Source organism: Periophthalmus magnuspinnatus, chromosome 12 (assembly GCF_009829125.3).
Source record: "Periophthalmus magnuspinnatus isolate fPerMag1 chromosome 12, fPerMag1.2.pri, whole genome shotgun sequence".
Lineage (NCBI taxonomy): Eukaryota > Metazoa > Chordata > Actinopteri > Gobiiformes > Gobiidae > Periophthalmus > Periophthalmus magnuspinnatus.
The window spans coordinates 4,892,012-5,036,190 of record NC_047137.1 but is presented as its reverse complement, the minus strand read 5'-3'; the positions used below and the strand labels follow the sequence as shown (position 1 = coordinate 5,036,190).

At 37.6% G+C, this 144,179-nt stretch overlaps 6 protein-coding genes across 10 annotated transcripts; 2 read left to right on the top strand and 4 right to left on the bottom strand.

Annotated features, from left to right (window-relative positions):
- Window positions 1–26,682: 26,682 nt before the first annotated feature.
- trabd2a (TraB domain containing 2A) lies at window positions 26,683–93,634 on the bottom strand. The gene is made up of 7 exons (XM_033976296.2): window positions 93,231–93,634; window positions 91,546–92,106; window positions 61,389–61,535; window positions 59,566–59,740; window positions 34,709–34,799; window positions 30,079–30,342; window positions 26,683–27,648 (listed from the first exon to the last, which is right to left on the bottom strand). Exons 1-7 carry the CDS (start codon window positions 93,330–93,332, stop codon window positions 27,444–27,446), a joined length of 1,545 nt encoding a protein of 514 aa, XP_033832187.1. The 5' UTR covers window positions 93,333–93,634; the 3' UTR covers window positions 26,683–27,443.
- A 10,042-nt stretch (window positions 93,635–103,676) lies between these two features.
- hook3 (hook microtubule-tethering protein 3) lies at window positions 103,677–119,587 on the bottom strand. Of its 3 annotated transcripts, XM_033975931.2 has the most exons (25): window positions 119,379–119,531; window positions 115,454–115,539; window positions 114,916–114,988; window positions 114,796–114,846; window positions 114,579–114,711; window positions 114,435–114,502; window positions 114,296–114,358; window positions 114,098–114,181; window positions 113,847–113,909; window positions 112,931–113,094; window positions 112,130–112,270; window positions 111,951–112,038; window positions 111,755–111,868; window positions 111,554–111,664; window positions 111,379–111,460; window positions 111,227–111,296; window positions 109,735–109,875; window positions 109,549–109,636; window positions 108,510–108,544; window positions 108,345–108,427; window positions 108,169–108,269; window positions 107,848–107,952; window positions 107,644–107,715; window positions 107,023–107,159; window positions 103,677–106,057 (listed from the first exon to the last, which is right to left on the bottom strand). In XM_033975931.2, the coding sequence occupies exons 1-25, from the start codon at window positions 119,433–119,435 to the stop codon at window positions 106,042–106,044; spliced, it is 2,226 nt and encodes a 741-aa protein (XP_033831822.2). In that variant the 5' UTR covers window positions 119,436–119,531; the 3' UTR covers window positions 103,677–106,041. The 3 variants fall into 3 exon arrangements, with proteins under 3 accessions (XP_033831822.2, XP_055081617.1, XP_033831823.1); XM_055225642.1 differs by lacking the exon at window positions 113,847–113,909 and having other exon boundaries at window positions 119,379–119,587; XM_033975932.2 differs by lacking the exon at window positions 113,847–113,909 and having other exon boundaries at window positions 103,677–107,159; window positions 119,379–119,587.
- Window positions 105,011–122,471, bottom strand: rnf170 (ring finger protein 170). 2 transcript variants are annotated; one of them, XM_055225646.1, is made up of 7 exons: window positions 122,304–122,465; window positions 121,692–121,839; window positions 121,536–121,611; window positions 121,310–121,424; window positions 121,160–121,233; window positions 120,942–121,070; window positions 105,011–105,792 (listed from the first exon to the last, which is right to left on the bottom strand). In XM_055225646.1, exons 2-7 carry the CDS (start codon window positions 121,823–121,825, stop codon window positions 105,442–105,444), a joined length of 879 nt encoding a protein of 292 aa, XP_055081621.1. In that variant the 5' UTR covers window positions 121,826–121,839; window positions 122,304–122,465; the 3' UTR covers window positions 105,011–105,441. The 2 variants fall into 2 exon arrangements, with proteins under 2 accessions (XP_055081621.1, XP_033831825.1); XM_033975934.2 differs by lacking the exon at window positions 105,011–105,792 and adding an exon at window positions 120,083–120,871 and having other exon boundaries at window positions 120,939–121,070; window positions 122,304–122,471.
- A 287-nt stretch (window positions 122,472–122,758) lies between these two features.
- On the top strand, window positions 122,759–126,091 carry gpn3 (GPN-loop GTPase 3). Its single transcript, XM_033975933.2, has 8 exons — window positions 122,759–122,913; window positions 123,009–123,117; window positions 124,491–124,658; window positions 125,072–125,196; window positions 125,268–125,383; window positions 125,452–125,548; window positions 125,658–125,786; window positions 125,859–126,091. The coding sequence occupies exons 1-8, from the start codon at window positions 122,866–122,868 to the stop codon at window positions 125,916–125,918; spliced, it is 852 nt and encodes a 283-aa protein (XP_033831824.1). The 5' UTR covers window positions 122,759–122,865; the 3' UTR covers window positions 125,919–126,091.
- Window positions 126,092–126,430: 339 nt separating this feature from the next.
- Window positions 126,431–128,959, top strand: arpc3 (actin related protein 2/3 complex, subunit 3). The gene is made up of 7 exons (XM_033975936.2): window positions 126,431–126,557; window positions 127,091–127,190; window positions 127,475–127,551; window positions 127,778–127,846; window positions 127,927–128,053; window positions 128,531–128,625; window positions 128,713–128,959. The coding sequence occupies exons 1-7, from the start codon at window positions 126,552–126,554 to the stop codon at window positions 128,773–128,775; spliced, it is 537 nt and encodes a 178-aa protein (XP_033831827.1). The 5' UTR covers window positions 126,431–126,551; the 3' UTR covers window positions 128,776–128,959.
- Window positions 128,960–129,058: 99 nt separating this feature from the next.
- Window positions 129,059–132,553, bottom strand: LOC117379253 (ubiquitin-conjugating enzyme E2 G1-like). 2 transcript variants are annotated; one of them, XM_033975937.2, is made up of 6 exons: window positions 132,382–132,553; window positions 132,125–132,227; window positions 131,941–132,038; window positions 129,882–130,060; window positions 129,701–129,797; window positions 129,059–129,624 (listed from the first exon to the last, which is right to left on the bottom strand). In XM_033975937.2, the coding sequence occupies exons 1-5, from the start codon at window positions 132,422–132,424 to the stop codon at window positions 129,711–129,713; spliced, it is 510 nt and encodes a 169-aa protein (XP_033831828.1). In that variant the 5' UTR covers window positions 132,425–132,553; the 3' UTR covers window positions 129,059–129,624; window positions 129,701–129,710. The 2 variants fall into 2 exon arrangements, with proteins under 2 accessions (XP_033831828.1, XP_055081622.1); XM_055225647.1 differs by lacking the exon at window positions 129,059–129,624 and having other exon boundaries at window positions 129,674–129,797; window positions 132,382–132,530.
- Window positions 132,554–144,179: the final 11,626 nt, after the last annotated feature.

Genomic DNA, 144,179 nt, shown 5'->3' with positions numbered 1-144,179 from the left:
AAAACATACCTGGAGTTGTATTTCACTCCATTCACACTTGTGTCATTAATCCATTCAACCGAAGTTTTCTTCTCTGACCACTCGAAAATCCTCAATTCACATTTTGCCCAGTTTGTTGTGTCACAGATAAATATGTGGACTTCTACAGTTTTTATGCATTTTACTGTGTGAAGATCAAGAAATGCTCTCTTGGCATGCTAATTGTTGTTAGTATTATCATGATTTTCTGGCCTCTGAAAGCTGTACACTTATCAAGTTATTGCAGTTAATAATTAAAATGCTCAGAATGCATAAGGTGAGTGAGGAAAAACTTTGGTCCACTGTAAACCACTTACAACTTTTTGAATTAATTTCTGTTGTGGGGAGAGTCAAAATGCCCTTTATCTCACCCGACCATTAGCTAACAAGCTACCTAAGCTCTTCACAGTCAAAGCAACAAAGGATAAACAACTTCCTGTTTCCATTTTGTTGTATAAAGTTAATCTGAGTAAGCCACAGCAAGAGATGGAGGAACTTTTTTGAAATGTGCTTGAGTGTGAGAGTGTGCGCTTGCTCCAGAACAGCAGTGTGGATTGGATCGCGCTTGTCACCCCTCAGAGTTTATTGTTTTCCTGTGGAGCTGATGAAGGAGGGTAGTCAGCACCAAGCAGCGATACCAGCCAGAATATCAAGCAACGCCAAGGCTGTTTAGCATGCCATCAGCCTGTCAAAGTCCCATTATGTAAATGGCTCTGATGGCTCATCAGTTTGTCTCTACCTGTGCTGATTAGTCATTTGTTTTAACTGTGGAACTGTCAGTTTCAGTCAAGGGCCACACAAACAAGAGCGTGTTATAAAAGAGCTGGAGAATTTAACCTCCACACTTTTAATTAGAAATAAATAAGCCAAAGGACGAGTGAAATGAATGCATTGAGCTTACGTGTTCATTAGTCTTGAACACCAAGGGCAATTGCATTAGTGGTACTTCAGATGAGTTTACTTTGATACGTAAATTTTGTTAAGTTTTATAGAACGTGGAGATTTTTTGTTTTTCATTATTCTTCAAAATCACCACAAAACTGAAGAGTCATTAGAATAAAGGCTAATCAACAAACTTAAGAGACTAATTCAGCCGCAATGCTATCGTCATTTAGGCTGTCTAAATAAACAGGAGTTAACTTTATTGAGAATTACATCCATGACAAAAGTTGTTTCGTTGCAGGCATCTCTAACGGACATGCACTGATATTCAACGTTAGCTTATCTATAATCTTAAAATGTGACACAAACCAATTGCTGCTATTTGAAGCCAATACTGTAACAGCCAAATGTAATGAGTAAATGTAATAGTTCATTTTAAATGGTTTGCAGTCGTCCAGAATCATTCTTCACTTACCTAATGCATTCCTAACATCCTAAATATTCACCGCCAAGAGCTTTTCACAACTGTCAGAGGACGGAGTGGAGTTTTGCCATAGCTAACAACAACTAGCATGCTAACCACACTTCTTGGTTCATGTAGGAGAAAACACTTTATAACTATACAGACAGCACACAGCAGTCACATTTTGACTCTAAAAGATGCTTTTACAATAAATATGTACTGGGGCAAGCTACATTTTCAGCCGAGTTCAGCCCTTTTAACTGTTTCTTAGAACAAAAAAAAAAAGACTTGCTAATGATCACACCCATGGGGTAACAGATGGGTCGATTACAGGAGATTACTGTAAAAGTGTAGGGCTTACTTTCTTCTCATCCTTTAATAACTCCCCAGATGTAAATGGCTATATTTGGGCAACCAAGCCAAATAAAAGAGAACATAAGGTTTTAAGTTCAGTCATCCATACTCCACAGTTATTCTGTCATCAAGAGTGTTCAACTAAATCAGTCTGTAAGACAATTTGAAGCGTCAAGTGTCTTTCTTGTGTTTGTCCTTATTTTGTTATAAACCAGGAAAAATACAACGTGCTATTTTCTTGTCAATCTCGATTGCCACAAGTAGGACGTCCTCTTACTCTTTGTTTTACACTTTAAAATAAGGCTGTGAGTGAGGTGTAAAGGATTTGGGCGTTGACTTGGTGGTTCACAATATCTCAAAGCTGTCGCTCAAAATAGAGCTCCAGACAGTGTGCCCAACAATAAAGCCCAAGTACACAAATGATATGAGAAATGTGAGACAAGATGGGCTCCAGGGGATGTCTGCATGATGCTTGAACCAGAACATTTGAACAAGGTCCAAAGCTAAAGACGTGCCGTTGTCATGGTGACATTAAAAGCATTGAAGGTATAGTGTCAATCAAACAGACCCCCGCAAAGGCATGGGTTCTACACTAGAGGGACAGGTATGGTGACATGCAAAAGCTCACATGAGAGATATTATGAGGGTTCCCAATAATGACATGCAATTAAAACAGGGGTGTCAAACTCATTTTTACAGTGGGCCACGTCAACAAAATGGTTGTTCTCAAAGGGTCAGATGTAACTGTAAGATAAATGTAACCAAAAGTAAATGCAAATTCTTTTTAATCTTGTTAATTAACCGTTTCTATATTTATTACTTATTCAAGTTACAAATATTGCATATGGATTTGCATAGATATGAAAAAATGGCTGTGTAACTGTATCTCCTGATAAAATTATATTTTAAGACAGTTATACCTTTTAATTTACTTTGTGTGGGCCACATAAAATGACATGGCGGGCCACATTTGGCCCACAGGCCTTGAGTTTGACATATGTGAATTAAAAGACCAATACAAATAAATTCTTCCGTTGCCTTTTCACAAAGTCCATGTCAAAGTTTTTTAGACACATCAGATCAGTGCTCTATGTGCACTATAACTTTTCTGCTGGAAGGTCTGTCACCTGCTTGTCTTCATGAAGATGTTATTTTTTTGGCTAGAATTTTCCACAGTATGGATTTAAAGTTATCTATCTCCTTGGAGACAAGCAGGTGGCCAAACCTCCTTTTTGAAGCTAGATTTCATAAGCTAAGCAGGGCTCGGCCTATTTAGTACTTGGATGGGAGGCCGCTGGGAATACCAGGTGCCACAGCGGGGTGTCAGTGGCAAAAAAAACCAACAAAAAACTGTGTTCTTAGGAAAGACACTCCACCCCCATTGCCTAGTATGAATCTGATGTAACTGTTGGTAGTGGTCAGACAGGCCAATGGCACAGAATTGCAGCCTCATTTCCCTCAGCCTGCCCCAGTGCAGCTGTGGCTACAATAGCTTACCACCACCAGATGTGAAATGATGGAATGAATGACAATTGCGCTGTAAAGCATCTTTGAGTTTCTGAAAAAGCGCTATATAAAATGCTTTATTATTGTTATTATTAACTTCTTGGCCATGTTACAGAACAGATCTGTGGAGAGGCAAGCCCACTCACAGTAAAAATGGATGTTAGTGAGGGTATTTTTAAACAATAAAAACAACCTGTAATTCAATAAATGCAATAGGTAAGTAATACCATACGCAGTAATACCATAGTGCGTAACATTTGCAGCGAACTCTTCACCGAAAATGTTAAGAGCATCAAAAACACAAGTGAAACTCAAGTGGACATCGGTTGTGGTATACCAACATCATTCTAGTTTGCTTAATGAATCAAATCATCTAACTGGCTGGTAGCAGTATGATTATAACATTATTCCTCTCTGCCCTGTCACATTCTGAGCTAGTACTGTATTGTTTGGAGCGCCACTGTATCCTCTGCAGATATCCGTGTTCATAATAATAACTATACTTCATGCTGCTCTGGCTAAGAGACTCTCTGGTGGAATACGCACTAAAGCACAATGTCTATTCATAGCTCATTAAAGCTCATTTAGGAGTTGCATAATGCGGTTTGGCCAGGCACAGCTTTTGACAACATCATTTTGAACGTTCATTAGAATGGTATAATCAAGGCAGTTAGCTAATTACCTCAAATACTGTACGTGCGGTGGTTTGGTGTTGTGAATCCGCTAGGCTTTTGTGGCTCTTTTCACAATACCACCTGGCTAGTTACAGTTGAGAGTGTCGATAGTTAGCGATCCCAAAGTATCCCTATGGTCAATTAACCTAGTGTTGTTAAAATAAATACATTTTAATGATCAAGAGGAGGGCAACGAGCCAACAATAAAATACTAAAAACTATGGCTAACCTAAATCAAACAAAATAGTTTGTCATAATCTGAACAAATCTTTTTTTTTTTATCACATTATTTATTTTCTACTTTAAGTTTTAATTTAGGCAGAAAAACCTGTATAATCCCAGACGTATCCTCCAGTGAAGACCATTAAAGTTTTTAACATGCTGCCGGTGATTTGCCATCCATTGCTGTCTCATATTGATTTACTTTAACAAGACTCGCTAATTCCCCATGGGACCATAAAGGGTAGTCAGTAAAGACGCCTTATATATTTACTCAACCAGTTCTTTCCTGACAGTATCATGACAAGATTGTCTCACCACACCTCAGAATTCTAACGTTAAACTAACCGATATTTATGACACTAATTATCTTATTTAGTGTTTGAACAGTTGTGACCTAATATAGTTCCATGGCTCTTTTGTTTACTTTTTAATATTGTTTTGGCTGGTGCATCTCTAGGCTCACTTTCAAAGAAAATGGCGAATTTTGCCATTAACACGCGGCCAAATTTTTGATGTACAGTCCCGATCTCTACAAACATGGAAAGGACTGGAGGTAGTGTCTGTGAGCCTGACTCCTGCCAGTTCATTTATACATGTGAAAATGCCTCGACTATAGTGCTTTGAAGTCCAGTTGCATATTGTTAGCGCCATGACAGCCTTTAGGCGCCTGTTCAATGCTCAAACCACAGTACAACAAACAGAGGAGCCAAATTGACACGATGATTGGAAAGTGCATCTTGGCTTTTATATGTACTTTATAGGGTGATGCAATTACTGCCAGTCAGCAGGTGGTCAACGTAGCACATTTCAAATGAAATGATGTTTTGTGTTGGAGGTGTCAGAGGATGCTATATTAATTCCCTTTTGCTCTTGAGCTCAGTAAACAGCTCCAGGCTATTAAAACAGACAGTAATGGCACTTTGTTTAACGCACTCTTCCAATGTTGCTTCTGCTAATGGCTTTTGTTACAAGCTGCATGGAATTCAAAGAAAATAATATGTCCACATGTACATTTTCTTTGAATAACTCTTTTTAAAAAGAAAAAAAAATGTATTAACTAGACAAAAGTTTTAGAGTGAAGACATTTTGCTGCTCATCCAATTCTTCAGTTCTGGTCTGATTACTGGTGGACACTGCTTATATTTATCTGGAAGGAGGAGTAAAAACACTGAAACTAACACACCTATATGTTTACAGTTTCTATTTCTTGGGTAGGTCTGTTGAACTACACTAAGTGTGAACTGTGCCATATTTTGTGCCATATCATATCTAATACTTCAACCCTAGCAGGTGGCACCACTAGGCTAAGTTACAAGTCAGATCTGTGGAGGAGCTACACCACTTACAGTAAGATTGTATGTTTCTTTTTTGTTTTGTATGGGCACCCATAATGAAATAAATGCTTGTAGAATATGTTTAATGTCATGCTATGGAACCTTAAAGCAATATCTCCATGGAGACGTGCAGCCACCAGAAAAGCAACACATAATACCTTTAAACATTGTTACAAAATGTTTTGTGTAACAACATGGCTTAAATTGATTGGAAGACTTAAAGTAAGTTTAAAATAAGATACAAAAAGTGACTTTCCAAGCAGTACCGAGGTGTGTTCTTAAAGCAGGACACAGGGTCACCTTATTTCTCCCCTTCTCTATTTTGGGAACTAGACAAAACAATTCAGTCCGTATGTCTCATCTGGGAAATCACTGACTCTTGGTCAAGTGATTCTGTTTCCTGTTGCAAAATATAATCATGGAATGTGTCTATGATGTTATTGGTGTAGGGAAGGAATTTATTTCAAATTTGATAGTAACAGGGAAAAAAAAAACAAAAAAACATTCTTGCAAACCTTAGAAGATTTTTTTCATGTGAATCAACTTTTTCTTTATAATAAAAATGTCTTTATTTATTGATGACCTGCAGCTTATAAGAATTTAGAATTAAGTCGCCATTTGAAGATCAGGCCAAGGTAATCAGCTTTTCTTCAAAATGTTTTCAACCCATTTCAACTTTGCCTGATTAGAAACTGCTGTTGTGCCCATGAGCAAGACACCCAAATGAATGAGTAGAACGTTTGAACAGACAAACAAATTATTTTGGTAGTATTATTGTGCACCCAGACATATTCAGACAGCAAGATACAAACAGCGTATTTTCTTATCAGCACTGGTGCTGGTGGACAGGCCCATCGGGGAGTCTGCTGTCAGCGCAGATGGCCTCTCCACCACACTGAAGAACGGACCACCAGATCGCATTGCGTAGACAGACAACTCAGTAACTGGAAGGGAATAGGAAATGAGACAGGAATTGATAAACCAAGCATTAAAAAGCCATAATTTTCCACCAACTGTAGCTTACATTAGCCAATAGAAGAGTTCATACGTATTGCATATTACAGTCATAAATAGGATTCGGGTATTATTTATTTGTATCTACAAATGAAAAAGGTTCTGGGAGAAAATCAAATCCTGCTTGAGGCTCTATTCAGCCCTGAGCGGTGCTGCGGCTGCTGTCTTTATCATCCATCAAATGTGTGTGCAGAGTTCAATGGAGTGGCACGGAGTGAGCTACAAATGTCAACACTGCCCCCAACTGGTCCACTCTGAATTTACACACAAGGAAGATTCTCGTCAATGATTTCATGTCACTCTTGTAAATTGTGGTTTATTGCTTTCAAAATGGTAGGGTGTTATTGGAGAGACTAGAAATTGTAGATTGTACATCCTCTACAAGCCTTTATTTCTCTAGCAGAATTACGGGCTGGCAAGATGCATACCTGCTTGTATTCCGAGACATATTGTTGTTTTTTAAAACATAAACTAACCACTAAATAACTGTAGCCATGGAAACATTACTGTACATTAGGGATATAACAGAGAAAGTGCAGAGAGCAATGTAAAAACACAATATAAACACATGACTAAAACTGTACAGAAAACTCAGGCAACTACTCGTCCACCCAAAAAATAAAATAGAAAGCAGAACAAAGCAGAACTCAAATCTACCATTTCTGGTCACTGCAAAAGAGAGAACCACATTATGGACTCGAATGGAGGACAACAAACATCGTTGGTGGATTAAGGAGGGAATTGAAATGTGGAAACATTCCCACTGGACTATAAACCGGGACGAGGGGGCTTTTTTTCTCTCACGCACCTGGGATACTGTTCTGAAGAAGTCAGACTACAGATGGTGCTGTTGTCCTGGATCCACCAGTAGGAAGATAGCGCCAAAACCTGTTTAAATCAGCCGACCGGACACGGCGCAGCAAAATCACGTGACCACTCTGAGGAAGACCGCTAGTGAGCAGTCGAAACTGTCAGGTATGAAAACAATCTCAAACTTCTAAAAATCTACAGATTTTTTAAAAGTAAATGGAGAGGCAGAATTTTTGGCACTGCTCCTTCTTCATCACAACCACACAGAATGTCACTGGTCGATCATACTTAAAACACAGAGCTGACTCTCCTGTTAATATCACGCACCATTCGTCACTGTCATTTGGACTATCAACAGAGAAGCACATTCTGGACTGTGCTAAATTGGAGCGCTTTGTGTGGAATTTTCATGTTTTTCCTCATCAGCGCCAAACCTCTTTGCCAAAGCTTGATCTCATCAAATATCAGAAGCTAACTAAGGCTGGATCTGGTTAGTTCGGGGGTGGGAGACTGCTGGGAATATCAGGTGCTACAGTGGGACAGCTGTGATAAACGGAAAAAAATAAAAACTGCTTAGGGAAAAGGCACTTCACCCACATTGAATACGTGTGGTGTGTGCATGAGTGTTGGTTATGGTTGAGATGCCTCTGGCCTAAATTAGCAGCCTCGCTTCCATCAGTCTATCTAAAGGCAGCTGTGACTACAACAGCATTTGACAACAGTTGAGTATGGAGTGAATCAATAATGGAGTTTACAATGAAATTGTAAACTGACCATAGCCTGCCTGTCTTAAATTAAAGGTGTAACTTTTCTCTTGAAGTTATTCAACAACTTATTCATTCAACTTATCTGTCCTGTATTGAACTATGTAACCTGTATTCTTACTGTAAGAAGGGCTGCTTCTCTACAGATCCATGGAGATATAGTTAATTGCCATAGTGTGAAACATTTAAGGCAAAGCAATAACATCCCATAGACACATGGAGGTGCCGACTACACCGGTATAGTTAGTGTATCTACTATTTGAATTCCTCATGGTGGCATCACTTTTCCAGTCAAAAACTATAGCATTGGACAAGGATGTGTTTTCTTCATTCAGGAAGATCTTTCATGTTTCTTTCATCCGTGTTATTTCCTTATGTGACATTGCCATCATCTGCCTTCTTTTGTTTTCAAAACTTTCACTTCAAGTTCAAGTAATTAATATAAAGTATCCACACTTCATAGTCCGTCCCTGCAGCCAGGTATTTGTAATTGCCCTGACTTAGGGCAGAGGCGCGTGATGTCACCAAATACCTGAAATTGCATGGAGCCAGGACACACACATTTTTAGATAGAAAGGTAGATTACATTTCTTTTCTTTACAATGTCCTGGTGTCCACATATGAGTTTTTTTTTTTTTTTACCTTAAAGCTGCAAATATAGCTAGTACGCTCTAAAATTGCCACAAAAAAAAGTCTAGTAACTGAAGACAATGTTATTCAAACGCCATATACACAATTTAGTAGCAAAAAAAAAAAAAGATTGATGATTGATTTGATGTTTAGTTCCACTTCAAAGATTCTACAAAAGCGAATCTATTGTCATGTTCTTTGTCAATTTAACTGTTGTTCATCAAAAGTAAATGTGTTCAAAATAAAGCTTTGTCAAAATACCTGCAGGACAAAATAACAAGGATAGAAAAAGGACACACAGAAAGCAAAACATCTGAACAAACTTTTCTTTTATGGATTTGACTTTGCCAAACAAGCCACACCAATTATCAGGAAGTGAAAAACATCTGCTAGCTTGATATTTAGTGCTTGAAGGCTAAAATGCACAAGTTAATTTTAATAGCTAGCACTTTTTACAATAGCACCTTTCACTTTTCATTTACTTCTCTGATGATTCGGAAAAAATTACGGAAGACAATTGCCGTGTGGACTGGAGTGGATATTTTTCTTTCCTTGAAGCTCATCAATTTGAGAATTATTTTCAAAGTAATGAAATTTATCCACATGAGAAGATCCCTATTGCCCCTCCCGGGCTACTGTTTGGACATGCCATTACTGTTTCTATTATGATTCCTCTCACAGTTCAGTAGAAAAAAATTAAAAGTTGAATGTTTTCAATTTTCAATCCCAAAGACATCGTTGTTGGCGCTTTTAATAAAGGTTGGTTGGATAATTGCTCCAGTGATTCTATCTCTAATTTGTCCAGAAGCTAAAAGCAATTGGTAGTCAAAGCTTTTGGTGGTTATTACTTTTTGTGTACAAGATGAAAAGAAAAAACGGAAAAAAATAAAAAATAAAACATGGGTTAATAAAAAATTCCTAACCCATGTTGTTTGCCAGTGCTCTAGGCATAATTAGCGTGCAAGCCTGGCAACCAACCCCACTAGTGTTATTGGACTAATAGCATAGAAATACAGAAAACACTTATCTTGTCCTCAAGGCACCACTTGATTTTTATTATATTTGTTAAATTGTTAGTAACTCTACACTAGTCTTTGTTTAAAAACACTGGCGGCTAAGAAAAATGTTTTTTTTTTAACAAAAAAATTATCTATACTCAACCCAAAATGACAGGGCCGTTTCTAGCTTTTGGGAAAACAGAGCCAGTTTTGGGGCCTCTTATAATGCAATAATATAAATTCTCATTGTCTGAAAAGCTGCACTATGCAATGTTTATAGTGGAGGGCAATCTGCCTGCTTGTCTCCATGGAGATGTCATTATGTTGCGGAATGTTCCACAGTATGGCATTAAACTCATATGTCTTGGTTCATTCAGTTGATTGGTTTTACGTCTACTGAAAATTCCTTCAAACTCCTCATAAGTCCTTTGTGCTAACCATAACCACTGCACTAGGAAAACAGCAAACAGCATCCCTCATGACAGGACCTCAGTTCATTTAGCCTTAGCTGTACTGGTGTTTTCTGGCATCCATGTTAGTGATTTGTGTTCTTGTGAAACTGGGAAGTATATTGCACAATCACTCATCTATCCAGTTTATTGCCTCTTAGTCCTGTTGACATGAACAAACACATGACCAAGTATGTTAGTTTTCACATTGCTGGAGATGGATGTTGGCAACTCAAATCAATTTTAGAGTACATATTTCTGGTTCAGTCACTTTTCAAAAGCAATTGTAGTGATTGCTTTGTGCAGAGCATGCCAAACTGCCATCTAGTGTTCAGAAATGTGGCCACATTTTGTAAAAAAAAATCATGAGTTAGAAACATATATGTTTTTTAATCAAAATGTCTTACGTTTTTTTAGTGCATTGTTTATATTTTAGTTCATCTGCAAATGTAATTTAATCTTTACGAAAATGACTTGGATTGCTAATGAGTTGTGGATCCCTTTTCGAGTTCATGGTAGTCGTAGATGTTTCATGGACCTTTAATGTATCATGTGACACGCTCCTCCATGCTTGTTTGCCCTCCCTCACCTCTCTCACACGGTTCTGTCAGGGTGCCATCACCGATTTATCACACGTCGATTTGGTTCACTGGCTGCAGTCACTTATCCAAGTAGAGAACACTTGCAATGTGAATGCGGTGTGTGAGTAAGTTATAAATCTACGCCACCAGCCCCTCCAGCCAATGAAATAAGTGTATTATTATTATTATTATTATTATTATTATTATTATTATTATTATTATTATTATTATTATTATCAACAATATGAGACTGAAGATGACATTTTATGTTTAATTAAGCTGGAATCAGATAATGCACTTTAATGCGGTAAAAGGCTACTCTGTTTTTGTTTTGTTTGTTTACTCATATTGCAATATTGTTGAGAAGCTCACAGGTTAAGGGAAAGACTATCTTTTACAAAAAATGCTCCAGGAAGCTAGCTCTAGTGTAATCAGTGTCTTTGTCAGAGTATCAGAAGATTAATACTGAAGTGATTTGGTGATGCCAGATCAAGATCTAACCCAAACATGGCAAAACTATGGGCCGGGGTCCAATCCGACTCTCAGAACAATTTTTTTGTTGGTCCCCAGGCTTTATAACAAATTGGCCTATTACCAAATTACCAAAATACAACTTTTACTGCATGTTTCAAAGCCTCCACCGTATTTAACCTCAGTAACACACTTTTGTTGTGTCACATAAATTATAGTTAGGTTCCAAGACTGAATAAATGTGTGTTTCAATATCATTACATTTTACATAATTTGCATCTCAATTCCACAAATATGATCACATGAGATAACGGTGCGATCCAGTACAGATGATGAACTTATGTGTTTTGACTGACATAATTACTGATGTCTTTCTCTCAACATGCAAATCACCCTATTATTCTTAAGTTAGACATATTTGCTGTCTGTAATGAGATTTGCAGGTCGGAACCACCTCCAAGCTTTTATGCTTTCACCCTCTTCAAAAGATCAGGAGTGTGTTCCAGTCTGCAGACCGACTCAAGTGTCAAGGTGAGGCTATAAGAGTGTGTGCCAGAAGTGCCCACTGTCCGGCACAGAGGTAATAAGCTTAGACAGAGAGCCTAAAAAATAGATACAGCTATTACGAATTCACTCACCTTGTGCACTTTATAATTTTCGTAATATCTTGGATGTAATGTAATGGCTTTCACTTGTCAAGGGAATCATCTTTAATAAGTTCCTTAAAATGATTCAACAGAAAATGTGTTTCTTATTCATGCAGTTTTATAATAATTACATCTTAATAAGTCTCAGGAAAACATGAAGACTAAGGCCCATTGCACACTACAGGATTTTTCAGTTTTAAACGTATGACGCAGAGGCGCGCAAAGACTGAAGCCACAGCGAAGAGACTGTACGCCACAAGCTAAAAGTTGTGAGCACACCTCGCATCAACTGTTTTGGGTCTAGAATAAAACAACATGCTTTGAGACTCTTAAGTTTTCAAAAGATCAGACCATTGTTTGTATTGAAGTTAAAGCTGTGTCATTATTATTTGTTAAATGTGGTGCAGTAGTTCAGAGAAATGCTTTTAAATCCATAAAAAGCTGGTGATAAATAACACAGGAAGAGGATCACACCGATGTAAACAGACACATGTGAGGAATTACTCTAGCCTTTTTGACTTTTTAAACAATGCTTCAAACTAGATTAATAGTGCTGTTTAGTGGACTGGGTGTCATTACTGAGGCCGAGAATAATATGGATGATAACAACTTTACAAGATGGGAATAATAAAGTCGTCTTTAAATAATTTTCGCTATTTCCTGAGTTTGTATCTTGTGCTTCTGTGTCAGTCTGCCCCTGGTTGCTCTATTTTATTTCCTGTTGCCGTGGTGATGTTTTGTGGCTATGAATTTACAATGTGACAGAGCTGCTCAGAGACGCACTGACACAACACACAAGGAGCACTGGGGGTTCAAAATCTGGCCACGTACCTGGATGACTAAAAAAAACTGTGAGGGCAGGATGCTGTAAATCATTGTGTTTTTGACAACTTGATTTCCGTCCACAGTATTCTTGGGTCTAGGGAGGAACAGTGTGATTAGTTAACAGATATCCACACTTCAGACTCCACCCCTGCTGCCAGGTGTTTGTTAGCAAAACACCTGGCTGTATTCAGAGCAGTCTTGCGTGATGTCACCAGCTACTTAGAATAGAAATGGCTACTGAAGACAGCACACTCTCAGTTTAAAATAACTAATAACTAGGAACAGTAGATAATGCTATTAAAATGCAACATACACATTTAAATAACAAGAAAAAGTTGATTTAACGTGTAGTTCCATTTTAATTGCGGGGTTGATTAAGTTGCATGCTTTCTATAAGGCTAAATTCCTTGATAACACTGATGAACACACCTTGTATTTATTAGTGTTACCAAGGAATTTTGTGTTATTGGTTTTAATGCAGTCAAATGTAACAAATACCAGAATATATAGGCCACATACTGTATAAAGTACCAAAGAGATGTGAGGAAGATTGAAGCCATGCATGACATTTCTTGGCAGTATCTCGAAATGTCAATCTTAAAGTAGGTCAATATAGGACCAGTGATACAAGATGGACTTTGCTTGTGGTTCAAGAATTGGTTATAATTAGATACTAGTCTATTTAAAGGTTCTATATTACACAAAAATTGATTCTTGCCATGTTATAATATTCTTACCCCCTCAAAAACATAGCTGGAGCTGTGTTTTGTTCCATTCACACATGTTTAAGTAACCCTTTACTATTAGCCTGTCAACATCTCCAAAGCTCAAAATGCTCTGTTCCACCTTGTGATGTCATATAGTGGTATTTTTCAGCTGCCTGTTACCTTTTGTTCAATAGAGACTGACAATTCCCGAGCTGATTCTTGTGAAGGCGTATCGAGTTTAAAAACATAGTGGAGCACTTCCTGTATTACCACATGACATCACAAAGTGGAACAGAGGGGTTTCTGTTGGAGAGAAGAACTAAAGATACAGGCTGTTGCGTGAATGAAACAAAACAAAACTCCAGGTTTGCTTGTGATAAGGAAACAACATTATAACATACATCAGAAAATAGCATAATATGAGCCCTTTAAACTTGTAAGTAGCGGGGCAGAGGAGCTATATCTGCTTTTATGCCATTTTCTTCTTTCCTTCTATATCGAGATGTTTTAACTGCCACACAGAAGTTACTTTCAATCAAGGTACTGATCTAAAAAGCTTGAAGTGATACAGCCCTGAGCTAAATAGTCCTGCACTCTCCCTCACAGCTGCCAAGTACTTGATTAGCATTTGACTGGAGTGATTTCTACTTTGACCAATGTTTGAGAACAGGGCCGGCCCAGCCTATAAGTGGACTGAGCAGCTGCTTAGGGCCCCGAGGCCAACAGACGGCCCCCAAGAGTCCATTCATTTATATTGAAAATGATACACTCACCTGAAGGATTATTAGGAACACCATACTAATACGGTGTTTGACCCCCTTTCGCCTTCAGAACTGCCTTAATTCTACGTGGCATTGATTCAACAAGGTGCTGATTCATTCTTAGAAATGTTGGCCCATATTGATAGGAGCATCTTGCAGTTGATGGAGATTTGCGGGATGCACATCCAGGGCACGAAGCTCCCGTTCCACCACATCCCAAAGATGCTCTATCGGGTTGAGATCTGGTGACTGTGGGGGCCATTGTAGTGAACTCATTGTCATGTTCAAGAAACCAATTTGAAATGATTGGAGCTTTATGACATGGTGCATTATCCTGCTGGAAGTAGCCATCAGAGGATGGGTACATGGTGGTCATGAAGGGATGGACATGGTCAGAAACAATGTTCAGGTAGCCCGTGGCATTTAAACGATGCCCAATTGGCACTAAGGGACCTAAAGTGTGCCAAGAAAACATCCCCCACACCATTACACCACCACCACCAGCCTGCACAGTGGTAACAAGGCATGATGGATCCATGTTCTCATTCTGTTTACGCCAAATTCTGACTCTACCATTTGAATGTCTCAACAGAAATCGAGACTCATCAGACCAGGCAACATTTTTCCCGTCTTCAACTGTCCAATTTTGGTGAGCTCGTGCAAATTGTAGCCTCTTTTTCCTATTTGTAGTGGAGATGAGTGGTACCCGGTGGGGTCTTCTGCTGTTGTAGCCCATCCGCCTCAAGGTTGTGCGTGTTGTGGCTTCACAAATGCTTTGCTGCATTCCTCGGTTGTAACGAGTTGTCAAAGTTGCTCTTCTATCAGCTTGAATCACTCGGCCCATTCTCCTCTGACCTCTAGCATCAACAAGGCATTTTCGCCCACAGGAGTGCCGCATACTGGATGTTTTTCCCTTTTCACGCCATTCTTTGTAAACCCTAGAAATGGTTGTGCGTGAAAATCCCAGTAACTGAGCAGATTGTGAAATACTCAGACCGGCCCGTCTGGCACCAACAACCATGCCACGCTCAAAATTGCTTAAATCACCTTTCTTTCCCATTCTGACATTCAGTTTGGAGTTCAGGAGATTGTCTTGACCAGGACCACACCCCTAAATGCATTGAAGCAACTGCCATGTGATTGGTCGATTAGATAATTGCATTAAAGAGAAACTGAACAGGTGTTCCTAATAATCCTTTAGGTGAGTGTATATTAAGTTTTATTGGAAACAGGGCTTGTGTGTTTCAGCAGCCTAAATATCCCTCTCAGATGATTACATTTATTTTATGTCTATAGTAGCAAAATATCTGCTGCTACATTTGTTTTTGAGCTGGGCAAAGGTGAGGGCATCTATGTGTTCACACTGGTGCAAGGACCCGACATAATGTACATGTAAGCTCACTGTCACCAACTGGAACACATTAAAATCCAACAGAAACTTATCTAGAATTCATAACGCCCATTATATGTTTGTGTACTGTTCTTGTGACTATAGTAGTTGTGACATTTTGGATGTTTTAAGTCTGATGTTGGTCATATAAATACAAATACAATTAGTCAAAGTGATGAGAGCATAGTCATAATGTTGTTAAATGTGAATCACCAATAGCTGCCGGGGACCTCAGAGACAAATTCAGCTTAGGGCCCCCTGAAAGCTAGCTAAACTGAAAGTAAAGGTATCTTCTTAACCCACCATCAAATAAAGACAGTATTGTAATGATCTGATATTTTGTGTTTAGCTCAGAAGAGACACTTGTTGCTTTTGTTACTGCTACTGTGTGGTTGTAATGGAACTGCTTTTGTATGTGACAACTGGTCGCTATACTGACAAGTGGAGGTGAAGGTTCTATTCGTCAGTTACTGGTCTGTTTTGGAAACTGACTTTAGTGAGTTGAGACTGCTGTTGGTTTTGCTCATGTGTTTCCGTACACACTACATTTGTTCAGGTGATCATTCTGATATCACCCCAAATACATTTACATAAAATATAACACTTGATCAGGTTTAATGTGTTTTAAATTATTACACTGTGGTAGCAAGATCTGTGATTGTAGACATCCAACCTCCAAAAATTCCATCAAAGTCATTAGGAAATGCTTTACTTGTATAAACACAATGTGACGAGCTGCTGTTCAGAGCTGGTCTGGAGATGTCTTCATGGATAATGTGCGTGTCCAAAATAAAACAAACGTCATACTTTATAAGCATGATAATTATCTCCACTTGCCTATGCTCCTGTTGTGAAGTGGTCAGGCTTTGATGGTTTTTGAGTGTGCGTGGTATAAATGAGTTGACTGTTTCTTAATGAATGCCATCTATTTTTTATTTATTTATGAGTGGGAAATTAAGATATTGGTTAGAATTTGGCATATTATTTACACAACACCATGTCCCACCTGCTTGTCTCCAATGAGATTTTATTACTTTGCCTGGAATGTAGCCTTTCAAACTTATATTTCTCCATAGAGACAAGTATGAGCACCACCAGGTCAAATTACAGGTCAGATCTGTGGACAAGTGATCCCCTATCACAGTAAAAATTCATGTTTTTAAAATGTATTTTTGAACAATAAAAACAACAGTAATTGAAAAAAAAAAAAATTAGATATTTTTAATACAATACTGTGGAACATTCCAGGCAAAGCAATGACATTTCTATGGTTGTAAGACTCTAGGCAATTTGAGACTTTGCTAGATGAGATGCTGGAAGGCAACAAAGAAACAATAATAGTTTATTGGATTTTGTTCTGAAATTTTGGTCTTTAATTTATTAAAAAACTATCTTTGGTCCAAACTTTTCCAATTTCTCTTTGTTGTTGAGTGTTTGTGCTATGTTCAGTTGCCTCACTATGCACTGATTGCTTTTTCCAGATTAAATCCACCCTTTCCTTTGTAAATCCATCAGCCGCATCTAACCTTTGCATTTAAATGGTGTGTTTAAATGACGTCGCACATATCCATAATGTAAAGCACGCCACATACCACCCACCATGAAGCACCCAGAGTTCAAAAGAGCCGGGAGCCAAATCTAGAAGCTCATATCCTCCGGTTAAACCATGCATATATACCGCAGTGGGTCTTTTGGCATAATCAATCTAATAATATCTCAACTCCCCAGGGCTAGAACGATGGAGAAGTACTGCCAGTCTCTCACATGTCATGCCAGTAGCAAGTCATGCCAGTAGCAAGCATCAGCAGGTTAAACTTCTGGTGAGAGGGTAGTTGAAAAGTACTCTGACACCTATATAAACAAGAGGCTGAAACACATTAATACTTAAAGTTGTTGACATTTTTTTGAACTCAGCAAAAGTGAATCCTTTATGTAAACTCTAAATAATGAATAAGATTGTACAGCAAGATATATGATGAGAACCTGGCACAAAGACAGCACATTCTCATTACTTCACGTTCTTGTCCTTCATAATAAATTCATGAAAACAAAACATTACATAATTACAATGCCACTATTGAGAAACAAACAGTATCATGACAACCTAACAAAGAGATACAAAATTATGGGATTGATTGAAATGATGTGAAATATGAAGTCAAATTTATGTGGGTTATTATTGTACAGGGTTCAATTCTCCTCTCCCATAACCAATAGTCACAGGCAGAGGGCAGCATTGCACACATTTTCTGTCATTTATACTGACAGAAAGGAGTGCATATAATATATTTGATTGTTCAAATCTGTAGAATTACAGTCAAATCTTTGCTCATAGTTGTTCAAAATGAATTATTTTTTAATACAATAACAATAAAGTTATTTGAAACTCTGCTGCTTATGCTACAGTGAAATAATAATCATTCCTGCAGTTTTGAACAGGTAGTCAAAGGACCCATTTCTGTTATGAAGCTGTTTTAGATAAATATGCTGTTAATATTGAACTAAATGTAAAAAAAAAAAAAAAAAAAAAAAAAAAAAAAAAGATATAGGTTATAGTGCAGCAGCAGTTGCAGTTGTGTTGTCCACTGATCCGAAGTTTGGCGATTTGTATCCTACTCTCAACATTAACATCATTAGTTGAGCAGTCAGATCGTCAGGTTGACAGATGAATGCCATCGTTGTGATTTTGGGCAAGACACTAAACTCCCCTTTTCCCCTAATGTCTGCGTACACTGGTGTATGAATGTGTGTTTTAATGGGTGAGTGGTTCCTTGATGTAAAATGTGGAAAAGCACTATATAAAAATGTGACCATTTACCATAGTTTAATACTAAATACCTGAAAAAACAGAATATACCTTCATATTTTAAATTTAAATGCTGCACTAATTGTATGTGTGAAATTTCTCTTTAAATTAAGCAGTATTTGGAAAAAACTAAAATCATATGTGTAGTATGTTGTTGTAGCCTGCCCAGCCTGAGTAGCATGTTTTGATGTGCCAGACTGAGCTGCAGAGACTACGCAGACATGTGCATTTGAGTGATGAGGTGATCTTTGACTTCAGACTCTTTACCTCCTGTAGTCAGCGCTGACCTATGGAGGACCTGGGCGGGTAACCTCACAGGGGAGAACTATCCTGGGGGGAACCTTAGAGTAGAGAAACATGACAGGGGACAAGTTTGGTTAGAGGCCCGGCATCTGTACAATGCACCTGGATGTGACCTATGCACTGATGTTGTGCAGGCGGTATTCTACTGCTCCCACTGTACTGTACTGACAAAAGCAAATATGCAATTCTGAAAGTGTGCCTCTTGGTCTACAATCTGAGCTACACTGTGAAGTCAGGAAAAGAAAATGATGTTTATGAATGTCAGGGCATCTGTGCCTTTTTGGATTTGAACAAATTTGAGTTCAACTTGAGTCAGAAATCAGAATCAGCAAAGGTCGTACTGGCATTGTTGTTATGGTGTAACATCAGGCACTGAATAATAGTAGTAAAATATAAATTCTATGAAAATAAGTCCATGCATACAAAACAACACGTGAAATAAAAATATATGTATTAGGCTGAATATGAATACAAAACTATAAACTAACATAACCCTTATTTATTTCAACTATTTTACAAGTTATATAAAAATCTGCATTCTCCTGAAAAGTCTGAGAACTGTTCAAAATAACTCTTGACCAGAGTTGTTAAAATATCAATTTCTAGGTGCTAATCGATATTCAAACTAGTATCAAAACTTGATACTATGGAAACTGGATACTATAGCAACTAGATATGCTCACATAATAATATTCAAGAAACTTCACAATGTCTGTTATTATTTTGACGTAGCTTAGCAACGTGCTCTTTAACCTGCTTTTGTAAAAGTTTTTGTTGTAGTTATCAGATCATTCATGACCTCGACTTTAGTTATTGTTATAAGCAAGTTTAAAAATCACAGGTTTTTTCATAATAAACATAGTGACAGAATACAGATTACGCTCACACCGTGACTGTAGTATCTGAGTCCAGGTTGCACCTCCCTCCGGGGCTTCCTTCTATCAATACTACTGCTTCACACTGGCTCCCATGAATAGGATTCATTGACCTGAGCTGTCTGTGAGTGACACCTTGTGGCCGGGCTCTGAACACTAACACTTCATGTGTTTATAAGGTGACAGTCACTGACAGGCTGTCTTAAGATTTACAGACATACAACTATGGTGTGCTCTTAAGGCCAGACAATACAGACAAAACTATTATGGGCCACTCTCTAAACATTTAGGCCTAGTTTAAGCTACTTTGAAAAAAAAGAAGAAAAAATGGTCAAATCTGCATCAAGAGATGTTTTACTTTTCCATCGATTTATATGGCACACTGTAACATTTTTCTCCCATAGGGATATAAAGAAGATCCCTTCAAGTAACACCTACATCAGATTTTTCATTCTCATACTTGTAGAAAATTTCGATGAATGTCATGAAAGGATTTGTGGATGATTTATTAAAGTTTTTAAGCAAAAAAGAGAAATAACTATACATAAAATGTGTTTTTACACCATTTTTGTAAGATCTAATTAACTCAAATAATCAAGAACCCTAAATCTTTTCAGACATTTTTGGGGATCTAATATGTTAGCAAAATGAAGCAAGAAATGTAAAACCTGGCTTTATCAATTTTTTTTTTTATTTATATGCCCCAAATATAACCAATTTTGGACATTTTACACATAAAATGTCCTAGGAAAGTGACAAATAAGGTTGAACCACTGCTATCCATGGTTCTGTTGCACATTTTTTTTTAAACATTTGTGAAATCACATACAGCACCTTGAACTGAATGACTGCTATAAGTAGCATTGGCTGCTTTGTTCCCTCAACATACCTCATTCTGTCTGATATGTCATTTAACTGTGCATTTTACTTAAATAATCAAAACAAAACATTATAATCAATTGGTCTCAGAATCAAATGTCCTCTACAGAAATGTTAATGTTTTGGAAAGGATTAGGTTTTAACCCTGCATGGCTTCATATTTATTTCATCATAAGGAACACAAACTGTTGGATACGTCTTTACCTTTGGAAGCTCTCAAAGTCTGTGGAAGGAAAGACAGACTGGAAAAGGAGTCTGTAATGAGGCTAATCAAAGCCCTGATATTTCCAATGTATGTATCGTCTATTGTTCAGACCAGGGCTTTGAACTCACCAAAACTAATGTGTTCCTTAAGCGTAGATTAGCTTTGTTTCGCCTTTGGGCAGATTAACAAAGGGAATACCGGAATAATTCTAATTTTTCCATCTACATCTGAACAAGAATCCAGGAAAAAAGCACAATCGTTTAGAAGCATAGTCCAAGATTCAGAAGAGTTTTAGTGCACATTATACTTCATGAATATTTTGGTAAAGGTGCACTGTGTAACATTTTCTGGAGGAGTGTCTGCCACCAGATTGTCTCAGTATGGTATTATACATGCAATGGCAGACTGTCCTTTTGTGTTAATGAGTACTTAATATGATGTGCTCACTCTTAAATTACTTAATTGTAAATGTAGCTGTTGCAGATTGAATAAGTTGGAGACGTTAATGTTTATTTCTTTATTTTTTGTGTGAAAAGGAGGCAGACATTACAAGTTTACACTTCTTTCTGCTCCCTTTTAATCACATTGATGTGTGAATGAAACAAAAACTAACAGGTGTAGCAACATGGCCAAGTTATAGGTCCTCACTCAGAGAAGGGATGCATTGATTCCCCCCTTTTTCATTTTATTTTCATCTAATTGAATGGACATACATAAAAAGTACATCTCTGTGGAGACAGGCAGGTGGCAGACACTGCACCAGAGAAGTTAGTGCACCTTTAAATAGCTGACATTACCTAAAAAAACAATACAAAACATTTAAATAATAAATATTTTAAGTATCTATCAACATTTCACACACACACACACACACACACCCACACTTGGGCCGAGACGCGGTGTCCTATCTGTGCCAAAGGGATTTCCAACTAGCACCAGCCAGATACCACATTTAATTCTCTTTCATTCTGTGGACCTTCACACCAAATAGCTTTTTGTATGTGAAATGAGGGTGAAGAGTGGGTTATACATTCAGCAAACTACAATGCTGCTGCCTACCATTAGAATACTATTGTCCAGTACTACCACATGCATTCAAGGTGAAGCGAGCAGAAGTTTTTTGCCCAAGAACACAACAACAGAAGTGACTTTACATTTAAACAAGATCCCTTTATCACCCATCGAGCACACTGACCGCACTAACTGACACTTTATGATGTTTAACTTTGTATCAGCGCAGTGGTAGTAAAGAGGATGAGTTGAAGAGGATGCTGATAGTCCTGCTGCAGAGGAGTTAGAGGTAGAGCACATAACTAAAACAAACTGGACAGGGGTGGGAGGGGCTGGAGACATGATGCTGTGGTAATGGACAGGTCCAGAGAGCTTTTGCTAAGTAAATATACAGACGGCTTAGAGAGGCGTTAGGTACCACACTGCCAGAACTAACAGACAGATGCTAAGATAATAGCTCTAATCTACTCTCAAGAGTTTGTTTATCAGGGAGGAGTGAGGATACAGTTACAGAAACAATAACTCGGGCAACGTGATTTCACTCAATAGGAATGAATAGTATGGTGGAACATGGCAAAATCTGTTGGGTGAACTATTAAAGCAGCTCTACCTGATTTTTATTTTTCATAGTTGAAAAAAGCAACCTACTCCATACAGCAATCTAAGAACATCTATTAATGAAAAGAAAATACTGGATGCTATTACCTTTGCATAAAACCTATTTTATTTGATATGAGCCATAAGGAAGCAAACTAGAGGGGCTCCTGAGGCGTTCTCTTTCAAGGTTCAACATCTAGGTTAAGAGTTCATTCTGAAACATGTTCTTCACCCATGGTTCAAAACGGAGTCTAATATTTCATTAAAAAAAAAAAAATGTTCATGTTTGATCATAATATCTTTAAGAACTGTTCTTTTCATGTTTATAAGGATGTCCACATGTCGCATTAGCTTATTAGCACATCCATCTTTGTAATACTTTGAAAAAAGAAGAAAAATTTAAAAACAGTTACTGCAGTTAGTTACTAGGTTCTGTATCAATTGATTGTCTTCAACAATAGACCCGTCTTTTGCCGCTAAGTAATGGGGGACTGGAGAGCAGAAAGGTCCCATTTTTCGACCTTGCACTGTGAGTATCTTGCTGATGTGTCATTTCTTTCTCCTACTCAGAAAGAAGAACATGCAAACTCCACACACTGTAGAACGCAACCCCTGATTCATTACCACCTCTTGTAGTCCCATGTAGCCAACTATAGTTTCAGCAAATCTCTGCCAAGCACATTATCGTCTCTAGACTTTGTATTTTTAGCACATTGGTTCAAGCAGCGGTCTTGTCACCGTGACAATTAGCAAAAATCTACCCTATATCTCACAAAAACATTTACTTACAGCAACACATAGGGATGATCAATAACAGCCCAGCAATAAGGGTGTGTTTGTTTGAGTAGCTTAAAGAGCCGATGGTAAAAGTTTTATTCAGCACTGCAGTACTGTTAATACTGCAGTCACACAGTTATGTACAGAGACAGGGTGAGTGATGTGTCAAAATGTTAATACTTTAAGTATTTAAGACCGATGTGACGTCACTAAAATACAGTTATTATAGTTAAAATTTTACAAAAAGTCTTGACAACTTTTATATTTTTATCCAAGGTTTTTAATTTGGTGAAGTTTATCATCTTACTTCCTGGTTGTACATAGGCAGCAGATGCAATATACATAGAGTTAATTGTTAAATAATTGTTACCTAACCATAATATTAACATGGGCCAAAACTTGCCTAAATTTCACAATAGCTTTGATTAGACTAATTGTAATAAAATACATCACCTTCATCACCTTTCTGTGTTGATGTGACACAGGTAAAGGTATTCTGTTTTCCAACTCAGTGCTACCTCTCTATAGTTTAAAGCAGATTCATGGTTCAGCTATAACTACAAGATTGAAACTGAAATATCTGACACTTTTGCATGATCTTGCTGTATTGCATGATCTGCACATGAGAGAACTTTCCACGCAGAAGTACGAGCGGGAAACTTTGTTGGCATTGGCAGTGGACCCACAAAACAAAAGGCTAAATTAAATGCAGCCAAGAAAGTGATGGAGGATCTGAAGAAGCTTCCAGAGCCAGAGAAGGCGACTCCGTACTGGCATAAACTCCACATGGATCTGGGGGACCCTGTAGAACGTCCATACTTTTTCTATGATAAAAATCCAGTCAGTGCCCTCTCAGAAATACTGGAGGTGAGGAAGCAAAGAGCCCCTAAGTACAAGGTGGTCTCGTTTGTACAACATGACCACTACAACACCACCTTCGTTGTGGAGGTAAGAGTGGGAAAGATGTCCTGCCAGAGAATGGCCTCCTCCAAAAAGGCAGCCAAGGTCAGGGCAGCACACAAAATGCTGGAGATGATGGGATATAAGGAGCTCATGGAAATGCACGACCCAAAGATGTATCCTCACAAGGAGCAGATGCTCCAGCAGCATGTTGTTCGGCAACAGGAATTATACAAGCTGGAACGCATGCAGGCATTTAAAGCCTAGAAAGAAAACCATATGAGTACAAACCCACCCCCCACCCCCCACCTCCTCAGGATGTTACCAGCCCTAGAGACCCTGTCACTGTGGTAGAGGAGATGATCAAACCATCAGAGGAGATGATCAAACCAGTGATCCCCATCTCTGAAGAGCATTCAAATGCACAGGGTGCCACCAGCCCAGCAGAAGAGGTCATTACTGACAGACAACTGGAAGATACATCAGAAGACACTTGTTCTATTCCTCAATGGACCCAGCCTGAGGAGGATCTCCAGTCTGCACCAATGAACCTACAACAGCCTGATCTGTTTTTTGAAAAAGTTAAATCTAGTTTTCCTCAAGAAGAGGACGCCACATCTGGGGGAAAGGTAGATGTATCAACGGCAGAGCACCAAGACATGGCACCTGACACACTCCAGGAAGACTCACTGGAAGCTGTCTCAGTTGACAATCTAAATATTTCTTTGGACAACATATCTAACTTCCAAGGTAACATGCCCAAAACAGATGGAGGAAGCAGATGTTTCCCAAAGTGACTTCAAACTAGTAGAGGAGATAACGACTCCATTGGAAGCTGACGCAATATCACCAGAGCCTCAGGATGTGGTATCAGCATTTCCACAAGAAATTAACTTTGAAAATGTCCTGAAATACACACCTACAGTAATCCAACAAGAAGTACTTGATGTCACCCAGGACAACACATTCTTGATGAGTGATGAGCCCCAGGAGAAGGTCCAACTGGCATCAGTGAACCTACAGGTGCTGCCTGTGGAAGTCCTGACACAGTTGGCCTTCCTTGGAGTTATAACAGAAAACAATGGCACCATAGACTGGTGTGAGGGAAACCCAACCACCAATTCACCAAGAGGAGTCTGAAGATGTCTGCAGCCTGAGTCTGACTCTGCCTGAAGAACACCAGGCAGCACTTCACCAGCACCAAGTGCCACTGTACACGAGCCAGAGGACAAGAGGGAAGTGAGTCCAGCAGAACACATCCTGCATCAACAAACAGATGAAATGTCCACTGTCCTACAAACCATAACAGAGAGGAGCAATCCGCCTGCACCCCCCCTGTGGACATCGAGTGCCGTACATCCTTACAGAGGCTTGTGTCAAAAAAATGTTAAAGATGGCAGGAATCTCTGATCAGCATGACACCAGCATAATGGCTGAGGAGTTACATAGAAAGATCCAGGAGCATCTCATTGTTGATGGAGATGGTGATATCAGCTTTGCGGACTTACAAAAAATTGGCAAAAGAGCAGCCAAACATCTCGTAGTGGAGTATGGGTCCTCTAGCGCCCTCCCGAGGGCTGCTTGTGCACAAGATACTGCAGCTTTTGAAACAGCTGTTGTGACCCATCTCAATAAAGAGCTGAGAGCCTTCCACACTCGCTCTGTCACGCTTCTTCTCCACACTGAGGAGGGCATTTCAGTAGATCCATAATTTGATAAGAAGATGCATTTAGAACCATTTCAATGGAAAGAATGTTTCTTTTGAAATGTGTTAAAATGCTTTAGCTTACTCAAAAAAATAAACAATGCATAACAAATATCATGTTTACTCTTGTGTATATTTGTTTGTCTTAAATGTATTTAATATCTAGTGTGCAGTTAGCATGTTGTTGTTAACAGTAAACTAACAAGGATACTCTGATGCGTTAAGAAAGTGACGAATGCGTTGGGACCGCTGCAAACAGTTTAAAATGAACTACATTAACACACTTTTCACAGGTTATGCTAGCCTTGTATGAGCTATGGCCCCCGACTGGCCACTCTTGTAAAAAATGTCTAGAGCCGCCACTGACAGTGAAATCTACCTCACCCTTTTTCAACATTCCACTCCATCTTGAAGCACACACATATGGACTAATGAAACAAAGTGAAAAGGTTTAAACAATTGTCTTGAGAATGCATGTGGTCTTTGGCATGTTGGGTTTCATACCTTTAATAACACACTTTCACACTTTCACAGACAGGACATAGTGTTAGTGAGAGTAAATGAGCCCAAACGTCTCTCAGAGGAAGCACTCAGCAAGTCGCAATTAAGGCCCAGACTTCCACCATTGTTTGTTTATATTATATGTTTTATATGGAGTGGTCTGATGACTTATGATGGCTACAGTTCAAGTGTTGTGTTACATGGAGCAGATGGCAGAGTTCCCCCAGCCACAAAAAGGCAACTATTTCTGTCTAAAAATGAGGTCTAATTGTGTAAAGTTGGGTTTTCTTAGCATCTTAAAAAATGGTTCTTATTTGTTAAAATCCTTGAGTCACTGCAATTCATGCTGAAACACAATATACACTTTTACGACAAAACTATAAAGCTCTCCAAAGCAGAACATAACAGCATTTGCCAAGTTTTAAATCATCTTTGTAGTAATAAGAATGCTTTTAAGTGTTGATAGAATTGTATGTTCAGAAATAAGTATGTACAATAAGTTTTTAACCCTTTTTAGTAATGATATTTGTCACACTATCAGATCAGAACCGCTAATGGAATACAAAATATGAAACAAACAAAGACAGGTTATATCTAGATAAATATTTTATTTTGTCATTGTAATACTATAAGAATCATATGATGCGAGAGTAAATTGTAAAACCAAAATATTCTGGATAAACAGTAAACAGTGTCAGATGCATTTGTATGAACATCAATGTACAGACAGCAACATTGGCTCACTTCTGTTATAACACACAAAAAAACAATGGGAATGTTTCATCAAATCTACAGCAAAACTATAGACGTTAAATAAATTAAACATGTACTTATTAACATGAACCCTGTGTGTAGACAATAACACTGATACCTGTCCCTTTCAGGCCGCACTGGTTAGTTCCTGATTCTCTTTTCAAAAATATACTGCATATCTATTCATATATATATAAATTTATAAACAACAACACCAGCTTCTTATAATTTTATATATCTAAAATACATCTATGACTTTTAAACAATATGTACAATCCCTCCATCGCAAACATCAAATACATTCTTCTAAAATGGAAGAATAAATTAAGGTAGTAAAAACATCAACATTTTGTGGGTTAAGAGCTCACATGAAAGGTTCACATACATACAAACATTTACAAAAAGTCATACAGCTAACAACCTGTACGTTTACTCATGGTGTTTAGCCATGTTTTTAGTTTCAAGTCAAGAGTGTCCATTTTCTGCTATATTATGCAATACCGTACAGGGATGCAGACAGCGATTTACATATTTTTGTATTCCATAGACTTCCATAATAAGTTCCCTTCGCATTCTTAAAGTTGTAACTCTTTCATTACAAAGTTCATACAATTATTCACATTTGAGTGCTCTATAATACAAGAGCCCGTAAATTTTGAATAGTTGTCAGGCAGATGACCATTGCGAGCAGTGAGGAGAGCGAGCAGAAAGAGGGCGCTGCTGAGTACACTTGGTGGTAGTCGTAGTTGTGGTGTTGCGGTCGCTCCGGAGGTTGTACCGTGATGTAGCCGTTGATGATTCGCACCATCGGAGGAGGAGGGGAGTGGACCATGTTGCTGCAAAGACAGGAAAATAAAAATAGATTTGAAATAAAATCCACTCTTTTTTATTTGGTTGAGATGAGCTTGTTTCTTTGTACAGTTCAAGAAAATAAATTCCACTTTCAGAAGATGGTGGACAAGCTTTCGTAAATAATTTTATATTTTCATTTTATTACTTAGTGTTTTTTATGTTATTATATGGCTAGTTATCAAACAACACTATACAATTTTAAAATGAGCTATGAAACCCAGTTAGTTCAGTTGAAAGTTGTAGCTTATATTGGCAGAAATGCAATGCTATCTTAGCCTTGGTTTGCACAAGTTTTTGTCCAATTTTTTTGTCTCTTAAGGTTAGTGCTAATTATACGTCCCATTCCTCACGGTGTGGTTATAACATTAGTTTCAAGTAGTGGCTGTTAGGTCATTTTTAAAATCACCTTCTATTGTCTAAAGAAATATTGTTTTTAATTATAATTGTGGCATCGCAATCAGTATCAAGTCTATTCCTCAGAATCAAAATGGAGTTTGAAATTTTAGTATTGTGACAACACCAGATTGAAATTGTAAGTTTTGGTGGATTCATGTACAAGATATTAATAAAATAAAACTAAATGTGCTGTTTTGAGCCATCTTAACGCTAGTGTATGCTGTTGACTGGAATAAGGCTTTAGACAGTCACAAATTATCATTCTGATTTTGCTCTGGCCTCGATAATAGAAATTTGGCTCTGTTGCTAATTAATTTGACGTAATATTTGGCGTGGTTTTATTTTTCCAAACCTAAATTTCCAATAAAAACTAAGCAGTACCTTTGACTTGCAATGCTTAATAAGAATTTCCATGAATAAAGGCAAAATTTCTCACATAAGCTGGGCTCTACAGTGGGGTTTATTTACACTTTGTGACTAAAAGTGTCCAAAAAATGAAAAGTTTGAGGAAAACCAGGCGGGGCTATATCACGGAAGGTTAGAGCATGTCATTTCAGTCACCTTCTCAGACATTCAAATATACAAAGACATGCACATGAGCACCTTGTACACAGCCGCCCTCAGACAGAATGTACACAAATGAGCACAAACCACCTCTGTTCACTGTGAAACATAGGTTCCACAACTAGAGCCACTATTGGTCACACCAAAGCAAGCAACTAGCAGGAACATTTGTCAACAGGAAAAAATGTTCACGGGTCAATTAATGAATTTCATGCATCATTATACAAGTAAGTGCTGGTTAAGAACCAAGACTCATTGCAGTAAATAGCATGGTAATGCAAGTATAAATTAGAATAAGCCAATGGAAAATAGAAACGCAAGATGTTAACCCGTAGACTACCGAATAGACGTGCTGATTGGCTTGCTTAAAGGTTAAGGTTGCTTATATAACTGTTCTTGTGCAGAGTCCAACACCTGCTTATCCCCATGGAGATGTTAATGCTTAGTCAGGAATGTTCCACAGTAATAAACCATAGAGATTAAACCTACCTATTTAAATAGTGCAAACATTCTTCCTGTAGGAGGCTAGTCTCTCCACAGATCTGACTTGTAAATGTTGTTTGATGTAATTACATGGTGCATATGTAAATATTTTGCAATATGTAACTTCAAGTAGGTGACAAGCCACTCACTTGTCTGCACAGAGATGTTATTGCTTTGCCTGGAATGTTACAAAGAACGGCACTGAATTCATCCATCTTGCATTTTTTGATCTAAGGATGATTTTATTGCTCAAAATTAGCTTGAGAAATCTGCATACTTAATGTGAGCGGGCTTGTCTATCAACAGATCTGACTTGCAACTTGGCCATGAACCCCTTCAGAGATGTTACAAAATTCTCACTGATTTAAGTGTTTGACAAGCTAAACGCCAAACCCTTCAAAACCATTTTATTTTGAACAAACATCCACCACGTTTCACTCTTTCCTTATTTACTGAATATAAAATGCTTTGCTAGGGGTTAGAGTTTCTAAGGAAAAGAAGTATTTGTAAAACCTAGCCTTAATAAATATCCACTTCAATCCACAAGCTAAAACAAACACCACCCCACAAAAACTGCTCTAAACCTTTTTGTTTTCTGTACTTGTGAAAGTGAGCTTGTTTTGCTGTCCGGTTAGTCCCTGCCTTGGGCTAGTGTGCGCACTCTGAACAGGATACTCAAGAGGAATTCCCGGACTGCACTTTTCATACGGAGAAGATACTCATAGAGGCTCTAAACCAGTCTGGACTCATTCTGCACTGCGGGGTATGTCAGCAGAGTAAGGAGACGTGATACCGGGCCTGAAGCGCCACATCCGGAACAGTCACTTCACTTGTATAGAATCTATTACACACTTGAGGATTTCCCTTTCTCTCACATCCTCTCCGTCTCTGCTTTCTCATTGTCCTCACCTATGACCTTTTGCGATTCTAAATTTCGCTGTAACCGTTCAAGCTCTCAGGTTTCCTCTCACCTGTCGTCGATGCGCACCCACAGGTCGTTGAAATGCCTGTGCCTCTGCTTCTTCTGTTTGTTCCTCCGTTTCTTTTTCAGCATCTTTCTCTCGGCTTTCTCCAGTAGCTCCAGGCTGTCGGGCGGGAACAGGAGGTGAGGCAGGTGCTCTTCGTCCAGCTGGTCGTGCCCGCCGTGTGGGAGCTCGTGGAGGAACGGTTCCAGGACTGGAGGTTCCTCGTGGTGGTCTTCAGATTCGGGTGAGATGGGTCGAGAAGAAGAGTGTCTGGAAAAAAGATGTTCAGACAAAGGTTAAATGATGGCTTAACAATAGGGCTCTGATGGTTAAAGGTTATATATTACGCAACATTGATTAGTGTGAGCTTTTAGCCATATTAGAATGTTCATCAAAAACATACCCGGAGTTGTGTTTTGTTTTCATTCAAACAACACAACTCTGACTTTTTTTTTATCTAGAAGACTTGAGTCACATATTTGAATCTTTATTTGGTTGATAATGTATTTAAAAAGTCTCAGTATACAATATAAATAATCCTTTTCATTAGTCAACTGCTAAAATAATCCTTAGTTGCAGTCCTACATAACAATGCATATTACTGGACAAGACAAAAGAAGAAAGACCTTATTATGTCTGGACAGGATCTAACAGATGTGCCAATTACAACACTAATAGGAAACATAAACCGGATTTTATAGAAAACAAATTAAAAGTACGGAATGGGAGTCATGACAGGAAAGCCAAGTCTTTTTTTGTGATGGAAAACACTTGTTTGATTAAGTGTAGCCCATGCTGACACTTTATTCTAAAAATGCACAATTTTATATAAACCGAACGTAATTACACACAGTACAGTTTTCAGTGCCAAAAAGCCCAAATGTTGAGTCTTTTACATCTCCAGTAATTAAAACTGATAATCCTCGTAACACCATATATAAACATTGTAATACACTGTAAGCATGTGTTAAGATCCAAAAAGCTAGAAATTATTGAGCGTAATTGATGTAATTATTTGCTAGTTCAAAACAAAACCGCAACAAACTCACTATTTAAAAATTCTCTCTGGTCAGGTACATTGCAGTGTAACAATAGTGTACTGGATTCCTTTTCCTGTCTCAAGCTGATAATTCTTTGTCAGACCATCTGGCCAACCTGTGTAATTATATAACCATACAGCAGGGCGCCTCCTTTCAACTTTGCCTCTTTATCAGCATCTCAGAAGTTGCTCGATTCAGACTTCAACAATGAAAATTAAAGTCATATGGAACATTTGCCAGTCAGTTATGGGTTCAATTAACAAAATGCTGATTAGTAAAAAAAGAAGAAAGAGAAATGTGAAGGCTTAGAAACTATTTGCAACCACAACCAAAGGGATTAACACTGTGGTGTAGTGGTATTTTCAGGATCTGTTTTGTTACCAGCTAACGTGGGCGGAGGTACACATGGTAAGTTGTGGTCTTGGGTTTGTTAGTAGTACTGTGCTGGTCTTTAAAGTTCCTGAGTGTCGCGTGAGGGGTGACACGCAGGGGTTTACCCAAGCAGGGACAGCAGCGGACATATTTTGGCAGGAGGGATGCTAAGATCTCCAACGAGGATATATATATATATATATATATATATATATATATATATATATATATATATATATATGTGTGTGTGTGTGTGTGTGTGTGTGTGTGTGTGTGTGTGTGTGTGTGTGTGTGTGTGGGTGTGTGTGGGGGTGTGTGTGTGTGTGTGTGTGTGTGTGTGTGAAAGTGAAGTGGTGTGGTGTGTGTAATTATAAAGGTCCTCCGAGAATCAGGAAGTGTGCTGTTAGCATGCTAGCTGTTGTTAGCTGAAACTTTGGAGAAATGCACTTATAAACTTATCACGTTGAATAATTAGTATGCGAGGTAAGTGAGGAATAATGCATAAGGTAAGTGAGGAATAATTTTGGACCTCCGCAAACTGTTCAAAAATAAACAAGCTTGTTGTGTTTTTCATGTTTTGAAGATAGTAAATATTAATTTAGTTTAAATGTAATCAGCCCCCTGTCCCAATTCATAAAAACGTAACATGGAATTATTATTATCATTCTTTATTTCTTTTGAAGACTTTGTATTTGTCATTTTAACATTTTTAGAGTCCTATGAAAAAGGGGAAAAACCTATGGGGGTGCACTGGCCCTCCAAAAGGCGATGCTGGTGCCTCCCAAGTGCCCCCCTGGCACTGCCAGCTGTACTCAAGCCCACACTCTGTGTATGTGTGTGAAAGTAGACTCCCTTAGCCCCAGATCTCACACACAGTAGATCTGAGACGGCAGATAGCCACCCACACTGCACTGTACTATGCTAGGCTGCACTACACGCTCCGCAGCAGGAGGCACGGGCAATGCTTGGTTTGGCCTTTCAACTGCACTCCACTGGTGGCCACTGGGGATTGTGCCAGATTTATCTCCACTAACATCTACATTTGGAAAAACAGCAGGAAAAACACGTGAAACCACTGAAGAGAGAGCATCAGTGAGCACTTTCAACAACTGACCCTCATTTACAAGAAGCAACCCAAAAAATATCTGTAAAATGTGGTTGTTAACATGCATAAGTTGCATATCGACAACAGGTTGTATTTGCTCTCAGTGATATTTACACTATGCTTCATTTATTTCCACTTGAAGAAAACTTTTTATCAATTTAATATTTTACATAATTTTAGCTGCACTACATAACTTTTCACTATCTGCTTGTCACCATGGTGATGTCATTGCTTTGTCTAGTATGTTCCACAGAATGATATTAAATGTATCTATCTTTTCAAGGTTTTAATAACTAAAACCATGAATTTTTATTGTAAGCAGGATCGTCACTCTCCACTGATCCGATCTGTAACTTGGTCGAGTGGCATGACTATGTGTCTCCAAGGAGATAGATAGCAGAAAACCAGAAACCATAGTGCACCTTTATGTACATATATTTAGTTCTACAGATTTGTTATTCGTTGCTTGTTGCAGATTGGTGTTTGTATCAGCTGTCCTTAGGGCTAATATTGAAAAAACCTAGCCTAAACATGTGGTGCGTTATGTTAAATGTACATACTTATCCAAGTAAAATAAATTAAATCAATGAATAAACAATTTGGAGGGCCAAAATGAATGCTAACATTAAGATAATCTCCAGATCTTTAAGTTGGTCAAGTCTACTCTAGCTGAATTATACACATGTACATTGATCCACCTAAACTATTCTTGTGCTATTATGCCTACGCTAGCTATTCTTATGTCAATTCATCTTTCCTTTTTCATTTGACCAACTGTATATTTATCCATCAAATCTACTGTGAGTGATGACCACATTAGCCTTCACTGTGGCTGGCTATGGCCTCCTCTCCAGGGTCGACTGAGTTAAGTAGATTAATAAAGCCTTTCAGCTGCGTGTGTAGAAACATATGGAGAGGGCAATCACTCCAATAAGGAAAATCACTCAAAGGATAATTAGTGCTTTCAGTTTTTGATTATCTGCAGACAACATATTTCTCACAAGGGCTGAAGCGGAACCCCGACATCTGGTTCGGGTCTGCTGGCGAACACTGCAGAATTGTGCGCACTCTCAAAATGATTTTAAACGTAGTCGAAAGTTGAAAAAGTTAGGGAAATATATGTATTCCTGTCAGCGGCACAAGACAAAAAAAGGAGCTAAGACGTGAAACTTTATCCGAATTTTGGTGATAAAATATGGGTTTGGGGTAGGAATGGTAATGTACAACAACTAAGGGCGAAACCTAATATTTTCTACCTCCTGCTCCATCTGTCATCTCAGCGTTTCCGGCTTTCGCTTCTCATCCCTGGGATATCCCTGATGCTTGGTTAAAGCCAAAGCAAAACATAAGCTTACAGGAGACACACTGAGAGAGTTGTTCCTGTTACTGGCCACATTTCTTTACCTAAGCTCTGTAATTGTTGTTTTTGAGACCAACTGGTAGAGTATAAAACGGCACGGGCTAAAGGCGCATGTGAGTTCAATTACCCCGAGTATCAGAACGTTTGTAATAAAAATTAAGCCGTGAACTAATCTTTCAATGTATTAAAGGGTAAAAAAATGGTGGGAAAAGTACTGAATATTATAATACTGCTGCACAGACAAATACTGCTGCCAAAATTGTACTTAAGTAAAAGTAAAACGTATGCATGTAGTTAGTAAAACTAATCCAAGCACTAGTTAAGTTTTTATAGTATTATTATTTTAGATCAATCTTTCGTACAAATCTTGATTAATTAAACAGTTTAAAGATGAATTAGGTGGTTTTAAATGTTACTAATTAGAATCGCATGGTTAGAATTACAAATACAGGTTTCAAAATGTACACAAAAAAAGTACAGTTACCAAAAAGAATCATGTGTATTTGTAATCACGGTATGTAATATGGTATGAGTATATTTAGAGTCTTATTTCGTCTTAAATAAACAACAGCTAACGTGTTACTTTTGTCCAGTTTGGTAAGATAAAAAGAGATATCTGGATGAAGCGCGATCTTCTATTTCAAAGGTACATGGTTGAAATAGAGGATGTAGCAACGGCAACTATTAAATCTACCCAGGAGCTAAGTCTATTGGTAGTGTCAGTGCATGAAATATGGACTCTCAAAGCAGTAGAATTACCTGCTTATTGGCTGGCCTGCGGGAGTGTGCTCCACCTCGTATCCCTGGCGACGGAGCACATTGATGACCGTGTTGTTGCCAAGAAAGTGACCTGCAACACAAAAAGGAAACATTATTAGAAGATATACAAGAGCCTATATACAGGAATCTCTATAACCAATTGTGGCCTGCTGGTTTCTGTTTATCTATCAACTTATCCGTGATAGTGTGTTTTGATTTGGGACAATTTAGTTCAGCAGAAAAATGTTATTAGCAAAAAAAAAAAAAGAGAAAAAAAACCCAAACAAACAAACAAACAACTTGGCACTAGAATATATTGACTGAAACAAATATCTTAACTTATCTTTAACTTCTTACTATCCTGATGGAAATATTTACCAAAGCAAGGTTCAAGTATTAAAGTATTAAGAGTGGGTGTAAAATCAGGCACAAGATTACAGAAATATCACATCACTTTGTTTGAAAATTCTACTGCAAGTTTCTTCTATTTCCATTTTAATTTGATAGCAAATTTGAATACATAACATAACTTTTTCATAAACTTTCTATTGCAAATGTGCATAGCTCCAAATCAACAATTACAATATTATCCATGATTTCATCCTTCTCCCACCTCCACTCGATACAAAACCCAGACCTCGCTCTATCTGACAGCTTATTCCTGTTGATATCAACTTCCTCCTTTTCCCCCATGGATCCTTATCTCCTCCCCTCCTCTCCCCTCCCTCTGACCCTCTCGGCTAGGTGAAGTGGGGGCATTCAGGCTTCAGGTTGCCATGTCAAGAGGTCTCCATTCTTCCCCTCGCTCTGACAAAGAGGAGCAGGGTCCCTTTGTTTGGGGCAGCTCAGCCGTGCCATCACAGACTGCGGTAAACAAAGGGCCCACCACTTTAATCTGGCTCAGTACTATTGATGGAGACTTGGGCCGGTGCACCGCGATGTCGCCATGCTGCCTCTGTCGCCACTAGTATTAACGCCGGGGAAAGCTTTGAAATAAAAAGGTTGGATCTGTAGTGTGGGGTTAAAGTTATATGCAATCTATTTAAAGAGTTTAGCCATTTAACTTTGACTAGGGGAAAATAAAATAAATACATAGATATGGGAGATATGGCAAAAATGGATAGTCCAGATTTTTTAAAAGATATTTTTCCCTCACGTTGATCAATATAGATTTTCTTTAGGGCTGCAACAACTGGTTATTTTAGTAGTCGTCTGGTTCGTCTGGTCAGCGATTCATTTTTACAATTAGCTGACTATTCATATGATTATTTCTGTTGTACACTGAGTTTTTTAAAAATGCATTATCAACCAAATTAAGGTTACAATATGGTGACGAAAAGCTTCTACACAGAAAGTATTTATAAAGGTAATTTCATTTGTGTTATAGAGTTTGTATAGTGCAGATAACGATTGCAATGATCAAAATACGATTATAATTATGTTTTATAGGAAAGGCCCTAATTTTGTATTTTATTTTTTATTTTTATTCCCAGTTTATTCCACCAAAGTCTTAACTCAAAACTTAAAACCACATACTTTTGGCTGTAGACCTCTTGATTAAAAAACCCAAACATAGCATTGACGATTAGATATAACTCTCTCGATTTCAGTTACAACTTGATTAATTGTCTTATTTGAAATGCATATATGAAATCATCTTCTTGTCATTTGATCCCAACACAGTACATATGAAATTCCTTTTGTAAACTTGGAACATGGAACATGGCGGCCTAACTGAGCTTTGTAATGCCATGTGTCAAAATGTCAAACAAATGTCTTCAAACATTTTCAAGTTTTAAGTTATATTTACAAATCATGCATCAAATGTTCTTGCCAAAATGAAATATGTGGTGGTGGTTTTGTGGGTAATTCATTTAACGCACTTTGACATATAAGAGTAAAAAGGTTTCAAATTAAGTATAAGTACAACAAGTGGATTTTTATGGAGAATTGAATGTAAACATGGGAAATAAAGAGAGCTTCATTCCCTGTCTTGGAATTAAAACATAATTGTCTTTGATTTGTAATTCTGAATGATCCATGAACAGTGAGGGAGACAGTAGGAAATTTGATATTTTAGACATGCTAGAAAAAAGATACTGTACTGTATGTAGAGGTTTAACAAGGTGGTTTGCTCCTTTTCTGTGACATTGATTGGAGATGTAAAGAGAGGCATAGTGAAGGTATGAGTTCCATCAGCTGCTAAAGCCAAACTTAGACACCGTATTTTCCAAGCTATACGTCGCTAGTAACTTTTCAATTGTTTCTTGAATAGTGCTCTGTCGGGTAAGACTTTCATTAGCGTAAAAGGCTGAATCGGAAATCAGGAAGTAGTTTTCAAGACCTTAAACTAGACTTATGATAAACTAAACATTTACAATATTGTTCCAAATGAAAAATGATCACCTTTATAGTCTTATAAATGAAGGGGAAATAAATAAGGGGAAGTTAAATATGAAATGTATAAAAGAAAACGAGTCAAGTAAATTTTCATACAGGTATTACAAACACACCTGCGCCATCTATTGGTCAAACAAATTAACTGTAACATGTATAATCAACTGTTACATAACACATATTTATTCAGCTGCAGGAAGCATAGAGGACAAACTGAATACGTGTCTGGTATGTTAACGTAATATATTAACAGTTAATCAGACAACTAAAGCATAAAAAAAACAAGCCAACAAGTTTACTCTCAATCTCACTCCAAATCACTAAATCCGTTGAATTGTTCTTCCTCTGTGTTGCTTCTGAACAACTCCGCCTGCTCTGGAAGTAGATGAAGTGCCTCTCTCTCACACATATAAGTCGCACACCCAGCCAAACTATAAAAAAAAGCTTGACTTACAGTTCAGAAAATACGGTAATTTGAGAAACCACGTGACTTCATGTGGAAAGCCGAACAAGTGAAAGACACTATATAAATAAACTTACTCTAAATAGTATCAGAATAGTATCAGATGCAAGAAAGATTTAAAGATGACATTTTTCTGGTGGTAGGTACACTACTTGTCTCATTGATATGGTATTGCTTTGCCCAGAATGTTCCACAGTATAGCATTAAATGTATCTATCTTATTTGACTTATTTGATTTTTATTGATCAAAAACATCATGGAAGCCATGGATTCTTACTGTGAGTGTGGTTGCATCTCCACAGATCTGACTTGAAACTTGGCCTGGCTATTTCACCTGCTTGACTCCATGGAGATATATCAGTTTAATGCCATATTGTGGAACATACCAGGTAAATGGCATAACATCTCCGTGAAGACAAGCAGATACCGGACCCTCTATCAGAAAAGTTACACAATCCACCTTTAACAACTCAGCAACAGGTATGTAAGATCAACTGTTGTGTAATGACATCTGTGACATCGGACATACATTCCTGCAAATTATTTCTAGGCCAATTTTATACATTCTAAACCCAATGCAATGGTCCAGAAGTACACATATGGAAGTACAATATTTGCAGTGTATGGTCTTCATGGTGCCTCCTCCCAGAGCCAGAGGAGATGGAGCAGATAACGTTGAAGGCCTTCTTTCACACATTACCTCATGGCTCACCTCACATGCTAACACAGCTGACACAGTAACCCAGTGTATACCTGGGTGCTTCATACGACAGCAGTGTGGTGTGTATATATATTCGCATATGTTAAGCGACTATATTATGGAAAACCAACCCTGTGCCATGTTATAATGTTCTTTCACCCAGAAATGTATCTGCTGATGTATTTGTAGGCTTTGCACGTGGGAACATCTGTATTTGGGTGGTAGGGGGTGAGTGGTTGGAGCATTTACTCACCAACCCAAAGGTATTTGTGTCACTTCAAGCTGAAATAAATAAAAATGCTTCCTTGAATATATACCAGGGCATCCATGGCTACAGAAGAGAGGCAGGTAGTACTTAAGTTACATATACGTGAGTAATATTTTGAGTAGTTTTCTGACAGCACACTTATACTTATACTATATCATATAAACATTTCTGTCTCACATTGCATAAAAACGCTTTTGTCTCACATTGCATAAAACTTCCATGGGTGACCAAAATTGAAACTATAACTCGACCCCAGACATCAATATTTTATGGACGTGCTAAACCTGCTTCTTATCCCACACCTGTGCTCAATAGAAGACGCAGCCAATAAAAGCCACAGTGGTGTCCATCCTTGAAAAGACCTAAAGTCTCCCAAATGGGCCACTAGAATTATTAGAACATATGGTAAGCCTTAAATAGCCTTCCTTTTCCATACACACCAATATTTACATTACAGGTTGTTAGCAGGCCCGTGCAGCCGCTCTCATAACATTACAGCATGTTGGATAAATAGAGCTGGAGGCAGTACTGTGACCTACGCTTCCCTCTGCACTGTTCCTCTACACATGTTCTGCTACTCACAACTACCACCCCCCACAGCTGAATGAGCTCTTTTATGAACCAATATGACAATAAAGTTCTGGGGGCATATTTTTAGTAACTTCCTGTAAATCTATAAAATCACATCTGGCACACAAAAGTCAGGGTGAACTATGACATGTTTAAGAATTTTTGAAAATACTTGTTCTGTTATTTTTTGTTTAAGAACTTACTGTAAAAGTTGTAACATTTTCCTTCATGGAATTCCTTAAAGTTGCACCTGGAATGTATGACCTTTAATTGGCTATTTGTATTGCAAAAACATGCTTTCTTATTGTGAGCTCTCCACAGTAGTAAATCAAAGTTACAAGCTTGAGAAATATAGAGCTAGCATAAATATTCCTACACAGTGACGCTGCTGCAATATTGAGCAAGGATTTCTACCTTAACTGTCAAGCACACACCTCCTGGCAGCGTGTTTAGATCTGTCCCAAGTCATCTCAACGCAGTGGACCCTTTTTCAGTTTTAAATGGACGTGATCATATCCTTTTAATGTTCATAAAACATCTTTTTTACTGGTGGAGTTTAGTTTTGACTCACTGTGACAGATGTCTACTCTTGAAAGTGAGGATGACAGAGAACCTAGAACTAGAAAACCACATCTTCTTACTGACTCAGAGCCAGTCTCATGAGCAACCCCTTGCTTAAAATCTAAGTCCATGTTAATCGACCATGATGAATGAATTGGCTGTGCCCATAGCTGTTCCCGATGTAAATTCCACTCCTGCTAGCGTGGGATGCAGTCAGCCGACCTCTACCCATATTCGACATGATACATCGGGTTGTCATGGTGCAGCTAAACCAAAGGGTCCAACTTCTTCTGCTCCCTCGCACAACTGGTCCATCATTATAAAAAATAAACAAAAAGGAAAACACACCATTGTAAAAGTCCTAATAAGAGGCAGCCACTCGGGCTATGAAATAGATTTAACATCCTCGATTTGATTCTATCAAGTCACGAGGAGTTACCATCCCCTTTTAAATTCTCGCGGGACATCACAGTGGCACCCACTGCATTATGACAGCATCACCCATAAACACTGTGCAGACAGACACACTGTCCAATGGTATATCTCTGTCATAGTACAGATCGGCTCCAATGACATTAAACAACAACAGTCCGAGGTGTTGGAAAATGATTTCAGATCACTTATAGACACGGTGCTGAAGTCAGGAAAACAATGCATCTCCCAGTTTCTGTGACATGAACTTCATGGCTGAAGGATTATTGCTCTCTAGGAATTCCTTTTGTGGATAATTTTTTGTGGATTCTGGAAGTCTGTTTGTCCACAACCAATGCAATGGCTTGAATCTCACACAGCTAATTTCTATTTTGACTAGAAATTTAAATAAAGGTACAGTTATTGATATAATTTTAACAAACAAACCCTATAAGAAAAATGGTGTTTTCCCATTGGATTTTAGAGACCACTGTCCAATTGGGTGTATTCGAAATACAACTCTGACCTGTATTACAGTGATATCGGGTTAACGTCAGTGTTCCCTGACCCTGATATGGCCTTATTTTTTTAAATTAATACATTTAATGAAATACTAATGACATACACCTAAAAGAAAAAAAAAACTGAATGAAAAACTGCAACAATTCTTTGTTCAACACAGAAATTCCAAGTTTAATAAGAGAAAGAAATGCTGATCTGAAAGCTTCACATAAAACTAGATCACATTTGGATTTGGCATTTTTTCGTATTTTTTTGTCAGATCCATCAACAGTTAGAAAGGCAAAAATGACTTACTTCATGTCTGCGCTGATAAAGAGTTACAGAAATTCAGCAAAATTCTGGACAGTAAGATCCCTCTCAAAACCAAGTATTCATACGTTGCCAACTGATATTTTAACAGATTCAACTATTGTAAATTCTAAAGAGGAAATACATGATGCTTTTAATAGGTTTTTTATCTCTGCATGTGATGTTTTGGATAATAATGGTGATCCTTCTGATCTCAATTACGTGTGTTGAATCTGAACCTCTGGCAGATAGCGGTCAGATTTTCTCTTTAAGGCTTTTCACTTACATGGAGGTTTTAAATGCTCTCAGCTCCAAAGACCCAAAGAAGACCACAGGAGCTGATGACCTAGATTCAAAACTTTAATTACAAGCTGCCCCAGCCTCTATTACATTTTTATTTGTCAATTCAGTTGTACTAGAATTATGGAAAATGGTACGTACATTTTGGAGGCTTCAGAAAAGGGCTTAGAACTTAAAACAAAAGTTTTAAATTACATTTTTACAGCCCTTGATGACAGATAAGATTGTGTAGCTCTCTTTATTGATTTAACTAAAGCTTTTGCTTCAGTTGATCAAAACATTCTCTTGAAAGATATTGAATTTGACAATGCTACATGTAATTGGTTCCAAAATTATCTATCAAACAGAACACAAACAGTAGTAGCCAATGGATATAATTCTTTTTTTTTTTTTTTTTTTTTGTACTTTTTTTTTTTTTTGTACTTTAAGTCACAAGATGCCCCAAGGCTCAATTGTAGGCCTGCTAATTTTTACTATATTTATTAATTCCACTGGTTGCAATTAAAGAGAAAATGTCATACATTAGTACACAGATAATGCTGACTTGTATGCAAGTGCTCCGTCTGCTGATCAAGTGATTTTAAAACTGCAGAAAGATTTGAATGAAATCCAAAATTCCCTCCAAAAACTTAAATTATCATTGAACTAAGTATATGATTTTTATTTTATTTTTTTCAAAAAAAAAACCCCAAAAACAACTACAACAACAAAAACATTTGTGATGTGCAAGGTACAACTCTTTATACACTAAATGGTACATTGATTGAAAGAGTTACCAGCTTTAAATACCTTGTGTTTTGGCTTGATGAAAATGTATCCATTAAAATGCACATCTCAGAATTATGTAACAGTTTAAAATTAAAATTTCTATTTTATTATAGAAGCAAATCTTGTATCCCATTGAATCATAGAAAATAATTTGTTCCAGTAGCCTTTCTTTCTGTACTAGATTATGGAGATATAATATACATGCAGACTTCAGCCTCTACCTTTACACATTCTTTCACTCAGTCCTTTTGTTTCATAACGGGATAAACTTAAAACCCATCACTGTACAATCTATGAAAACGTAGGCTGGCTATTGCTACCTGTGAGAAGAGAACAACACTGTATAAAATGTATTTATAAGGGACTACTTGACAGACTGCCTGAATATCTCACTTGTTTTTTGAACTTTGATAAGATTTCATTATTGTCCACATCTAAAAACTTGATGCACTAAAACTGAAATGGGGAAAAAATACAACTTTAGGTTATTTTGCTTCTCAAAAATGGAACACATTTCAAGGACATGCAAAACTGGATACATTGGTGTCACTAATGCCACTACATATTAATAATCACATCTGCACCTGTTTTTAATATTTTAAATAGACTTATGTAGTTATTTGTTTTGTTTATGTTTGTATTGTACTGTATTTTAACAGGATGCTCAGGAAAAAGAGGGTCTGGTCTCATTGGGCTCAAATAAATAAATAAAACAAATAAAATGAATATGATTAAGTATGTAAAACACTGGATCTCTTTATAATTTATACTGCAGCAGCATAACCACCAGTCTTCTTAGCCTCTCCATCTTCTTGCTTACAGTATGAAATACCTCCTCCAAATATCAGACTATAATTCAATTTTTTTTAAATGCCAAACACTTTGATGATAAATTGACTTTTTTTTTGCCATGTTAAGGAATGTGGATAGAGACATACTCGATTCAAACTACCACCTCCACATCACCGCAGCTTTCAAAATCAGCCTTATGGAACAGTGCACCACAAACACACACGCTTTTGAATCCAACCAGGACAGATTCTCAACTGAAGATAAGAGGCAAGAAGTTCAGCGATCACAAAACGCCAGGTCATAGCCAGATCTCTGAATGAATAAGTCTCGTAATAAGAATGAAAACATCTAGAGGGGTGAACAAAGGGCCACCAGCATTTTAAAGGCACAGTACTCCTCAATTTAACAAACAGCAGAATAGAAATAGACATGAGAAAGAAGGCATGAAAAACAAGGCCCAAGATGCCAGACAGTGATAGGAAAATCCCTAAGATATGCACTTTAACACTTTCTATTGGGGTTGATAGATGGAGAGTGTATTTTGAAGCGGTGCCCATGTAAAGTCTGCAGAAGACTGGGAGTAGGGTAGGATAATACAGACATGGGCTTAGAGAGAACAAGAAAAGGAAATAAAGACAATGAGGGAAATGAACCTACAACTACTTCATCTTTGGTCTACCGGCTTACGTGCAATTTTGTAATAAGTCAGAGATGTTGGCAATACTCAAATAAATATGTGTTAAAGATCAGTCGTTGAATGTAAAGTAAAAGTAGTTAAGTGCAGTACTTAGGTACAAATTTTAGGGATCTGTGCTTTACTTGAGTAGATTTTAAAGCAGATGCTTTTTACTTTTGCTTAACTACGTTTTAGAGAAGGTATCTGTACTTTTTTTTTTATTTTATTTTATTTTTTTTATTTGTCTTGGGCAAATGGACATCTTTTCTCTTGCATAGCCTAGGCAGCCACAATCGATGTCAATCAACACATGATACAAGAGACAAGGAAAAATAAACAAAAACAGACAGCAAAACACACAAAAAGGAGTGGGAAGAAGAAAACTGAATTGACTGACATTTTACAACAGGACTGTAAAGTAAAAGTATATTTTATCATTGTCTAAGACCTGCTGAAAAGGCTGAGGGGTTTATTTTTAACATGTTCATAATTAGAGCAAACAAAAATATACAAATACATAGCTAACAAAATCCCCAAAAAACTAATGATTCAATTTTCTTTGTTGAGCAAAGCTCAGCACAAATCTTTTATCAAAATCACTACATTTGAAGCTTTATAAGATCTCAAAATATGTGTGAAATACTTTAACAACATTTCATACATATTATTTTAACTTTTTACTTTAAGTACATTTTAAAGGGATACTTTAATACTTAAACAGATGTTTACCTGTGATACTTTTACTTTCACTTGAGTATTTCTTTCTTTCTCAACTATTTGTACTTGTCCATCACTGTTAAAGTTGCACTATGTAACTTTAACTAACTGCTTTTCTACAGGTAGATTTTTTTTTCTTCTTTTCCTGTAATGCTCTACAGTGTAGCATTAAATGTATCTGTCTGCATTTATTAATTACATGTGTAATTAATTATTGTTTTGGGAGCAGGGTCACTTCTACACAGATCTGACCTATAAACTATAGCCTAGTGGTGTCATTTTCTTGTTTCCATGGATACGTTTGATTCCAAATTGTGGAACATTCTATATGGACCAGTGCATTTCGTTTTGTTTGATGGCAGAAGTTATGTTATTTATACATTTTAAATCTTACTCTTATAAAAAAAACAAAAAAAACAAAAACAAATAACAAGCCTGTATAATAAACTTCACATTAAAGTCATTATGTAAAAACAAAGCATTCACACTCCCCAAATTACAACATTTAGACAATGTTACATGATCACTTTGTCATTACTGTGTTATTACCGACTGTGGAGAATATATTTACATAAACACACAACACTGACTAGAACACAGCTGAATAAAAAGCCATTGTGCTTTATACTGCTGTTATTGCTGCTTATTTGAGATTATTTACGATTATAAGCAAGTAGCTGTTTTAGTTTTTTAGTTTAGTTCTATATTAGTTTGACCCCCTTTGTTTATCATACCCGCACAAACGTTTGAATTGTTTTGTGTAGAGACCGTCTTGTACTGTTGAACACAGAATTTATGCTGGGCAGCACAAATGAAAGCCAGAGAGCACATAAGAGCCCTGTGGTGTGCCGGTGTTGTTTAAATAAACGCTGGGCTGAATTTGTGGTGACGGAGCAGCACTTTGGAGCCGTGTTAGGGATTACATGTGTCAGCTCTCTCTGCTTACTCTGCTCTGTGGAAGCTCGGCTAGTACACACCGGTCTTTCACTGCATGTGCGTATAGGATCAAGGATATACAACGTGGACTAGCCAAGCACATTTGACAGTGCACACGGAAGCGGTGCCAGGGCTACGTGGTGCCACCTCCGCACGTTTTACTGAGAAGTAGTGTCTGTATAGGTGAGAGAAAGAGTACTATAAGACTTATATGCATACAGACAATTTCAGGAAACATTATATACATTATAGATTGTATAGCTATAACATTGCAACAACCTAAAAACGGGGTTGCAAAGGTTTTTAAATGTATAGTTATTATCCAGCACTGGGCAATATGACAAAATCGCATCACATTCCGATATGACGTCACCTTCATCCTGCTTTGTGTCTGTGGCTTAAATAGTTTCAGTAAAATGATTTATCACAATATACTTATATAGCAAGACACTGGGTTTCATGACAGGCCTATATATTTCAATACGACATTACATTCTGATATGACATCACATTCCAATATGATCATAAATTAAGAGCACTCTATAAAACGTGTTAATAGTGTGACTCTGGACATTTAGGGTAAACTGTACAGTGACTCTTATCGCCATGTACTCCAGGACTCCTAATGTATAGCAGTGTATTCTCAAAGAGCTCCGATCTAAACATATGTAGTTGGAGACATCTTTTTAGTCCTTACTGTTGTCCCATGAGCTCTGTATATCATCCGTGCGACTCATGTTTAAGCTAAAACCATATGCACTGCAGGCCTGCTCCATCTCCAGCGGCCATGTTTGACAGTCATATATATTCGTAGATCCATATATGTCATTGCATTTAATTTATTTATAAATAAACATGACTGAGACAAATGAATGAGATTTGAGTTTAAAAGGACGTGAAGATGTTGTGAGCCAAGCTAAACAAATGGCATTTACTGTATACTTTCCGTTGACTACAGCACACACTCTTGTACTAATTCTTGTCAATTTGATGAATGTCTCTCACCATTCTTCATCCTTATTTAGCACTTTATCTGTCCTACATGCCGCAACATTTTAACTGGAATAAAATATGTTTCCACAAAACTTAAACGTTACACCCCAGGAGACATGGTTTGTGTCTCTTTCCCTTTTTTATTGTGTTGTGGCATGATCATATTCTGTTATAACATTACGATATGACCAAATTCTGATATGATCACATTAACTTTTTTTTTTTAAATCTCTATTGTGTGACAGATACATACAAAAATAGTGTGTTTTTGCTTCATAGCGTATTTGTAACTGAACACAATTGCTGTAAACCCTACAATAATAAATAAATCCTCAATTCTTTTTGCCTCAATCTCAGCCAAAACATCAAATCAGAACAAAATTCTAAATGAATTCAAGAGCCGTTTGTTATGGCTACACCATGAGTACATTCCCATTGTGTAAAATGGTACACACAGCTTCGGAGACCAACAACACAGGGCCATTCATGAGTGACCCAGAACACTCCCTGTTCCTAAGAGACAAGCGCGTATTCAATAACGCAGCAAAAGAGAGAAGCCACAAATCACTGCTGTCTAGTTTTCCTCTGTCTGCTCATATCTGCATCCCCTCCAGCTCCTGTGCTCTCCTTTCCTTCATGTTTCACTCAAAATGAGAAGGGACAGCTCTCCCATATAACAATCCCAACTCCAGATCATCAATGGACGCACTGCTGTTGGCTTGTGCGAGATATATAATTTAGCCGGGCCTCTCCCTTTCATATAGGAGTCAGGTATTTGTAGGCCAAATGAAAGTTTGCCCTTGGGCAGCAGTGTAAAAGAGGAGTGGGTTCCAGGTGCATTATGGGGAAATACTGCCGGGTTTGAATAGGGTCAGGGGTGAGGAGTTCAGCGCTTTCAATAAATCACAACAAGCTGTTTTTGACAAGTATTTACGGCACGCACGGAGAGGAGAGAGTGGGCTTTATGAAATATGTCTTTCAAGTGTAGAGACGATGACCTTTGACCCCGAGTCTGCAGCAAAATGTGTATGTTTAGGTGCTGCTCAATCACCAACTAGTTATTTGGAGCCTTGTGAGCCTTTTAAGAAGAGGCAGACATAGACCAGACCAGGTAAAACAAGCATAAGTGACATCCTAAAAGCAGCGGATAATAGCGGCTGTGTTTATCCCAAAATGTTCTGGGATCATGTCCGGGAAGATCGTTTGTGCAACTGCGGGGAAATGACAAAACATGCCACAAACTGATCCAGATAACTGTGAGATCCAACGCATCTAATATCAATGTACAGTAGGGTTGTGAGATTCTGGGCCGACTAAAGAGACGACTTGTCGATCAATTAGTCGACAAAAAGGGGGCGTGGCAAAAGCTCTCAAAACTGTTACATATCTCTATATATCTGACCCAGACTGCACTCACAAAAAGTTTCATGCAAAAACAACTATTTAGATGTGTATTTATAAAACACAGATTAAATTTGTGAATCAGGAATAATCTGCCTTTTTACATATAAATACCAAAAATACCAGTGACTTCTTCTTACTGCTGTTGCCTCTTATCATCTAAATAAAATGTTTAGTTGACTAGGACACTATCAACCGATTAATCAAACCTAACTATTAAAGGTCTATTGCATACAGGCTGTTGTATGGGATATAGAGAGTAAATGCTTGTACATACAGCTTGAGTATTAATCATATCATCATGAAATAAAGTAGAATGAAAAATGTAATGTGTTTAGTTACCGTGGTGTTATTGCACTGTAAGTTTGAACCAAGGCAGAATCCAGATGTTTAGGTCTATAGAGACGACTTGTACACTTGATCAATTTGGGAAATATTGAACTCACAAATATTGCAGGATTTATCTTGCTTCTCAAGGTACTAGGAAAACAAGAATGTCTACACAAAGCTGTACTACACTTGCAAGGTGGTCTAAAAATTAAATATATATAGGCCTAGAGAAATGCAAGGTAAAGAATGTCCAGCAAAATAGCAAGCTACGTTAGAACAACTTTCAATGAAAATAACCATTGCAGATGTAGAATTTAGTTTTATCAAATGTGCAATAAAAAGCTATAAAATGCTAAGTATTATTCTGAAAGAGATTGATAGAATAATAAAAAAAAACCAAAAAACTTTTCCCTTAAATTTTGCAGTGACATGGGCGATAATCACGATAACAAATTTTGACGTGCGATATATTGTTGAAGTAAATATAGATCACATGTGTCAAACTCAAGGCCCGTGGGCCAAATGTGGGCCACCGTGTCATTTTATGTGGCCCGCGACAAAGTAAATTAAAAAGGTATGACTGTCTTAAAATATGAGTTTATCAGGAGATACACAGTTACACAACCATTTTTTCATATCCATATGCAATATTTGTAACTTGAATAAGTAATAAATATAGAAACAGTTAATTAAAAAGATTGAAAAGTAGTTGCATTTAGTTTACATTACATTTGGTTACATTTAGTTACATCTGGCCCTTTGAGATCAACCATTTTGTTGATGTGGCCGTCTGTGGAAATGATTTTGACATCCCTGATATAGATGATAAACGATCATATTGAAACCAAATTATAAAGTGGAATTATCTCCCAAAATGTATTACAAATGTACTGTATTGTTAAAAAAAAAACAAATAAACAGCTGAATGAAATTAGTTTGTATCTATAATGAGTCATAGAGGTTCACAATTCAACCTTGTACAGCTCAAATCTCATTGCAGTACAGAAAAATAACCGAAACATTCCCAGTAATACAAAGAAAAAGTATCCCCAATAAATATTGACCCCAGAAAAGTATTGTTCCATCTGTTACGCATTGAACCCAGGCCTAGACGGTATTAAAACGTCTTCTGATATCAAAGTATTCAGATTTGGAGTTAACACTTGCCATGTGACTCATACTCGGTTTACTTTCATTGGTTTAATAAGGCGAAAAGCAGGTAAGTCCTTTTTACCGCTACTGTCATGAAATATTTATACTGCTCACCTCGCAGACAATACGAGAAGGACGGCTAAATAAACAAGCCCTCTCACTAGAAACATATCCCACATCAAAGTGTCCAAGCACAGTTATAATCTAAACAAATATAAAAGCCTGATATAAAGGTGCAGTTACAAGTTATACAAGTTAGGTCTGGGAGTGCATCCAGCAGTATTGGCAGAGGTAACTTCTCCCCTGCCCTCTTGCCTTCTGTTGCTACGGTGCGGTGGGTCTGGTCTGGTTTTAATGGAGTAAGATGACATGTGTGTACTCTTGTCAGCGACTGCCCCAAACAGTTGTAAAGCGGCTGTTTACGAGCGCAAGGTGTTGTGAAAAGCACCACAATTTTGGACTTTCACACTTTCGGCAGAGGAGAGAGGAAAAGTGGAGGGCAGCAGCCAAAGAACTGAAACTCTACTAGCAGGGAGCATGGTGTTTTTGGATGGGGAAATTCTGAATGCCTGTTTATTTTAGTTTGAGAATGTGTTTAATTGTTGCTATAATACACAATTTGTGTTTCCAAGCTTTTATTGCTAACATTTTTTCAGGGTCAGTTTTAGTGGTAGAGGCAGGAATTATGAAAAAAAAAAGCGCAATTAAAGGGTTCGCCACCTGCTTGTCTCCTCTAAGGATTCGGTGTTTGCTATTAGACATTAGTATCGCCATGGAAACGAACAGATAATACCATCAGGCTTGATCAGATCTGTGGAAAAACTCACATAGTTCACCTTTATGGCTTTACATTACTATTTTACGCTCAATAAACAAAAACATGTACACATTTAAATAATAAAATAAAAAGTCTACGAAGCCTACACAAAAAAACAATATTAATTCTTGCTAGTTTACTTCTTATCATGTAATTTTCTTAATATTTCGAATGCATTTTCGCCATATTGTAAGTATATTTTTCTTACATTTTCAAGCTGCACCTGAAAACACCAATAAGTCCCAGTGAACTGAACTCTGACGCATGTAAGCAGATAGGCGCCTGTTAAACTCCTGTGTTTGAACTGTAGCCCGCCGAAGCACCGACAGCTCTCCACACACTGACAAGTCAAGATCCTTCCCGTAAGTTACGAGTTCATGTTATTCTGTGTTACCAAGGTAAACTGTAGGGCTGAACAATTTGGGGAAAAATCTTGCAATAGTCGGATTCTGTTCACAGTTTAAAGGCGCTGTACCTGATTCTTACTGTCTTAAAAATGTGAAAAACAGAAATAGTTCACTTTTACCGTTTTGCAGCGGTCCAAAGTTATTCCTCACTTACCGTATGCGATCCGAGCATCCAAAGTATTCACCGCAATGAGTTTGTAGGAGCTTTCACAACTTTCTTAGGCCCAAGTGTAGTTTCCATCTAATTGGTGTGTGGTAATGTCATTTTTCTAGCTACTAACATGCTAAGAGTGCACCTCCTGATAATCAGATAATAAAATGCTTTAGAGTTAGACTCAGGCAGTACACAGGAGATTTAGTTTGACCTCAACGGCTGCGTATACAATAATCTGTACTGGGATGAGACAAATTTTCCTTAAATACATGTAAAAAAACCCAAAAAAAACAAGAAAATCTGATACGGGGCCTTTAAACATGTCCAGAAAATTTGATAAAAAGACTGAAATATGAACGGACAAACTAAGACGAGAATCATTTCAGAACACATCTAAACTACAGGGTTAGCAGTTTTTATGCAGATTAAAACAGGACGAAAGTATGCCACTTCAAACACTGCAGCCTGTGTGATTTGCTTACTGAATTCATTCCAACGCAATGCCGATTTGTTGCGATTAATCTTGCAGCCCTATGAAACTCTGACACGCATTCACCGAAGCCAACCATGTCGTCTCACCAGCCCACTGAAAAACAGGTATTCAATTTAGACTCTCCCTACCAACCCAAATAACCTAACTGCAAACTTTAATTATCTGTGAAAAGAGAGATTTTAAAGTACAGTAACCGTTCAGGCCTGTCAAGCAGATTGGCAATTACACCACCGCAAATATTTAAATTTGAGGTTTTGGAGCTAAGCTGGACTTTTCTGAGTGGCTTCAAGCTCTGCCTTCAAATGCAGCAAAGGAAAATCTGGTTGAAATTGAGGACCCAGCATTCACAGATATGTAAACAAATCATTTTTATTACAAATGAGGAGTGCCATGGTAGAGAGTTTAAAGTGCATATGACAGATTTTCATGTTTTTCTAATTATTACTTGGTGTGGGGGGATAGTATAGTATGTGGTAAATATTTATTATAGTTTTACATCAGTTTGGTGGCAGATTGTGGAAAAAAGCTGAGAAGAAAAGTACTAAAATACAAGAACTAGCCAGAGTTATAAAATAAAATACTCCTACATATGTCATCAAGACCAGAAATTCCATCCAAAATGCCAGAAGAGTTTACGCACAAGAGTGGTGTTGTCATTTATTTTTATTAATGTAATCATGACTATTGTGTAATTTCAAGTCTTGTTAACATAAGGGTTGCTGGGTAACAGTTATGGAATTACTTGTATGTTTGTCATATCTGCTGCCCGTGTCCAACCAGGAAGTGCAAAAATAAGGTAAGATATTTAGTCAAAGCTTAAATATGTTTATGTTTGCTATGTTTCAGTGAAATGAGTAGTATAACCTGTCATGTGTACTTTAAAAGGCAACACGGCTTCATATTGTATATATATGGGTTACTGTATGTGTATAAAGCAGAGGGCATAAACTGGTTCCATATGTCTGGCACTTTTTCACCGTCAGCATTTGTATGAGTGATGGGCCTGCTACTTTGTACAAGCAGATGGGAGTAAGAGACAAATTTCAAGGAGGTATTTACTTACTATAGTGCAGTACATTAAGCCATGACAACATCCTAGGGCAGGCCGTTTAAAGAGAGAAATTATAGCACAAATCCTAAAGACATTTTGTAAATCTTTGAAGAATATAATGTGATTTTAGACAACAGTGTAAGAACTGGAAAAGGGTTATGTGTCAAACGCACTACTCTGGACTGTGAGTAAAGTTTGACAGAAGGTTCCTTAACAAAAATAATCCTCACGTCAAAGTTTGAAAAGTATTGTCCCTGAGTTGTGTGAAGGGAATATCAGCACATGTCAAGGCGGTGTTTAAGTAACCCACTTTTATAGCATGAGAAAGTTTGGTCCATATATGTAGCTTTTATTGGCCTGGAAACGAGACCATAATATGTAGAATACTTATTTATTTACACGTAATGAATTACATGGACCGCAACAATTTTTTGTAAATTTCATCTTGGGAACTTAATTTATTCACACAACTCAATAGCCCAAACCTTATTTCAAAAACTAAAGCCAAATTTGCCATATTCTACATTTATTGCTCCTTATGTACTACTACTCCTACTTTCTACATCTTTATTTACACAGGGGAACCCAAAGAGAGCACTTTTTCATGGGTGCCCTGTTCAAAATACAATACAAACAAAACAAATGAGTATGTAAGTCCATATAAAACATTAAAAACAGTGCGGTGTGTGTATAAAAGTCAACTACCAGATCATTAAATAGCGATTGTGCCACAAGTATCCAGTTTCGCTTATCCTTGAAGTGTATTCTATTTTTGTGACACGAAACACCCAAAAAACATTTTTCCTATCTGAGTTCTGGTGCGGCTAGTCCTGAGTTGTACTACTACTACTGCTACTGCTGCTACTGCTACTACTATTACTACTACTGCTGCTACTACTACTAGGCACCCTACTACCAACTACTGAGGCTGCAAAAGTTAATCAGAATAATTATTGTACTATAACTATATTAAGTATATTGAGTGAATTATATTTGTGTCTGAAATAAAGAATACATATTTTAAAAAGATAATCGTTATTTGCAATATAAAATATAAAAATAAACACATTTGCGTCATCAGTAATACATTGTTAGCATCCTAGAATAACTGTCAGCTGCAGTCTTTACCTACTGCTGTCTTAGTAGGTATGTCTTAACTGTACTGATTTGTGATTACTGATGCATTATAACTGAGTTGAATAATCACCTTTTACATCCAAAAAGTTCTTAACACATGCTCATAAAGTTAAATAGAAAATGTGTAAGAGCTGCACTTTGCTGAGAGTCATATTTGAACAGTGCGAGCAGTGACCGCTGCTGTTTGTTTGACTGTTGCCTTCCTGACCACCAGTAACCGCTCTGACCAGACTAGTGGAAAAACACGCTCTCCCCATCAGAACGCTGCACTCCGGAATACTGCTGCTAGCTCCACTCGGCTGTCAGCATAAAAAGATGATTTGATTATTTTATGGACCACTTGTTCCCACTGTCGTACACAGTTGAACTCTGCGGCGCTGTGAAAATATTTGACTGTATCTGTACACTGTGAGCTGGATACTACGTCTACTGTCCATTGTAGCGGACTGGTTAAATAAATGTAAGGAACTCCCTGGCCTGAAGTCAATATGGATTTATGTTAAGAATAAATACATTTTCTACTTATGAATTATGATAATGTGTGCTGTAAGAAATAATCATTTAGAAAAGAAAACATTCTAAGTACTTTAAACCCAAGTGAAAACATTTTGGCTTAGAAGTATGGACTTTGGTTTTGGTTTGGCACAATGCAAAGGCTGACCATTAATGATTCTACAAACACATATTTTAAAACCCTTAAAACGTCTCAAATTCTTTTGGAGATTGACACCACTTGCTTCTGTGTGTGGTAAGTAGGAAGGAAGTATTTGCCGCAACCGTCTTGGGGAAAACTAACTAAACATCGAAGACCTTTCTTACTTTTGACCACCATCGAGTACGCATAACATATTAATATATCTGTATAATCGGTAATAAAACCAGTATCGAAATTAGATACTCGTTTGAGCGGGTATTGATACTAAAAATGCCACATTCACAGAACAGAAATGAACCTTTCCGGAATAGCTTTAGAATGATCTGGAGCAGTATCAGAACAAGTACAAGACCACGCCCACAAACCAAATTTTAGTATTGCGACAACACTAATACATGGATTTCAGAATGATGAAAAATGAGGACTGTTTCCATAGCGATTAACAATCCAAAGCAAAATATTATATCTTTCAAACGGAAAACGTCCCCAAAATGTCACATACGACAGGGAGCTGAAACTCTTAAACAGTCAAGATGGATGAAGTATCTTGCTACGAACACAACCGCAACAGGCAATGGCAGTGGGGCAGATCGAACCGCCAAGCCTTTCATTTTTGAGTCATCATAATGGGAACTCCTTGAAATTCAAACATCCTATCCAATAAAATTACCAAAAGAAACCTTAACCATATTATACCATAGTTTCCCCCCAAACCCCACGCATTAATCAATGAACCGCGAGTGAGACTGAAGGGCCATACATAAACTGATTTCGTAACATGTTGTGGCCGTTCTGCTGGAGAAATTCCGATGCCTCAGCTATTTTCCACATATCGGGAAAGGTAGGTCAGTGTAGATTCTGCTGGCCCGACCCCTGTAGGCTAATGGGGGTGCGTGATTGGGGAAGAGCGGTATGCTAACTATGTGCTGGCTTTCCAAACAAACTCTAAGACTAAGCTAATTCTTCTGATTCCACTTTGAAATGAGGTCTGGACCGATGTCAAGTCTGTATAATTTATTACAAACTTCCACGAGTGCTGTTTGGGAGATTTTGAAATCGTGTTTCCACTATTTGTTATGATCAGAAGAACTGAAAGTATATGGAAGACATGTGTAGTGTGAATGTCTTCATTGTGATTTGTCTGAAAAAATGTAGTAGAGTAGTAGTAGTAGTAGCGGTAGTAGTAAGAAGAGAAGTAGTAGTGCCGTAGTAGTAGTAGTAGAAGCAGTTTTAGTAATTAATTGTGGTAGTAGTGCACAGCTTTTTTTCTCACTGAGATACTCTAGGCTAGGATCTTGAAATAAGTATAGTAGTAGCAGTAGTAATAATAGTAGTAGTAGTAGTAGTAGTAGTAGTAGTAGTAGTAGTAGTAGCAGTAGTAGTAGTAGTAATAGCAGTAGAAGCAGTAGTAGTAAGAAGATATGCAGTGTTAATAGTTGTAGTGGTAGTGGACAGCTTTTTTCTCACAGGGTTGCTCTAGGATAGAATCGTGAAATAAGTATAGTAGTAGTAGTAGTAGTAGTAGTAGTAGTTGTAGCAATTAGTGGTGGTAGTAGTGTATAGCTTTTTTTACTCTAGGCTAGGATCTTGAAATAAGTATAGCAGTAGTAGTACAGTAACAGTAACAGTAGTAGTAGTAGTAGTAGTAGTAGTAGTAGTAGTAGTAGTAGTAGTAGTAGTAAGAAGACATACATATGGAGTAGTAATAAGAGCAGTATTAATAGTTGTAGCGATAGTGCACAGCTTTTTTCTCACTGAGTTGCTCTAAGCTATCTTGAAATAAGTATAGTAGTAGTAATAGTAGTAGTAGTTGTAGCAGTAGTAGTAAGAAGAGAAGTAGTAGTGCAGTAGTAATAGTAGTAATTAGTGTTGGTAGTAGTGCACAGCTTTTTTTCTCACAGGGTTGCTCTAGGCTAGGATCTTGAAATAAGTATACTAGTAGTAATTGTTGTAGTAGTAGTAGCAGTAGTAGTAAGAAGAAAAGTATTAGTGCAGTAGTAATAGTAGTAGTATTAGTAGTTGTAGTAATTAGTGGTGGTAGTAGTGCACAGCTTTTTTCTCACTAGGTTGCTCTAGGCTAGGATCTTGAAATACGTATAGTAGCAGTAGTAGTAATAGCAGTAGTAGTTGGGACACAGAGGTTGATTCATTACCTATGCATTTGGACATCAGAAAAAAAACAACTCAAAAACTCCAGTAACGTCACACAAAACAATCTGTCATTTTCTGTCATAATAAAAAGTATAACAATGACCTAAACAACAATTCAAACTCTTCCAACAGAGTTACCCAAATGCCACTCGCACCATTCTGCCTCTACCTTTCTAATTCACCATTTCCATAAACAATTTCTCCAACTTCAAAATGCGTAACCCGACTCTGAGACGTCTGCTCCCTCAGCTGATTGTGACCGTGTACGTGGGGGCTTATAATGGAGCGCATTGTAGTGTGTGTCCCCCTAGCCCCTCTTGGGATAATTAAGGACACATTTTAGGTCCATCCTGAGCTGGGGCAGGGTGTGTAGCTAGCCCCCTTCCAACCCCACCTGCCCTCCGCACGTCTCCGAGCGCCGCGGCCGGGCTGATTGGGCGTATCACTTTCACTCTACCCCCTCCGTAGCGCGCACATCTAAGGCACCTTTCCGCAGCAGTCCCCTTGTAAAGTGCGCTCCTCTGGGACGGCCCGTGAAATGCGGCCCTTGTTAGGAGCGGAGAGTGTGCGGACGGCTGAGTGTGTCTGCTTTTCCTCAGCTGTTTCCTGCCAATTCACGGGGCAGCAGACTGTGAAGGCTCTGCACTCCCCCCCTCCGTGTGCTAGCCTTTGAAATGGTCGTAATAGATTTTCGTTTTCTGCTCTTTTTTTTTTTTTTTTTTTTAATTCTGTTTATGGTTTGGGCATCAACGGGAAAATGTGACTGTGGTATTCTCATTCTACTTTTTCACATTTCCTGATGTTGTACTAATCCACTCTGTGTATGTTCTACTTGTTTTGTTACCTGGCTAGAGACTGTGGATGTCAATTAGATTTTAGTGGTGGAACATAATGACAAATGGTGAAGTAAATGTAGTAAAGTGGTGTACTTAAGTAAAACTTTTAGGTATCTGTACTTTACTTAAGTATATTTTACTGTGGATACTTTTTACTTTTATTTCACTACATTAGAAAGCAGGTATCTGTACTTTCTGCTCCACTACATTTTTGAACAGGACTGAAAAGTAAAAGTATTTTTTGTCATTATTTGAGACCTGTGACAAGAACAGGGGGTTTATTTTTAACACATTTTGTAGTATGAGCAAACAAAAACATACAAATAAAATCAGCAAGGGAAAAATGTAATTTAACTGTTTCTGTTGAACAAAATTCATCAGAAAATGCAAAATACTTTTTACTCTTTAAGAACATTTTTAAATGGGTACTTTACTTAATAAACCTTTACTTAGGTAATTTTTTTCATATGATTGTTTTACTTTTACTTTAGTCCTTTTTGCTCCAGTAGTTAAGTAACATAATTGAGTACTTCTTCCACCACTTTTAACTTTATAGCAATAATCCAACGTATTTACAGTACATTTGTTCAAAACAGATTAATTAATTCATTCATTAGTTAATGTGTTTTGTGCCTAATAAATGAATACTGTAAAGTGGATTCATCTGGAAATATTTTAACTTTTTTGTATTTAGTTGTGCTAGCTCTTGTGATTTGTTATAGCCAACAATTACAATGCTATTTATGAATTCAATAGTGTAGATTTGAAATTGGATAGACATCTGGGAAAACAAAATGTGATCCTGAAGTGTATAAAAACCAATAGGCTGGGTTCAACTGAAATCAACACATTATAGAAGGTCCATAGTTTTACAATTGAACTGGAGGACAGGCCAGAATTCTATAGTGGAAATTGCTCTTTAACTGTCAGATTGCAGATTTGGTGACCTGGTTTATCATTAATATCACTGTAAATGCACATGACACAAAAAATGTCACTAGGTTGAGTATTAACAAAAGGGAAATATTTTGTGACAATAGCCTCAGAACCTCAAAACTTAATTCTTATCCGTTGAAAGGACTTTAAACCATAAAATGTATATTGCAAATGTGTAAATAGTGTCATAAATAATGACTTATGCAGGCCTATCATAAGTTTGGACATTCTTTTCCAAGTTGATATATATTCAAATGCTCCATATTAGACCCGCATGTGAAGTGAAAACTGCCAAAAGCATATGGTTGCCCTCGCGTCCTGTGACTCTCTGTCCTGGTTGTCCAAAACTCTTGATACTGATATCGGCTCAGTCATCCATAATGAGGGAACAAGACGGCACATGCAGACCGACAGAGAGACAAGTCTGTGTTGTTATCTGCTCTCCTGATCCTCCTCAGTTTAACCCCAGTCTTTTATCAGCCATATGCTACTTATGGGCTTGCAGCGGAATTCAAAGTATTGCTCCTGACATTTGAAAAAATATTCGGATGGACTTAGGGAGGTCTGTTCTTAGTTAGTCCTGGCCTGATAACCAAGTGTTTTATGGAGTCTTCACCACAAGAGACAGTACCAGTTATCTAAAACGCTGCTTGGATGAATGGAGTGCTATACCATCGGTGTCTTTGAAACCAGATGCAGGGGACTTAACCCTGTACCTTTGGGGTTATAGAAACAATTTAGGGTAAAATGGTTTTCCTACAAACTTGCTGTAGCACTACTATTTACTCCTTCAGTACCCCCACTCCAGTCGCTCTTGTGTTGTCTCGTCTGCTTGAAGTTAGCTGCTATAATTTTAGTTAACTTGTGATCAGAGAACATAATAGAAAGCACATAATAATTTGATTTCTCTTTACAGTCGATCTATCTCCATCCGTAGCAACAAGCGCAGCAGTAAGACCATTACGTAGAGATGCTTCAATGCAATTTTTTCAGCTCCAATACTGCATCTGCTTGAACTCCATACAGAACACAAACATTCTAAACTGAATTTCTTTCCCTATTGTATGACTAAACTTACCCATATATGTTAGATAACTTGCATTTATCCTCTAAGCTATTACAGAAAAGCTTTGTGTAAATATAATTCTGCACATCATGAGATTTTCTGGGCCACCAACAAGAATTTTATAGCATCAGTTTATAAGACCAATGTATCCTGGACCCAGTACCTCTATCAATATAAGTGCATCTCTACTATCAACCTCCTTCCCATTACTATCATCTGTGTAGTATTTGTCTCTGCGAATTTCAATGGGCATAATTAACAAGCAGATCAACCAGTCAGAAAAACACATGGTCTGTTGATATCAGAACAACCATGGAGGCTTATGAGTAAAAAAAAGAAAGAAAGGAAATAACAGAGGACTGAAAACGGTGCAAACACTTACACATTTCAGTCTGAATGATACATGGATATCTGCAATGTCTAACACTACTGAGGCATGTGTTACAAATTAGACATTTTCTCTTTACATTAGGGTTGTCAAAAGTATAAAAAATCAGATACTAATTTATATTACTAGTATTGAAACTAGATACTCATTTGAGCAAGTATTGTTGCTAAAAAGTCACATTCACAGGATCGAAATGAACCTTTCTTGAGTAGCTTTAGAATGATTTTGAGCTGTATCAGAAGTATAAGACCACATAGACGAGTATACGGCCATGGACCACTATGGAACCTACCTGGACGACTGAGAGATTACACAGATATAACACCACATGGTAATATAAAAAGTATTACGATTTAATGTTGACATTCTGTTGCCTAAAGAGTTTTTTTTAATACCACTGTGGCATCAGACACAGTGATATCGAGTCTATTATTGAAATTGAGTTTGAAATTTTAGTAACGTAACAACACTAGTCTACATTACCTCTAGGCTCTAAGCACCAAAACCCCACCATCACTGACCTGCTCCGAAGGCGAAGAAAAAGCTCTTGTCGGGGTGTTCCTCCAGCAGAGCTTTGACCCGTTTGCCCATGCGCTCGTTCCTCTTATAGATCAGCTCCTGTCTGAAGTAACTGTCTATCTCCTGAGCTGTCACCTGTTCACTGGGTGGTAAGGTCACATTTTTGAAGTTAGGGACCTAAGATTGGAAAAGGAACAGAACAGTTAGCATTGTCTTCACGATTAAACACGCATGCAATATATGACTAGGGCTGCACAGTATTATTACAATATGGTTGATAAAGGCCATGTACGCAATGTTTTCCCCATGCTTTTGAGCTAAATTTGTCTTGTCCAAGTACAAATAAATTGTATAAGCAGCTCTTTAAAATAAATAAATCTAAATAAATATATCTGAATGAATAATCAGGAGGTCTGCGTTAGCATGCTAGTTATTGTTAGCTTTAATGCCATGGCAAATGCTCAGAATGCATAAGGTGAGTGATGAATAATTTACTAGTTTTGTTTAGTTTTTTTCCAAAGTTTAAGACTGTGACATGAATATTACTGTGATTTTTTTTTTATATATATATTTTATTTACTCAATAATTTCAGTTATAATAAAATTTTGTAATATATGGTAAAATTCTGTCAAAAAAAACAAGACTTAGTCAAGGCAAATTTTGAAATTATGTAAAATCTATAATAAATTCTGTCTTATTTAAATCTATTCAATTTAAAACCAGTACACTCTCAGTTGTTGCGATATAATTATTTTGTTGCAATGCCGATTGTTGCAGTATAGATTTTGCGAGATTATTTATGACATATTGTGCAGCCCCATATATCAATAAAACGCCAAGAATAAACGGCAAGAGAATGAACTCACTCAAGGAGGTTTGGAAAGATGCAGGTGCACAGAGTCAAGTAAAAGAGAAACAAAGACACGTTAGAACAATGAACTGGGACAAAACAGACACCAAAGTAGAGAGGAGCAGGGAAAGAAAGAAGAACATTTGGCCAAATTGGCAACACTGCGACAGGAGGCAGAGGAGGGCCTGGGGGAAGGGGGGTCACCCGGGGGAGCAGAGGTGACCTCACAGTTCAGAGGTTGTGTCAATGGGACAGCACGGGTCAAAGGGAACAATGACCCCGAGCTTATTAACGCTAAAGGAAGTAGTGGAAACAGGTAGGATCGGACAAAATGTCAAGTTATAAATGCTACATCTTTACTTTCAGCTAGTCATTTTTTGCAATAGTTTTATTTCAAATTGTATTACGTTTATGAATGAGACTGGTATTGTAATTATAGTACCGGTAGTTGTTGTCAGAACTTGTTGGGCAAATGCATAACTAGTCACTGTAATCCCATTATGATTTGGTTACATTGGCACATATTGTTCCCATGTATATGAACTAAATATTTTATAGTGTTCATTGTGTAAAAAAGGTGAAAATAAAATGAAAAGACTGATATGAAAATAATGTCAGCAGGACAAGGTGCTTCCCTGACTTTGCCACCAATGTATGTGTGCACTGGTGTATGGATGGTTTAATTATCGCATTGTGGGGACAAAAATCTATTTACAATATCACTTTATGGGGACAAGCCTTCCTTATGGAGACAAAATTAAATAGTAGTAAATCCATCAATATTCAATCAACATTAGGCAAGTATTATGGTTATGGTTTGGATCAAGCGCTAGGAAATGAACACAAGTCTATGTAATGCCCCCAAAAAGCAAGTGTGTGAGTGACGACTAAAATCACAGTATATGTGTGACAGTTTCTCACTTTATGTATGTTACCACACCATTATGACTTGCGCTATATAACGTGAGTCATACCTGTGAAGTGTCATGCTTGAAGATGACAGAGTTGAGATCTCCACAGTTATAATGGCGGATCAGATCTTCAGTGGTGTAAGGGACTTGCACACTCCCAGCCCTCAACGACTCCTGCTGCAGCAACGTCTGATTCAGGGCAAAGATCACCTGGAACACAAAAAGATAAAATAATAATCTTGCTTTTTTTTTTTATGCGCTGATTAGGACACCACGGAAACTAATTGAAATATATCACTTTTGTAAATAATTGTAGACTACGGTTTTGGTGATGGATGTCAGCGGTGACCAGGGAAATATACTAACAGTCATATTATTTATCTTTTTATTTTTCACCTGAATGCTTCATCAAACCCAAAAATGTATCTACCATTACGCATACAAGCAAATACATCACTCCCCCTCACAAATAAAAAATACTTAAATACAACTCCAGGTATATTTTTAATAGAGGTAAAGGGCTCAAGAATGGCAAATATATGTGAAATCAAATTGTGTATTGTTTCACTTGTTGCTTGTGTAAATGGTAAAATAATAAAATCATTCTACAGTAGTTTCTAACTCCCAGCCATGGGAATGTAACACGCCATTATGTAAGGCAACACAACCCAACCAGACCTGCCCTTGAATCTTTGCAGTAGTGATTTCATTTTGAGATTTTGTCCAAGAAAAATGTTGAATAACTGGTGTGTGTGTGTCTGTGCTTTTGAGGGATTGGGAGAGTTTTTGCAGACTGCAGAGTTTGGCCTGGGGAAATCATACATCATGCTACTGGGTTTCCTTTGAGTCCCTGCCTCTGATAAATGAGACTCCAGGTCAAGATTGGACTTGTTTAGTTTAGCTTAAATGACCAACGTGAGTCATTCGTTTGTGAGGGTCTATTGTCACCAGCTTGGATGTTGGTATTAGTTAAAGAACCCACATGGAAAGTTGTAGAGTCAATACTGTATCTGTAAGACAACTTTGAAAATAGTTTTGACTTACATGTGTGCTCTTTTCATGAGGGACATTGTTAACTAGATGAATTAAAAAAAAAAAAAAAAAAAAGATTACTGGTCTGTAGCTAATGGACAGCTCTATCTAGTAGGGCTGCAACAAAACATCGATTTTCTCATCCTTTTCATTTCCTTCCAGCCAAGACAACACGCTTTTCCTATACAAAGATACAACGTTTGGGACAATCGGGTTGTGTCAAATCAAACATGGCAGCTTACAGAAAAAAATAACACATAGAGACAACAACAGTGTAGACTTCTGCCAAATCAACAGATGAGGGTCTAAGGTCCTAAGTCCATGCATTAGTGTACTGTCTATGTCAGTGGTTCTCAAACCTTTTAAACCACCTGAGAAAATATTTGGCTTTCTGAGTACCACCAGATCTAAACCAGGTCTATAACAGGACAATTAACAGCCTAAACTAGAACTACACCCTCAGTTTAGAAGTTCAAAATAAGAACTTACATAATAATATTCTGTGTATCTCCAGAACAAGCTTGCGAACCACCAGTGGTACACGTATGTAAAGAAATAATTCAAATGCCCATGAGTTACCCAACTTTCCCAACAGTCAGTAAACCATCTTAAGTCGGAAATACGCACTATCCGCGAAGGCCCTAAATGTGGCGTTACAGTGCAAACAAAGGGAGCCGCTTCAAAGCTCTGATGACTTAATCGTTAGTCACGGTGCCCCCTGATGGCTGTTAATTGCCCCCTCATGTCACGGCCCATTGAGCACGCACTGATTGATTAAGATTTACCGGAGCGGTGTTCTCAGCCCAGCTCACACTCTCCCTACTGCACAGACCGCTGTATTGTGAGAGCGTGAAATCGGCCAGTGTTTCATCACAGGGCCGTTTTCTGTGTACGCATAAACACACATCAGAATGGGACAAAAGCGGTCACCTCCAGCGTTTTGATCACGGCTCGCACCTTTCACCGTACAAGTCGAGGGGAACGGAGGACTCACAAGGCTGTATTTGTCTCTCAATGGGAGCCTCTCGTCCAATGGGAGATCTGTTGTGTCAGCTGTGAAGCTATGGAAATGCATGTTTGTCCAAGTCCTGTTTATCCACGCTTAGATCTCGGGTTGAACGCGCTGACGTGAACACTATAGGGCTTGAGATATGCAAAATGTTGTATAAGTGCTTTATAAGTGGTTATAGAGATTGTAAGTTTAAAAAATATGATGTAACGTGTAGGTTTCTGTATTACTATTTCTATAAAGGACCTATATTACACTATTTTCAGATCTATGTTATAATGTTGTCTCCTCATCATTCACACATGTTTAACACACAAGCCCTGCATACTGAGGCTGAGTTCTTCTTTCAAATGGAAAACACTCTGTTCCATTTTGTGATGTCATGTGGTAATACAGGAAGTGCTCCACTGTGTTTTTAACTTCTCACACCTTTACTAGAATCATTTGGATAATTTAAGCTCTGGCATTACCAATCTCTACTAAACAAAAGGTAAAAGGAGCTGTGAACTTGAAAACTACAGCTTCATGACATCACAAAGTGGAACAGGGCATTTCAAGCTTTGGAGACAACCAAAATAAAAAAATAAAAAAAAATAAAAAAAAATGGAAACTAAAAAAAAACATTAATATATTATAATATATAAAAAGTTTGATATTGTGGACAAAATTGAAACAAAGGCCACATTTATGAAATTTTAGAAATCCCACCAATGCATTTTTGAAATGTGCAAGACCTTTATGTGCAGTTAGGCCTGTCACGATAAAAACTATATTGACTTATCATTCAATACGTGAAAGATGGAGCCATAGTTTTTGGAGGTCAATATTTATTGTGGGTACTTTTTGCCAATACTAGTGGGAAACCTTTTGTTATTTTTAGGTACTTCAATTTTGAGCCATAGAAGTTATAAATAAATAACTTTTAGGGATAAATCTACTTTAGCGTTATTGTGTCAGTGGCGTAAATTGCTTTCAGTATTTTCGTTCATCATCTATATTTATTTCATTTATATATATCGCGCTTCAAATTTTGTTATCCTGACAGGCCTATGTGTAGTGATTCTCAAACTTTCCACAAAAAATAGGCTGCCAACAGACCTTTAAAAAAGAAAAAAAAGAAAAAATGAAAACAAAATTTGAATTTAACTTCATCATAACTAGGAACAAAATCAAACAAATGTACAAAATATGTAAATGTCTTTAATCTATACTATCTTGATTTACAAAACATCCCTGCATACCACCAGTTGTCACCCACGCCACAGTTTGAGAACCTCTGGCCTGCTCCTCCCTGAGTTTTTCCCGTGCTGCTCTGCTCTGTGCTGCGATGACACTTTCCCTCTCGCGGGGCCCTTTTGTGGGACGGTGAGGAGAGGAGGAGTGCAGGGCAGCGTGGAGCAGATGCCTTCTTGTCCTGGGACAATGCAGCTCTGGGTCAGCCTCTCCTTGGGCTTTCATCGGCCGCTCATCAAAGTGGCGCTCTGCATATGAAAGGGACCCCCGTCTTTATGCCACGCAAATTAGCCTATCGCCGCCCCTCCCCGACCGGCCCGACAAAAACAAGCTTCACATCTGTGGCACGGCCGCCGATCTGGGCCCTCATCTGCGGGCTCTCCCCTTTTCTCCGCTCACACTGCCTTTCAGCCCTGCAAATTATGACTGAGCAGGGAGAGGGGGGAGAGAGGGGCATGAAAGAGGGGACAGGGTGGATGCTGATAGGGAAGGATGGAGAAATGAAATCCCAAAAGTGCGCAAAGTTAGGGCGAGTGTTCATGTGTTCAATATGTGCACAATAGCTGAGGATCTGCTTGTCCAAAATACTGTCAGTCAAAGATGAATCAATTGATATTTTGCAGTGACATCGCACTGGGGGTGTTCTACATGTATGTGTGTGGCGGAATGTTCATCAGTTACCATGGTGACACAATGTACACATAAGCAAACACTACCAAAAAGTCTTAAGATCGTTTGAAAACACATTGTCAGGAGTAATTTGAGCATTCACGGTTCTGTTGATGTGTTTGATTTTCAACAAAAAGGTGAGAGCGACTAACTGAAAAACTGTTGGCTAATGCTAGCTAGCCTGTGATGTAATGTTATTTGAGAAGGACTTTTTTTTAACAGTAAAAATCACCTCACCTGTTGTAGTTCCAATTTAGTCAGTTCTTTATGGTCAGATTGTTTTGAAATAAAGCACAGATTAAAGGCTAACTAATCCTCAGACAGTGCAGGGCCTACAGTTAGCATCACAAGGAATGTTGATGACATCAGTATCAATAAGATACAAAACCATCAACACATTACAGTTCTATCATGACGAGTTGGATGGAAAAAAAAAAAAAAAAAATGAATATTCTGTGATAAATATGAATGATTAAAACTATTATTCATGTGCAGGATAGTGATATTGAAAGTCATTTGTATTTGTTTTTAATAAGGCAAAATATAAAATAATCGGAAACTGTGATTATGATCAATATGAGGATACAAAATTGTGATTCATTTTCGTCATATTGTCCAGCCCTATGTTTAAATATCTGATTTTTGTTTTGTTTTTTGCTTAGCAGTGGCCTATAAATGGACATCAATAAAATCAATTTGTAGTCACGTTAGCAACAGGTTTATGCAGTAAAGAGTAATCTGAGATATATGTGAATGCTGCTTTTCCATTCAAGATATTATATTTAGTCTTAAACTGTTGATCACTATGGCAACGACCCTAGATTCTCATCATTCTGAAACCCAAGGGTAGTTAACCCAAATTGTATTCCTACATCACTGGGTGCATTTTCCCACTGATCTAGTACTGTCCTGCCCAACTGTTTCTTCTTCACCGCTGTCCCTCTTCGCACACACTCACACAGACCCACCCCTGGCTGATATCAAAGCCAGCGCAGCCAATGAAAGTCAATAATTGTCCTTTATCATGGTAATTCTGCCTCTTGTTCGACTGAAGTGCGGTGGGTGTGCGCGTCCATAGCCAGCAGCGCCCGCTCCCATTCCCACATGTGGAGATGTGAAGTGTCCCACAGTCCATCTAAAGAAGGCAGAAAGAAGAAAAAAAACTGCGGTGCTCTTTGGTTCGAAGGGTGTTGGCTAAGCTTGGGATTTGCAGGAAAAGTGGCGTGCATGTTTGCGAAGAGGCTCTCTGAGGGAAGGTTACATTAATTGCATTTATGAAAGGGTGGATTACCTTTCCAGCACAAACGTCATTAGCCTGTTGAGAAGTGTAATTACAAAGAGAGATGGCAGCAATTTACTTTGAAATTGGGTGGAAAATGGGCAGTCTGGGGCCAAATGTTGAAACGGTCCAGAATAGGGAACGTTTCCAATGAGATATTTCACATGTTTTAGGAGATATGCAAACACTGGATGCAGCTAAACTTATGTGTTTTGTTTTGGTCATTTTAATTTTGTCCATTGACTATGTTTGTGAAGGATAAATAAACACTATTGCACATGATGAATGATTAGCAAAGAATCAAAGAGTGGACGATGTTGACAAAATCATCTCTAGCTCGATGCTTTTCGTTAAATTCAATTGATATTATAGTAATGTCAGAAATGCGCTCTGTACTGTCTATAATATCGTCTTGGTTGAAGCATTGTTGCAGCATTTACATGAACTAAAAATGTGTGCAGACATTGACAACTAGTCTTTGGAAGAATACAGTTATTTATTTAATTATTTATTTATTTTTATTTTATTTTTTATTTATTTTTTTATTTTTTATTTTTTTATATTTTATTTTTATCTTATTTTTACTTTTTTATTTTTTTTTGCATGGTCACATTTTTTTTATATAGCACTTTTCCACCTTCAAGGCACTAAAAGCACTTTACATCAAGGAACCACTCACCCATTCATAAACACATTCAAACACCAGTGTACGCAGACACTGGGGGCGAGGTGGGTTAAGCGTCTTGCCCAAGGTCACAACGACAGCATTGATCTATCGGAGCTAGAATTGCACCGCCAACCTGTGGGTCAGTGGATCTGACCACTTAACCAACGATGTTTACGTCGAAAGCAGGATTCGAACCGCCAACCTTCAGATTGCCAACTACTGTCGTCCCCAACATCTGTTTTTATTGCCTTTTTAAAACGTTAACTCCATAGTTTTTGATCACAGATGACATAAACAATATTCTAACTGCACAGATCTCCAAAACAATCATTGTTGATATATGTCTTGTTGAGCCAAGCGAGGAGATTTGAAAAAGGTGGTGAAATTTCAGTGTAGGGAGGAGTGTCGTAAGTTTAAAAAAACCCTCCTAACCTAAGACATATTATATTGCCATTGGCTCTGTATGCTTTTGACATAGACACCCCATGTTTGAAGATGTCAGTCAAAAGAAAAACAAAGTGTATGTTTTGACTTGGCTGGAGACAGAGCAGACTCGGATGACCCCAAAGTTCAGCTGACAGCTCCAATCTCATCCTTCTCTCTCCACTGTCAAAAGGCGATCATCAAAGCAGTCAAACAAATGCTATTTAGACAATCTCTATATCTAAACCAATAAATCAATATGCGATGAAAGGTTTCAAATCATATGACACTGCGGTAAAATGCAATACCGGGAAATATAGCCAAGAAAAGTATCAAAGTATCATTTTCTTGAAATTCACTAAAACGTTCACTCCCCCAAATGTCAAGTAAGCATGAAATCTTTGGTCTGTCTATGGTGCCAATACAAACAGTGCCAACCCCATTATAATAGCAAAGTGTATATTACTATGTCATTAACGCAGCAGTCGGTATAAAAATGAATGCAGTGAAGACCAGATCTAAACTTTTGGCTGTAAACTGTATGTGAGGTCCTGTCACTTTATGAGCCGGAGTAGTTTTGAAAGCAGTAACTGTCAAAATATAAGTCATGAATGGTAGAGACAGCTAAATATTGCCAGTGAATTGTATGCCTTGGAAAGTAACCATTTTTGCTGCATGGATGTCAACTACAGGCTTGAAGTATGATGAGGATAGGCCACAACACAACACTGGCAGCAGACGCTTTGAGCAGGTTCCAAATCGAAATAAAATCTTACTTTAGATTCTCTATATACGGCATGAAACTCTTCTATCGAGCTGTTTAATCGTTTAAGTCGCTTCTCCACAGATCTGAGCTATAATGTGGCCTGGTCCAATGACAACTTACACTGACCTGGCCCGGGATAAGCGGAAGAAAATAGATGGATGGATGGATGGGTGGAAGAAAAGTAAATAGCTTATTTCACAATTTATCTCAAGATTACTAAGACGGCATCGACCGATTAAACAACTAAAGGCTTACGGTCATACTAGGGATGGGAGACACAATTTCCACAAGACAAGACGAGACACAAGAACGAGACAAGATGAGGTTTTCATACAATTCCTGATATATAAACTGAGCTGTTCAGATCACATTTTTGTATTTCATTTAATATTTCGGTGGCAATTCTAGCACTATATAAGAGATGTAACTAGACAGCACTTAAACCTTTTTGTTCAATCCAAATTAATGTAAACACATGGAAAAAAAATCTCATAAGATTATTTTACTCAAGTGCACACAATCTTGTGCAATTTTGTCTTGCAAGATCTTGTCGCACAAGATCTTGTCCAATCCTTAAGTTCTACATCTCCATGGAGACAAACATGTGGCTGTCCACCACTAGAAATGTTACACAGAGCTTATTTTTATTTTATTTTTTTTTAGATAAGTTATAGTAATTGCCGTTTCCTATCTTTTTCAGTACAACAACCACCACACGGGGAATCGGCGTTTCAGTTTTATGCAGCTAAAACCTGGAACATTCTTCCTGAAGATGTGAGACAGGCCTCTACTTTGATATTGTTTAAAACTCAAAACTGTTCTTTTTAGCTGTGCATATGACTGAAAGGTTTTTATTCTGCACTCTTCTGTTTTAATGTTAATTTTATGATGATTATTTGTGATTATTTATGTTTTGATTTGTGTGATTTTAATGTCCTCTTATTCTGTAAAGCACTTTGAATTGCTTTGTGTACGAATTGTGCTGTACACATCAACTTGCCTTGCCTTGCCTTAATAAAATGTTGTAAAAGTACTTGTAAACTATGCAAGTTAGTCTTTTTTTTTTTTTTACGTACACAACACTTGTTATGCATCACCTTTGCCTTCAAATGCCCCGCTCCAATCACATCCTCTCACTGATACTAGCATGTCTCTGAGGGAATAAATCTTTCAGTGTTAAACAAGCTGGCGTTCACTTTTCCGCCTGAGCAGCCTGCGTTTAAACACACCCAACCTGTCACTTCCACTAATCTTTATTGCACATCTCATCTTCGCCACATTGTTGTCTGTCTGCTCATTTGGGGAACTTTCACTATCTCTTCCTCCACACATCCTTACATTTGTGCTTTCTCCGCTTTGATCGCGCACCGTGGCCCCCTCCTACCTCTCCGTTTGATCCAACCTATCAACCAGGCCTTTTAAAATCTGACCCCCGCATTCCACAGGGCACTAATGACCTCCTATAGTGTGTGCGATGCCACCTGTATAAGATTAGCCTGCTCCCGTGTGCTCAGACGTACATGTGCCTATAGAACTATGCTTCATCATCGTGGATTACCCGAACATTTCTGTGGAGCTTTGAAGAGAAGATATTGATTTTCCGAAACCGGACATAAGGAAGGAAATATGAGGGCTTTGATTTGGAGATGAGGAGAAAGTAAAGTACGCCAAGCCGCACAGCGCAAATCATGAAATAATCATGTTTTTATACTGGGCTCTGAAAGGAAAATCTATCTCCTGATATAATTGATAATGTAGTCTTTCATCTCTGTCAGTTCAATAGATGCATGTGGACAAGTTGACAACAGCTCAGGACTAGGTTTTAAAAATGGCCCGTTACCACACAGGATGTAATTAAGCAGAGATCATAAAATGGATAACATATTTTTAGCTCTGCCGGGACATATGTTGAAAGGCTTTACAACATGTCATCAGCTGTTACTCTGTTTTGATTTATTGCTAACATACCGCTAATAGCTTGTTGGCTAATAGCTGGTTGGCTAATAGCTTGTTGGCTAATAGCAATGTTTGGATTGTATTTATAACCGTTATGTCTCTTTAAGTGTTACAACAAATACATTTCAATCTATTGAGGTCATAGATTAAAATAAAAAATACAGAAATCTGAATATTCATTTATTTATTTATTTATTTTATTTTATGTACCTATTTATTTTATTATTTTATTTATTTATTTTGTTTTGTTTTTTGCTTTTTGTTTTGCTTACATTGTAGATATGGTATGGTATATGGTACCGTATAGAAATGTATACAGTTCTTTCTTAAAGTGTAGGTTTTATCATTGGTGGAAGAAGTACTCAATTTTGTTACTTAAGTGCAGATACCAGAGCAACAAAAATACTCAAGTAAAAGTTACAGTATTACATGAAAAAAGTATTTATTTGTATGTTTTTGTTTGCTCAAATTATTAACGTGTTGCAAAAAAAACACCTCAGCCTTTTCAGCAGGTCTCAGATAATAAAAAAAATAAAAAAATAAAAAAATAAACAAAATAAATTAATACATAAATAATAATAATAATAATAATAATAATAATAATAATAATAATAATAATAATAATAATAATAATAATAATAATAATAATAATAATAATAATAATATGCTTTTCATTCCTTTTCAAAAAATGTAGTACAGTAGACAGTAGAGATACCTCCTCTGAAATGTACTAAAGTAGAAGTAAAAAATATCTGCTTTAAAATCTACTGAAGTAAAAGTAAAGATACCTAAAATTTCTACTTAAGAACAGTACTTTACCACTTTTATTTTGTTACGTTCCACCACTGGACTATATGCACCAAATTAGAATTTATAGACTTAAAAGCATTAATTCCAATGTACAACCAATCCAATGCTTTATCCTAAAAAACATATATTCTAGGTATTTCAATACTAGACACCCAGATATTTCAATACTAAAACTAGTATCAAAATTAAATACTCATTTGAACATGTATTGATACTGAAATAAATTACATAGGACCTATTGTTGAACCTATTTTGAAAGGGTCTATATCAAAACTAGTGCAGGACCACAGGATAACATTAAAGAAATTATTGTGTGAAAATGACATACATTCTATTGTCTAAAAAAAAAATCACGTCTTTTCCTTATCGAAATCAAGCTTGAAATTGTATTATAGTTAACAACCACACTATATTCACATGTAGAAAATCCGATATCTAATCATGCATGAAACTTGCCAACACAAATCTCATGAACAATGCAAATACTGTCCTCTGACCATCCTCTCTTTCTTTACCTCTATCCTTCTCTCTCTCTTTCCCCTACATTCCCCTTTCAGCCCCTCCATGCATGTCTCACGCCCTGTAAAAACATTCTTGTGGGGCACATTTACCTCGGTGCCCGGACACAGCCAAATATTTAGGCTGTCACATGGAATCAGCCTCAAAGCAAATGGCTGGAGGTCTATGTTATTGCGAGCGTGTGTCATTTTAACAAGACTGCACCAAATCGCATTCTTATCAATAGAGACATCTCCTGGCAGACACGCTGAGAGGTGCTTTTTGGATATCCGTAATGAACAAGCTCTGATCATGTATAAGATTAGGCAAAATGAAATGATTGAACTAAGTAATTTCTTACGCAAATATGTGAGAGAAATTGAGGCAGTGGCGTATTGCATGTAATGTTTTTTGTTATATCTGATCAAACGTCAGGGTTAATTTGGGATTTTCGGGTCTAAGTGCAGGAGACGTGAATTCAAGACCGTTTACGTGATTATATTATTTAAATAAATAACTTGGTACCAGAATTAGAGGTCGTATTTGGGTTTATATGCTGGTACTTTTCAGAATTACTTTATGCCTTGTCTGTTACAGTTAATACAGTATATTTGTCTTTCAATTACTGTATTGCATTGTATCGCCTCCTTCTCTATGCCATATCAGCTATGCCACAACTCTCCTGTTCTCCTTTCTTTCCACAGCAGCACAACTGTCACCCTCCAAAACCTCTGTCTACTCAGCTTCACTACCACTGGGGGAGTTATTTTGTTAATTAAATGTACAATCTGTGATCACAGTATCTTTTACCACAAGATCCCAGTGTTGTTGCAGTACAAAAATGTCAAACTTGATTTTGATACTAAGAAATAGGCTTAACAATCATTTCCAATTTTGATACCACGGTGATAAAAATGCTCCTTTTTTGGACAATAGATAATCTAATTATACTGGTTTCATTATAGTAGCATGTGCTCTTATACTAGTTGTAATAAAGATCTAGAATCTAGATCTAGAAGTAGTATAAGAGCTGCTCTTATACTAGCTGTAATAAAGATCTAGAGGAAAAAGGTTGGTCTACCTTTTTCCTCTGGTGAGCTACTTTGACAAAACAAAAATACCAGAGAGCTACTGATTTTAGCAGACGCAAAAAATACAATAAATATAAGAGTAAAGAGCAAAGGCAAGCCTTAGATGGGGTACAGTTAGATGCCTATAATACATAAACCATTATCCATTTCTTAGCGCACAAAGTTAGGCATCAGAATGATACATTCACAATGGAAATTAAACAAAATTGAGTTAGTCAGCATAATACGTATTTCAGTAATTCAGCAATCCCTAGTGAGCTACTTGGAAGGAGGTGGAGAGGTACTTGTAGTTCCTGAGCTACAAGTTGGAGACCCCTGATCTAGACCATTCCAGACCCATTCTGGAAAGGTCAGATTTTGTCCTTATTATGTGATTTATTCCCTGTATTCATTCTTGCTCAAACGACTGTGTAATTTTAGTTTCCACCTGTATCTAATTTTTGATACTTCTGACAACCATAAAAGCTCCACCACCAAAGTTTATCCATTGAATAAAACAGTCAATGCACCTTTCCCTTATATGTAAAAAACAGTGTAATAAAAACATCACCACTACACAGTTAGAACTGAGAGCCACCCCACCCGCCCCGATAGTCTCCCACAGAGCAGTGGGCCGGCCACTACACTCAATCAGTCCACCATGCAACAACACCAGACCCCCGAAACACACAGCGAGCCGCAAGCATAACAGCCATCCATCTCCCTGATATCTGTGGACTGAGGGAGCGCTGTTCATCACCAGTCAAGAACAACACCACGGCCCAGCTTCATGCCGCCATTGAAATCAGTACAGCTGCGAGCACTTAGGCAACATATACTTGTGTGTTGTCATAAAAGTACAGTAAGTAGATCAACATGAAGCGAAGCGTCCCTGAAGACCGTCGTGGGTGTGCTGAAATAAGTACCGACAACAAGGCATGCTAAATCACTAAAAATCACTTAAGATACAATAAAATGATAAAGTAATAAAGTAAAAATGGTCTTGTCAAAGTACAGATGTATTTAAAAAGCAGTTCAGGATCAAAATAACACCTGTCTGCGTCTAATTATAAAGTGTTTTAAGTTTGTAACCTAGGAAGTAAGTGCTGGTGCGCTGTTGGCAAGCTAGTCTTTGTCAGCATTTATGTGACAACAGAATTCCGCTCTGGCCTCTGTAAGTTGTGAAAAGCACGTATAGAAAAGCGCGGTCACGTCTAATGTTTAGTAAAAAGTATGCTTTCCAAGATACTTAAAAAAAAAAATAGGTCTAAATAAAAACACCTGTAGTTGAATAAATGCAAGACATATTAATTTAAACACATACTGTGGAAGATTCTAGGCAAAGCAATAATATCTACAGAAAAGTTACATGATGCAGCTTTAAAGTAATGTAGTAAAAGTAATAGAAATTAGGAAAAGTAGTATGTTCAAGAAGTATATGTACATAAGAATGGTACCTTAACCCATAGGCCAGAGAGAGGCCAAACGGAAACCAATTGTGCTTCAAATGCAGCTTCCTACATCGTATACTGCGGTTTTAAATTGTCCATTAAACGTATAACTGATAAATTGGGAGAGTTTGCACTGGTTTTGTGAACTTGGTATAATTGGACAGCACTGATACAAATGGCACTGCAGGTCCAGGGTCAGAAAGGCTAACCTATGGCCCCCTCGAGACTACAGGGTCACTAATGGACTTCCTACCCCGACCACTACATCAGGGCAATGTAAATAATCCAGACAGCTAATGCAAGGATCTGTGTTTGTTTAGCCTGGGAAAAGTATATCTGGTATAGCTGTTAATGGAGAAGAACTGGAGATAGGGTTAGAAAAATGTTCAGTGTGTGTGAAACAAAAGATAGAAAATGTCTTGTTAATACAAAAGTAAGATTTTGCTGACTTTACATGCTATTTTAAATATTGTGTGTAATCCCTCAGTCATCCAGGTCTGATCCATAGCAAAAGACGACGTTTATTTTAAATATTCTTGCTCCATTTAATTCTTGGGTTCTAATAGCCCATGGTTACATATGAGCAAGATCAGCTTTTGACAGATTGCCCTAGCGCAGTGGGTCTTACACTTCTCACAGCAGTAAGACCACTTTGAGGCCTTAAAAGTACCACCAGATCTAAACCAGGTCTGGATCAGGACTTTTCCAGTCTAATACGGAACCACATTGCTAAAGTATTTGTAAATCAGGACTAAACCAAAAGATTCAGTTTGAGCCTACATACATGTACCACAGAACAACAACTGCCAGAATGGTAAATACATCAATGGTCATACACGCTTAGAAAATACAGTTGATGCCAGAAATAAATGTCAAACCTCACTGAACAGCAAACAGAGTCCACTGACAAACACTGGTCTGCTTTCTCATTCATTCACATGCACTGTCATCATGCCAACAGTCTGACAATGAACCACTGTGTTGAACCACTAAACCAAGTGTTTCAACAATTCAATCAAAACTGACAAAAACACACCAAGCCTGTTAAAACCTATGAATGGCAATAATCATTCAGTTTTCTAGACACATAGAGATACGTTGATAAAGAGGACACAATAAGCAAGTGTACAGTAAAGGATGGTACACAGTGGCAGAGTCATGGATGTTTGTGTGTACATGTGCACCACAGCCCACAGCCTCACCACCGCACACTTATAAACAGCAAACACAATAGGAATGACATCCAAACACACGCAGACTGTTTTCACACACACTGCCAGATGCATTCACTCAACTGCTCACTACTGTAGTAAACAAGCGGCTGTCACATGAGGTTAGGTCAGGATAGCACGTCAACAATGAGACAGCCATTGAGACAAGAGATTTGAGCACGTTAGAATAGGAAAAATAGGGACGGTTGTTGCATTGCTTTAAAGGTGCAGTAACTGATTTTTACTTTTTATTTGATTGATTTAAAAATGTGAAAAACAGAACTGGTCCATTTTAAACAGTTTGTAGCGTAGCGGTCCAAGCTTATTCTTCACATTCGTAATGCATTCCTCACATAGGGTGACCAGATTTACAAAATTCAAACCTGGGACACACCTGGGTTGGGATGGTATGTATATATATAAGTGTGAAAAGAGCGCATAACATTGTCCATTCTCAAGGTCATTTGTAGGTCATTGTATATTCTGAGGGACTTCTGTCGGCCCATCCTTTTGCTTTATGCTCATTTTTAAGCATGTTTTCTCGCAAATGGCAATATATTTCCTTCTTTACTGTTGATGGGGATAAAATTGTTCAAAAATGGGATGTTTCTTGTGTAAAACTAGGATAAATCAATGGTTTTGGATAAATCTACTGGGACATGGGGCACAGGGCTCAAAACTGGGACTATCTCAGGTAAATAGGGACATCTGGTCACCCTATCCTAGCATCCTAATTCAGGCAATAACTTTATAGGTAATGATAACAACAACTAGCAATAGCATGCTAACCACACTAGCATTACTTCCTGGTTCATGGACAAAAATGCTTTATAATTAGATGCAGACAGCACACAGTAACCACAATTTGTCCAAAGAGCTGGGGCAAAACTATGTATTTTTAGGATGAAAAAAAGTACAGCCCCTTTAAATATGCAGTACATATATATGCAGTAAGTACAGCCTCTTTAAATATGCAAAAAAAAAAAAAAAAAAAAAAAAAAAAAACCTAAACATTTGATAATATCAAATGCTCTCTTGTTCCATACAAAATATACCAGCATACAGTACCAAGCATGGTGATATTAACCATTGCATACACATGCTGTACCACAGTTGTGAAGCCTATACTTTGAACAACCCAATTCTCATGGTTTCTTATGGCAATTCTACACCTTGTGGAAAATCAAGTTTGAGTGCCTCTTAAAATCACTCTATAAAGATCCTAAAATCTTGAAAAACACATGCTTAATATTAGAATTTTCTTCTTTTTTTTTTCTTCTTTTTTTTTTTTTTTTTGCAATATCAGTTTTGTACATTACATTTTTAATTTTATTCCTTCCTGAGCATGTCAAAAAAAAATTCTGCTTAAAAATACTTTCTTCAAGTTCATTTTTTCACCAAACGTACAAGCAAATATTTTCAACATTACATTGACAAAAATTGGTGTGGCCGTGTTTATTTCATTAAACAAAATATACTACTTTGTCTTGTCCTTGGAGACTGTCTGACCAAGTGAAACTGTCTACAGCTCCTTCTAAACGTTGTTCTGACCATTAGGGGAAGCTCTGGTTTCATTGAGGAAAACGCAGCTGGGGTCTGGCCTTCAGAAATCTCGGCCTCCATGGTGGTGTCTCAAGTTGCTACGGAAACCCGCAAATCATACCCACAATGCTTTCACAACGCTTTTTCAAATCTCCAAAATTCTATCCAATTTCACTTATAATGATGTCCCAAAATCAAGTCTGTAATTTTAACTTTAGGGCTCATTTGGGCTTCACTCTGCTACAAAGCGCCCAAAGCAATTAGTGCATACCTTAAAAGGGTACAATAGAAGTGTCCATGGCTGATGGTGAAATTTTAACACACTACGTTTACATGCACAGAGAACTCAAGAGTCTGCTAAACAACCAAATTCAATTAGTCGTTTCCCCAAAACCTGTCAGACCACTCTTGTCCCTGTCTACAGAAGGTCAAAGAGCCCAGCAGGCATGAACGTTTAGCTAAAAGAAGTTCAGGGATGTCAAGAAATTTTGCTTTAGTAATAAAAAAGAGCATTTTCAGACATTTTAGGAATTGCCTTGTTACCAATTTATTTGCTCTCTCTGCAACTCACTGAAGCTCAGATACTTTTACTTAAACATAGCAGGCTAATACAATGCAACACACAAGCCCTATGGTGTGAGGACAGTAGTTTGTTATCACTGCTACATGTCCAAACACAATATTTTCCTGTTTCTAGCTGTTACCTATCTCTATGCAGTTGAATGCCTCTCTGAACCTGCTCCTAGCGTGATCAGACTGCACTGTTACAGTTGTTGTTATGGACCTCAACAGATGTGTTTATTGGATACTGAGATTCGAATCACGTCACCTCAGTCATAATTCCCGGGTTTACATGCATTTTGAATTTTTTTTTTTTTTTTTTTAATTGAACTCTGACAGTTATCCGCTTTTGCTGATATGCATGTAAACGTAGTGAATGATACATGGAAACCTGTCAAATTGAAGGTGTCATGAAGCTAGTACAGCTTTTATGGTGAGCTACTGCGGGCAGAATCTCCTAAATCCAAACGTTCCAAATCTCTGTGGGTGGGAGAAACCTGATGCATATGTTTATGGATGTCAGGCAGTGGGGATGCTGGATGAATATGCACGAGTTGGGAATTGCTGTTTGTTTTTGTTTGTGGTTCTCAAAACCCAGTCATTTTCCAAGCAAGTGGGCCTGGAAGCTTTCCTATCTAAATCTATTTTCCAAAGATATCAATCCTACCTGGCCAATCATATATGTTTATCTAACTATGAATTGGATGCATGTCGTGTTCTCTGATTGGATGTTTGTTTTTGAAAATGTACTGGACAAGAGTCTTTTCAGACCCTTCATTTTTTTTCCTTTATATTGCTATTCTGGACTATTGGATTTTCAGAATGCAAAGATTTCCTACTCCCAAATAAGGGGGGCAAGATTCAGTTTTCCGAACTGTTTACATAGTACTTCCATATAGGGACATTCAAAATGTCATTAGAACGTAGTGAGGTCATCTGAAACCAGCAATATAGAAACTGCAGTTGCTGTTCAGTTTGAGTAATATATTATCCGCGTCCTTTGCGAACTTATATGAACCCTGTTTATATCAATGCATTTCCTCTACATCTGCATTGAAAGAGGTCTGGCTAGTACACATCAAGTGTGTTTGCCTCACTTGGAATGCTGCAGATAAAACCATATACAGACAGATATAGTACCGCAGAGATGGACAGTTGTGTCTCCAGAAATACACTGGGCCCAACCGCACACCACACGTTTATGCAACATTCATCCTTCCCTTTCTACTCTACCAATACAACACACGTTGAAGCAGTGGACCATCACATTCCCAGTTGTATTCCAACCAATATCTGTCAGTCATCCAAACAGCAACAAGTATTAATCAGAATGAAACATGCTCCACTGAGAAGATCTTATCGAGAACCCACAACCGGCACTGCACTTCCCGTGTATATTCCCAAAAGTGCAAAAAGTCAAAGTTTGAGCCTGACATGTCAGAGTGCATGTTTGGAGTGTGGGGTGAAGTTCCTGGGATGTAAAATGCTCAAGGCAGTTGCTTGTCCAGGTTTATTTGTGGTCAGAACATCTGCAGGAACGACTTGTGTGGTACCCACCTGCCAAATACCATCAAGAGGGCAGAAAATGCAAAGAGGAGCCAGAGAAACACAGGTGGATTTATGGTCGAGTGAAGGCACAAGCAATATGGTTAACATAGACAAAAAAAAAAAAAATTCATATACCTCAACAGGGATGAAAATTGCTAAATCTGCTATTAAAACTGAGTTCTGAAACAAAAAAGCTAACTGTCAATGGCACCTTGAACATGTTAGTATGTTGTTTTTGTGTTGGTAGTGATCTGAGATGGGCATTTTAAGAATGTGGAAAAAAAATAATAAATATACATGTATTACCAGGTGCTAGGCTATTGCAGTGAACATAGACAATGGGAGGAAGCGTGCATACCCAAGTCAATCTGTATTTCATCTGAGGAACCCAGAGGAACCTAAGAAAGATCCACATTGGGTCAAAATGTCATCAGAATAAATGCAGATTGGAGTAAGCCTGCAGGCTTCCTCTAATTTTCTATGTTCACTGCATTAGCTTAGCACCTGGTGATGACTTGGAATGTGTAATATAAATAAATGATTAACTAGTAAAACATGCCCAAATAACTAAACACACAGCTCCAGGTTTGCATTTGGACAACAACAGTTACATTTCAATGAGATTCAGCTGGAAGCGCTGACTATCAATCCAGAGTGTAGACAGCTCTGGCCAGAGCAGCTTGACTGAGGTTTATACAGGCAGTCAGAAGACTGGACTGTATCCAGGACGACCGCAGACCTGGCCAGCATACACGGGAGGTGCCAGTGGCCAATCCACATGAGCTTATTGTGAGGTCATAATGTGAATTTTTAAATTCATGTGCATCTGAACATGTCCCAGTGGCCTTTACCATACACATTTATCTGGAGGGACTCCATAGCCTCAAAGGTCACTTTTGATCAGCCCGGCACAATGCTGTGATTGAGTTAACACAGTGCTGTAAACAGTAACCTCTTAACAGTCACAGCATCTTTTTCTTCACTAATCACCTCTTTTGTTAGCTTCTGGTTGCTAACCCTTCTGAAACATTAGCATAAAAATACCACATTAGCAAAGCAAAAGGTTAGGCTGTCACTCACTAAAGCAAATGCATTAACATTATTTTAACCCCACGTGACAGGCTTTTATTGCGAAACACAAACTTCATTATAACACATTGTTAGTAAGCTACAATATCTTATTATTCACATCATGTAGACTATTAAGTCACATTTGGATAGGCATATTAATTGTGTTAACATTTTGGGGATAAAATGTTGCATTTGAAAAGCATTGGTCTAGTGACATGCTGATTCTCCAGCTTTTGAGTTTTGCAAAGACTAGCCTGCAAAAATCTTAACTTGCACAACAAAAGAGGGCATGATGTGACGCAAACAGATTAGAATTAGCATTGTAATTACTCCAATGGCTTTTACATACATATAAGCTACATTAGCTTTCACTACAGGAAGGCTACTGTTAGTGGGTGTAAAGTATATTTGGGCTGGCTGAGCCTTGCTCCTTTAAATTAAGGCAAGAGACACCAGTGTTTCTCCATTAGCTTTGAACATACACAGTAAACTTAATACAAAATTTCTTATAAAAGTGTGCAAGTCATGGTGTAAAATTCATGGTAAAAATGACTATAGGTTGTAGGCTACATAATAATACTTTGGGAAAAATGTAAAACTTTTACAATTTTTTTTTTACCAAATTGCAGATATGTGGCTTAACTGACTAACATGATGTTCACACTGTGAAGTAATATTTCCAAAGAGTAAATAGCAATTTGCCATGGTATTTTATACCCTGTAATTCTTTACCCTCTAGCCTATAAGTCACTGTAGTTTTGGGTTTACCTCCATTTTTGAAACCAGTTACACTTGCTATTGCTCAATGAAAGGTTTTATTACGCTGACACTACACTAACTCATGAGAAAATTCAAAGACGAGCGATAAAATTCTTCATAGAGCAGGAGAAGTATTCCTTACACATCCGAGAAAAACCTGTCGTGATCAGCAGGAGAACAGCTCTGCTTCACTGGGCTATACGTTACATGGTAAACAGTCAGATCTAAGACTCCTTGTGGGTACACAGTTGGGACCAATCGTATGACAAAGATTGCTCAATTTCATCTTCTACCTTTTAAGTCATTGCATTTAGAAGTAACGTTGTCAAAAGAAGAAACAGATACTAATCGATACTGAAACTAGGACCAAAACTAGATACTCATTTGAGCATGTATCGATACTAAAAAAGCCATATTCGCAGGACAGAAATTAACCTTTTCTGAATAGCTTTGCAGTGATCTTGAGTATAAGACCACATAGAATAGTATATGCCCATGTACCACTATGGAACATACCTGGACGACTGAGGGATTACACAGATATAAGAAAGTACTATTATTTAAAGTTGAAAATTGCATTTTATTGTCTAAAGAAAGTATGTTTTTGTTCGGATTCAGTATTGAGTATTGAGTGTGCACCTTAGTATCAAAATCCAGTTGGAAATTTTTGTATCGTGACAACACTAGTTAGAAGATATTTTTCTTCCTCCATGATCCCTGAAAAAAGTTGGTAAGAGCGTGATATCCTGAAGGTGTCGTGTATCCAGATAGATGGACAGATAGTGTTGAAGAAATGTCAGACATTTAATATGAGACTGTTTGGTCAACACATCTAGTCATAAAGTGAGATATGAAACCGGTGAGTCTGATGGGAGGACATTAGTGAAGACATGTAGGACTGTATGTGTTACTGCAATCAGCCATAGACTAACACAGTGAACTCAGGAGCAGCAGGTGAGGGGAAGTATCACTGTCAGATATACAATATAATGGGTTATTGCAATGAAAGGTGTAACTAGAAAATTGATAGGTACAGACAAAGCGACAGTGCAGGCCAGCACGTCATCCATTTAACAAAAAGTAGTTTCATCAAATATTTATGTGAATACAAGCTTTAAGCCATGTTATAATGTTCCTCATCAAAAACATTGGAAAAATGGGGTTGTGTTTTGTTTCATTCACAAATTTGAAAAACCTTTTATTATTTGTCTACATCTCCAAAGCTCAAAATGCTCTGTTCCACCTTGTGATGTCACGAAGAGGTAGTTTTCATGTTAACAGCTCCTTTTACCTTTAGTTCAGCAGAGATGAGCAATTCCAGGACTGAAATTATCCAAATTATTCTAGTGAAAGTGTATGGAGTTTAAAAACACAGTGGACCTGTATTATCACATGACATCACGAGGTGAAACAGCCTTTTTTTCTGTTGGAGAGAAGAACTGAGAGAAGAATATGCATGGTTTGTGTGTTAAGCCTGTGTGAATGAGACAAAACACAACTCCAAGTATGTTTGAGATGAGGAAACAGCATTATAACAGATCTGAAAATAGTATAAACCATAGGCATCCTCGTGGAAATGTTATTGCCGTGCCAAGAATGCAACACAGCATGGCTTTATAGTACAGAGACAAGTAGGAGTAAGCACAAGTTACACGTCAGATCTGTAGAAAGGCTTTCACAGTAAAATCATGTATTTTTAAGGGATACTGAGCAATAAAAACAGCTGCAATGTTTGATGTCATGCCCCCCATCCCCCACCACCACCTGAAAAGTTACGCAGCATACCTGTAATGTACGCAATGTAGAAACCATGTCATGTAATTTTCCTTTAATCTCTTCTCCTATTAAAATCCAACTTTTACAACGCCGACACAATCACACCACATGCTTCCTGCTCATATCTCACAACATGACATTTCCTTGGACTTCGCATTTCGGCAGCTTTTTCCAACAGTCACCGTGATTCATCTTTTGTCCAAATTACAAATGAATATTCCTTAAGCCACAACTATCTGGCCAGACATCAAACTCCCACTTGAAAATCTCTAATGAGCAGAATAAATCAAGAGCGAGTTTTAGTTACTGCTGAAGTCTAACGGCAGCCATGATGGTTCAGAACAAATGAGATCTAATCAGATTTGCTGCCGATGTTTTACAGTGAAAAGCTGTCATCGTGCCAGCAGGTCCACTTCCCCCTTGTTCCACGATCTCCAAAACAAACCGGTCTTTTATGATAACTCATCTCAAAAACCCAAAGCCCGTTTTCTAGATCTTAAAACATTCATTGTCCCGTCTAGCACTTCACATTCGATCAAATTTACATAACCGGCACACTTATCCGTCATTACCACAGGGACAAAAGCTAGCAAGGCAGCATGGAGATTCTCATACTTTGTGACATAGTCCGTCTTGTCCAATGAGTTTTTTGTACGAGCTGAGCCAGCTGTTCCTCAATGACCTCTCCGATCTGACAGATAGGAGGAGACACTTTCCCATAAACATTTGCCGATTCAAGAATTGTTGTCTTTGATTTATTCAGCGGAAAAAAGAGAAAGTTCAATGTTTGAGGGTATTCTGTAATTGAAAACAGACATCTCCACTGAGTATGCAGCCAATCCTGACACTGGGTCAAAGAGATATGTTAGAAAGCATCAGCTAACCCCAAATCTTTAGTTTTAGAGATAGGGCCTGGCCTTTAGCAGTGTGGTCAGAGCCAAGTATAATTTAACATTTGAAAAGATTATTTTTAGGCCTCGGCAAATAATCAAAACATAGTCACGATCCAGATTCAGACAGATACCATGGGTGGACTTGTGATCAGAAACACATCTGAGTTTTGGTTAGGCTTAAAAGAACTTAGTTATGAACATGGCCAAAAACGATCAAAAACAAGGTTGACGTTAAACCATGGGTGAAATTATAGACTGGAGTGTATGGACCAGGCCAGATCTGACAAATTGAATCAAAAGTTAGAGAAGTTTCAACTCGGCACACTGGAAAGCAATGCTCAAATTGTTTAGATGTAATAGCAAATCTATAGTTAGATGTTGAGTCCAAGAGTGACAGTAGCCAAAAATAATTATATCCCATTGAAAATCCCATTTACTCAATATTTTTTTAAGAGAACAAAGAAGATTGGCTCAAACTATTGACTTGTATCTCAAAAGGTTTACCATGATACACACTGTGCTTCCCAACAATGCAAAGGTTACAGTTTTTATCAATGAAAAAAACAAACAAACATTTATTTATAGGTGCAGTTACATAATAGGTGTAAGGTCTGTCTTCTGCTTGTCTCCAGAGAGATTATTTTGTCTAGAATGTACCATAACGACTTTATTGCTCAAATTACCTAATAAAACCATTCATTCTTGAGTGGACTCGCCTCTCCACGGATCTTACCCAATGTCTTCACGGAGATAGATAAACCAGAAAAGTTACACAGAGCACCCTTAAAGCTTAAGTTGTTTGCAATGCACTACAGTTACAAGCCAATCGCACCAAGTACAAGCCCGTCAAACTGTGGCGTATAGTGTAATGATATCTCTAATCCAGGAGTCACACTTTGCGCCTCTAATAGCCCCTCCAGGGACTTTAGTCTGCACGTCGGCCCTTCTCCTCCTGAATGCAGCCGGCATTCCTCCTCCGCTCCCATATGCACATACGCTGAGGCCGGCATTCATCGCCCCTGCATGCACCATTACTCCCAGTGATGGCAGCAAAGAAACAACACTTTGAGTAGACGCGCTGGTGTGCAGTGTCCTGTGGGTTTTCTGACAACACGGGCGGAGAGAGCGGGCCTTCACGCCGCTATTGTTGTCCGCACAAGGCCCACTTAGTCTAATGGGTTGGGCCGGGCTTTGACAGACTAGGGGCGCCGTGCAGCAAGTAAGAGCAGCTGATTGGAGCCAGATTAGAGGTAAGGTAAGAGAGTGTAATTACTACAGAGGTACAACAGGTTTTTGAGAAGGTTAGATTAGGTTTTGTTTTGCATGGAGGTAAAGTAGGTGATAGGTAAGATTAATCGCAATCAAATCGAAATCGCAGTTTGACTGGATGTAATATTTTTAAGTATCTAATTTCCTCCACAAACAACTAATACGTTTAAAATCAAATTGGATCCAATCGATTATGGTATTTGAACAAAATATGTCATGCTCCAGTACATATATATTGTATAAGCAGCTCTTGAGGTCAAAATAAGTCCACTGCGTGCTGTCTGCATATAATTATAAAGCATTTTCTATCAGATAATCAGGAAGTGCACACCTCTTCGCACTGGTCTCTGAATAGACTGGCCTTGCAATTCATAAGATAAGTTTGAACAACGGCAAATCATTTAAACTGAAATAGTTTCGCATTTTTTAAGTAAAAATCAGGTACAGCACATTTAAATAAAAGGTACACTTATTGCTCATTACCATAGGGTCAAAATGATCAAGGCAGTGTGGAGGTTTAGTATTGCATTGAAATTAAAGTAGAAGATATTCAACTATTCCTCCGTATCAAGTATCCTTATGGTGCAGAATATTTATCTTTTTTAAGGATTAAAGGGGATATATGTAAGAAAAAAAAAAAAAGAAAAAAAACTTTTATGAGCTTTTAAACATGTTTTATCTGTGTTTCCTCATTAGTTAATTTCCTCAAAGGTGTATTTTAAATGCTTCATGCATGTTTGAGTAATCCTGTATTGTCCTGCATTTGGGGCTGGAGTGCTCAGAAAATGCGTCTTTTCACCTACCCCCTATCTCCACCCATTGTCAAATAACTATTTTTCAACAACAAAAACAGGTCCACTGCTCATTTCGGTTAAATGCTACTCAGTTTTGTAGTTTTAAAAATGTTTTCTTTAAAGGTATTGTCACTGCACTAGGATCAAGAAAAGAAAGCCATTGTTTGTTCCCCTCTTCATACAACAGTAAATCATCAAATAAGATTTTTTGAATGAGAATAAATACCTACACCAACCTTGATCACTTGTTATATTATCATACGGTAGAAGAACCAAAGGAGAGTTAAAAAGACAAACAGAAACCTTCCAGAACAGAAAAAGGCAGGGCATCTTAGATTGAATGTGATTCTGCCTGCACCGTTAAACCCAGTGATGCAGAATTATGTCGTCCAAAAAGTCCTTATAGCCCAACTACATTTCAATGGTCCAGTTTTAAAAAATAAACTCAAGTCATCCCCTGCTTTTCCTTGTCTTTAACCACAACGATATCCCTCATTTATTTCCCCATCCCTCAGGACAACTGCAGTTAGATATATATTCATCTTATTCTCTTAGCTCTATAGAACAAGTAAAAAAACAAAAAACAAAACTAAGTAAAAGTACCAAGTTACAGTCCAAGAAATCACTCAGAAGTGGAAAAAAAAGGTAACTGGGGAAACCTGGCTCAAGTTAAGAGTAATTGTATGAGTAACTGAGGACCAATGATTTATAATTTCAAGTTAACATGGGCTAATTGGAAGATCAAGTAATGAGCAAAATCTGGTATTTTCAACAAAAAAACTAAATGAAACACAAAATGAAGAAGAAAAAAATCCTATAGGGAAGAGGAAATGTTGAATTAATTTTAACTAGTTACTTGTAGACTTACAGTTGGAAGAGTAACCAAAAAGTTACTCACTTAAATGTACTTCTTATCTCTAGACATTTAAACTATGTACTCAATAGAAGAAAAGGGAGATCAAAAATATAATAATTGATGAGAATGACTTTCACAATATAGTCAACTTCTGACCTGTACAAATCTAATTATAGCATTTTGGATTCAACATTGGAAAAACGCTATTACAATTTACCTACCCCATGATTAATTATTTAATATTCCTCCATCCGTTAACGCCAAAGCATTAAATGGCCAGTGAAAACATTGGACAGCCAATCAGAGAGCATAAATATCTGACTGTAGTTGTAGCCTGATAAAACAGTGCTTCCAGTCAGGAGTGAGACAGTGGCGCTATTTCTCTACTGTTCTTCACTCAACACAGTCTATCAGTCCATCGCACACTTGAACAGACCTAAAAGACTTCAAATGGAACTACCCTTTTCAACTATAACAGAACTGTGAACACAAGTACTGTTTAGTGAAGTAGTTGAAAAGACGGAAAACAGTTGCTTGGCTAAAGTACTGGTGACAAAATTTGACCTAAGTAAAAGTAGTAGAACATTTACCCCAAATAATGACGTCAATTATACTGTAGTAACATAACTAGTATTTGTCATTAGTTATATTCCACCACTGTGTGACAAAGTGGGCCTTTGTCTCTTTAATACCACCATATTTTTTGTATTATTTATTCACACATTTGGTCATTTTCAATAATTTTGCGATATACAACTAAACAGAACCACCGCGGGTTTGTTACTTTAAAGATATTTTATTTGGGTATATTTTGTCAATTCAGTTACGTACATCAATCTACTCTGACCTGAATCTCCACATGGTCCAGACACAGAGGGGACGTGCCCTAGGTCAGCCATTTTTAAAGGTTTGGGAGTGAGCATGGGCTGGACCATGTGGAGGGGAGAACTGAGTTAAGTTTTTTTTTTCTTTTTGCTTCAACGTCTTTGCGTATGTTGTAATGTTTAAGTGTTTATAGTTTTATTTTAAAGACTTTTTAAAGGCCCTAATTGGTAAAGCAGTATAGTATGAGATTCTGCTAAAGTTGCACCTACCATACCTGAGAAGTAAATAGTGTTTTCCTGGGGGCGGTGCTTCTGAGTTGAAAGGGTATAAAAGCAGGGCAAGCCAGTCTTTTGGGGAGACCATCAGCGTAGCCGGGTATACGTGGGGTGTATCTGCAGTTTCTTAATTTCTGTAGCTTTTGCAAATATGTATTATTTTTTCCACGTTTTACCACAGTGATTGAAATAAATTTTGATAATTGGGGAGTTTTTCTGAGTCCGCCTCCTACTTCAACCACACCAGGCCAGCTTCCCCACACACAGATTTAGTGAAATATTAAGCAGTCTTTGAGAGCCAAGCAGGTGGAGACAGAACCTCACGATTGTTGATTGGACTTCGGGTTGAGTGTGGAAATGACAGAGAGCCTGGGGAGTGGTGCACGGCTGGGGCACTAGGATTCATTGTTGGGGTCCGTGACAGCTCTGATGATGGGAGCTGTTCTTTCTTTATGGGGCCGTTGACAAACACAAGCTCACCCACCCTGCTTCCTCATTTTCCCTCTTACAGCCGCCATGACAACGAAGCCACTACATCAAAACAAAACCACTGTGTCACCACTTTGAAATAACGTGCAAGATTTATGATGCAAACAGTTAGTAAAGTTCTCTGTTACGGTTTCGGGCAACGTTGTCAACAGGATTGAGCTCCTCTTTGCAAGAAAGTAGAGGAAAGGTGAGAGCACTTCCATTGGGATTAATTAACAGCATACAGCAAGCGTGCCTATTTTGTGTTTTATATTCCAATTGAGAAAAACAAACCAAAGGGTCTCCTCCAAAAAAAACCCCAAAACTATAGATGTAATTATGAAAACCTGATTATTTTAAATGTTTTCCATTAGTCATGCATGCTGTCATATTATTTTGAGCAATATTTGTGCAGTTAGACAAATTTTGGATCTTGAGAGTCTGTATTTATCAATGCTTTTCTATTCTTATTCAAGATATCTGCAGCCAAACTTCTGTCAATAAAAAAGTGTGGTTTGGAGTAGAGTTTAGACTTCGGAGGTTTGACTATATTTTTGTGTCAAATGGCAACTGAAAAGGAAAGGAAATAGATTTTTTATGTTAATAATAAAAAAATCAATATCAAATAAATATGAAGAAAAAATGTGATTTATTTGGCATGTTGTCCAGTCCAAGCTAAAACTCATTTTGTGTCCACCGCTACTATCCTCACACTGACGCATTGACAGCTAAATCAAACTCACTCCCACTAAATTAAATAACTGGGTGGTTTTGCTATAAAAACAAATGTGAGGTTAAAGCCACTCATATTGTACAATGGAATTCTGTCCAGGGAGCAAGGATAAGTAAACTTCCGTAACATGGATTTACAATATTACAATATTAAACCCATTATAAAAGACACTGATACATGATTGCTGACATCCTGCATCCTCAGTACAAATGCTAATAAAAAAGTGGGTGGTTTATCTTCTTATTGGCGTGAATTCAGCAGGCTCAACTTTAAAATAACAACTGAGGGAGGCTGTCAGTGTTAAGGTAACTACTTGTATGTAATCCCCCCAGCTCCTAACCAGCATTAGTCCAAATTCCTCAATAATACGCAACATGATTTCATAGTGACTGGTGCCTTTGAGAGCTGTTTGCGGTGCTCAGAGGGGTCAGGTTGGGGCATGGTTAGTCGGAGAGACAGGCACAACTCAAGAACAAGGAGGGCTTTTGCTCCTGATCGCGGACTCGGCTCATTAACATCCATTTTTTGTTAATAATAAAGGACAAGGTGGAGGATGTTTGCACAGCTGATTATGAAACACCTAATTTTCTCCATCCAGGGAAATGTAGATGGGGGGGTGGGGAGTTGAAGGTCTTGTAAAATTTTCTGGTTAATCTGTTGAGACTATTAAAGGTGCACTAAGTAACTTTTATTGTGGAGGGGCATTGAGATTGCTTTGTACAGAACAAACACGGTATGGCATTAAACTCCAAAGACACAAACAGGTGACCAAAGTTGCGGGTTGGACCTTTGCAAAGTTGACCCCACTCTCAGTGAGATTTTTTCCAGGTATTTTTTAGCAATAAAAACATTTGTAAGTGAATAAATGCAAGATATATCTTTTTAATGCCAGCGTGGAACATTCCAGACAAAGCACTAACATCTACATGGAGACAAGCAGTGGTGGAAGAAGTACAGATACTGCAGCAAACAAACACTCGCGTAAAAGTATCACATGAAAAAATCTGCTTAATTAAAAGTATTAACGTACCCCTTTAAAAGTTGATTTAAAGAGCAAAATGTTGAAGTATTTTATGCAGATTTTGAGATCTAATGAAGCTTTAAATGCAGTGATTTTGATAAAGATTTGTGTAGAATTTTGTTCAACAGAAACAGAAATTATGAACATGTTAAACATAAACCCTCAGCCTTATTAGCAGACATTAAACAATAAATGATAAGAGTAAAAGTATCGGCTACTCAGTGTATTCAAGAAAAGTACAGATACCTACAATTTATACTTAAGTCCAGTACTTTACTACTTTTACTTTGTTATGTTCCACCACTGAAGACAAGCAAGTGGAAGATTTTATTGTTTTTTTTTAAATAAATGAATATGAAATAAACAGAAATTTTGCTGGTCAGTTTCCAACACTCACTAATATATTATATATATATATTCTAACATGACCAAAAGGAGACGACTTATGTGCAGCCATCTCCTTTTGGTCATGAGATGAGAACCTTAGCAACTAACCCCATTACTGGCCATTTTGATAATAAGAGCAAAACAAGCTCAGAATTAGTGGTATAAGTCACCAAATGTGTTTGTTATGCAGGACAACCCTATGTAAGCAAATAGAACTCACTACCACATCTGTGCGTCATTATTTGAGAGTCATTTGAAGAATTACCCCTATAACTACCACCAATTATATCTTCTAAAACATTGTAGTCACTGATTCTGGTTTAGCTACCTTGTCAGACATAGTAGCTGTCAAAGTGCACAGTTATTTTAATAATGACAATTTGTTTAACTGTTTTGGCAAAAACCCATGACAAGTCACATGACAGCAAGCAGCAACACACATAAAATCCACTATTCCTGAATGGTTTAGGGTGGTCAAACATATCAAAAATCAGATACTATTCGATACTAAAACTAGTACCGAAACTAGATACAGTGGTCCCTCATTTATCGCGGGGGTTACGTTCCAAAAATAACCCGCAATGGGCGAAATCCGCGAAGAACCTTTATTTTTTACAATTATTACATATGTATTAAGGCTGTAAAACCCTTATCACACACATTATACACTTTTTTAAGGCAGGCATTAACATTTCTCTCTTGTTTAATTAATTATTAATAGAGACTCACGTGTATTTCACAGTTCCTCTGACCATCCGCTGTAGTGTCGTTCAAAAATTTATGTAAATTTGGCTTAACGCAATCTGTGGTGTGCGGGAGATGCAGCACAGAGGAGATCGATTGACGGTGGTCTGCAGTCCCTTGGCAGGTAGGGACGCAGAACACAGAAACACAGAACTCGGGACGTGTTCATACATTGTAAAAAAGCGTGTAGAACTGCACTGGAAAAATCCGCGAAACAGTGAGACCGTGAAGGGTGAACCACGACACAGCGAGGGACCACTGTACTCAATAGAGCAGGTATCAATACTAAAAAAGTCAAATTCACAGGGCAGAAATGAACCTTTTCTGAACAACTTTAGAAAGATGCATGAGTATGAGACCACATAGACTAGTATACACACATGGACCACTATGGGACATATTTAGACAACTGAGGGATTACGCAAATATTAACACCACATGGTTATTTAAAAGAAAGTACTATGATTTAATGTTGAAAATCATGTACTATTGTCTATTTTTTAATTATCATCGTGGTATCAGAATCTGTATTGAGCCTATTCCTTAGTATCGAAATAAGCACAAAAAAAAAATAAAATCCACAAATGTTGAACCTCTTGAAAAATATAAGCTTTTCCCACTGACCTGAGAGAAGTTAAGTCCATTCAACGGATGACACTGCTCCTCCACCTTCTCCACCGCTCCGGTCCTCTTCCTCATCCTCTCCGCCTCCTGGGCCAAGTATAAGTCCAATACTGGGACCCCTCGAGTCTTTATATCGGCCTCCGTCAAAGAGTTCACCATAAGCATCACCCAAACCGGTCTCTTCCTTTCCCAGTTTCCCGCAATGGCATTGAACAGGTAATCTGCATACAGCCCTTTGCCTCTCTGGTCAGGGGTCATCCAGGAGGGCATCATGAGCTTCACATACTCCAAATGTCTCTTCAGTCTGCGGTATATGTCTCGTGGTAGAACATCTTGTAAGTTCTCGCCCTGGGGCAGGAGCTGACAGCTGGTCAGAGCGGAGATGGTGTAAGGGTCAGTGAGGTCCAGTTCAAAGTAGACAATGTTGCTCTCCTGGAAGGCCTGCTTAGAGTTGTCGGGTATGTAGTCCCAAACGCGGGTGTAGGGGACGTGGATGGTGCCATAGAAATAAGAGGGGGGGTCCCGTTTGATGGTCCACAGGAAGGAGTTGAGTTCGCTTTGCTGAGGATGAAGAAGAGACAGGAGAGAGTGAGAACAGCAATTATATGTATGGGATTATATGTATGGCAGATTTTAACAAATGTATTAATTTAGCAAAATGAGCTGTTACAATATCCTTGGTAAAAGCAACTGTTTATTTCAGAGGTATAATTGATTCACTTCTGTGATTGTTTTTGATTAGATCAAAGTCATAACCAGACCATGACATATGTTTAAAAAAGAAATGTAAAACGTCCATCTTTTGTAAAACAGAGACAACTCATTCCCAAAATAAGCATTGTTGTGAGTGTCTGTGGTGTGCCAATGCTGCATACTCAGTCAAATGAACAAATAGCTGGCCTGTAAACTGTAAACTGCTTTTCTATCCTGTAAAATGACACCTAGTCTATATGATTCATTATGATATAAAAATATTTTGCAACTAACTGTGGACATCAACACAATGAGAGAAGTTAAGTCCCAAAAGTCAAAGTTGAATATGTTAAAATTAAAACACTACATTGTGACTGTATATCTGCATAAAATTGATTTTGTCAAATAAAAAGATCAGTGCATAAACTTAGTACTAATTAAATAGTAGCTTTGCATGTGTTGTATTTTGTTAAATCCACAATGTCTTCATAGTCCTGGTCTGTGATTCATGTCCTGCAGCCTTTCAGTCACACTAAACCGTCTGACACCAAGCAGCGCCCAGGCTGTTTATTAGACCGACTGTTAACACACTGATAATGACTTATTAACAGGTCACTTAGGACCTCAGCACAAAAATAAACAATACACATTTTAGACTGGAGTGGACTGTAACTTCCTGTGTTAATGCAAAAAAAAAAAAAACACACAAAAAAAACATATTGACAATGTTTTAGGTTTATTCTGATGGAGCTTTGGGTTTATCTAGTTTTATTGTATCAGTTGTATTAAAGATTAACTTAAATCTGGCAGACAGAGGCGTAAGCAGGTACAAGAAAAGCTGTGGAGAAAGTTGCTCTTGCTTGACACCAGGATCCTAAACCAAACCTCTACCAAACCAATGTGTGCGTAAAAGCAGGGGATGTGCGTGGCAATTATTGGAGCACTTCTCAACAAACTTTAAAGGTGTTATAAAAGCTCACGTGCTGACTTACTTTCTTATTGAGTTCGCAGTTCCCCGAGTCCTTGAGCCACTGGTCAGCCCGGACCAGCAGAATTAGACATGACTGAATGAGCGCTGCCACGGTTCCCCGCATCGTAGCTCTCGGTGGAACAACGTGGAAGGGAGCGTGTTTGCTTCACACACAAAAACAGCGCGTCACTTGCACTGTTGATGCACCCAAAAGCGTGTAAAGTTACGTTCTATTCCTACAGCTCCATGTGGCCGCGCAGGACATGGTCACGTTACTGGCCGTACACGGGGCATGGACCGTGGTTGCCGTTTCATGTGTCCCACCGCGACGCGAAGACATCGGAGTTAGGAGGTCACATCACCCACTCAACCCGCTCCCCATCTCCTTTATAAACTCTTTGAACAAACTTTCCACCCAAGTCGAAACGCTCCAGCAGGTCCACGTTGCGTCACTCTACCTGTGGCAGAGCAGTGTTTGTTTTTAGTTTGCGTTTAAAGGAAAACCGTGCGTAAAAGCCTCTTGAGTCGCGTCCGAAGTGAGTGAGTAAGTAGTAAGCTGGTTGTAGTTTCCAGAGAAAGGTTTTCAGCCTGCGCTCCCTCGTCTCTCCCCCTTCGGCGTGTGTGTGAGCATCTTTGTCGGCCATGCAATTCGACCATAGGCTACCTACCCCCTGGGTCGCCCATCCCTCCCTCCACTTCTCCCAACACACGCGCGCCAACCGCAGTAATCTGATTAAACACCACCGCGGCAGAAATGTTGCATCAAAACAAACTCTAAACTGGACAGTAACGATTAGTAATACTCTTTATTGATTATGCATTGTGTTTGAGAGGAAGTGGAGTTTTTGTGGAGTTGAAAAAGACTCAGATAACCCACCGATTTTCTGCAGACTCAAAGTACATTTAATTAACGTGGCTTGTTTTACGCATGCGTTTCTTCCATTTTTATATCAGTAAATGTGTAAATGGTATAGGTGTAGGTGGTATTTTGCTCCTATATTCCTCATTCTGTAGTATTTTTTCCCACTGTGATGCCTTGGAGCCGGGTGCCAGTGAGATCCCAGGAGTAGATTGTCATGGCCCCGCAGTTAATGCCAACAAACTGCGTACATTACCATAAGAAAGAGCGCAATAACAGCTCTTTAGCAAAAGCAAGAGTGAAGGCAGACATGCGGGCGAATAACTCCACCTCTTTATCAGCTGGCATCATGTCGCTCTCAAATCAAATGTAAGGAATTCTCAGAAGACATGTTTGGCCTGTGTGGCAGCCAGATGATCAACACCTGTGCCGTGCGTAATAACTCGACTGGTAGTGGGTTTAACTAGCTTGTGGTCAGATCTCTGAAAATTAGACTACGTGGAGTCCCTAACACCCCCGGGTCCCATGGTTCAGTTCCCAGGTTCACGCAGGGAGCAGGGCACATGTTGTCAGACGTCTGAGTAAATACGAGGAGCTTGTTTACGCAAGGAACAGCCCCGGGCCGTATTTTGATCAGCGAAAGTTTGCAGACAAATAAAAGGACCAAAGAGATGATGAACCTGGCTGCACTCTCAAGATATGTTTTCTTGATCTGTCTGGTTAGGCTAATGATGAAAAAGCTTATTCACTGTGAAAACTAATGCTTTCTACGCACTGAATTATGGGATATTGTATCAAAAACAAAACTGATATCAAATAACATGAATATGCAGGCCTAATGTTATTTTAAAACCCACTCACCTTTGTTTTTGGTCGGTTGTTACAGCTCCCTCTTGTGGACATGGCCAGACACCACGTGCACTGTGGTTTTGAACAGCCCATACTACAACCATTTGATCATAAATGATTTTTGTTTTTATTTCGTTCTTTTATGAATGCATCGAATCCAAATTCTACTTGAAAGCATGCCAAGACAACAGTTACAAGATTTTCCCCCTTTGGCTAAAGGCCTTGTCTGCTCATAGACTTGTGTTAACCAGCCTTAAACCAGCCTTAAACCAGCCTTAAACTAACCTTAAACCAGCCTTAAACCAGCCTTAAACCACCCTTAAACCAGCCTTAAACCAGCCTTAAACCAGACTTAAACTAACCTTAAACCAGCCTTAAACCAGCCTTAAACCAGCCTTAAACCACCCTTAAACCAGCCTTAAACTAACCTTAAACCAGACTTAAACTAACCTTAAACCAGCCTTAAACCACCCTTAAACCAGCCTTAAACCAGCCTTAAACCAGACTTAAACTAACCTTAAACCAGCCTTAAACCAGCCTTAAACTAACCTTAAACCAGCCTTAAACCAGACTTAAACTAACCTTAAACCAGCCTTAAACCAGCCTTAAACCAGCCTTAAACTAACCTTAAACCAGCCTTAAACCAGACTTAAACTAACCTTAAACTAACCTTAAACCAGCCTTAAACCAGCCTTAAACCAGCCTTCTACCGCTGAACATGCGTTTCCGGGGTGTGGAAACAGCTGTCATAAAAGTCATAAAAGTCATAAAATTGACCTAAATGATTTGTGGCTTCATTAGCAGCTATTGTTAGTTAAATGTTTGAATTGTTTGTAATTAAGTTGAATCACATTCATTATTGAAACGCCAATATTCACCTCACCATGAAAATATTACTCTTAATGAAAATATTAACATCTTGTCCAGTTGACAGATTTAACTTTGGGTTTTACTGTGGATCAGTCTTAATGAAAATAAAAGCTAAGCGTTCAGAGTCAGTTTCCTATTTCTTATTTTATTTATTTGTAAAGGGACAGCACATATTAATGAACATTTAAAATTTTAAATATGTAAATATTATAGACAACGGGGCTAATTTCCATCTTTAGTCCCACAGCAGGTTGATGTTTAACAGTCAATAGGTCAGGGAAAAGAATCGCAACAGGAACACAAAAGCAAATGTGACACACCAGCACACTATACACACAACACACTCTCTGTACATACAATTATAGAACAGTTCATCTGAAGTTAGTTAAAAGTTAAACCAGCAGTTGTTGACACTGGACACAAGTTTGGGCATTTATGCCTCATATAGCGGCTTGTCAGGACTTTGAAGGTCTAGACTTGTTTTGTGGAATAAGATGAAGGCAATGTCGAGCTCTCATGCTTTTTATTTGTGTATCTGTAAGGGAACTTAAAAAGGACACCTGCAGCTGCTTCCGCGTGCGTTTTGCCAAAGCTTTAGAAGCATGTTACTTGTGAAGGGGCATCTGTTTGAGCGGCTCTCGCTCACATGCACACATGTTCTTTATTGTCTTCACTTAGCAGAGGCTGTTTCATATAAACACATATGCCCCATATTCTTCTAGTCTGCTGTAATTTGCATGAAACTATGAATAAATCACAGTGTCAGCGGCATAAATGCTTCCATGCTTTCTAAACATGTTACAAAACATAGCATTCTTCTTCATGTCCACCTTCTGAAGCCCTGTCCGTTTTATCTCATTACTTTGTTGTTTTTTATCATTGTATCAAAAGCAGGCTTGTTTTTGAAGTCTCTGCTGGACTTCTGTGACCTGTGTCAATGTTGATCCCACACTACATCTGTACATTTCCACTTGAAAGTGTCCGTTTGTTTGGATCAAACACAAGTGAGCACTTCTGAGGGCTGTAGAGTAAACAGTGTAGCAGCACCATCAAAAGGCTCTCACAATATGGACTTGATTACATATGTTTGGTTTTATGGAGCTTCTGAGGTGGAGGATGTATTTGATCCTGTCAGGTGTCAGCCAGGGTGTTTGTCTTTTATTCTCACTGGAAAAAAATATCATATTGGCTAGCAACATCCATGTCCGCTGCTTTAAAGTGACCACAGGATCCAAGTTTCCCATAAGTGGAATGCCAGATGGATTTATTTGCTTGTTGCACTTAGTCAGACATAAGAGGAGACAGTAGTAATAAAGGCTTCCAGGAACTCACTTTATCTGACTCAGTCTACATTTGGTCAGTCATATTTACTGGACTACAATTTGAAAAAAAATGTTAATAGTAATGATGTCCCAAGATTCTACCCTAGCCACTGTAGCTTATCGGAGAAATCAAACAAATCCATAACATAACTGTGCCTCAAATTTCAGTGTCAAATTTTCATTTTTTTTAAGAATAGTGATCAGGTTTCTTTATGCAAACACGCAACTTTCAAGCAGACTATCATGGATTTTCTCTGGAGTTGAGATATCTGATCAATAATACAGTTGCATCATCTAGGAAGGATAATTATATATAATCGGTAACAATTCATACAGTGGCTGCCCATTGTATGAATAAACAGTATATCAACTTATCGTTCAATACATGACTGATGGAACAATCATTTTGAGGGGTCAATATTTATTGTGGGAACTTTTTCTATGTACTAGTAAGAAATATTTGTTCAATTTTCTGCAGTACGATTAGATTTGAGCTGTAGAAGTTTGAATTATGAACTTCTATGATTCATTACACAAACTAATTATCGGTACTTAAGTGTTGCATTTGGAATACTTTTTGGAGGGTTTATTCTGCTTTGTGTTTTGGTTTCAATATTATTTAAACCAAAACACAATATATCACAATATTTAGTCCTGCAATATATCACACTTCAAAAATTGTTATTGTGACAGGCCTATGCCCAATGCAACAAAAATAAACACAAAGATACCAGAGAGCATGATTCATCTCAAATCCAATTCAAATATCTCTATTGGTTTATGTCTCAAAGTTTTGCCAAGTGTTTTTGTTATTCTTTTAAGCTGCGGCTGGCTCAGGGTTTGATAATTGCACACTGGTTTCACACAACTTCCTCTTCTTTTACATAGTGCTAATTTAACCTGACCAATCCAGTGACGAAGCAATGTTTTTTGTGGAACTTTGACGTAATCCTACCTATTTGATCCTACTCTAATGGCTTCTATTCCTTTCCTCGCTCAATTTCGCAGCAAACCACAAAATGAGAGCCTTTTTTTGATACTCAACAACGCGTTCGATGATTTGTCCGGCGTAAACATCTAGAGTTTCAGATTTTGAAAAACAAACATGAAACTAAAGACATGAGAAGCTGAGTTGGACGTGGTTGCTGGGTGACGGAGCAGTTAGTCAGAGAAAGACTCCACTGGCTCAGTTTGATGAAACGTGTTCTGGACGTTTGGAAGAGCCACAAAATATTCCATGTGAGACTCATGTTGTAAAAGGGCACTCAGCTTCCTGGTGTGGTTTTGCATGTTGTGGTCATTCTCCTTCCTTGTCTATGTGCAACTATTTGATACTACTTCGCATATAGTAATCCAGTCCTGAACATACTCCGTAAATAGCATTACATTTAAGAGCAATAACATCTCCATGGAGTCAAAGCAGGTGGTGGACCCTCTGCTGGAAGTGTTGCACAGTGCACCTTTAACATGGAAACAAATGCCTTAAATGTGGTTCTTAAATTGATTATAAAGAAGTGTCTGTCTTTACCTGTAACTTCCAAAACAATAGCTGGCAAAGAGTATATGCAATAAAGATGAGTTGGATGCTAATTTAGGTTTTTTGTCACTTTCCAGCTTCAGATGTCACTGTTTGATTGTGTGATGAATACTAACAAAACCTCATGTTGACTTGTTGTTGCAGATTTCTTTATTTCCACATGCGTCACATCTTCAGGAAGACTGTTCTTGGATTTAGCTGCAAAAAAACTGTAACTCTGACTCCTCGTGTTTAGTCTTGACTCTGGGCACCAGCAGGAGGCCGTTCCCTGAAGTCCTCAAATTGTAAGATGGTTCATACGGCACCGAGGTACATGAGATGGAGCATGGTGCTAGGCCATGAGGAGATTCGTACACAAGCAGGACTTACGTACTCTATGTGCTTGTACTACCTGGTTCTAATCAGGACCCGAGCAGCAGTTGGAGGATTGTACCTAAAATAATTGTTTGAGTCATTTTTCAAGGTTTTTGCGAGAACAAAAAATAAACTTCTTAAGCTAATGAGAAGAATTTAGCGAAGGGGTGTCCAAGCTATGGCCCGAGGAACAAATGCAGCCCTCAGACCAATATTTATTGGCCCTCAGGCCTTCAGTTGAACTGGCACAATTGATCATAATTAGTACTTTTTATGCCAAATTTGAGTAATCCTACCAATATAACCTAAATAACATCACATTGCATTGTCATACAGACCTAATAATAATATTTCAAGCATTATTTAAATTATGTTAAATGCACCCATCGGAAATATTCACTGTATTGACCACTGATCTGTGGCCCTCCGTATAGAATATTTTTCAAGATATGGCTCTCGGTGAAAAGAGTTTGGGCACCCCTACTTTAGCGGTTTGTGTTTTTTGGCTGTATTAGGTGTATTTTTTTGGGATCATCCAAGGACGGATGCAATGACACCTACAGATGCAACAGGGTGTGAAGAGAATGAGACAAAAAACAAAACAAAAAAGACTTATGCTATTGTGCTATGAGACCAGCAATAATCAGATGATACAAATCTTGTTTCCAGTGGAGGTTATCTTTTGAAATAACATCAGCGCACCTGTCCGTCAGATCTCAGGCTGTCCGTCCAATACTCAGTTTGAGTTTGATCAGCTGCTGTGGATATTACACTGAGGAGAAATCTAAACTCATTCTTGTGTGATGTTCCACTGTCACACATTTATTACCTTCATAATTCCACTGGCTCTGTCTTTGTGATGACAGCTGCGCTTCACTCGTATATATGTCTTCATCTGCTGATCATCTGTCAGCACACGGCCGGCGACGGAGCATTTCTCACATTCTGGGACAATATGAGTCACAGGTAGAAGGTCTTTAGGGAACAAAACTAAGAGAACAACGTTTAAAGCAGTTGTGTTTATTTTACAGAGTCCAAGAAGATGTTCATAAACATTGCAAAAGAACATTAAGATTTTTGCCAAGTAACACAAGTTTGCATAAAAATCATTCATCATCAGGGGTGGGTGGTGGCAACATGTCAGAATGAAGCTTGCCCTCTCGCTGGTTTTATAATCAGAAGTGAACCTGGGTTGCAGATAGAGAGCACATAGATGTCTCATATAAACCTCCGGCACAGAACGTCCACTGAACTGCGGAGGCTGCACTAGCACTGATTAATGACTGGCTGGGTCGTGAGAATTCAGATCAGAGAGAGTCCTTTTAAGTTTAAACCAAGTAGATTTAAGCATGTTTTTGTAATTAGGAATAAATCAACATTAGAATTCAGTAAAACCTATTTTTCATTTGAACATCAGATCGAATGAGGAAGCTACATACTCTACCGACTCTAAGAAACATGTTTTTTTTGCTATATTGCTTCCCCGTAGTGTTTCTACTGTAATACTAATCCATCTATGCAAGCTCTCTGTCTGACCTGCCCATACTATTCCCCTGGCTGTCAGCGATGATTAAAAGCTCCATGATCAATGAGTGTGTGGAAGTGATGCTGTAAGTTCGAAAGCTACATCACTGTCTGTGGACCATAAATCACATATGTGCAGCCTGACTGGAGCTCTTTGTCTAATGCGTGTGCCCGGCCCCTAATAGACACCTGTCCACTGTCAGTCCAAATGACTAAACTGGATCTGGCAATCTTTTTCCATTAGCCCCCATCTCCATCACAGCAGAGCCGACGCAAGAGGTTCGAGGGGCTTAGGTCGGCGGCTTACACTCCAATCAGAACTGGGGCACGTCCAGAGAGAGGGAGAGGATGGAGTAGTGTGAAGGAATGCAGCTGTTCAAATAGGCCTTTGATTTAGTGGTCACGGCAACGGGGTGACTCACCGACTCACTGACTGAAGAGGTCCCATACCCTTCTGCCCTAGGTTGACTTTAACCAATGAGGCTGCATGACTGGGTAGTATTGTATTTATGGGTTTCCGCTTCCTGTTATATGTTGCCATTTTGAAGACAACTGACAACTCATATGATATTGTATTTTGAATTGTTAATTGCAATGGAAACAGTCCTAATCATTTAACCTGGCTCATGTCATATTGATATGTGCGTCACTTTGAATTGAGTTCTACACATTATCAATCTGGATGACAATATTTTACCAGGCAGATAAATGAGTACAAGACCATTATTATCCAAAACATCATATGCAGAGATATTACCTCCAGAACTTTGCCAGATTTCCATGACTCTGAGGGCAGACATGAAGTAAGATGTTTTTGCCTTTCTAACTGTTGATAAAGATCCATTTTTTTTAATTTCAAGAAAAAATGTCCAATCCAAATCTGACCTAGTTGTGGGTGTGAGTTTTCCAGGCATTTCTTTCCCTAATTAACTTAAACCAAGAATTGTTACAGTTTTTCATTCACATCTTTCTTTTAGATGCACATCAGTCAGCAATTACATTTAACGTAATAAAAAGAAGACCATATCAGGGTCAGGAAATGCTGATGTTAACCCGATGTTATCACTGTAATACAAGTCAGAGATGAAGACTTGTTCATTGAAATGTTTATATGATTTTCTACCTAATTGGACAGTAGTTGCTAAAATCCAATGGGAAAATACCATTTGCTTTATAATTATGGGGTTTGTTTATTAAGTTTCTTTGTCAATGTGAAAAAAAAAATCAGCTACAGGGTTTATCGGCCATCGGTTACTCTGTATTCTAAATAATCATTATCTCTACAGTTCATTAGAGGTTGGCTGACTGCATCCCGTGCCAGCAGGAGTGGAATTTACAACAGGAACAGCCTCGGTTGGATCTAATTCATTCATCATGGTCGATGGACATGGACTTAGATTTTTCCCACTGTCACCACGAAGTCAAGGCGCTGCTCATGAGACTGGCTCTGAGTCAGTGAGAAGTTGTGGTTCTCTAGTTCTAGGTTCTCTGTCATCTTCGCTTCCAAGAGTAGACATCTGTCACCGTGAGTCAAGCCGGCGAGCGATGCCATACTGTAAAGAAATTTAAACTCCACCAGTAAAAAAGATGTAAAGAAATGTTTTATGAACTTTAAACGGATGTGATCACACCCGTTTTAAAACTTCAAAATTTACACACAAGGGTCCAAAAAGGAGCCCTCGCTTAATATTGCAGTAGCATCATAAGAATATTTACACCAGCTCTATATTTCTTAAACTTGTAACTTTTATTTACTGACTCGATCGAGGGATTTTGGGGGAAAAATCTCCTGTAGTTTTTGGAAGTCACTGTGCTTGGAACACGGAAGCAGAAGCAGGAAGCAACAAGGAAGTTATAATATAGTATTTATGTGGTTTTAATCTCACTCAAATATGGGTTTCAAATTTCTAATCGAAGAAGGTAATTTAATGAAATAAACATAATTCTATTACTAACTAAAGTTATTCATAATGTATTACCTTTTCCTTTGTAAATGCAGTTTAAACACTCCCCATCAAACCTTTCAGTTCCTTCCAAAAAACGTTTCCATTTTTCATTTTAGCTGATGAGTATGTCAACAGATGGAACATGAGGTTTAGGTTTCCCCTCTGCACCTCTCACCTGCGCCTCATTCAAGTCAAGCCAAAAATCTGCACATCAAAACTGGTTGGCCCCTGACTGAGTACACGCTACACTAGCTTAGGTATCTAAATCTACACCACCTGTCAGATTTTTTCAAAAAAGTCCATCAGATTTTACATAAGCGTCAGGAGAGGGTGTATAATGAGGGACTTGTGTTAGGCCTGAGTGAGCTGATTGAAATGTAAACAAAATGTACCAAAAATAGAATGTTGCAGTCAAAAGATGAACTAAACTGTGTGATCGTATTTAGTTTACTATTCAGGATTATGTTTTCTAAGATGAATGTGTAATTAAAGGGGACGTGATGTGAAATTTACTTTTTGTACCAATGTTATAAAGGTGTTTCGTCATCATTATCTTACTCAAAAGTCCTGCATTTGAGGCTTTAATACCAGTTTTCACCTATCTCAGATCTCAGTCCATTCTCGCACTGAAAAATATTGCTGATATTTTGGTGTTTTGACAGCGTTCCTAATTAAAAATCAGACTTGAAGTTTGATATTCAACAAGCTTAACAGAAGAATAGGACACAAGCACAAGGTAGTTATCATTTACAGATTTCAATCCAGTCATTAAAAGGAGATATATGTCAAATCTACTCTGTCATACCTGTGTTTCCTCATCATTAGCTAACTCAAAGTTGTATTTCAATTGGTTTATGGATGTTTGAGTTATCCCATTTTTTCCTGCATTCAAGGCTTGAAAATTTTAGTTTTCACCTACCCCTTATCACCACCTACATCTCTCTACTTATTTGTGATTCACGAGTAGGGTTCAGAAATGTAAAGCTGACATGAAAATATGCTGTTTGTAATGGTAAAAAAATGCCAGTGTTGCAGTTTTGAAGAAGGAATGTCTATTATAAAGGTTTTCGATCAATATCGTGGTTTAAAATTATCAAAATGTAAAATACTTATTTATATTACACTATAACACTTAATACAATCTCAAAAAAATGTAATATGTCAGCTATCTAAACTCATTGGACAAGAAAACATTAAGAACTAACAACAGGTCCTTTTTATACAAGCTTTATTTACATGGTATCTCCAGGTTTTGCAGTGTAGGAAGCACAACATTATCCACTGGAGAACTGCACTTCTGACACTATGTCTATACAAAGTGAAGTCATATACAGGCAATATAAAACTTGGCAAATGGAAAAAGGTATCTGCTACTTGGATATGTTGAGAAAAAAGTTTTCAGTAAAAAAAATAAAAATAAAATAATCATAATGCAGTTCCACAGTTTCACCTGTTAATGGCGCCATTGTTAACAGTGGAATTAACTTAAGGTTTTGTTTGTAACGTATGCACTACTAAAACCCCAAAATTACATCGCAAGGATTTCAAATATAGAAATTTGCGATAGTGTGACGATGATTTATCACAACGTCATATGTAAGAACAAAAAACTTTCACTCCAACTCAAGACACACACTGTAAAAAACGAGTGGCTGGTGTGAAAAAAGTTAAAGGGTGCAACAAGTTAATAATAATAAAAAAAAAAGTAATAATTTATTGACTCCAAAATAGTCCCTGATGAAGTGTTCTGTGCCTTTCACAAAATGGATATTTGTGGACGGTTATGGAGGACTGTGAAAACTTTTGTACACCTGCCAATATGAATTAGACACTTTAATGTGCTTAATACTGACTGCAAGTTTGTATTTGTGACTTATGCTTGAGTTTAAAATAAATAAAATGTAAAATTTGTTTTAATAAGAAAATGTTTATGAAAATAAAATTATAAGCAAAAAATACCCCAATCTATGCGGTGTTTCCAAATTGCACTCACCCTTTTAATAATATGTGTGCCTTGTTTATGAGAACACTGCAGGTCAGTGTTGCTTGTTTGGTTGCATAGGAGAATATACAGTACAAAATGCCATATGGGGAGTTCACATCACCTCCAACAGTTAAAATATGTGCAATTATACAAATGAAAACACTGATCTGTCAAAGTGGCAGAGGAATAAATACGCCATTAAGATGCACTGCATGAATCAATATTAGGTTACACAATATACATTTAGTAAAATTAAAAGTTACAGCCCTCATTAAGCCTGAACACATTTGTTTGAAGAGAAGTCTCTTTTCATACAGGGTGGAGGCAATGTCCTGTAAAACCACCAGCCCCCATTCTTTTAAATACTTCAAGGCACTCAACTGGGCAAAGAGGATTCAAGCATCTCTCTCAATCATAAGACATATGCATATATGCCTGTATCATGCATACATACCTCTTTTGCATCCTATGTCATCATTTTATAGTGAAAAATTAATACTAGCAAAATTAATTTACAGTTAAACACTTAAAAGTCTGAAGGAGTATGAGAGTATGTAAGCTGTTAGCTTGGCATTTTGGCTGAAGAATCAATGTCAAATGTTATACTACACCAAAAGACTATTGGGCCTGGTTTCTGTATGAATGTAACATAAGGCCCTCATCAACAGCCTTTAAGCCCCTCTCTTAAACATACTAATGATTATATATTATGCAATTAAAAGCTCCATGGGCTATGATTATCATGATGCAACCTAGGTTAATTATACTGATATAGTTTTCATAGTAAGACAATGAATATGCAGAGTTAAGTATACATGAATAACGTAACAAATACTGCATTGGATCAGTACATCAGACGGCAAACTGTATTTGCTCTCTAGAACAATACAGATAGGCTTAATAAGGGCTCATGTCTAAAACCATATTCAAAACAAATGTTAAAACACTTAAATTACTGCTAAATTCATTCCAACTGTAGGAGTGGTCATTAGCCTGTTGCTCCAAACATTACAGTGCTGGAGTCATGCCTCTCCCAGACATAATCAAAGTCAAATATAGTGACATACAAGGACGGCCAATGTAACTTACACCTCAAAAATGTTTCTTTATAACAAATGCCTATAATGTTACCATCAAAAGATTTGAGGAGGTGACATATTTGAGGTATCATGTAACAGACCATATAAAATAATCTAAAATAAAAGACTAAGCTAAAATACTTCCTTTGTAACAGACAGTCAGCTAAACTGATATTGTGTCTGTTTGAGATTTGTAACAAAACAAGTGGTAACAGACTTGACTGATGTGCTAAGTTGACAGGTGTAAGGTCCATAAGAGAGGGGTTAAAACAGACAGGGTTAGAGAAGCTGGAGTTACTGAGTCTGACTCATGTGACCGTTACACAGCATGACGGTGGACAGGGGTTAGTTCACATGCTGCTGCAGGCTGCTGGTTATTTAGTTTGTTGCTTGAGGTTTGTAGTCAATGTAAACTCATGCAAACAGAAGACAGTTCATGCAGCAGAGGCCTGAGCTGGAACAGACTAAGACCATGCTAAACCAGGCTTGGCAGTTCAGAGAAGGGCCAATCATGCAGTGATATTGCTGTTGAGGGAGGAGACAAAAAGACAACAGTCAGACACACTAGATGACAAAATAACATTGAGAGGCTGTCTTTGCATTCAGGAAGTATTTAGAATGTATGTTTGGGAAATTCTGATTAAACTTCTAATACACAAGGAATGAGTAGGATGCAACATCTGATTTTGACTATATTTGCAACATTCCAATTATTGCTTATTGAATTTAAAGATATATCACAGATATTAAACGATTTTACATTAAGCTTTTGAAGGCCTGTAATTTATCCAGCATTTAACTGTGATACACTGCATTCAGCATGCTAGCGTTTTGGGGTATTCAGTCTAAATATAGCTCTATTATGTTTGTGTGTCTTTATGGCACATAAGGCATGTTTCAGACTACCCTGTAAAAGCTGGCACAGTTTAAGTGGCTACACAAAATAACTGTCAGTTAGAGATAACCATCTGTCATTATTGCTGCACTTTTACCATGTTGTGGTTTAGGAAATCTGTTACATAAATACTTTATGATATTTAAGTTTAGTGAATTGATTATCTAAAGTTTGAAGCAAACATTACAGATGTAATACGATATACAAACAACAAAACATTGCACAAAACCATCACTTTACAACAAATCTATGGTTAAAACTATTAAAAAAAAGAATTCAAATCCCAGTTTAACACAAAGAAAACCAACATCAATCAATCATAAAGGCTCTGGAAGGAGGTCTATATTTGTGATGTAGAAAAAAAACTATTGTATGTGGAGTGATTAAACCCATTGTAATCTAAGGAGGGAACTCAAAATGCTGGGTTGTGAATTGGCAAGGGTCAAGATATTAATAAAAATGGGCAAGATAGAATCTGTAGCTCATTGAATTTAAGACAAAAATGAAAACCACACAATCATAGAACCATGTCTTCTGTAAAGATAAAGTTGAGCCTTAAAACAGGCGCTGGGCTTTCTTAGCAGAAGCAGTCTACCTGGCCGTAGCTGGCTGCACATGACCTGGGTAGGAGCGCCGGGAGCTGGTAGCTTGTCTCTGCCGAGCCAAAAAGGACTGACCCGACCCCGTGTTAGCCAGTCTGTCTTCTGCTGCCTTCTTCTGCATAGACATACCCTGAAACAGTCCAGAAAAACAAACTCAACTTAAACAAAGTGATTTCAGTTAATGCTTCTCCACAATCAGACCAGTTCAGTATTACACATAGGGCAAAAACATTAATTAATCAAGGCTGCCCTCTAGTGGTTACATGCCAACATAAAACTTTAAAGAGGGGATATTTTACTTCTATATTAACTGCTAACACATAACGTAATAGATCACCAGGTTACCTTTTATTGCTGTGAAAATGCAATGTTCACCAAAAATCCCAACATATTAACAAAACATTTCTGGTCCAGTTAATTATAAGAAGGGTTATTACATTAGTGAAACATACATGGATGACATCTAAATCCTCTTCAGTCATGTTTTTGATGAGGGAACAACGTTTTAACATGTTAGAAAGCTAAAAAGATTTTGCATAATACCCCCCTCTTTAATTTTTAGTTATATTTGTTAGTAAATGCTTATTGTAATGTTGAAATGCTGTCTTCTTTACCATATTGTACCATGCAGACACAATCAGCTTCTCCTCGTAATCTCTCTGGGTCTTTGTCTTGTCCATCTCTTTCTGTTTGGGAGAAATGTGAAATCAGCTCAAAGTTTAAGATACATCTCAAGCATCCCATAATTCAAATCAGAAGACATACACGTGCAACTAACCAGAAAACTACCCTTCCTGTTATTGTAGAAGAACGCTTACCTCCAATGAGTGTAACATCCTCTCCTTTTCTTGCAGCTGGTTCTTCAGAGCCTGGACCTCTGGACCTGAGCCCTGGTTTTGTTTTGGGTCCAAGGTTCGGATAACCTAAAACAGAAAACATGTTAGTCTTTGTTAGATTTAAGGTCTATCTCTCTTAAATAGTTATTTTGACTGTTGTTCTTGTACTTTTCATTGCGACACTTCCCAAAATAAGAATAATGAAGGTGCTCTTATTCTTATGCATTCTAATTATTCACCACAATGACTTTAAACAGGGAAAACTTGGTCAAAAATATATATATTGAGAAAATGAACAATTACACTCTTGGCTTTTTCGAGATATTTCTTATATCTTTCTTCCATCTGTTTCATGTCATCGTCTTTCTTCTTCAAGGCATCTTCAAGCTCTTCAACGCGTTGGCCTGCAAATACAAATCAGACATATTGGAACAAAAAATAGAAAATTACATTTTTCATCCAAGGTGAATCTGACTTACAACTGGCATTGTATTTAGGTTCCATCTCATCAATCACAGCATTTTTCTTCAGCAAGTCATTATTCAACTCCTGTAGTTTCTCCCTTTAACAAAATATGTTTTTTTAGGACACAATTACTATCTCAATACATGGCATTTATGACAATATGCTGAAATACAACTTACATGTGTTCTTCGTATTTCTTCTTTATTATGGAAGACTGGGAAAATAAATAAGATTCAAGGTTAAAAAGTTAATTTACAGAAATTAGCTTTCAAGACAAGAGCATGACTTTACAGACAGGAGGAGACATGCAGGAGGTAGAAAGGAACTGGTTTCTAAAGACACCTCAAATTACAAGAGCTGAACTACAGCTAAAATGCATAAGCAACATTAAATCATAAAATAATATGCTAAGTGAGAAAGCTAAAACCAAAGAAAGTTAAAAATACACCACAACTCAAATTCCAAAATTGTTACCTGTATAACAAAAAAACACATCTCTTAAGCAAATCTTATATTCATTTATTCTCAAGATAAATATTCTCTGTGCTTTGGCCAGCATTTTCACTTCTGTTTACCTAAATGATTATTAAATCAATTCTGTGTGTTCATCTTTGCAATTAGAGACTTTCCCCCAAAACATCAATGTTTCTTAAAAGCCTAAATAAGTACTTAAATTTGCTTATGTATATATAAAAATATACATTTTATTAAATTTGCTGTGCTCCATTGTGCACAGATATTAATCTACTAGTTCTTTGGAATTTCAGTTGCAGATCTAAGATTACATGTGATAGCACTCAATACTTACTATAGTCTGAGAAGAAACAAGAAAAACAAAATTATAAAAATAAATAAATAAATTGTTTAACAATACAGATAAACATGCAAGAAAAAAAGCAGGTTATATTAATACAGCCTAGCAGCCAGTTCTCAAACTGTGGTCAGTGAGCTCCCCCTAGTGGTATGCAGATTCCAAAGCAGTTCTAGTGTTTGCTTCATTTAGAATTCTATCCACGTTTTTCTTCTCCTTTCGATAAGTCCTTGTGAAGCACTATAGCAAATGGGTAGTCTACTTTAGACCTGTTTAGCTCTAGTTTAGTCCTGGAATAATCCTCTAGTGGCATTTTCTTAGGCAGTACTTTGTGTGATAAGTTTGAGAACCACTGGTCAAGCATTCTATAGCATTTTGAAAATAAAGTCATTCTGTTGTGTACTCACATCATCAGCTTTAGAGCCTTGTTCTTGGAGAGACTTCTGCAGCTCCTCCACCTGACTCGATTCTTCCATAAGACGCTGATTGATTAATCTACAAAATGGGTAAAGTGATTAGAAAACGGATGTAAATCTTATGAGCTAGCCAATTTGATTATAACTAATTGTCTCTGTTATGTCATTGCCACTGACCTGTTTTCAGTCTCCAGTTCATTTTTCCTACGGTTGGCATCCTCCAGTAGACTTTGTAATAATGCAATTTTCTCATTGTCTGAACCTTCCTGGGCCAGTTTTAGCATCTTGTTTTCATGCTGCAAACGTATGAGGTGTTCTCTGGGAAGCAAAGGGGATGTTTTAAGCACAAAGTGATGGTGTTTCTATAGTATGATGCAGTGTCCCTACTCCTTTTTTAGTGCACACTAGGTAAATCTAAAGTCAAAAACTGAATGTGTGTCATCTCCAGTGGTCAAAGCAATTTCAGGCATTATGTGACACATAGACCTGCCCTGATTACAGCCAGTTGTTTCTGATGAGAAACATCTGGCTACTGGGGATAGCTGTTAAACCAATCACACTTTTGTTATACCTCTTATACCTCCGGACCCCACGCCTTCTCCCTCACTGTCCTCCCTATAGTCCTCAAGGTATAACCCACTTTTGCAGCTCTATTTGAAATGTGGTTGTGGGAGTTTAGGTGTTTAGTCCCATTTTAAGCTTAGTACATTGGTACAAACATACTGTTAGCCGTGGAACAGAGGAAAATCATGTTTGATGCAGCTTACACAAACATTAGAACATTATCTTGAAAATTAGATTAGTCATTAGTAATGCCCCTTGAGATCATTATAACATGATCTCAAGGGGCATTTTAACAATACATTTCAATTTCAAAGTTTGATCATAAGACTGATCAACCTAGTTTTCACACTGCTGATCCCAGAACAAGTAAGAGCAGGTAATCTCTAGCATTTCCAGATTCTGCAACATTTAAAAAGGTCCTATATTAGGTTCTATATCCAATATCATTCACACAGGTTTGAGGAATCCTGCATTATTAGTTTGTCTACATCTCCAAAGCTCAAAACGCTCTGTTCCACCTTGTGATGTCATGAAGCAATAGTTTTCAAGTTAACAGCTCCTTTTACCTTTTGTTCAGTAGAGATTGGCAATTTCAGGGCTGAAAGCATCCAAATGATTCTGGTGAAGGTGTACGGAGTTCAAAAACACAGTGGAGCACTTTCTGTGTTACCACATGACATCACATGGTGTTTTCCATTTGAAAGAAGAACTCAGCCTAAACATGCTGGGTTTGTGTGTTAAACATGTGTGAATGGAACAAAACAACTCCAGTATGGATCAGAAAACAATATGGGCCCTTTAAATTACCCTAGACAATAAACAATTATGTATTTTTTTTAAACAATTCTGTATATAACCACAAGTTTATGCAGCGGTAAAGACAAATGGCACATCATCGTTTCAGAAGAGAGTCCTTTTGGAAAGAATCAGCTTCCTTCAGTAACAGCATGAAGGCCAGTATATAGGCCACACTACAATCAGATGAACTTAGCAATTTTAAAGCCAAATACCATGTTTCTTTGCCATTTAAGTGATATGCATTTGCAGTATCCCTTTAGTTTCCAATCCAACCCTGTCTTTGTCATCTGTGCGGACTAAATCATACCTCATTTCTGGTGTGGTTATTTCAGCAGCCAGAGAGTCTGAACCATCACTGCCCAACAGTGGAAATACGCCTGTAGCACACAAATTAAGTCCAAAAGATCAACTCAAACACGAAGATGGCTATACATTGTCATTTATTCATTTTTATAATACCTGAAGTGAGTCCCTCTTGAGCTTGTACACAGTGTAGTTCCTCTATTGTCTCTTTTAACGAGTCTCTCTCTGAACGCATACGCTAGAGGGAAATACAGAGGTTAAAAGGTAAGGAAGTTGTAGGAAGAATGTTATGCAGAGTTTCACCCTTTAAAATACTAATAAAATAGCTTACATCTTTTTCTTTTTGTAGAGAATCCACTTTCTCTTTAAGTCTTTTATATTCAAACTCCATTTTGTCTGCCTTTTTGGACTCCTCTGATAACCTGTTTTGAAGTTCAACCACCTGCGCAGAGAAAAAGACCTCATTTTTAACATTCTGATCTCTTAAAAAAATGACATACATTATAAACTGTACACATTTTTAAAAAGGTACCTGTCTTTTATATGTTTCCAGTTGCCCCTTAGCAGCATTCGCCTTTCGCAGCTCCTCCTCTAAACTAACATTGGTCTGCATCAATACTGTGTTTTTCTCCTCTAGCAACTTAATCTGAAACATAAAATCGATGTAAAATCAAACTCATGGTAATCATTTTACACATTGGGAAGCTCTTAGACCAAAATACAAGTACCTGTCTTCTGAGTAGCCCCATGTCCTCCAATTTCTTCTTATAGTGTTCTATTGTGCCTTCTAGTTTAGAGACCTTGTCAGATGAGTGTCTATGAAAAGTTAATAGAAGAGTTAATTACAAATCTACACTCTCACAAACACAATGTATAAACCTACAGCCTCTGAGAAACAATGACTCACCTGAGAACATCCATCTCATCCTTGAGAGACTGGGCTTCATCTGCTAGTGATGACAGCTCTTCGTTCTGTGACTTCACATCTACAAGTTCTTTTTCAAGCTCCTCACAGCGGATCCGATAGTCATCTTTGGCCGCTTCAAGCCTTAAAATACACAGCAAATTTAGTCTCTTCAAATTAAAGCGTGGCAATTAATCTGATATAAATATGACATGACTAGTGACTATAAAAAAATAACCATAGTTGTATTTTGATAATCATAATTGTTATCTGACCTATGCATACTCTAAAACACAAATTATTAAATCAAAATATCAAAGAAGAAAAAAAACGATGTCTGATTTTGACTAATGACACACTTGAAAATATTCTCTATTTTATCAGTGTTCAGTCACAATATTTCAACCTTAATATGGTTGATAAAAAGTCTCAATGTACAATAAAAATAACTGACTGGTCAATCGAAAAAAATAATCACTGACTAGTCGATTACAAAAATTATCGTTAGCGTTTAGCTCGTCTTTGTTGTCATGTCTAATTCGGTGATCTTCATAATTGAGATGTCTACAGCCAATCTTAGTAAAAGCATGTGGTCTTGTGTTTATAAAGTTGTTTATAACAAATTGGGCTGTTTTGGGGCTTAAATGGCAATTATTAAAAGTCTGTCTTGCTTATGTTTATGAAATCAATACTGAAAACCATTTTATGTCGTTTTTGAAAATAATAAAATCTTGAATCTTTTTTTGCCATATCATCCAGCCCTGCTTCAAATAGAACAGTTTTAACAATCATGTTTTTGTTTACCTGAATGTTTCCTCCTGTAGTTGCTCCAGTTGTGTCTGCAGCTGGAGGTGTCTTCTTCCAGCAGGGCTGTTCACATCCTCAATAGAGTCCGACTGGTTAAGTCTCTCCATCAAAATCTGGTTCTCTGCCAGCAAACTGCTTTTCTCATCTTGTAAAGCTGCCACCTACAAGAGCAGGGCGAGAGAAAAAAAGAGAGAAAAGAGGGGGATGCACCAGGAGAAGGGTAGGAAAGATAAACAAAAATTGTTTAAAACTCTGAACATTTATTTTCTTTGAGGAAGATATGTGTTCATATTATTCATATCATATATCATAACACACAGTATGACAAGGGAAACAATCTTCTGTATAGCAAGGAGGGCTACAGACAATTTCATAAATCTTTTTCATATTGACAAACACGGCATCAAACTCCACACAAAGCAAAGCGGCAGATGGGGGTCGAACAGCACTTATTAGCTACCAGCACACCTGGTTCAGGAAGTGGTTCATTGAACCATCTATGAAAAACTGAAAATCTGACTAAATTGTAGTAATTCATTTTGTTTGCTTAGGACTGCAGGAATTAAGAAATACATTAAAATAAATAATAACTATATAAATATATCTATAGCTGTTGGTGGAAAAGCGTGTCCAGGTCAAAGGGCAGGGGTGTATTAGTGATGGGTAGACATGGGACACACCCGGACACTGCACTGCAGTTAGTTGTGGCTGCAGACCACCGAGTACACATGTGCTCACACTCTAGTGTGTACTATACACATGTCCACTCACATGCACACACAGAACTCAGAGAGGGGCTGGATTCTCCAAAGGATGCCTTGGCAAGCAAACCATTCAGGTCAAAATCCAGGATTATTAGGCACAGCAAACATGACACGGAGAAGGGCACAGAAAGAAGAAAGATTGAATTTACCCTCTCGTCTAGCTCATTAAAGTCTAACCTCAGTCTATCACGCTCCTCTTGGACATGGAGGGCCTTGAAAGCAAGGCACAGTATCAAAGAGTCAAACAGGAAGGCCAATGTACACCAGCCCTTTAAAATGTCTAAAAATCGTATTTATTTCAATTGCATCAAGCATTACAGTATGTATTTTATGAATAAAATAGATGTTCCAATAAAGCTAGATAAGCAAGACAAACAAGAGAAAAAAAAGAAAAGCATACCTGCATGTCAAGTTCTCGACACCGCTGTGCGATTTCTTCTTTAGTGTTCAAAGCCTCATTGAGCTCCTCAACTGTCTTCTTTAGCTGTTATTGGAATGATAAAGTTAGTGAAGAGTACAAATATGTATATAATACATGAAGCAACTCTTTTAGATCAGAAACTGCTACATAAAAATACAAACTTGTCTTCACACATACTTGTCTGTCCAGGTCCTCATAAGAGTCCGTTCCGGTGGTGACTGGAGTCTCTTTACTCATGAGCTATAGAAACAAACACTGTTATTGTAAACACAACACATCCAAATGTATTTTACTTATTAGCTGTGAAATAGTGCACCTCTTGGATGGCGGTCATGACGACATGTTGCACTGACTCTTCCATGCTCATTATAGTCTGAATGTATTCTAAGAAGAGGCAGACAAGACTGCATAAACCAAAACTGTCATATTATGGATACCAATAGTAAAATGTAATCTGCACCTTGCTTTTGTTCACAGCTGACAGCACAGCCCAGTATGAGTTGTAACATTCTCCCAAGTTCTGCAGCATCCGAATGCTCTCCAATAAGGGTAACATCTGGCAGCCTGAAGTCATTTATATGCTGACCGAGGATCTGAACAGGAATGGAAAATCAAAAATATTGATCAAACAGAAGGTTTATATTATTGTAATTAACAATTTCAGCAGTGAATGTTACCTCTTGATTATAATCTAAAATTCCTTTCAAAACCTTTTTCAGGTTGCTGATCTGAAATACACAAAACGATTAGATACATTTAAAAAGCATACAAATCCAGTAAATGCAAGTACAACCAACCTTCAACCTCCAGTTGTCTCCAACGTCTGGTTTAATTCTACTAATCCATGCTTCATTAAAGTACTGCGCATCTCTATAAAAGACAGGGAAAGAATTAAGCAGTGTGGTACTTGAAGCTCAACCAAGACAATTACAAGCACCTCTATTAAGTGAAAAGTACATTAAACTATGGGTCTCTCCCAAAACTCTCGCTAACTCACTCCATGCCTTCTCCTTTTCGCTTTTGTCCATAGAAATCATTATAATCATGATAAAATAATTAGTCAATAAAACATTTTGACTACGACAGCATCAAGAAATAAATTAAACAACTAAAGGACTGCATCCCTGGAATTGTTATTGGGATTCTCAAAAAGAAGAAAAGTAACCAGAATATTTTATTTGAGATAATCCTGAAACAGTTGGGCCACAACTGAAGACTTAAGAGTAATTCATTCATGGGCTCTTAATCTCTTCAGTGACAGATTTTAGGTTGGTCTGGAAGGAATGTGAATTTAAAATAACAAGACCATTCAAAAGGATACATTGATGAACTTACATTTTCTGTAGAGCCTGGGCCATGACAATCCCACTGGTCAGATCTTCAACTGTTTTACATGGGGCCTCCACTCCAAACGTTTGAATCTGAAATAAACACAAAAGAACACATTATTTATTTATTTTTTAAGCCAGGGGTTACCAATTACTAGATCCATAGCTGGGCAAAAATAAAACCGATGCCGGTATTTTTTATGTTTTTGTAGTTAATTCAACTTAAATACTGTACTGTATTCAATTACAGAATAAATAAAACAGAGATTCGAGTTCTTTCAGGCTACATGTTTGTGCAGACATGTCACATACACACAAACCAACACAGGATAGGGCCTAAACTGGGACTAATCACCAAACTAAACATTTAATAGCCTTGAATAAAGCTGGATAAGAACAAGACTAAGTGTGAATACAGCCTTACAGTTTGCCTGTTAGTACTGTTCTTGGCTTCTTGGTAGTAGTAAATTCTTGGTTTACTTTATTGAATACTAATCCTTGGCGCTATACTTTTCTCCATGACAGACCATGCACTTAAGGAGGAAGGGAAATAGAAAGCAAGAATGTCTGACATCTGATGGGAGGAAAATTACATGGTTTACATTCCTGCTTTAACTTTATATAAGATCTCTGCCACTTGTAATGCTTATAATATAGCATGGCAAGAAAAAACATATAGAAAAAATATAGAAAGATATTTAAAATGAGGCTCCCTTTTCTGGTCAGAGAGACTAGGTGTTATGCAAGTATATGAAAGGGTGTACCCAATAGATCTCTCTTGAAATAAAAATAAAAATAAAAATCTTGGTACGTGAGTACAGGGCTCTCCAACTACATCTCAAGACATTGCCATTTTGTAAAGCTGATGCAAAAAATGGTCAGAGTAGAAAAATAACTAAACATAATTAAAAAATTAAAAATATGAAGGAGAATGAATACAGTGAATCTTTCTAAGATCTTCAGCACTGAGTGAGCCTTGTTTAAGAAAAGAGGAGAGTCAAAAGAAGATGACAATAACACAAAGGCCATCACCACAGTGCTGTGAAGAGCAGCCTTCAGCAGACATCAGGGCAACTTGATATTTACACTTCCCACATGTCACATCAACAGAGCCAAAGGACACCACCAAGCACTTGTCTGCGGAGGGTGAAAGCTGTTAGAAAACTGGTACCGTGTACATTAGGGTAACCACAATAAAGAATCAAATTAATAAGAAAATTCTTTGTATGTGTTTTTTTGAGATTGACTAAAGATACAAATCACCTAATGAATAACATTCAGCCATAAGAATACATTAATAAAACTTTTAGTATGATAGGATATACTTTTAGCTGCTTTCCTGGTGAAAAGGGATGATTCTCTATGATTTTCTTCATTACATTATGTATGACATCACTTCCTAGATACTACGACAGCAAAGGTAACTGGACAGGAAGGAAAGCTAGCAGGACAGCAGTTTCACAAAGAGACCAACACCACAGCCCTGCAACAAACAGTGACCAATAATGATCAATGCAGTACAGCTCAGGAAAGAACATACCAGGAAGGGTGGACGATACAGCAGAAAATTAATACCACAATTTTCTTGGAGCCAGATCATGATTTTGATTTTATCAACATTTATATACACAGTATTTTCTATTACCTTGCATAGGTAAATAAAATAATCAGCTTCTGATGAAAGTTTATTGACTGTGATTCAGAATAAACACTTCAATACTTTACAAAGATGTGAGTCTGGTCATCAGTGAATCTCCGTGAGTTCAGATGGGCCCATAGCCCAAAACTCTATTAATCTGAGGTGAGAGAAATGCTATTTCATTTCAGAATGGTGGGTGACCAACAAGCTCCTTTGTTTCACATGCGTCACTGAAAATAAAAATCTGACTCCACAATCACGTTTGGTTCTGGCCTGAAATGCAATGGAGGGAGTGGTGACCCTCTGTAAAAGAATAAAGAGATATTATTCTGGATTTGCCAACTAAGAAAGTTCACATTTCACTCACTATGATTGGTTAAAGAAGAAGGAGAAGAGGGTGGGAACAAGTGCCTGCGTTTGATCAGACAGAGCAGAGAAATTATGAAAAATAATATGATGATGACCAAAATAGCAGGTCATCACATGGATGAGATTACAATTAGATTTTTGTCATTATATCCCCCAGCTCTACATACCAGTCTTATCATGGTTGGGAAACGTGAGGTTAACACTGGTAAGATCATACCAAGAGAATGAGATATTGTCACGGCCCTATTGATAATCTTTTGGGAATGAGCTTGTAGATCGAATAATTCAGGTAATGAGATTTAATAGAATAATGTGCTTCTTTTTAATCTCAAAATGAGCCCTTGCTAAACTGAAAAGCCCATTGTTTGCTGAAAACATAAATACTTGAAACCACAGTGCAATCTTACATTGGCGCCCAAGTCTCAGAACAGTTTGGCTGAGAGGAGAGGAGTGATTAATATGATCCACAACTAGCTTGCATCACAACAGCTGACAGTGTAGTCAGTGCCATATCTATCCACTTACTAGTGTAAGGTGAATTTTGTTGCACAGTGTAAACAAAAGCACCCCCATATTGACATGTGCTTGTGAGATTTATCTGTAATCCTTAGATAATGACATTTTAAAGTAATGGCTTGTCATTACTGTCAGGAACCATTACATTTTCATTTTTAGACAATTAGCGATAAACTGACACTTTTAATTTTGTTTTGTTCAAACAGCTTCCTGACAGCGAGATGAGTTAATGTGCTGAGGTGTTTTTGAATGCCTTGCTGCTGCAGCATTACTGTTGGCATTTGAAGAAATGCTGTATTGTTCATGTATTGGCAAATTGTGATCATACAATAAACACAAATAAATATACTTACTCTGAAAAGGCTTTGAACTGAACTATGACAAATATGGTCAAATAAAACTAGCTGTTGGGATAAAAAATACAGTCTCCTGTTGGTTATTGGTGCCGTTTCAAAAAGTTTTTTTAAGTCTTTAGTCACAGGGTCAGGAATGACTCCACAGGTGACAGGCATGTGGAGAATGTCTGCCAGCCAGATCATTACATCAGCAAAAGGAGAGGCTGTAGTAGGTTTTACATGAGACAAGTCATGACAGCCAGACGAAGGTGGAGGTGGTGACATTTAACAAGATATGGGAATTTGCTTTTTAAATATATGTAGCAGTAGCAACAACCACATGCACCCTAATTTAGTACACAAGTAAACACAAAGTAAAAGCACAGATGATTAAGGTGAATGAGGCCACTCTGTTAAACAGGCACCTACTGCAGTCATCTGTGTGACATAAACAACAAATGCCACAGTGGACAGTCCTATTCATAACCACATTGTCTCAAACACATTGTACCAGAGCTCTGAGCATTGCCCAGAGTGTTTTTTTTTTTTTTACAGACACATTATTACCAGATCTAAAGGCTGTCATTTAGCATTAATGAAAGGTCAAATGAAGGGTTCATTTTCGCAATGGAAATAGATATTTAATGACAGCTGCGATACCATTTCAATCCTATCGCAACATCTGAAGCTAACTGGGTACCGTACATAAAAGCCAAACCAAAATAGTAAATGTTAGCTTAGCTTAACCCGCCTCATCAGATCAACACACCTTTCAGGCAGAGTTGTAAAGGCCAAGTGGTGAAATACACTGAGCTTTGGCCAACGCATTGTACGATTTTGACTCGGGTTTAGAGAGATCCACATCATCAGACAGGCAGACAGCAAACAGCTGGCCTGCATACGTAACAGCTAACCAACCAGGAGCCTGTCTCGCCTTTAGCTAGCTAGCTTGTCTAGAAAAAGCTTTTGCTTAGGGATGGCGTTAGCTTAGCATTAGCCGTAGGAGCTAGCAAACCGGGGTCCCTCACAAACAGTGGGAAATCAATGATCAATACGCCTGTTCGATCACTTACCCATGTTAACAGGCTCTCACAGAGCTCCATACGGTCCAAACACTCAGACGTGCTCATTGTTCCTTATCGGTGGTGGACTTTGAGTGTTGTCGGGAAAGGGGAATCAAGATCACAGTCGGCTACACCCCCGAGATCTCCTCTAGCACTCCGCTCCAGAGCCACAGAGCTGGGCTGGCCCGTGGGCTGACCGGGTTCGGGCGGCTGCCATTGGGCTGGGCGGAGCTTGTATTAAAGAAAAACTCCTCTCTCACTGGATATCAGGATGCCATCAGCCGCTCTTTTATATGACACATTAGATTATATACATAGGCTCTTAAAAGCTTCAATATTTGTCTTTTGTAGGCTTACTCTGAAGTTCAAACTTAAATAGCTTTACTGAATTTGAGTTCCAGTTTTGTTTTTAATTAACACTAGTGGTGGTTAGTCAGGATTTGTCCTGCTATTTAAACACAAATATTATGCCACATAGAAACTAAGGATATAAAATCAACTCTAACCTAATCATTTTCACTCACACAAAAGTCAATCAAATTCAAGTAAGTGAAGGTTTCATTTAAACATTGATAAACAAATCTACATATCTATTGCCAGTTTCCACACCAAAACATTTAACTATGAAGGCTGTCACACAAACATTCCATTGCAGTAATATTATTAAATTCTTGGTAAAACATAATCATATAAAATTAAGACAATACAAAGTCAATTGCCAAACTCCAACAGTTGTTTTATTTATTATACTCCAACTACAAAAAAAAAAAAAAAAAAAAAACAAAACTGGAAGATTTGATGCTAGTAAAATTGAGATTGGTTACTATCTTTGCCCCAAAAATAATCTTACATTCACCATGAACAAGTAAACAAGTTTTTACATGTGCATAAGCTGTATAAACACACATTTTTGATAATTCTCCAATATGCATAGTTAAACTCAACATTATGTGTATGGTTGAAAGGTGTCAAATAAGTAATTACCTTACTATCATAGCATCATCCATGTTGTTCTTCAGTGACTGAAGCTTTGTGAGGTAAATACATATTAGCAAAACTTAATGGTCTTAACAATCAATTTCACAGTCTCAACAAAAACCACATGTCACAAAAGTCTATGGGAAAAATGAACGGGAATGTAATTTCCCAAACCGAGCTGTGGGTGGTCACTGTAGCGTTCCATAGTAAATCTGTTTGAGTTTAAAGTTCACCTGATACTTTGTAAAATTCTGCTAGTTATTCAATCTCTGTGTGACAACTTCTCTGTACATAATAGATATGTAGACAAATAGCAATAGGATTACAAAAAAGTCATCCATAAATCCCAGTAGGCCAAACAGCGCCTCTGGAAGGATGTCAAGTGGTGAAGCCAGGTAAGTAATTGCACCAATAAGACAAAGAAGAATACGAATTCTAAACATCCAGAACAAGCCCCCAACAGAAAACATCTCTCTGAAGGCGTGACGGAGAAGGGTCGGCACATCGCGCAACCTGTCCATGAGCTAAGAGGAAGAGGGACACAAATATATATTATAAAAATAAATTTGGAATATATAGTACTTTACTTACAGATCTGGGCTGGCCTGAAAACCTGCGGTTGTAGTCATTGATGTCTCGCAATATGAGCTGAGGTTCAGCTTCACCATCTTGAACCCTTTGAGGAGTTGCATGTTCATGAAATAATGGGAAGAGCAATGTAACCTTGAAAGAGGGATATGGACAATTTCACGAGGCTATTAAAGATAAAAAAAATTGCATTACAGTTTACAATAATTATATTAATTTCTTACAATTTGTCTGCAGATGGGACAGTGAATGGCACCTAACCAAGTGCCATACCTCCAATAAGCTATAATGCAAGAACCTATCATAATCAAACAAAGGCATTAGTTAGTTTTAATTATTTGGTTCAGTTGTCACATTTGTGCAAGAAAACCTACCACAGAAAAGGTGCCCACAGTTAGTTTCTACAGGCAACACAGCCTGTTGTAGGCATACAGGACAAGACATGTCTGTGTAGTACTGCTGCCTCTCCTCAGACTGGTTATTTTCCTCCTTTTGGAATAAAAACATAATGCAGTGTAAGAGATTATTGTGAAGCCATGATAATAACACATGATATGTATTTAATACTAAAATAATTATCCAAGCATTGATGTTGATTACCTGCTCTGTCTGGAGCTGCTGTCGAACTGCTCGGACATGTTCTTGATTCTCTGGATGAATATCATGCTGCTCCTGTCTGTGAAAAGGCAAATGTTTGGTTTTAACAGCCAATATATATTTTTGACTAATATATTACATTTTGCATCCAGTACTTACCTGCAGAGTAGAGTGAGCAGGCCTGCCAGAAAAGTGACACTAACAACCACAACAAACAAAACCTGGTTACTGACACCCTCAATTAGAGTGTCCTCATCTTGGATAAGATAGTCCACGTCCCCACAGTCCTCCATCACCCACGCTCACACTGATGAAAAATGTACACGTTAAGTTCACATAAGCACAAGAAGAAATTAAGAAATATGTTTTCTTACCCTTTCTAAGAACAGAGTATGTCTATGTCTAGTATTAACCAAGTAGCATTGTCAGCAAACATGCTTTAATAACTCATGAATTACAACAGCAACAACAGTGCAGTTTAAACAAATAAATACTTTGGTCTGTTTACTGATTTGTAAGACTGCAGCTTTAGAACATGAAGAGGTATTTCCGTGTTAAGAGTGGTCAGTGAGTAGAAGTTGGGGTTTCTGTCTTGTTTATTCATCATTTAACACGAAGACAACAGGTTTCCCCACTGCTTCCACACATGCACATTTCCAAACCTTCAGATTAGAAAATCGACTGATCTGATCTGCTGTGCCAACTGATGGTATTTATAGTATTCGACACACCTCTAAAGCAAGAGCTAACTAAGCAGAGTAATGGCCTCACCTTAATGACAGTCCGAGTTGTTGTTAAGCATGGCTCCACTTTGACACAAAATGGTGGTAAAATTCGCAGGTGTCTTTGTCCTGTAAGCGCAATTTTGGCATTTTAACAACTGCAATATTTATTTATCTTTCTTCTTCCGTTTGGTCTTCTTCGATCACAGGTCCTTTAATTTGGTCTCGATGTGCGCCCCCACTGGTTACAAAGGGCACTGTTTTGATACCAGTGTAAATAGATATGCCGTTTCTATATTAGTAGCCTGTCTATTCATTCAATTATACTTTACCAATTTATCACTAGATAAAATGTATTGTAAATTATTTTTTTAATATAGTCATACTGATAATCAACTCAACTGTTGGCCTGGAACAAATATCCAAATGTGTACAAACTATGAATAACCTGTCGTTTCCCTCTACAACCACAAGAGGGCTGCCTTGCCATATACGACGATATGCCTCAAAGTAAAAGAAGAAAACATGATGGAGAAATATGACAACATGCTGTTAGCTCGACCCGATAAATAATCCTTTTCAGGTGTTTACACGCTTATTTTAGAGGTGAAATGCCTCGTTACGCACAACTAGTTATCGGTCCGGCGGGAAGCGGCAAGGTAAGGAGACATTTCAAATAGGAAGAAACTAATTAACTCTCCACTAAGATGTGCAATGGTAAAGTACTCCATGCTGTGACACTTGTTTGTTTCAGAGCACGTACTGTTCCACTATAGTGCAACATGCCGAGGCTATAAACCGCTCCGTGCAGGTGGTCAACCTGGATCCAGCTGCGGAGCACTTTGACTATCCTGTCATGGCAGGTAAGTGCTTGATTATTACTTATTCATTACTTTGCATGCTGAGGTGGAAAGTAACACACTACAAATAGGGTGCTGAAGTTACTATAATTGAGTAGATTTTTTGGGGTAGTTGCACTTTCTTGAGTAGATTTTTAAACATGTACTAGTAATTGAGTATAATTCTGGCATGAAATGGAATCATTACATTTTAAATCATAGTTAATAACTTCCTGAGTAGCCTACAGTGCAAATTTCTATTCTCCTAATGCCCGGCTGTTTGACCAGTTGTGTTCTGTATCTACAAACGAACTTCATTTATTTTAGGAACAAGTTATGTATCTCTTTTAATGCAAAGATGAGACTTGTTGCAGCAACGTTTTTACCCATTCTAGATTGTGTAGATGTTATTTATATGAATGCCCCAACCCAAGTACTAAAATTGCTGGACTCCGTTTACCATGCCTCTCTGCAATTTGTCACAAACTGTAAGCCTCGGACACACCACTGTGAACTGTACACACGTGTTGGTTGGGCAGCACTGGACACTCACAGGCTAAGTCACTGGTACATGTTCATTTACAAAGGGATTATGGGTCTGCTCCCTCCATATCTAAGCACGTATATTCAACATAAAACAGATGGACATTATGCTCTGCGATCACAAAACTGCAGCTTCTTTCTGTCCCGAGTGTCTGCACAGAGACTGGTAAAGTGGCATTTCAATATTCTGCGCCTTCAACGTGGAATAATTTACAAAAAGTCTTGAAATTACAAGAACTGATTTAAATAGTTAAGTTTAAATCTATGTTGAAAGGTTTGGAAATTAAGTCTATGATTTGTAATTGCTTTTAAGAATCCATTTTGTGATGTGTTGAAATGTCTGCGTGTAATGTAATGTAACTGTGCTGCTGTTTTGGCCAGGACTCCCTTGAAAAAGAGATTAATAATTTCAATGGGACTTTCCTGGTTAAATAAAGGTTAATTTTTTTTTTTTTTTTTTATTGGTTACCTTGCCAGCGAAAACCACAAGCTCAATCCCAATATAGAGAGGATTGGCTGGTCAGGCATCAAAATTTGACTACATCACCTGCCCTGATTGATCAGAGCCCAGAGAGCATGCGGATAAATTCAGTAGGCTATAGCATAGTTTAATTTATTAAGTTTTGTATAAAAGCTTGATCTAAAATGTAATACTTCCAAAACTGCATTACAAAGTACTTGCAATAGGTAGTGGAAATAACACTGACAATTAAAGTAAAAGAACAGTCATGGTTAATGTGATCAATCACAAGTAGTAGTGCTGCCAAATTTGAGCTTAAGTGAAAGTAAAAAAGTAATTTATACATGAAAAATACTACTTAAACTATGAGTCACATGTTATTATATGCCACCAGACATCCGTGAGTTGATCCAGGTGGATGATGTGATGGAAGATGATTCTCTCAGATTTGGTCCTAACGGAGGCTTGGTCTTTTGCATGGAGTACTTTGCTAACAATTTTGACTGGCTGGAGGAGACTTTGGGTCATGTGGAGGATGACTACATACTATTTGACTGTCCAGGTAAGTGCCCAATGACTCATATAGCCCACACACCATACCATCTAGTTTTCATAGGATTAATGGCCTCTTTTTACTTTAAGTAACGATAAAGTAACAATTTCACAATATGGGTTGACGCAGTATCACAACAAACTAAATATATTGTACTAATGCCACGATTCTCCATCTGACATAAATTACCTGTTGTTGTTTTTTTAATGAGCAAGAAAAGGAGGTAGATGTTATTTATTATTAAGTATTTATTTTTACAGAATCTGCATGAACATGGCATTCACACAAACTAAATTTATGGTGTCAGAAAATATATTAAAATCCCAGTCTTTTCGATATTGCAGTACTTAACAGACAAATTGCATATCACAATGTTGTGTACCCATCATCAGTAGCCTACTTGAACAAATGTAATTTTGCAGGTCAGATTGAACTTTATACACATCTCCCTGTAATGAAACAGCTAGTTGACCAGCTCCAGCAATGGGAATTCCGAGTATGTGGCGTCTTTCTAGTGGACTCTCAGTTCATGGTGGAGTCTTTCAAGGTAATGGCATCCCCTCTGTGTATCTATTCATATTGTACTATCTTAACCTGATTTTTACTCTATGTTCACAGTTTATTTCTGGTGTCATGGCAGCTCTGAGTGCCATGGTTTCCCTTGAGATCCCTCAGATAAACATCATGACCAAAATGGATTTGCTTAATCCAAAAGCAAAGAAAGAAATTGAAAAGTAAGTTTTATGATTAGCCAAGTCACCAAAATGATTAGGTTTTTTTTCATGCTTTTTGTTATTTTCAGGTATCTAGATCCAGACATGTATTCAATGATGGAAGACAATTCAGACTCGATCAGAAGTAAAAAGTTTAAGAAGCTTACTCAAGTCATCTGTGGGCTTGTAAGTACATTTATACTGTAATTTTGATATTACATTTTATATTATGGATACTATTTAATTTAGATGTGATTTGTTTGGCATTGTAACCAGTTACCGTCTCTGTGTGCAGATCGATGACTACAGCATGGTGAGGTTCTTGCCCTTTGATCGAACAGATGAGGAGGGTATTAACATTGTGTTACAACATATAGACTTTTCTATTCAGTATGGTGAAGACTTGGAGGTCAAGGAACCTAAGGTAATTGATTTTATTTTATTTTTTATTTGGTCAATTGTATAATATTTTTCACATATTTGTATTCTTTTTCAGAACTTGGATGAGGAAGAGTTGAATTATGATGAGATTTTTGAAGGCAAACTTGACAGCTGAAAAGAATATGTACTGCGATTGCCATTTCACAGGACTGACAAAACAAGATTAGATTATTTCATGTACTGGACATTTTATGGATGTGTTTTAAGTTATATAGATTCTCAATTGGTTTACACTATGTTTTATGTTAAATATAAAGGCATTTTTAAATTAAAAAAGTTACAAAATGCAAAAAAGCTGACTTTTATTCCTTAAGGCTGCACAATATATCGCAATAGAATCAAAAGCTCATTTTTTTGTGTGTATAAAAAATCTTGTTGTGCCAAGTTTAAAGACTTCTACAGACATGGTTCTTGTATTTCTTTTATCAGTTTACAATGTGCACTCAAAAAAAATCGTACTTTTTATACAGGCCTCATCATTTATTTGTGTATATGTGTGTATACATATGTAATATATAGACATACACATACATACACACCATGAACCTTTTCTCTTTTTTGGCCTTTTTTTGTACATTGGACTTGAGGTGTCATTGCTGAACACATTTGGTGAAACAGCGCCTCCATGTGACAGCCTCTCGCACGTACACATCCTCACTTCCGGTAAATCTGTTGGGTGGGACTAGCGGAAGCAGCGTTCAGAATTTTTCCCTTCGCTGTGCAGTTTGCTTGATCTATATCATTCAACATGCCGGTGAGTAATTGATTTAACGCATATATTTACAGTCCTATAGAGCATTAATAGATTACAATTTAAAGCAAATGCTAGAGACCCCAGTGGCCTACGATTGGATGCTAGCTTTGATGTTAGCACTATAGGCTAGCAGCTAGAAATGGATCAAAATCCCTTGATAAATTGGCTGACAACTGCAAATATCTTTTCTTACACATACACTTTTATTTTGCAGTAATCACCTCAGACATTGCTTGTTGCTATCTGTGACATAATCTTACTATCATTGACATTCATCAGTGGCAACATTTACTTGGCCAGTAAATTCAGATAACTAGAGATCTATCATTAGAACGTGTGTACATCCACCTCAGAAATCAGATAGTACTTACTTATTGTATGTATCAGAACATAATCAGCTTACTTGCATACAATTTAGATCTGCAATGACAACTCCTACAACTCTAGAAATCAGATCATGATCAGGCTATTGGTGTAAATGTAATATCACCTGTTACAAAAGACTTAACATAATATTGTGTTATATTTTTCAGGCGTATCATTCCAACTTGATGGCACCTGATACTAGGCTGGTGGGGAATATGGCTTTGCTCCCACTCAAAACCCAGTTCAAGGGTCCTGCCAGAGGAGACGGTGAGGCTCTGTTATCAGTTGTGATGCTAAGAATCTATCTATTGCCATTCTAATTGAGGGTTATGGTGGTAAAAGTATTTTTTCATTTTGGCTCTTCTTACTTCCTGGTTGTGTTATTTCCATATATGGAGGTACAGCTGAGGAGAGTGTTTATTGCTGTAACTTCTTCAAATGCCTTTTTCTTTGTCGTTTGTCTTTGCAATATCAGATTTACAAAGTCTTTATTGTATTCTTGAAAAATATATCGTTCAATTAAATAACAAAGCAACCAACTTGTTTTTCAGGTATTGACTCTGACATAATCGATGAGGCTATCTATTACTTCAAGGCCAACGTTTTCTTTAAAAACTATGAAATTAAGGTGAGAATTGTCTTTGCTGCTGTCACTAAAATAGCATTTGGTTTTTTCTGTACCTCAGCAGCTGTAGTCATTCTTTGACATGCTCTGGCTCGTTTCTGCCCACCCCTTAGTTTTTGACATCCATAGTTTGGGCCTACGCTATACTGTCTTTTATATAACACGTTCTTTACATTTGTTTATTCCTAATATTTATATAATAAGATGTTATTTTTATTGTATTCTTCAGAACGAGGCAGATAGGACGCTGATCTATGTCACTCTCTACATCTCTGAATGTTTGAAAAAACTACAGAAGGTAAAATTACCATTGTAAGCACACATTACATTGCTAACTCTCTTCTCAAATATGAAAATGTTTTTATATTTGTTCTACAGTGCAGCTCCAGGGGCCAGGGGGAAAAGGAGATGTACACCTTGGGTATCACTAACTTTCCTATTCCCGGAGAGCCTGGTTTTCCTCTCAATGCAATGTATGCCAAACCCGCAAATAAGCAGGAGGATGGTAAGAACTGCATCATTTATTGGATTGTCATGTGCCATCACAGCATTCTATAATCCCTATAGTTTAAAACTGAGCTGGAGGGTAAGGACAACTGAATCTCTGGGGGAGTTTGTTGTTTAACTGTCAGATTGGCAATGTGTTGACCTGGTTTATGGTTAATATCTCTGTAATTATTTGGCCTATCCACATGAAACAAAAACTAGCAGAGTTAAGCATCTTCTCTATCAGCACAAAGAAACAAAAATAGAGTTATTTTTCACAATAGCTTCAAAAACTGGTGTATCATTCATGCATCACAAATCTCAGTTCAGTCTCAGTTGAAAGGGCAATGAGGCAATATACAGTTAACAATTAAAAACTATAGTATCTTTTCAATGGTGAGAATTTCGTAAAATGAAGATTTGATTTAGTATTTGAGTAATTGATGTACTACTGTGTAATACATTTTTCATGATTTAGTTCTTTTTAATCCTCCAGAAACCATGAGGGCATACCTTCAGCAGATCCGACAGGAGACTGGCCTGAGGTTATGTGACCGTGTTTTTGATCCTCAGACAGACAAACCCAGCAAGGTGAGGGGCATGATTCAATAGTCTTTTAACTCAGTAATTATTGCACTGCAGTTTCTTAATGCTCCTTTCTTCTTGTGTCTTTCTCAGTGGTGGGTGTGCTTCGTCAAAAAACAGTTTATGAACAAAAGTTTATCAGCTCCTGGTCAGTAAGTCACCAGGGCAGCCTTTTTCTACTCTACACCTGGAAAATGGAGGGATTACAATACAGGGGGTGGGGGTTGTTTTCTCAGATGATTTTATACTAATACGTTCAAAGAAATGTCTCTTAAAGGTTGTTATTCATATTGAGCTGGTACTTGATGCAATAAAATTATGGAACTTGGTGAAATTTGAAGTTTGTCTTTTTGGTTTTTGCATGGTCTTTGTCACATGTAAAGCTTCATTACAGCAAATGGTACATTGTGAAGAAAGGCATTGCTACATGTGGTAATGTTCTCAAGTGTTCTTTACTTTTGCTACTCAACTAATAGATGTAAGCATCTTACTTGTATCCAGTTATGCCACTCATTAACATGCGCATGTATTTTGATTTGTGTTTAAATGCATCAATCTTTATAAAGTCTAGAAAATAACCAATGGCTTCTATATACCAATGATCAAATTATACATTCGTTTGACTATAGTCTTAAAGGATTAAGGCTTTGATAATTTCCAATAAAGGAAACCTAACCCAAAATACAAAGTACATTGTAAACTGTAGGGTGAATGGCTCAATATTTAACTTGAAAATGCAAGTTACATTACAAAGCAGTACTGATCAAATAAATAAAGAGAACTGAAGTCTATGAGAAACATTGCATTTAAAAATCAAATGAGGCAAACATAGTATAGACACGGAGAAAACAGCATAATCCTATGTAAAATTGTCAATAAATTATTTCACACGCTCAAATTAAAAAAATAAAATAAAAAAAAAAGTCATTGTAACAAACAGACGCTCCACTTTGGCCTTGACAGCTTATTAAGGTGCAACGTCATTTGTCCCCGTCAGGTTCCAACCTAAAAAGAGAACGGCAAGTTTGTCTATAGGACATAGCATACATAGGTATTTTTGGGGGGGATTCACTGGACTTACTGTAAAGAAACTAGTCAAAAGCAGTCTCTTGACTCCTCCTTACACAACGAGCAACTTTCTTCTTAAAGATTCCATTTGGGTCTTTCCTCCATTCTTTCTGTAGACTCAAAAAGACTCCATTTAAAATGGTCTTCACACTGACTATACAAACAACTAAACTGAACATTTCAAATATACTCACCGCTGCTTCTACATTGGCAGGGGAGTCTCCATTGGGGTCAGCCAGCATGGATATTACACTTATCATTATGGTTTCCACTGTATGAACTGGCAGCCAGCGTTCCTCAGGCTTCTCATAGCCGTATTTATCTTCACCAGGATCATGCAGAATGGAGATGCAAACGTCACCATTTTTAGCCACTAGGAAAAGAAACATTGAAATCATAGTATCAATTTGGTTACTTATTAAAACACTAAAAAATGTAGATATTGACATTAACAAACAAAAGAAAGGCAGTTTTATTGACCTTACTGCGGCCTGTCTACTTTTGCCTCTAAATTCTACTAAACTGTGCTTTCATTGTACCACCTCCAGTTAAGAGGGAATCCCATTAATTTCAATGAAGAATTAGAGAAAAGTTTTGCTCATAAAATATGATGTTTGTGTAAAATATTCAAAGCTCATATGCACCAATAGCTCAACAATGCACCAATTCTCTTAGGGGCTTTAAAGTAGGTTTGTAGTCTGTATAGAACTTACAGTTGAAACCAGAAGTTTACATGCACTGTATGAAAAGACATGTTTTAGGTCAACTAGCATTACCAAAATTATTTCTATTTTCTAAATGCCAGAATAATGACAAAGATTTTTTCATACAAATTTTCATTACTTTCTTCAAAGTCAGACGTTCACATATAGTAGGATTATGATGCTTTTAAACAATTTGGGAAAACCCAGATGATGATGTCATGTCTTTGGAAGCTTCCAATAGGTTTACTGACATTATTTGAGTTAATTAGAGACACACCTGTGGATTTATTTGAAGGCTCACCTGAAACTTCTTTGTGTAACATCATGGGAAAGTCAAAAAAAAAATCAGCCAAGATATCAGGAAGAGAATTATGGACTTGCACAAGTCTGGTGCCAATTAAACACCATGGAAATGTCCAGTCATCATGGACAATGACCTGAAGCATACTACCAAACTGGTTACAAAGTGGCTTAAGCAAAGTCAGTGTTTTGGAGTGGCCATCACAAAGCCCTGATGTCAATCCTGTTGAAAAATGATGGGCATAGCCATGTGCGAGCAAGGTGGCCTACAAATTTGACTCAGTTACAACAGTTCTGTCAGGAGGAATGGGCCAAAATGCCCGCCAACTATTGTGAGAAGCTTGTGGAATATCCAAAATGTTTGACCCAAGTCATACAGTTTAAAGGCAATGCTACCAAATACTAATGAAACACATGTAAACGTCTGACTTTGAAGGAATTTTTTAAATAAATCTGAAATTATTTTACATGGGGCTGCTGTCAAGCTCAGCAGCCCCATGCAAAATGATACAACCCAAATGATGATGATTGCAGTGCCCACAGCAACTTCCAGAATAAAGTGGATAATCAGTGTTTTCTATTGAAGGAACTGAATGTATTATGATTTTAAAACTTTATAAATGTGACCTATCTGATAACAATCCAGATTTATTCTTACATTCTATACTTTATTCTTATATTCTAACTACAAAAGCATTGTATACATACACATTTGATTTGAAAGGTTAAATGATGAAATCCACCTGGCCTAAAAAGCTTCTCTTTGATATGAATCTGCACTACCTAAACTCTAGCTGCTGCAGCCAATCATGAATCAGTGCTAGTGCAGCCTCTGCAACTTGTATGTGTACTCTATCTGCAAGTTTAAGCCCCAGTAACCCAGTGTGATTTGTGATTGTAGTACCTTTTATAAAACAGTAAGAGCACAGGCTGTCTACATACAGTTCCTTTTTTTATCTAAAACATCTGCCACTCTGATAGCTATTCCTATATCTAACCATATCAATCCTAAGAATATGTTCTGCTACCTCCAGTCTTCCCTGTTCTGGCCTGTGCATAGTGCCGTTGTATCCTTGGGCACTGTACCAAGCCTGAATGTGTGCTAATGCTTTTTGGTGGTTGGAGGGTGCTACAGGCATAATTGGTAACTTTGATCTACGCAGTGATGCTTAGCCTGATCTTATTCGATGTAGTCTATAAATGATCAGTTAGTTACAGAACTGAACAAACATGTTTTTGTAACCCTTACCATTTGGGTGCCAGATCTCTGTAATAAACTTCATCTTGGGAGGTTTCAAAGGATAGTTTTTAGGGAAGTTGAGTGATGCTTTAAATACACCTCCTTCACTGGAAAAAGGGGAAGAGAGAAGTCGGATTTTTAATTGTACTTACAGTCAAGATGTGGATAGCGTCTAGGTTTTGCTTTAACTCACTACAGTGTGTCCTGAGGTCCATAGATCAGCACTTCCCACTTGTAGATGTCGTCATCGTCCACAAGACCGGCTGAAAATCCTTCCACTGGATTCTTATTGAGCTCTTCACACAAAGGTTACACGGCAAGATGAATATTACACAAATTTGTCTTCGTGAGGACATTAATTGCGCAATAAACGTGTCCATCTGTACGGCACATGTACGGGTCTGGCACTTTCACATGTAGTTTGTTCCTGACAAACTTTTTCGCACTTACCTGCTAACTGTTTGCGAAGTAACAATGAAGACTGTTTTGTCATGTTCCCCAGGTATTTCCTTCGTTGTCAAACTGATACAATAACACAGAAAGGCAAATTAAAGCGTCCACGTTCTCTTTCTGTAGCGAGGCGCGCTGTCAGTTCTGATAAACCACATGAGTAACATGTAACTCACTCCCTCGAACTTTCGAACTATTTTTGCCCGTTTTTTTCCCCGTAAGTCTTCACTGTTGAGATTCATAGAAAACAACAAATTCATATTGATAGTCGATATTAATTGAATACTGTGTAAATATGTTAGTTATATCTAAAATAAGTAATAATTAAATCAAAATAAAGGTAAACGCAAAGTAATAAAAAAACACATGATCCCTGCTAACTATTTAGTGCCCACGAGACAAAACGCTGGGCTTAATTAGCCGCTGTTTCTTTTTTCTTTTGCGCAATGAAATGGTCTTACTTAGTAAAGGCTGCCTCTTACAGTTTGGAAAGAGCATTGCACAACAGGGATAGTTAAATTGATCAATAGTTAATAGGCTTGTAGTTAATGGGAACAACACTTTCTCGGGTCAAATAGGGCCTATGCTTATGTGCACTGCTAGTTTAGAAAAAAAATGTATTCCATTTTAATTCCATGCTGGTACAGCCTACCATAGGAAAATAAATAATCACTGGACATAGACTACAAATGGTGCAAATAGTTGAAATAAAAAAAAAAAAAAAAACATTGACATATAACCAAATTATAGCTATAGATATATAAACTGAAGCATGAGGGTGACGGGTCCTATAGACCTATGATACAGTATAGTGCTGATAATTATTTATTGTTAAGTTACTCAGGTCTGCTTGGTTCAAACTATGCAGTATAAAACAGAAATATACTTTGTCTGACTTTAATTCAGAATGAACCTTTTTCAAAATAACTGAAAGATCTTTTCTCCAACAATCTCAACTTGTAGAATAAAGTAGCTACATTTTTGTTTAGAATATTTTTAACTATTGCCCACTGGCTATCAACCTCCCTGCTTCTACAGTCAGAGTGCAATCTAAGCATTTAGCACAGCTCCCTTGAATCCCTGCTGATAGCTTCACTCTGGCAGCCTGTCAGTCTCAGCGCGCCCTCTACTTTATAGCTGCACATTTTTGCATTTCTTTTTTTTTTTTCAAACTTTGACTCGTGTACCAACTTCTTCAAGCTGCACCACAGTCACCTCCGGTCTTTTACTGACTTGTTTGTTTTTTGCCCAAAGGCTCCTGTCTTGAATGCAGTGAGGAGGCAGTCTGTTTGTAATCAAATATGTATCACAAAGAGTTTCAGCATTGCATTGGAGAGACACTGGCGCTATGCTGTCATGGTTACTATAGTTTTGGACCCTCTCGATCTGACAGCTATATGTTCCTGCATTGACAATCATAAATTAACATCTTGATACTTCTTAGGATTATTCCAACGGCAATATCCAGAGAGAATTATGACAATGAGCTGAAATGTGCTTTTAAATGTTGTTGCTGAAGTTTAAGTATCACACAAAAAAGACATTAAAGGTGCACAATGTAAGTTTTCTGGTAAGGAATTTGTTACCTCCTTGTCACCATGGAGTAGTTATTGCTCTGCCTGGAATGTTACACACTATGGCATTGAGTTTATCTATCTTGCATTTATTAGAAGCGTTTTCATTTCTCAAACATATTGCTTAACAAACACTCATTCTTTCTGAGAGCGGGGTCGCCTCTCTACATTCATCTTCGCCCCGTGGCAGCACCTACTTGTCTCCATGAAGATCCATAGATTTAATAGTGTACCATATTGCAAAACATTACAGGCGAGTAATAACATCTGGAAGATATGGAGACTAGCAGATGGCAGAGCCTTCACTAGAATAGTTGGCATTTTAAACAATATAGCAGAAATATCACAACATTGTCATAAATTCAACTCTGCACATTATGAAATTCAGTTACTAAGAGATTTTCTTTTTTGGACTTTTCAAACTGGAAATTTTCATATTCTGTCCGTGTTCACATATGATTATCTATGTACCTGATGTTCCTATATTATATGCATTTCCAGATTGCATTTCCCCAATGGGCATCAGTGACCTGTGACCAAGATTCTAAAGGCAGCAGATGGCAGTGTGGTCAGAGTGCTTTATGTTATAGCCCATAGTGCTAACAGTAAGGCATGACTCCAATTTCCAACAATTTACAGTAGAACACCTGCAACTACACTGCAGCTTTTAACAAAATATTCTGCAATTGCAATGGGATTTGCAAAGTAATAAGTGCTATTACATCACATATCATAGCATTGATGTATGGTATTGATGTTTAAAGCGCTGCAGCCTGCCGAGTGCACCTAAAGCGGAGTGAAAAGATACAAAGCTGTGGTCAGTGGCTAATAGCAGGTAATTTGTTGCATTGATTAGGGCCTGTCTCAATGCTGCACGGCGCTGGGAGGCACACAGCACTACACTATTGATACTGATTAAAGGGGGAAAGTGAATGAGTTGCTGACCCGCGCCTCTTTACTTCAACAGGCACAATGGGATAGAAAATTGCTGCTTTTCAGAAAGTGCACACTTACATTGTTCCTACTGTATATGTTATTTTTATAGATATGTGGGTTTCAGAAGCAGTGTATGATGCTGGTGGACCTCAGGTTCATTTAAATCAAGACAAAATAACCCTTACATTTAGAGATATAAATTTGAGATTCCTTCTGTCATGTATAAATGAATGCAACAAATGTAGTATAGGTTTTTCACCATGTTATGTTTTCAATTTATTTATATATGCCTTTATATAAAAAATACAAAAAACTACCAAAAAAGCTGTATACACACTCATGCCTCCTGTATGGGGACAAAACCAGGTCTCCATGACGTAAATCCTGTATTATTAGATCAACAGCATGATCTAAAGTTAACAAATGGGGTAAATAGGTTCAGATTAGGGTTTAGGTTAAGGTTTGACAAATAGAGGCTGTGGTTACAGTTAGGATCAGTCTCAAGGAAATTAATTAATGGAAAGTCAATGTAATGTCCCAAAAAAGCATCTAAACCAAACATGTGTGCACGTGCCATCAGAAAGACAATGTTAAAGAAATGAATAAATAAAACCCCAGCTTAAACAGTTTTTGAAAGAAGAAGAAGGAATTATACCTGCACTACATTGTACCAATAGTTCACATTTAACTTTTTCCTTTCAATAGATGGCAGTGTGACCCACGTATTTCTGCCCTCCTCAAATAGGAATGAAAAAACACTAGATATAATTTTTAAATTTCTGACCAAATTATTGATACTAATGAGTAGACTCAATACTCAATACTGTTTTTGATACCACAGTAATAATTAAAAACACTCTTTATTTAGACAAAATGTGATTTTCAACATTAAATCCTAGGCTAGTACTTTCTAGTCTTATATTTGTGTAATCCCTCAGTCACACTCAGTCAGTCTATGTGGTCTTATACTTGTTCTGATAAATCTCTAGATCATTCTAAAGCTTTTCAGGAAAGGTTCATTTCTATCCTGTAAATGTGACTTTTTAGTATCAATACTTGCAAAATGAGTGTGTTGCTTCGATACTAGTTTTAGTATTGATTAGTATCTGATTTTCAATACTTCTGACAACCCTAAAAAAACACACAGTGAAACTACATTTGTCTATCTCCCTGTCTGCAGAACCGTGCTGAGCGTGCACTTTGTTGGGAGTCTTTGAGCCCAAGAGAACAGACCCTATCCTACAGCTGCCAGTGATTCTCTCAGAGTCAAAGATAAGAACATGACTTCCACTGTCCTACATCCCTCTGTCCTGATTATCTGGGGGAAACTGCTCAAGCAATTTTACAAGATGGCTTCTCCCATTTCTCCTCCCCGACTTGTACGTGTGTGATTGTGAGAGAGTACATTACAATGATGTTATCAGGGTTGGATTTACAGGCTTATTATCCAAAAATAGGCATTGAGCTGGATAGATCACAGTACTGCCTCGCCAAAGAGTGCTGCTCTGTCTGCATTTAGCATTAGCTTTTGAGGATTAGTGAGGGAATTCTGGGTAGTTTTGGAATGTCTAGAAATAAGTTGGCAAGATTTAGAGAAAAACCTTTGAATTTTAGTAAGTCTTTGAGGAAGGAGTGGGTTGGAAAATGCGGATTTGCTGATAAAAGTTGCTACATTATCGCCAGTTTAAAAAATAAATGGGTAAATTTATTGTCTAGATGTCTGGTGCACATAATTACCACTACTACAAAGGTAACTAAATGAAAACTTTGAAATAAGGTGACAAAATTTGGAACAGTGATAGAAGTCCAAGAGACAAGAGAAAATAAAGTCGGTCACATTAAATTGAAATTCCGTTGCCACTTTTACTGTGATTTTATGAAGCGTTTTTATATATCTAACTCTTTGGTTCAAATGAGCTCATTCTTTACATGCCCCTGTTTAAAGAAAGATTGCAAAGTTCTCAAGTAGATTATGTTTTTGTCTCATTGAAGGAGTAAATTGAAGGAGTAAATGTTGAAGGAGTAAATGTATATCAAGGAGTTGAAGGAGTAAATTGAAGGAGTAAATGTATATCAATAATTTGAATTTGAAGGAGTAAATGTATATCAATAAATCATATTCACATGTAATTATAATTCAGGTCCAAGTGTAGTTTTGAAATACTGGAGAGAAAAGTAACCCAAAATGTATGACCTGAGCTGCCTGGCTTTGTTTCCAGATGCATTTTCAGATAAACATTACATTTAAATTCACACATCTAAAAAACACTGTAACATATATGCCTCAGTGGGCTTTACAAAAGGCTGAAATTCATTTAAAATAATCAAAATAACAGGTGCAAAAAGTGCATATGGTCACACTCCACTATAGCTGAGTGTCTAGCCCTTTTGCCTCACAAGGTCCCAACACCCAGTCCAGCTCAGGCCTTTCTGAGTTAGCATGTTCTCCCCTGTCAGAGAAGGTTTCTTCAGGGCAAAATACTCCTCCTAATGTTCCGACCAAGCCAAGCTCAAGATCTCGGAGTTGCGTCACCGGGTGCTGCATTGTGATGCTTGTCAGGTTGCCACAACAGCACAGAAGGATGGGCAACATTTCAGGACAAATTTCCCGGGATGATATACTTTAACCTGAGTAGTTATAGCTTTAGGGAAACCTTTTTGACAAGAGTAAACTGCCTCTGAATGGGAGAATGATTGCAGAGTGAAATACAAGCAGAAGAGAAACCATAGTATCATCTATTGTATTTAAAATGAATAGTCTGGATGTCTGCATTTTCTAAAAGAAGGTTATACTAAATTTTCTTGGTTGGTCATTCATTTAAATACAGGCACAAGTTAGTCAGTGTAAAGAATATAAGAAAAAGTGATGAGAGCTTTTTAACTTTATTGCTGTATGAGCCTGACAGTTCATATCTATAGTGGAGGGCAGGTCAGGCCGTTTTTTTCTATGGTGTACTTTGCTGCTGGAGATTGAAAAACCATGTATATAGTGCAATTTCAATGTTGATTTCTTTATAAATGTATTTACCTAGGAATACACATATCTCCAATGCTTTACAAAGATGTGAGTCTGGTCACTGTTTAATCTTCTCAAATTCAGATGGACAAGACAAATGGATTAGCCAATCAGGGACATGCACGTTCTGTCCGTATCAATTGTTTATAAGTAAAAAAGAAAGGAAAAAGTATCACAGGGGACTGAAAAACATTGTGGATTTCTGTAGAATATCAAAAATCATGAGTGACCAATGAGCTCCTTTGTTTCACATGCACGGTCCTGAATCGAGGCACAAAACGCAGAGATTTGCAACCAGACTGATATCCCTCTGTATAAAAAGTAGAGAGACTGGACTTGCCAGGCAATAATTAAATTAAATGACTATATGAAACAAAAATTGGTAAGTTTAATGACATGAAATTATAGTCGAAAAGTTGTGGCATTATACAGTATAAAATCAAGGTTATTCTCAGTCATAAAAAGTGAGTTTGTTGAATCAGTTCATAGTTATAAAACATCTGCTTTCAACTTTTCACAACAGGCCCATACCCTCCATCAGAGACTTCAAACTCTCGAATGCTATTGAATATGACTTTGCCTGGTCATTACTGGTCTAGTAGTCTGCCATTGTTTTTGTTTTGGTACTTGACTGTCTTGCATAATCCTCACCAGTGTATTTTATTCTCACATTGATATGCCCTGCTTTAAATCATAGCGCTTTAAATCCCCTGGGGACAGCTCTGCACCCTGCATAGCTGATTACATCGCTCTGTGATTTAAACGCACTCATCCTTCACAAACAACATCCTTGGACTACACCCTTTTCGACCCGGAAATTAGCACATGGTAACGGGATACCATGATTGATTAAAAGTGGCTGAATAAATCTTATTTTTGATATTGTTCCATACTGTAGCTTTATCTATCCATGGGTTTCAGAATGATAAGACCGGGGCCGTTTCCATAACAATTTAAAATGAAATATTATGCCTTTTGAATGGAAAAAAGGCATCAAATTGTTGCCTAGAACAGGAAACAAAAAAACATAAAACAACATTGGCCCACCAACCAGAGTGTTACCAGTTCAAACCTCAACACCAAGCCTTGTGTTGCTAAAAAAAAAAAGAAAACGTATCTGCAAAACATACAAATCATTATGTAGTAACTCCTATTGAATATGAATAATTTAGAAATAAGTCAATAGAAAATAAATTGCTATTATATTGTTATTGTTATTATGGTCCTTAGTGGTGCTCAAGCAGCCCCCTGGGAGTGGTCCAGTGGTCAGCCCAGCAGGTGGGGTTACAGATGGAGGACTTTATTACTCTCATTATTGTCACTGTGTTTTCCACTTAGACACGTGGACTTCATGGCAGGCTGGGGGCACAAATAATTAAGTTTACATGATGAAAACAACATGCTGGTTAATGTGATGTCCTGGTTAGACTCTGTGTTTTTAAAAGTGTTAACTATTTTATTCTTGTACAGACAAGTTTGGAATGTTTACAGTAGACTACATGACCAGTGCATGTTTCAACTTTGTTTATATAGGCTGAACTACAAAAAGCAAACACATTCTAGATAAAAATGTGTTGTCCTGGAAGATTTAAAGAAAACTCAATGGTAAGAGCTGAAGGTTGACAGAATAATTCCGGGGCAGACCATGCTGTTGTGTCCTTGGGCAAGATACTTCACCCTCATGCTTGTGGTGTGTGAGGGATGGTTGTGGTCAAAGGGGCCGAAGTCTCAGAAAGGCTGCCCAAATTCCATCAGTAGAGGTTTACCACCAAGTGTGTGTGAATGAATAATGAGCTCAGAACACTTTGAGGGACTTAAGACAGTACAAGTGTAGTGCATCAGTATTATGAAGTGGTTCTTCTGAAACAGCAAACCAAGCTGTAATGACGACCAGTGATCATATGGTGTAATTTGAAAATGTATTTTCTGCATTGTATCCATCCTTCAGTGTCAGTGGTTAAACAGGATATCTGGTGTATTATCCAATTGATCATCAACTGACTGTATATCTATATCTATATCTATATCTATATCTATAGCTATATCTATCTATATATCTATCTATATATCTATCTATATATCTATATATATCTATATATATATATATCTATCTATATATCTATATATATCTATCTATATATCTATATATCTATATATCTATATATCTATATCTATATATATATATATATATATATATATATATATATATATATATATATATATATATATATATATATATATCTATATATCTATATATATATATATATATATATGCACACACCCCCACACACACACATATATATATAGATATAGATAGATAGAGAAATAGAAATATATATATATAGATATATATCAAAGTCACCTTACTGTTTTGGGCATATTCATTCATTAAATACAAAGTGATGGTAAACTATTGTAAGCTATGTAGATTGACGGAAGCGCGGCTGCTATTCTACACCATCCGCCACTTTAACCACCACCAATACTCACTCACACACCACTTTTACTCTAGACAGGTGGACAAATGTCTTGCCACAGGACACAGTGTTAGTTTTTGCCACTGGCACCCCACTGTGGCACTTGGTATTCCCAGCAGTCTCCCATGCAAGTACTAACCAGGCACAGTTCTGAGATCTGACGAGATCAGGCAATTTGAAAATTATCTTAGAAGTCTTAAGTGTAATTCCTTAAGTTCAATCCATTTTCACAATGGTTTGCATACTCACATCTATCTAGCATTTACAAAAACACATAATTGCAGTTGGAGAAGCCTGAATGTGATTTATATCCTTATGAGAAGGCAGCAGTGAGCACAGGTGGCGTCGCTGCTGTAAATTATAATTGTGTTTTGTTCCATCCTTTCTATGAGTGCTTCTGTACATTAAACCAAATGTATTACTGTACATCACACAGAAATCCAAATGATCTTTACCTTAAAATCGTTGAACGGCTCTTGAACCGTGCATCTGTTTGATGAATTGTTGGACTCTCCTGCCTCATGAATAGTCTGTAATTACATCAGTCTTGTTTAAAACCACATTCATTGATTTCTTTTTGTTTCATGGTCACTCCAGAGAGGTGCAATAAGCGCCCATGCAGCACACTTAATACATTATCTGCTACATATAGCTGGATGGACATTTAAACATTTGGCAGACAGGAGATGCTGTTATTTGTCATTTGTGCTCAAAGCTTTAGCTTTAGCTTCATTTGGTCCATTACAGTCCTGGTTAATTAATGCAATAGAGGGTATGCACTGATATCATTTTATTTGAAAAATGCCCCTCAACATTCCAACTGAGTGGCAATGAGTGGGACTGAGTGGCAGAACTATGAGCAACATAGCAGAGAAAATGTGTTTGGTTTTTCCCTTGTTTTGTTTTTTTCTTGCTTTTTCTGTCCTCATTTGTGTCCATGGAATCCATGGAGCTCATAATATAATAATACATTATATATATACATGGTGTTTTTCTATGCACTCAAAGATGCTCAAATTTGCTTTATACAGCAAAATGAAAACTGAAAGTAGTTTTTCCAGTTGTTGCTGTGACTGAGCAGAGCGTAGCTAGCTTGTTAGGTAACATAGGGAGAGATAAAGGACACTTCAACTCTCCTCACAATTAATCTCCTCAACACAAACACTCCAAAACATCTTATTTAAGGAGAGAAAGGTTCAGTTCAACTGTGTCTGATCACAAAGTCTGTATCAGTGATAAATGTGTGTGTGGTCTGCAGTGTCCCTGTTGTTTAACTTTTCACTGGTGTTCTACTAGGCTACTGGATTTTCTTGCTTTAAATGTCAGGTACAAACTAAATATTTAGCAGAGTTGCGGATTTTTATATTTATTATCAGACTGTAGCAGCTCTTTCACATTTTACATGTGTTTTCAGCTTTTATAGAAGAAAATGTCATTACTTGCCAATGTCATTCACATAATGTCGCATCATTCTAAAGAATTCTGAATGTTGTGATGTTGTCTGCATAATCTCTATTAGAAACCAGAGCAAACAAACTGCTTTTCAGGCTATTACGTTTATGAGTTGATGCTGTATGTTTTTTTCTTCAAGAGACAAGTAGAATTCCCTTCACTAGAAAAGTTACAAAGTGCAGATAAACCAAAATATAAACAATGTATTAAAATTTAAAATCTAAGATCAATAAATAAACTGCAGGGTACTCAAGGCACTTTATTAATGTTAAGTATCTTGCCCAAGGACAGAACGCAATGTGCACATGTGGGAGCCAGTAGATCTCACTGTTCTATCAACTTCACAAATATTGGGAGTGGGATTTAAACCGCCAACCTTTGGATCAGTGGACGAGCACTTCACCATCTGAGGCACTCCTGTCTCAGTGTGGGATCAGTATTTTTATATAAGAATCTGTACTTGATATTTTGGTATCAATTAGCCCATCACTGAATACCAATGTGTCCAAAAGATTATTTTTTAACCACAATTAAGCACAATATATCTGTGAGGTCGTTTTCATACATGTTAGTGTGCTCTGTGGACAGACCCCAGTGCATACTAGATTTAGTTCTGACTGATTCACTTTAAGAGTCGGCCTTATTCACATACAACGCACATCACACAGACAGATGGAGACTCACCTACGCAGACAGACTCATGCTCACCTGCACAGACAGAGGGAGGAGGACACAAGATGAACATGTCAAACAGCAGCTTTGCAGTGCCCATTCATACAAATATACATGATCCAAGTGCTTTTTTTGCCCAATTCAAGACTTTTACTGTCACTGTTGACTGTGTAGGTCAGGTGGGGCTACCCTGTTTCAAGCCCTCTTGGAGCGGGTTTGTAATGCTGTCTAAAATGTGACAGTTGGGTTCATACTGGCCCAAGTGAATGCAGAATGAATGCTCTTTTATGTGAACCTAACTAGAGGCCTGTCCAAGCTAACAGTAAGACAGCTGCAGTACATCCAGAACTCTGCTGCTCAGGTCCTGAGTAGAACAAAGAAGTATGAGCACACAAGTCCTGTGCTCAGGTCTCTGCACTGGCTTCCTCTGGCTCAGAGAACAGACTTTAAAGCAGCTCTGCTTGTGAACAAGTCTCTCCATGGCCTAGCACCAAAGTACATCTCCGACATGTTAGTGCCATATGAACCATCTCACACTCTTCAGGGACCGGCCTCCTGCTGGTGCCCAGTCAGGACTAAGCAATCAGCATTAGAGTTTAATGTAGCTAAAACAGTGTTTCTTGAATATGTGAGACAGGCTTACACTTTCACAATGTTTAAATCCAGGTTCTGTTTAGCTGTGCATAGAACTGAATGGTTATTATTCTGCACTTTTCTCTTTTAATGTTAATTTTGCTATGATTACTTATGTTTTGATTTGTTTGCATTGTGATTTTAATGTCTTTCTTAATCTATAAAGCACTTTGAATGACTTTGTATACGAACTGTGACAAATAAACTCGCCTTGGCTTGCCTAAGCATACTATATCCCCTTCAAACTACACTACTGGAGTATGTTTTTGCCCATTTTTGTCCCTGTCCAACCTGCACTTCCTTCTTTATAACTTATTTGTGTGTAGTGAATCTTCGAGCCCTTTGCTGTCAGCTCTCCCTGTGCTCAACAACCTCCTGTCACAGACATCAGGTGAATTGTCCTCCTCTCCAATCCAAAGTTTGTCAGCTACTATTTCCATATGTCACACTTGACCCTCCCTGCATTTGCTCTATTGGCACATGTAAAACACTATCTTTATCTAGTCATGTCATGTCTTTTAATCTGTATTCTATTCGTTGTCCCCTTTTCTCGCACAAAAACATATATGCCGCTAATTACTGCGCGATGCTTTGGGATTGAGTGAACTGAAAACCGCATTCCCCGGTGACTTATGGCAATTCGGTCAGTAGAATTGTTCAAATTGAAAGACACATATATGCAGGCCCTAGACTATAGATTTCCCCAGAGAACTTGGTTGGTACAGAGGGACTTTGGGTGGAAATTGAAACCAGAGTCTGCACATGGTAATGGGGAGCGTACTCTCCTACTGCCAGGTCACAGTTAGCCTGGACTCCAATTGGTGACCTTTGAGCTTAACAAGTAAATGGAAGAAAAGTCCAGTGTGTAGAGAGCATATAAGTGGCATGTGATTAGCTCTGAAAAATAGCAACATGGAGCTTGTTTCTTTTCCAAATTAGATTCTGTTGTTGCACTCTGGGTCGTATTGCCTGGCAAATCCAAAATGATATCTCTCTGTATTTTTTATACAGATTGATATCACACCATCCGCTTCCTCT

Bases quoted from the DNA above. Each gene is read 5' to 3' on its own strand.
- trabd2a (XM_033976296.2), bottom strand. From the start codon at position 93,332: ATGCGGGGAACCGTGGCAGCGCTCATTCAGTCATGTCTAATTCTGCTG. The intron at 59,741-61,388 runs GTATGACTCACG...TTCCAATCTTAG, and splicing joins TCAAGCATGACACTTCACAG to GTCCCTAACTTCAAAAATGT. The intron at 34,800-59,565 runs GTCAGTGATGGT...TTTGTGTTGCAG, and splicing joins TTTCTTCGCCTTCGGAGCAG to GTCACTTTCTTGGCAACAAC.
- hook3 (XM_033975931.2), bottom strand. From the start codon at position 119,435: ATGAGCACGTCTGAGTGTTTGGACCGTATGGAGCTCTGTGAGAGCCTG. The intron at 111,869-111,950 runs GTACTTGTATTT...TTTATGTTTCAG, and splicing joins TGGGGCTACTCAGAAGACAG to ATTAAGTTGCTAGAGGAGAA. The intron at 111,665-111,754 runs GTACCTTTTTAA...TTCTCTGCGCAG, and splicing joins TGGAAACATATAAAAGACAG to GTGGTTGAACTTCAAAACAG.
- rnf170 (XM_055225646.1), bottom strand. From the start codon at position 121,825: ATGGAGGACTGTGGGGACGTGGACTATCTTATCCAAGATGAGGACACT. The intron at 121,612-121,691 runs GTAAGTACTGGA...GCCTTTTCACAG, and splicing joins CTGCTCACTCTACTCTGCAG to ACAGGAGCAGCATGATATTC. The intron at 121,071-121,159 runs GTAAGAAATTAA...CCCTCTTTCAAG, and splicing joins GTCCCATCTGCAGACAAATT to GTTACATTGCTCTTCCCATT.
- gpn3 (XM_033975933.2), top strand. From the start codon at position 122,866: ATGCCTCGTTACGCACAACTAGTTATCGGTCCGGCGGGAAGCGGCAAG. The intron at 123,118-124,490 runs GTAAGTGCTTGA...ATATGCCACCAG, and splicing joins TGACTATCCTGTCATGGCAG to ACATCCGTGAGTTGATCCAG. The intron at 125,549-125,657 runs GTAAGTACATTT...CTCTGTGTGCAG, and splicing joins CTCAAGTCATCTGTGGGCTT to ATCGATGACTACAGCATGGT.
- arpc3 (XM_033975936.2), top strand. The intron at 127,552-127,777 runs GTGAGAATTGTC...TGTATTCTTCAG, and splicing joins TTAAAAACTATGAAATTAAG to AACGAGGCAGATAGGACGCT. The intron at 128,626-128,712 runs GTGAGGGGCATG...TGTCTTTCTCAG, and splicing joins AGACAGACAAACCCAGCAAG to TGGTGGGTGTGCTTCGTCAA.
- LOC117379253 (XM_033975937.2), bottom strand. From the start codon at position 132,424: ATGACAAAACAGTCTTCATTGTTACTTCGCAAACAGTTAGCAG. The intron at 132,039-132,124 runs GTGAGTTAAAGC...CCCTTTTTCCAG, and splicing joins GGACCTCAGGACACACTGTA to TGAAGGAGGTGTATTTAAAG. The intron at 129,798-129,881 runs GTGAGTATATTT...TTGAGTCTACAG, and splicing joins CTGCCAATGTAGAAGCAGCG to AAAGAATGGAGGAAAGACCC.